Source organism: Triturus cristatus, chromosome 7 (genome assembly GCF_964204655.1).
Source record: "Triturus cristatus chromosome 7, aTriCri1.1, whole genome shotgun sequence".
Classification (NCBI taxonomy): Eukaryota; Metazoa; Chordata; class Amphibia; order Caudata; family Salamandridae; genus Triturus; species Triturus cristatus.
In genome coordinates, this window is record NC_140590.1 from 1,328,311,044 (window position 1) to 1,328,455,222 (window position 144,179).

General features: G+C 46.4%; 1 protein-coding gene across 2 annotated transcripts; it reads left to right on the forward strand.

Annotated features, from left to right (window-relative positions):
- Positions 1 to 31,733: 31,733 nt before the first annotated feature.
- Positions 31,734 to 92,301, forward strand: ATP2A1 (ATPase sarcoplasmic/endoplasmic reticulum Ca2+ transporting 1). 2 transcript variants are annotated; one of them, XM_085618945.1, is made up of 23 exons: positions 31,734 to 32,098; positions 36,644 to 36,661; positions 38,166 to 38,248; positions 41,206 to 41,310; positions 41,411 to 41,549; positions 46,627 to 46,707; positions 47,012 to 47,097; positions 47,660 to 47,957; positions 52,839 to 53,005; positions 56,755 to 56,843; positions 58,411 to 58,513; positions 72,090 to 72,221; positions 73,170 to 73,295; positions 73,657 to 73,875; positions 74,399 to 74,734; positions 76,235 to 76,455; positions 77,350 to 77,552; positions 79,447 to 79,532; positions 79,938 to 80,071; positions 80,518 to 80,635; positions 82,040 to 82,157; positions 84,254 to 84,299; positions 91,374 to 92,301. In XM_085618945.1, exons 1-22 carry the CDS (start codon positions 31,981 to 31,983, stop codon positions 84,256 to 84,258), a joined length of 2,985 nt encoding a protein of 994 aa, XP_085475071.1. In that variant the 5' UTR covers positions 31,734 to 31,980; the 3' UTR covers positions 84,259 to 84,299; positions 91,374 to 92,301. The 2 variants fall into 2 exon arrangements, with proteins under 2 accessions (XP_085475071.1, XP_085475070.1); XM_085618944.1 differs by lacking the exon at positions 84,254 to 84,299.
- Positions 92,302 to 144,179: the final 51,878 nt, after the last annotated feature.

Here is a 144,179-nt window from a genome sequence, read left to right on the forward strand (position 1 = left end):
ATCCATATACAAAATTCCCTTCTTGGCAATGGTATATTTCCCGATCACTAAGTGCAAGTTAAGGCATTGATCCAGCGTCCCTTTGCCCTGCCTAAAACCATACTGTAAATCAGAAATAACATTAAAATGATCAGGGCATGGGGGCGTGGCAGATCTCTGATCGGCTCCGTCCTAGGCCCTGCGCAACTTTGTTAGCTCAGGCAAACTTACCGGCGTCAGGGAAGCTGCTGGTGATCTCCCACATAGCGGGATGCCGCGGATCGCCCGACCTTTACTGTGAAGTGCTCCTGAGCAGCGAAAACTGCTTTGGCCGGTAGCGGCAACTCGGGGAGCTACGGGGGAGAAATGGCGCCTCCCGCTGTGGCGGGTCCCTGACGGCGTCTTGCTGCAATCTATACGGGACCCGGTGAACGTCCGGCTTTGACGGAGCAGGTGCGGGCGCCCCCCCGGCCGGGAGGAAGATGATACTGCTCCGGAAACATTACTGCTCATGAAATCAATGGCGGACGAGGCGGGGAGGCGGCCTGCAGCGGGTGCTCTGCCTCATTAAAATGGCAGGCCCGCGGTAACCGAGGAGCTCTGTACATCCAGCTGTCTCCTCCTTGGAAGCTGCTCTGGCGCGGTGTCTCTCTCCCCTCCACAGAGTCTGGCTGCAACCCGGCACAGAGAGCTGGGGACATCGCTCTTGGGCCTGTGGGATCGCAACTGACACGAGGCCGCCGTCTTCATAGCTTCTAATCAGGCAAGTGGTGCACACAGGGGGGCACTGGAACTGCGGCGAATCCCCTGACCTAGCCTACACCTAAGCTACGCCGGCTCTTCTCTCTGAAGTGGCAAGGTTGGTTTCTTCGTGGCTTGCATGATGTCTTAATCTATTGCTCTTTACTGCCTGACCCTATGGCCGCCATTCAGGACACTCCATTTTCAATATACTGATAAACCCCAGGTTTCAGCATATGGCCTAAACCTCCCGAGAACCGCAGAGTGGGGCCAGAGGATAGCACAACGACCGATTTATCAAGCAGCTGGCTTGTGGCGCCGGAAGCGGAGGAGTACGGCGGTGCGCCTGACCAAGGAGTCAAAGGACTAGCGTGCCGGGTCGCAAGAATCCTGACCACTGGAGCCTTGCAGAACATCCGGCAACCTCAGTGCTCCCCTTCAGCAGCAGCGCCTTCGCCCAGCTGGAAACGCAAGGTGGTCAGTGGCTGACCCGGTGGCCGCCGCCTTATGCTGCCCAAAAAGACCACAAACAATAAGGTCTCAAAATACTTCGAGACAGCGGCCACCAAGACCCTTGAAAAGGGAGCGACGTCACGATCCTCGACAATGGCATTAACACGGGAAGATCTTATGGCATCCCTTCGTGAATTTTGGCAGGACCTCCGAGCAGATATTAAAGCAGACATGGAAGCTTCATTTGAAGCATTTCGCACAGAGGTGCGGGAGAAGCTGGTGTCTCTACAGGCAGATGTAGACTCGACGGGGACGCGGATGCTTGACCTCGAAGCGAAATACCAAGATGTGGAGAACCGCCTCAAGCCCCTGGAAGGAGGAGTAGTGGAACTACGTAGGCAGATCCGAGCGGCCACAATCAAATGCGAAGGTTTGGAGAATCGTGCCCGGCGCGACAATATCCGCGTTCGTGGCCTCGCGGAAGGAAGTGAAGGCCCAGATCCCGAGGCGTTCATGGTAGGGCTCTTCACGAATGTCTTGGGGGAAGATGGCCCGGAGGTCACGCTGGGGAGAGTCCACAGAGTGGGGCCGAGGCGCCCGGGGGAGTCTAACAAACCAAGAGACATTTTAGCAAAATTTAGCTCTTTTAAAGTAAAGGAGAGGGTTTTACACAAGGCGAGATTACTGGACACCATCTCCTTTCAAAACACCACCTGCACGCTCTACCAAGACGTGGCCCCAGCTACGCTCCTGAGGCGCCAGCAATTTTGTCCGATCACTAATTTTCTACGGGGAAAGAACATTAAATATCGCTGGACCGACCCCCTTGGGATCACATTTCAATGGAACAACGAAACTTGCCATTGCGAGAAGTTGACGGAGGCGGCAGACATGCTAGGTCTGGAGGTACCTGATAATTCAATGGATGACTCGGGGGCCCAGAAAAGACCCGACCGTCTGGAGGGGGCCCAGTGGAAACAGATGGGCAGGAAACCTGCGAAACAGCCCAGATAAACTGCAGGCCGGCGAGACCTATGGGGAGATCTTTCTCCAACGGGAGGGGATTACGGTTGATTGACTGGAGGGATGGATGGAGCGGAGGACTTGCAATGAACACCTGATAAGAAATCTGTTCTCAAATTGATTCCCCCCTACGCTTTCCCGCTCATAAGTGTGTACCTTGGGAACACCTGTGGTTTCACCTCGACGGCCCGTGTGTGGGAGAAGGGCACAACACACGCGGGGCGTCTGGGGGCTGCCGGAGGTGTGGTAAGGCAGGGGGGCGGGGGGAGGTTGCATGACCTGGGGTGGGCTGCTCGGTCTGAGATACATTCTGGAATATACCTCCTACTACTCTGGAACCAAGGGGGAGAGGCAAAACGAACTGCCGCACACTAGATTTATCATGTTCTTTACCTGTTTGCCTTAATACGTTTACTGTTCAAGGGGCATGGGATACGGGAATGGTCACGCTCTTCGAGTGTGTGCATACACGGAGTCTTCCCTCTATGATGGGAACTCTTCACACTCGCTTTTATAGTTTAAGTATTTTTGTTAAATTAGTTGGGTGTCGTGGTGTTGTTTTTTTCTTTTTTTTTTCTCTTTCATTTTCTCTTCTCCTTTTTTCCACTTGCATGGGAGGGGGGCAGTCCAGAAGGGTGCGAGGCAGGGTTGGCACCGGGTCTGAAGAACCAGGGCCTTATGGGCCTGGCGGCGCAGGGCACGCCTTAATCTCCTGAGTTCACCTGCTTTGTTGAACAGAGACAAAAATAATAGTTGATGCACAGAATGCAGAACAATGTCATACATTCACCCCAGTACAGAGATCTGGGCCTAAATCCATCGTTTTTTTGCTCACCATGCCTTTCCAGTTTGAACCCAGCCATATGCAAATCAGTCTTGACCCTGTGCCTCATGGGATCAGTCCAGCCCGAACTGCCAAGCCAGGTCCTCCCTTAGAATGGAAACAAGCATCCTAGGACCGGTTTCGGGGTTTCACCCCTCTTCAGCCAGGATAGCTTGATTCCAGTGGCATGGAGAGCACGGGACCTACGTCTAGGCATACCCGTCCCACTCGGGGTGACAAATGCAAAAATAACAGTTCATGGACAGAATGCAGAACAATGTCATACATTCACCCCAGTATAGAGATCTGGGCCTAAATCCATCGTTTATTTGCTCACCATGCCATTCCAGTTTGAACCCAGCCATATGCAAATCAGTCTTGACCCTGTGCCTCATGGGAACAGTCCAGCCCGAACTGCCAAGCCAGGTCCTCCCTGGACTGGAAACAAGCATCCTAGGACTGGTTTCGGAGTTTCATCCCTCTTCAGCCAGGATAGCTTGATTCCAGTGGCATGGAGAGCACGGGACCTACGTCTAGGCATACCCGTCCCACTCGGGGTGACAAATGCAAAAATAACAGTTGATGGACAGAATGCAGAACAATGTCATACATTCACCCCAGTACAGAGATCTGGGCCTAAATCCATCGTTTTTTTGCTCACCATGCCATTCCAGTTTGAACCCAGCCATATGCAAATCAGTCTTGACCCTGTGCCTCATGGGAACAGTCCAGCCCGAACTGCCAAGCCAGGTCCTCCCTGGACTGGAAACAAGCATCCTAGGACCGGTTTCGGGGTTTCACCCCTCTTCAGCCAGGATAGCTTGATTCCAGTGGCATGGAGAGCACGGGACCTACGTCTTGGCATACCCGTCCCACTCGGGGTGACAAATGCAAAAATAACAGTTGATGGACAGAATGCAGAACAATGTCATACATTCACCCCAGTACAGAGATCTGGGCCTAAATCCATAGTTTTTTTGCTCACCATGCCATTCCAGTTTGAACCCAGCCATATGCAAATCAGTCTTGACCATGTGCCTCATGGGAACGGTCCAGCCCGAACTGCCAAGCCAGGTCCTCCCTGGACTGGAAACAAGCATCCTAGGACCGGTTTCGGGGTTTCACCCCTCTTCAGCCAGGATAGCTTGATTCCAGTGGCATGGAGAGCACGGGACCTACGTCTAGGCATACCCGTCCCACTCGGGGTGACAAATGCAAAAATAACAGTTGATGGACAGAATGCAGAACAATGTCATACATTCACCCCAGTACAGAGATCTGGGCCTAAATCCATCGTTTGTTTGCTCACCATGCCATTCCAGTTTGAACCCAGCCATATGCAAATCAGTCTTGACCCTGTGCCTCATGGGAACAGTCCAGCCCGAACTGCCAAGCCAGGTCCTCCCTGGACTGAGATTTATCATGTTCTTTACCTGTTTGCCTTAATACGTTTACTGTTCAAGGGGCATGGGATACGGGAATGGTCACGCTCTTCGAGTGTGTGCATCCACGGAGTCTTCCCGCTATGATGGGAACTCTCCACACTCGCTTTTATAGTTTAAGTAGTTTTGTTAAATTATTTGGGTGTCGTGGTGTTGTTTTTTTCTTTTTTTTTTCTCTTTCATTTTCCTCTTCTCCTTTTTTCCACTTGCATGGGAGGGGGGCAGTCCAGAAGGGGGCAAGGCAGGGTTGGCACCGGGTCTGAAGAACCAGGGCCTTATGGGCCTGGCGGCGCAGGGCACGCCTTAATCTCCTGAGTTCACCTGCTTTGTTGAACAGAGACACAGGACATTCTATTGAGCGTAGAAGATCAGGTTTATTAGCTGCAGCTAAGTACAGTTTTCCCAGAAGTACACTCAGTATGTTCTTAGGAGACTGCCACTTTACTCCGTGGCGCACAATCTTTTATAGCACATAGATTCACCAAGAACACTCCCAATGCATACAGGGTTATCCAATGAGAAGAGTTTGAAAACAAGATATAACCAATGAGAAAAGTTTGAAAACAAGATATCAAGTAACCCAAATAAACCTCTCTTCCAACTGTTTTTGTCACCCCTCCCCACAAGTTAATCAGTGGTAGTGTCTACAACTCAACTTGCAAGTGTCAGGACATATTTGTATGCTTTGGAGGACAGTTGTGAAATCAGAGAATACAAGTAGAGAATAGCGAAGGCCAGAAGATAAGATAAAGTCAGGAAAGAATGGTGTGAGCCGACAGACAGTTGAGACAGGGTTTAGTCAAACCAGACGAGGATTAGTGGACTCAGCCAGTCCCTGACATCAGTCTCATAAACAGAGGCAGACGGTTATTTGAAACGGCGCAGTAAGATCAGCAGAAAAACTTCGTTCATTGTGCTGCCTGAGTGAGGGCAACACAAAATGGCAGTGGAACACAAAATGGTGGCTGAATTCAAGCGAGATCGAAAATCGAATTTCCTCAGGTCAAGGAACAACGTATACACATCAGGGCGGTTACACATGGCTATTAAGTCAATAACTTGGAATGTTCGGGGACTTAACTCCCCACATAAATGTCAGCGCATGTGGAAATACTTGATAAACCACAATGTTCAAGTGGCTGCTTTGCAGGAGACGCACCTCAAAAAATCCAAAATACACCAATTAAAACATAGGGCCTACCCGCAAATCTTTAGTTCATCTCATTTAATAAACATAATGGGGTGGCATTGCTGTTTCATACGGGGGTCCCATTTCAGATGCAAGAATCCAAAGCTGATAAATTGGGGCGATATATCCTAGTCAGAGGGGAGCTGGGGGGCAGGGCCTGTACATTCGCTGCGCTATACGCCCGCAACCAAGGACAACAGGACTTTCTACTCTCCTTTCTTGGGACCCTCGAAAATTTTGCGGAGGGGGATATCCTTATCTTTGGGGACCTTAACCTTATATGGGATCCAGCTCTAGACACCTCCAATTCCAACAGAACGGCAGCGGGAATTGTTGGTATGGCGCTTAAGGCACAGCTGCAGCGCTTGGGACTGATAGATACTTGGAGGGACAGTAATCCCACTGTGCGCGATTACACCTTTTTCTCTCACTCCCATAGAACATACTCCCGTATTGACTATATATTCCTTAGCCAATCCCTGCTGCCCTCGCTAGTGCACACGCACATACACCCGATCTGCTTATCTGACCATGCCCCACTTGAACTGACCCTTTCCTGGCCGAACCCCCGCCCTAAACACTTGCGCTGGTATTTCCACAACTTCCTATGTCGTGATCGATTACTCCGGGATGAGATAAGACAATCTATAAAACAATTTTTTGAGCAAAATGACCCCGCCCTCACTTCCCACGCCACAACCTGGGATGCCTTCAAGCCCGTCATCCGGGGGAAATGTATTGAGTTGGCCTTCACTCTGAAGTCCCAACAAAAAGAGGAACGTCTCCTATTGGAAATTGAATTACAAGCCTCAGAAACGGCGCATAAAACCTCCCCTTCAGCTCCTGCACTGCGAAAAGTCACTGCGTTAAAGGGGAAATTGCAGGCGATATATTCTAATAGGGCTGAAAAGACTCTCCTCCGGCTTCAAACTGGGAACTATACAGGGGGAAATAAAGTGGGGCCCCTTCTTGCACGCCAATTGAGGATCAAGCAAGAGCGTTAGTATATTAAGCTGATTGTGGATGACGCGGGGGTCACCCACAAGACGGAAGATGAGAAGGCACTAGCCTTTGAAACCTTCTATCACAAGCTATATACCTCCGACAATCCACGGCCCCACGATCAACAGTCTTATTTGGACTCTGTGGATCTCCCCCAGGTCCCCCAGTCCGTTACTGAAGATCTGGCCCTTCCTATCACCCCAGAGGAGGTGCAGAAAGCGATTAATGCGCTTAAACTTCTGAAATCGCCAGGGCCCGATGGATACACGGCTCTTTTTTATCGTACCTTTGCTCCCGAAGTAATTCAATTTTTAACTACCCTATTTAATGGCATCGCCACAACACAACAGACCACTCCATGTATGAGAGAGGCGATAGTAGCAGTGATCCCCAAACCAGGTAAAATGTCCACGGCCTGCTCTTCATATCGCCCAAATGCCCTACTAAATTTGGACGCCAAGATTTATACAAAACTTTTAGCCACCCGTCTTGAATCTGTGCTCCCTTTGCTCATTGCCCCGGATCAATCTGTCTTTATTAAGGGCCGACAAACTCATGATAACTTGAGACGCATTATTCATGCTATAGAAAAGGCTCAGAGAAAACATATTACAACGGCTCTTCTCGCACTTGACGCAGAAAAGGCCTTTGACCGGGTTGAATGGTCTTTCTTGTTTAGAGTTTTACAGAGATTTGGCTTCCCAGAGGCCTTCATAGGGATGATCCGCGCCAATTATTATGCTCCAACCTCACGGGTACTAGTCAATGGGGTGGCATCTTCCCCGTTCCCCCTGGCTCGCGGGACGAGGCAGGGGTGCCCGCTCTCCCCCCTTCTCTTTGCTTTATGCATTGAGCCACTGGCACACACGATCAGGAAGAACCCTGCTATCACAGGGATGCGCTTCGGTCTGGACGGTCACAAGGTTTCGTTATTCGCCGACGATGTGCTCCTTTGGATTACTAATCCGCAAATTTATCTCCCGGCCATCCAAGAAAAACTGGCACAGTTTGAGTGTGCGTCCGGATTCAAAACTAATCTGACCAAATCATTTCTGCTTAACTTAACCCTTCCTGCCGAAGTCTGGCGTCAGATAGAGAGCACCACTCCATTCTCCTGTGTAACCAAGGAAATCACATACTTAGGGGTCCGACTCACTCCACGAATCTCTGACCTTTATAAAGCCAAATTCCCTCTGCTGCGTCGCCAATTGAAGAATGATATGGTCCGTTGGAGTACAGCCTATATCACATGGCTGGGTAGAATTAACGCCATTAAAATGAACGCACTCCCTCGTCTGCTTTACCTTTTTCAGGGTCTCCCTATCCCTGTGGACGGGGACCTCTTCACAGAACTCAAACGAATGGTGACTAAGTTCATCTAGCAGGGGAAGAGGGCTCGCCTGTCCTACCGCCTGTTGACGCGCCCCTGTCGGGAGGGAGGGTTGGCCCTCCCAGACTTCCAGGGGTACTATAGAGCAGCTCAGCTTCGGGTGATCACGGAGTGGTCGCTCCAAGAGTCAGAGAAGCATTGGCTTCACATAGATCGTCAACTCACCGGCCGCTCTATCTGGGACTTGCTCTGGAAGCCCAAAGTTGACAGGTCGGCCAATGCGTATATCAGCACACCCATCTCCACCACACTCTGGGTCTGGGACATGCTTACTACACGGCTACGTCTGACCACTTTCCCCTCCCCCTTCATGCCCGTCCATTACAATGCGGCCTTCCCCCCAGCACTGTACGAGGGTCTTTTTGACGCTTGGAAGAAGGGTTGGTGCCCCACGATTTCACATCTGTTTCACAAAGGAGAGCTCCTTACGTTTAGTGAATGTCAGCAACAGTTTGCCTTAACGAGGAGGGAGCACTTACGCTACTTACAGCTCAAACATGGGGTGATGCAGCCCTCGGTGCGGCAAGCCTCCACCAGGGACCTGCTTCCCATTGAAATATTTTTCCTAATCAGGAAGTGGCTCTAAGGGGTGCATCTCCTTCCTTTACGCTCTTATTCATCCTTAGGCCCCCGCTCCACCCCAAGATACAGAGGCTTCTGGGATACCCTCATAGATACTCCACCCGAGGGAAAACAATGGGAACGCCCACACAACGACATTACAAAATGTAACCGCTCAGTCTACAAGGTTGTGTACGGCTGGTATCTATACCCTCAGAAACTACATAGGATTTTTCCCAATACCTCAGACAGATGTTTGAGGGGGTGTGGCCTTCTGGGCAACTTTAAACATATCTGGTGGGACTGCCCACATATCCAGCCTTTCTGGAAGGAGATCCTGTCTCAAATAAAGCTTATTTTAGGTTACCCGATCCCGCAGACCCTAGAACACAGATACGAGACCCCCTTTTAAAGCGTCAAACGCAAAGTGATAGTTCGGTTATGTGGCTGTGCCTGGGGTCCGCAAAAATGGCGCTAGCAGCTGCATGGAAGCGACCAGAGGCACCCTCACTGACTCAGTGGCACGCAAGACTGTGGAGGGCATTGGCCCTCGAGCGAATGGCGGACATTATGGATGACACCAGGAAGGAATTTGAATATACCTGGTCCCTGCTGGTGGGCTACCTTTCTGAAGGGCTTCCACTTACGGCCTGCTCGCCAAGGCTTAGGGCCCTCAACTTGTTCCTTATCTAGGGGCACAGCTTCCCCGCCGCTTGTGTGCGCCGCCCAAAATCAACAAGGAGAACACAGACACCTAACCCCACCAATACACATATTTGGTTTATGGCTTCACGGCACCCTTGTTTTTGTTGTTCTACTGTTTTGTAATATCTGTCAAAATTACCTGCAACGCCCCCCATGGGGGGGGGGCGATTGATATGCTGTTCAAGACTTGCACATAACAATACTTGGTGTATATGCTTGGAATGGGGACTTTTTCGAGCCACAGACCTTGAGACGAAGATGACACTCCTACTAGCTCTCTGTAACTCCTGGCTCTCCCCCTCTATTTGCTCTGTTTGTATGTATTGTCTATGCTGCTTGTCTGTGGTCATATTAAAACCAAATAAACAGATTTTGACAAAAATGATCAGAGTATGATGTTAGACGATCCAATATCTCTTTGCCCATGATTTTAGCAGCACAATCTAAAAGTAAGATCGGTCTATAACAAGCAGGGTCATCCTGTGCACCCTTTTTAAAAATGGGAATAATGACTGCCATTGCCCATGAAGGGGGAACACCACATAAACACGCTGCAGTACAAATGTGAGCTAAGATCGTAGCCCAAACCATAGGGCCAGCCTTATAGAAGTCGGCCGGGAGCCTTACCCCCAGATATAGAGATGATTGCTTTATGAACCTCATCTATGCTAAAGTGGATGGGCACACTGGTTGACCCACCGTCCACATGAGTCTCAGATTCTCCTAAATTGGTACCGCTATAAATATGGCCAAAATGATGTACCCATTGGTTAGCTAGAATCATGCAGTCTATTTTGGAATTTGGCATATCAGAGAAGAGGGGACTGTTGACCACCGACCAGAATTTGGAGCTATCTACCAAGACACTTGCTTGCCATAGAGCCTCCCAGGCCTGCTCTCTTATCAGCTTCTTCCTCTCCTGATCTGCAAGTTAGTATGCCTTTCTTCTACTCCTGACCACAGCTTCATCCCTAGGATTATGCTTAAGGGCTTGCAAAAACTTCCTATGGGCCATGGAGCAGGTGTCATCAAACCACCTCTTCACCTTGGGGCATCTTACTCTGCTCACAGTGGTTAGGTTGGATGATATCTGCTTAGTAATTTTTTCAAATGCCTCTAAAGTGACTCTGCCGTGTGTAGTGGAGTCCATACGTGCTTGCTCCTCTGTGGCACAGATGGCATACAGATTGTCCAGGAAACTTTCTGGGACGATCCTTTCCCACTTCAGCCTGCAAGCTTGATCTTTCGTGCTGATGCTTTTTTTTTTTCAAAACTCTTTTTATTAATCATGCTCATGAGACCAAACTTTGCTTTTATTTCTGATACAGGTGGTCACCTCACCTGTTAGAATGGCAGAAAGGGACAGCACGGGTGTGAGGGGATTATGATCACTGAGGCCAGACCAAGAAACACTCAGGTTCTCTACAACCAAGACTAAGGGCGCAGACAGCATAATATAATCGATAATACTGGGCCTACTGCTTCCTGCTTACGTAGGAGTCGAAGCCAACATGTCTGTTTGCTGCAGGCAGTGTAGATTGTGACTTGAAAGAAGCCCTTCTAAGAATGTGCCGGGTGGTGTGTGCTCAAAATGATTAGATAATGAAAAAGGATCCCACTGCTCTGATGTTAAAATACAATTGGAATAACACTGATGAATGTTAAAATCCCCTAGAATTATCAGGTCGTAGTGAACTAATTTATCTTCCCCATAACGTACCAAGAGTTCCTCTAGAGCTAGGAGGTGATCTAACTCATGGTTTCTAGAAAAGGGGTTGTAAAATTGGCCACTAGCAGGGTGGAAAGGTTCTTGAAAGACAACTCTACTGCTAGCACATGAGGTGATCGGCATTCAATCATCCTGGTCTTACATGAAAGTTTGAGTGCAAACATTAAACGCAAACCTCCTCTGGCTCTTCCCATATTCAAAGGGGTAGCATGTTTACAGAATGAAATGAAACAGTCTAAATAAAAACATTCATTTGCTTCCCAGGTTTCCTTTAGGGTAATTATGTGGTGTGTTGATATGGAAATTTTCCCAAGATATATTGTCCTTTTTGACCTAAAACCCGCCATGTTCCACGAGAGAGCCTTCATACATGGAGCACCAGAAAGGGTTGATGACAGAATAGTGCCGGGAATTTTTTTCGCACATTAGGTCAGACATGGAGGCTGGTGGGAAAAAGGTGTTAGAGACCATGTGGGGTTAGTTGTTACCCTGGATCTTTTCATCCTTCAACTTTAGTCATTCGTTTTCATCCAGGCCCTGAGGACTGGCTAGGGGTTGAAATAGGTTACTCATGGGTAGAATTGTATCCATATTACTTTATGGTTGGACCGGACTGGATTTGAGGGTAGCTGCCATTGGGGAATGGCGAGTGGCTGCTTAGGGGGATAGAAGAACTGGAAGGTGACAGTTATGATTGTGGAGGTACAGCTATTCTTATAAACACAACCCACTAGTGACTTAGCCTGCAAGGAGTGCTTGAAATTAACAACTATGCAATCCCCCACTGAATTGTTTTTTCTCCTATGGACAATCCATCCCACTCTTCTGGCTATAATGATGTCAGGGGATATGTTCTGGCCATTTACCACATTCTTATTACACCAGTGAGTAACCTTGTGCATGAGGTCCAGGGAGGTTTCCTTAGTACCTTGAGAAGGTAAGGGAACTCCTAGTAATACTGCGACTAGGGGAGCAGATGCAGGGGGGAGTCAAGAATGCGTTGGTTTTCGTCCTTGGACATAAAAGGTTGGGGCAAGGTACATATAGGTAATGGGCCTTTCTTGGATGTTAGGGACCTGCCCATCTGAGCTACCTGGGCAGTCTGGGCTGCTGGAATCAGCTCTCCGGGCATGCTGTTGTGTCTAGATCTACAAGACACTTCCTGATCTCTGGGTCTTTAGAACACAATACCTGACTAATTTGTTTTGAGTTGTCAGACACAGAACAGGGATTCCCCCATCCACTGGTTTTGACCTTAAGAGGCATTTATTGCACATGGGGATGGGAGCATTAACTCTCCTCTCAACTCCTTCCAACTTTAACATTATCTGTGCTAAAAGGACTTTAGTCATTGACTCCATTCTTACAAAAAGAGTGTCCACCAACTGTTCAATTTGGGACCAGCTGTTATTGGATATTTGGATCGTGGAGACTTCCTTGTGGCCCTGCTACAGGCTATTTGCTGCCTCTTGGTTGGAGGATAGTCGAAAACTAAATCATCGCCCCCTGCCGGTTTGGCTCTCAAGGTGTGTAGGAGAGTGGCATCGACTGCATAGTTGCCCCCAACTTTTTGCTGATGTTTTTACTGTTTTCTGACTCTAGCCAGGCTGTGGCCCTGCTATCCAGGACCCCAGCCTATCTGCTCCTTCTCTAACCTGATGTGAGTACCCTAGGTATATCCCAATTGGATACTGAGGACACCCTGTCAGCCCATTGTAGATGTTGCCCTATGTACCCAGGGCATGGGTCCCTCAGAGGCCTACCAGGGGCTGCAACACTTATTGTGCCACCCCTGGGACAGCCATACAAACTGACACCACCAGACCACTACTGTAGTCTGGGAAAGGTGGTGCTTGCACCCCTTACAGGGATATAGGTATCCTGTATCCCACTTAATACAACACATATATCCTCATAGGTCACCCCTAAGGCAGGCCTTGCTAATCCTACAAGGCAGGGTGCTGAGATATGTGTGAGGGGGAACCCCTACCTGAGTATGGCCCCTCTGCAACCTTCGTAAAACTATTGCTGGGTTGTTTGTAGTGCAGCCATACCATATACTCTTAACCGCATTATAAGTAATCTCGATAGCATGATAACTTGAGAGTGGCTGCACAGAACCATGTCGTGTTTGGTGTCAAACATGTAGGAATCATACCCCCAATCCAACCATGGGAGTGAGGGCATGATTCCCCCCTGCTAGAGGGGCGATATGGTAAAAGCGGCAGATTTTAGACACCAATTTAAAAGTGCACACGTAGTACAAAATGGATGCTACCCGCCACCCACACGACTCTGGCTGCCTGTTGCTGGGCAGAACTCCAGCCACGGAAGCTGGACAATAGGGATCTTGTTGCAGGGAGGTGCTCCCACCTCCCCAGACAGACTATGTGGATTGGAACTGGGTGGGTGCACCATAGGATGTCTTTCAGACCTGCACGTAGGCTTCTCCAGTGCCTACTTCTGCATACACCGCCTCAAACCAGTTCAGGGGCATCCTGTCCCCTGCCCAAGCGGGAAACACACAAAGGGGAGAGGGTGTAGCCACCCTTTCCCGCCTGAACTCTCATTGGTGGGCTCTGATCTGGACACTCCCCTAATCTTTGGATAAAGGTGAATACAGGGTCCCCAGAGCCTCAGATTATTCTTGGACTTCACAGACTTGAACTTCGACTTGCTGCCGCACAGCTGAATGAAGAAATCTCCCTTGGGGTAAAGGAGTTACCCCCCTGCTTGGCAGGCACCTGAAACACTGCAAGTGACCCGGTTGGAACTTCGCTGCTCCTACGGACATCGATGACTCTTACCTACCTTGAGGTGGGTTTCCAAGCATCCCAGAGCCCATTGAGTGTGCACAGCAAAGCTCAGCACCGTGGACCCCATGGGTGCCGAGATCCCCAATACCCCAGGACACCAGCCACAGATCAACGCCCTAGTCCGCTCCGGCGACCCGTGGGCGCATCTTTACGCACGCCAAATTGCTGCCTCCCCCGGTCCCTTGTCTCTCGACTGGTGGGCCCTGGCGGAGGTTAATCTTCAGTTCCAAGTGTTCCCCTGGTTGCTCCAGGCCTGCTCTTCAGTCTCCTCGCTGGAGACCTTGCTCAGACCTTGTGGGTCTGCACCAGTAGCTGTTTTGTGATTCTTGCATGGGTTGCGGTTGCCAAGGCTTAGTGGATCAAATCCGGACACTAACACCGCAGCGACCCTCATCCTTCATGGCACAGTCGACCTCCAGAAGCTGGCCTTCCTTGAAGCCTCCTGGACCCCGTGGCTGATGATCCAAGCTACCCATCTTCCACCTGGAAGCACCCAAAATTGAAGGGTTCTTTCTCCTGAGCCCCCTGGTCACTGTGCCATGACCCAGACTCTGTCCCCTCTGCTTTCAGGTCCTTCTCTTCAAGATCTACATCTTCAATCTTCACGACATCGACAACGCTTCTTGCTAGCAGCAGTTCTTCACGTTTTGCCATTGAAAATCAGCCCGCGACCCGACATCGAAAACGACCTATGCACCCGGCTTCCCTGGGGCAGGTAACAGTGGTACCTCGATACTCTCGTGGGTGTGGGCCCTTCAAAAGCTTAACTCTAAACTCTTGAACTTGAACTCCTGCTAGAAGTGTTTTTAATCTTGTAAATTTCAACCGCGACATTCTCCATAGGCTTTAATAGAGATCCCGACAGTAGCTTATACCACTGCACGCGTCTCATGTGGGCCCCCTTCCTCACTACCTTGGGTGGTTTCCCAAGGGGCCAGCGACCCTAAATGCCCTAGGCATTGTCTGTAGAATTGTCGTGGTTCTTATACCACTTTTTTGATATATGGTTTGGTCCCCCCCTGGGGCCCTATGATCCCAGTGCTATTTATTTTAACTATCAATGCTTGTTTGAATTGTATCTGTACCTCCAGCCTCATAAAGAGACTAGTGGGATTATTCTTAGAATAAATACATATATTTTATATATATACCTGTGTGGACTACTCTTTCTTTTGGTTATTCAAGAGGTTATCTATGGTAAAACAATAAGCTTAACACTCCTTCAAGACTTAGCCTGAAGGCTGCTCTCCACAGCTACCATTAGGATAGCTTTCTTTAAAGGTTGTCTTTTAACCTATCACCATAAGAGTCGAATTGGACTGGTGCAAGGTGTCCCCTATAACCAGTGGACAGCATATGTCAGGCCAACTTCTCACAAGGTGTTTAAAGCCATTGCTAGCTCACCAGGCAGGGTAGCCGAGGGTATGGGCACCGATGCGAGAGAGCTTAAAACCCCTGCTGACAACCCCACAATGTCCCCTGTCATATCCTGCACCTCACCATTTAAGGCCACAGCAGACTCCTGGGCAAGTTTCTCTGCCTCCAGTGAGTGCCTTCTCTCAGTCAGAGCTACCTCCTGTGTCATCACATGTGCTGCTCTGGTTAAAAATGAGTCAATGGTCGCTACCGTGCTGCCTCCCGGGGGCCCCCCTTGCACAGCACTCATTTTCCTTTTGCCCATGTTGCTAGCGCTGAATTAACCAGCCGTGTGTGAAGCACGATGTAATCTGCTTGAGAGACCATGGGGGAATGCTTAGCACACTCTTTAGTTGCAAGGGTAGGGAAAAATAGCGCTTCAATGCAAAGAGCACAAAGTACCTTGTTGATGAAAAGGGAACCATGTCCTGGGCCCCTGAAGTCAGCAGGTTCCAGCAAGTTCCAGATGAAACAACCAAGGGACCTGGCCCAGCCCAGCCTCTTCCGTCCGCTGACAGATGCAGACGGGCCCGCCCTTGGACAGGGCTTCGCCCGGGCACACCTGGGCGCGTCCCGCGCCACAGGAGCTCTGGCCTGTTTTTAAGTGCCCCTCCCGGCGCTTGGGTCAGTATCAGCGGCTCCTGCCGCGATGAGCGATGGGGGATGGAGTCCCCTGTTGTGCCCTCTTGCTGCCCGGACTTCACCAAATGGGCTTATGGGATGTTTTTAAGTGCACCTCCGGGCACTTAGGACAGCATCAGCGTCTCCTGCCGCGATGGGAGCAGGAGTCCCCTGTTGTGTCCCCTTGATGCCCGAACTTCACCAAATGTGCGTGCGGGCTGTATGTCATTTCCTGTATGTAAGAATGGGTTCCGGTTCCTTTTCTGAGCTTTCGACCCCAATACATAATCTTCCATTGCGGCGCTTAGTGTCCGCATATGAGACATACGCTCCGCAACCGGAGAGCACGCATGTTAGACCAGGCACCTTGGCGTGAGTCCCCCTTCCACTTTTTGTCGCTGTGCCTCATGTGTTTTGCTGGTGTTAGCTGCTCAGAGCACTGTGCCACTGCCAACCAGTGCCACAGTGCAAGTGCTCCCTATTTAAAATGTATATGTTGGTTGGATTCCATGATTGGCTTATTTGGTTTACTGTCAGACCCCAGTAAAGTGCATCAGGAGTGCCCAGGGCTTGTAAATACAAATGCTGCTGGTGGGCTTCCAGCACTGGTTGTGCCACCCACAGAAGCGGCCTAGGAAAATGTGTCTAAGGTCTGCCACTGCAGAACCTGCAGGCAGGCTGGTACTGTCATGCTGACTGGGCAAGTGCACCCACTTCCCACTTCCCAGTCCCTAAACCTTCCCTTAACTTCATATTAGTCACCCCTATGGTAGGCCCAAGGGCAGGGTGCATTGTAAGCATAAGGTAGGACAAGCCCTGATGTGTGTGGCATGTCCTAATAGTGAATTACAGCCATTTTCGTTTTTCACTGTTGCAAGGCTACCTGTTCCCATAGGCCAGAATGGGCTGTTAGAATTGTTACATCCTATGATCCTAACAGACCCAGGGAACATGGTAGAAATTCGAGTTTAGTATGCCTGAACTCAGAATAATAAAATACATCTTTTAGTAAAGTTTATTTTAATATTCTGTGTTTGCAAATGCCACTTTTAGAAAGTTGGTATTTGCTTGCCTAACCATTTCAGCCCGCCTCTGCTATGATGTGTATCTGCCTATCTGGTTTGTGTGAGTGACAGGGCTGGGGAAACCCAGAGGGGCAGGGCTAGGTAGCCTGGTGGTGAATAGAGAGATTGACATCCAGATGGGTGGTAGGAGTGCACCTGGACTCTGAATAGGGCTGTGCTCTCCCACCACAATGCTGGCTCCACCTCCTGTGGAGCGGCTGATGTCTCTGCCCTGCACCCTGAATAGAAAGTCAGAGTCATGTCAACAAAGTGCTCAGGAACTGGTTTGGACTGGGCAAAGGCCCCTCTACCCCAGAGGAACAAAGGAATTAGGGGTATAAGTATTGGGACCCTGCTCCCAAGAAATTAGATCCTGCTTGACAAGAAGAACCTCTGCCTGAGGAGAAGGAACTGGGAAAGCTGTAAGGAGGAGTACTGTCCCTGACCTGGGGGATTGGCTTGCAGTGGTTGCCTTGCTGCTGAAGGAGAGGAGAAAGACTACAAAGACTTTATTTCAACTTGTGCTTAAAAAGATCTCCAAGGGCTTGGAATATATCTTGCCTCCTGCTGAAGTCTCAGGAACAACAGACTTCACCCCCCAGCTCCCCAGGGTTCTTTGGAAGTGCCTGCTGCTGGTTTTGGGCCTTCTGAGGGACTGCGTATCGCAAGGAGCTGGAAGCGCGACTCAAGAAGGAGAAGCGTGCCGCCGTCGGAGCTGTTGTCGTCGCATCTCGTAAAGTGTGTAGCCGCTGCAGCATCGCATCGAGCGGAAGCGTCTCACATCATCCAAGAAGTGTCTCGCAACGTCGAAGAAGCGTGTCGCCATCGCAGCCATCGTAACTGACGCATCGCACCGCATCGAGAGAAGAGTCTTGCATCGAGGAAGAAGCGTGTCGCCATCGCAGCCATCGTAGCTGTCGCATTGCACCGCATCAAGAAAAGCACCTCGCATCCACGGAGAAGTGTGCCGCCGTCGGAGCTGCTGTCGTCGCATCGCATAAAGGGGTGTCGCCGCTGCAACATCGCATCGAGCGGAAGCGTCTCGCAAACGTCAGAGGAGAGTGCCGCTGCCAAGGCCGCTGTCGTCGCATCGCATAAAGGGTGACGCCGCTGTAGCTGACGCATCGAGTCGAGCCTTCTCGCATCTGGAAGATCTTCACGTCTTTATTCCTTTGCACCAAAAACTTCATCGCGGCCACATCGTTGCAACACTTTCGTTACCCTGCGTGTCGCATCTAAAAGGTACATTGACTTAAAGTGCCGCATTTAAGAACTTAAGAGAACTAAGCAAAATTCTACCATCTAAAGTAAACAGTATTGTGTATTTTTGTCGTTTAATGGTCTTCTGCTAACTCTATTTAAAGAATCCTTATTTTTAATATAAAACCTGTGTGGTGTCCATTTGTACTGTTGTCACTTGGTTACTGTATGTGTTCACAAATGCTTAACCTATAACGCTCTGAGATAAGCCTTGTCTGCTCGCACCAAGCTACCTAGAGGGTGAGCAGGGGTTATTTTAGGAGTGTAACCCCTTACCCTGACTAGAGGAAAGGTTCCCTGCTTGTCACAAGTACCTACCTGTGCCAACCAGAGAACCCGGATTCTAACAACGCAGCTGTGCCAGAAGGTGTGAAAACGGACCAGAACATTATGTTCTGCTATGTTATTTTAAATTTAGAAGGCGCACAGCTACCCCGAGGGGTTTCCCGGTGCCGGCAGGTAGGGTGAGCAAAGTAAGAGGAAGTAAATTACTGATTGAACAACCAGGTATTCACTTACCTAAGAAAACTGGTAAGGACAGTTTCCTCCCGTATAAAGATCTGAAGAGAGTTCCACAGGGAGGGGCCCAGGAAAGTAAAAAGACCTACCGCCCATCCTGGTCAGTCTAGTTCTAGGGATAGCAAAGTTAGACTGTCCAGCAGAGCGCAAATGGCAAGAAGGAGTGTACAACTGGATTAAAGATTTTAAGTATTGCTGGGCTGTTCTGAATTTAATTTTAAACATAAAGCTCAAGGCCTGAAATTTGATACGGTTCTCCACTTTCAGCCAGTATAGTGTGAGAAGAGAATCGGTGGCAGACACCATTCTTGGAACCTGACACAGCAGCCTTTCAGCTGCATTTTGTACCACTTGCAGCCTACGTATAATAGTTTTATTAGCACCTAAGTATAGGACGTTCCCGTAGTCAAGCCTAGACGTAATCAGGGCTTGAACCACAGTACGTTGAACAGAGAGGGGTAATATCCACAGAATTTTTCTCAACCGTCTCAGAATGGTTACGCATGTCGCAGTCATCTTAGTGATTTGTTTCTTCATTGACAGATGGTCGTCAAAAATGATACCCAGGTCACAAACTTGGCGTACTGGCTGGGGTAACAAGCCCATTTGAGTGTGCCAATGTTTCAATCCCCAGAGATCTCGTTCTGTTCCTAAAATCATAACCTCAGTTTTTCCATTTAGTCAGAGGAAGTTATTCTTCATCCATGATGCACTTTTGCTCTGGCCAACCTGGAGAGCAGATGAATCAGATCCCCTAGATGAAGTAAGGGAAAAGATTATCTGCGTGCCATCCACGTAGGAAAAGAGGAACAGGCCAGCCTCATCAGCAATGTATACCAACGGACGCACATAGATATTAAACAACAATGTATTCAATACAGAACCCTGGGGAACTCCGTAAGGAGAATGATGGATATTAGAGCTTGTCGAGGTAGAGAAACCCCTGAAAAGTTCAATCAGCCAGGAACGAGTGAAACCATTGAAAGGCTGAGCCTCCAAGGCCTAAAGACTGCAAGGAATGCATCATTTCATACAGGAAATGACATACAGGAAGTTGAAGACAGGAAATACATCACAGGAAGTAGTTGACATTCATTTTGTGTTCAATCTCACAGATCAAATCCTCTGTCCTCCTGTTGTTCTGTGGAGGGAAAGCAGAAATGACAATGTAAGAGAAAATCATAGACATGAAACAAAAGGTAGAACAGACCATTTAATGAGATTTAGGCTGGAACAAGGATGGGGGCTGGCACAACATCACCCCCCAGTTTAGTTTTCTCCTCCTTTGCATTATGGTACATGTAGTCCATATTTAGTGCTCAACACAAGAGTTGTCTGTCGTGTTACGGAAAATTTGGGGGAAGAAGTGCTGTGTATCCCACATAGTGCCAGATTCACCCAGAACTTTATCACTCATGTTGTGGGCCCATCATTTGTGGAGTAGACAAATCTTTTGGGGGCAAAAACTCAACAATGCAATAGTAAGGCAATAGTAAGGCCCTTTTGTGATTCAGACACCCATTCTCAAAAGGTCTGGGAAGGTCTCTCAGAACATACACATCTTATCCTCAGAGTCAATAGATTCCTAAGGGCCATCTACTACACTGATTGCTAACATCAGCACATGACCTGATGCACAGTCAATCTTTTGACTCCTGTCAACAGCTGTGGTTTACATACAGTTAGTGTGGCTTGCAAACTATTCTCAGAATGGAATTTTTGGACAGTCGTCGTAATTATCCAACGTTCATCATTGACAACAGACTTCAAACCACATTTTGTCAATGACAGAACAGGTTGCTCATATGAAAAGCGTGGCAACCAGCTGATCACGGACTTGCATACCCTGACCTCTGTCATGTGCCATGGATGGGTTGCCTGGATTCAGAGCTAGGTTAGGTATAAGAGGTATGTGTAAGCCATGCGTTAAAGCTATAATGTGCAAAACACAACGGGCCAGTATGATCTTGCACACAACTTTAGGGGAGTACATCAGCACACCCCCTGTATGGTCATGGCATCTGAATAGCGACTTCTACAGACCAAAAGTGCACTCTATGATGGCTTGAGTTCATATGTGTGCCCTGTTGTACCTATGCTGAGGTACAGTGGTTGGACGTCTGTAAGTTGTGGGGAGAGTACATACCCAGCATCGCCTGTGGAGGGAAGAAAGGGCAATTGGTTATAATTCCCTCTTTAATTTACACAGAACATGATCTATACTTTGGTACATGCAGTATCTGTTGAGATCGTGTATGTTGCTTGATGATTCTTATTGTACAATGGTTGTTAATGTAAGGTGGCATTCATACATTCCATTTTTAGTGCTTGTTACTTACCCAGTAGCCACATGTTGCCAAATTCTCCAGCAGCCAACCACCAGGCAAGAGGTGACATGTGGAATACAAAGCTGTCATGGGTACTGCCTGGAAACACTGCATGCACATCAATGAATCTCCCACTGGCAGCACAGACACCCTGCACATTGATGGAATGCCATTGGTGTCTGTTGCAGAATATGTGTGCAATGCAGCGGGGTGGCTGAAGAGCCACATGGGTATAATCAATTGCACCCAGCACATGTGGGAAGCGAGAAATTAGATAGAAATCTCTAGCTGCCCTTTATCGCATATCCAGGGTATGGGGCATCGGTATGTGGAGGTGGGCTCTTGAACTGATTTTACCTAAACCTAGGCACACATAAAGGTAATTAAACAGTGTGTATATGTTCACACAATCCAAGTGAATTAAAACAATGGTCAATGTCCTCGTTGGTAGAAAGTTGCTTTGTCTTTTATTCCATTTTCATTAGGGCAAAGCAGAAACCAGCCAACACGTGTTCTGTCGCAGTACCAAGACTCTTTCGCCATGACACAGCCCTGTGGAAGTCGCGGAATTAATTTCCACATGCGACGAAACACGTGTTGGATGGTTTCTGTTTTCATTTCAAGCCTAGTCCTAGTAATATTGATAATGCAGCCATAGGAATGCCTACGGGAAGCCAAGAACCATCCCTCTCTACTATTTTTATATCCCTGAAACAAATGCAAGAAGAAAACCAGAGCGAAAGCCGGCTTCAAACAAATTGCAAGTGGGGATGCGGAAATTAAATAAAACTTGTGGAGAGATCTTCGATCGGTTAACAACAGTGGAGAGCCGAACTGAGTCCCTTGAAGCAGAGATGGAAACCTTGAAAGCAGATAATGCGTCCCAGGGCGCGCATTAGCTGATGTTATGGTCAAGATGGAGGACCAGGAAAATCGCCAAAGGCTGAATAATTTAGGCTTCCTGGGGATCCCTGAAGGGGTGGAGGGAGGCAATTCCAGGGATTATGGGGTAAAACTCTTGAGAGGTGCCTTCCCAGATCAGGCCTAGTGGGACTGGGACTCTGAAATCCAAGCGCCCACAGGTTTCCACTGATGGCAAAAGAATATCCACAGAGTGTGTCTGAAAGGCCCAGGGCAATGCTAGTTTACTTTGGTAATTTTTTACTGAGGCAATTTATATATGACAAGACTTGCCCAAACGCCAAAAAGGCATTTGAAGGTGTGACATTTTTCACCAAAACGGATTTTGAACATGCCACCGTGGAGCGAAGATGGCACATTTTATAGTTAATTAATCCCTTCCAAAGAATTGGGGCACAAGTTTATCTTCAAAATCCATCCAGGTTAAAGATCATTTTTAAAGGACATACTCGTAGTTTCACCTCTGAAATTCAGGCTTAGGAATATTTGTTGGATCTTTGCCAGGGGGCCAGTAGCAAAAAGGCTAAATGATCCTTAGGATGTTGGTTGGTTGTGTATCATTTGAGGGATTTGGAGAGGGAGGCAGGGTAGATAGTGGATTGAGCACTCATTGCTCAGGCTTTGCCTGATTGCTTGTTTTGTGGGGGTGGGGGAAGGGAAGAGAGGGGGGTGTAGAGTCCACACAGAAGGGCTGAAATTTGATTTGGATTGGGGGTGCAGGGTATACTGGGTATCTTGAGGAGTATGTTTATTTTATGTGGTAAAGGGTGTGTAGAGGACAAAGCATACCATGGCTGCTCAGATGGTAGGTCCGGGGAAACTCTGAATTGCCACTTTGAATATCTGTGGACTAAATGATGCCAAAAAAAGGCAAAGGGTTTTTCATGGGTATTGCAGGCAGATATCATCTGCGTGCAAGAAACCCATATAGAAGAGTTATGAGTTGATCTCCTAAAGAATGTAGGTTTTAGATTCATAGCGGAGACTACTCAAGGGGCTCGTACATGAGGCATTGCTATTCTAGCCCAATATAATAAGTTACAGTTTTCTTAAACTTGTACTGACTCGATGGGGAGATGGGTGATTACTAAGTTAAGTCTCATGGCCACTTTCTCCTCTACACTCTGCTCAGTATATGGGTCTATAGTGGGTGATCCAGGGGTTTTTAATTGTGTGACTAACGAGCTAGCACACTGGCTATTACCCATTATTCTTTGTGGGAATTTTAATATCAATCTATTAAACAATTGGGAATCGAATTCTCAGTATGTCGAGAGGAAACCTAAAGTATTTCAATCTATGTTAAATATATGTAGCACACATGGGCTGATTGATGTTTGGGCTAAGGTAAGGTCATTAGACCATGGCTTTACATATATATTCTGCTCCTCATTTTAAACATGGTAGATTCGATTTTTTTTGTCTCATCATCATTACAGCAAGAGTGTAGAATCAATAGATATCTCAGATTCCTATCTGATCATGACCCGTTAGTACTGGAATTAACAGTGGCAGGAATGACACGAAAAGCTACTGTATGACATTTTGAGAGAGCTCGTTTGCTCGATGAGGACTATAGGAAAGATATGAGAGAGTGGATACCAGAGTTCCTGAAGCTGAATGTAGGGACTGCATCCCTAGTCACTGTTTGGGATTCCTTGAAAGCGGCTATTCGGAGGGAAACTATTCAATTCTCCTTAAATAAAGGAAAAACGGAGAAGCGTAGGATGCAGGATATGTACCAGAGATTAGCATGAGTGGAGGAAAAACTTGTTGTGGCAGTATAGTCAGCGAATGAGGTTAAGGCTGTCCAAATTGAGGTAGCATTAGCCAAAGCCACAATTGGTGATGCTCTCATGAAGAAATCTGTGGGTAGAATTGCTGCGAATCAATAAAAGATACATGAGAACAGTGAACAAATAGGACACCAATTGGCAATAAGAATGCGGCATTAATATGTCCGTAATGAGATTATTAATATTTGAGATCCAGCTCTGGGCGTGGTATCCGATCCAAAGAGATCCGAGAGGCCTTTCAGAAATACTATCAATCTTTGTACTTGGAGGAATCAGTGGGGTTAAACTCCCAAAACAGGATTTATTTAAGCACTATTTAAATCCGACGTTTGAAGCATCACTGACAACGGAGAAGCAAGAACATCTTGATGGGCCCTTGACATGGGAAGAGACGTTAGCAGCACTTTTGAGTTTGTCTGATGGGAAAGCCGCAGGGCCAGATTTAAAACCCTCTGAATTTTACAAGACTTTTGCGATCAGGTAAAAGAGATTATGATAAATCTCTCCAGACAAATTTTTAAGGGGGCTGCCACACCAAAATCTTGGGCAAAGGCAAAAAAACTGGTCCCCCCCCCCCCCCCCCACCCACAAAACAGGCCCATACAAGAATTAGGCTCTTACCACCCAATCACTTAATTAATTGTGACGCAAAAATCTATTCGAAGACTTTAGCTTCCCGATTACCCCTAGTGGTCGATAAAATGGTAGTGGATTGGCAGCATGGATTTATCCCCGGGAGGAGCACAATAGATCACATCAGAAGGATCATAACAATATTTGATGAGAAACAAGTGTCAGTAGACCCCACGTCTGTAATCCTGTTGGAAGCAGAACAAGCTTTTGATAGGGTCTCCTGGCACTTTCTCTGTGCCATAATGCATGAAAAGGGGATCAGTCCAGACCTCATTAGGGCAATCAAAGCACTATATGTAAATCTGATTGCCAGAGTGTGTATAAATGGGAAATTATCTGAACAACTGTGGATTATAAGGGGGACTCAACAGGGATGTCCGTGTTCCCCATTACTTTTTGCTCTATACATTGATCCATTTCTAAAGAGGCTGAAATTAAATCCAAGTATGCCTGCCGGTGATATTACAAGAGCATACCATTAAAGTCTTGGTTTATGCTGACGACGTGGCCGTGGTCACCTCTAAACCTGAGTTAGCTATAGGAGCATTAGAAGAAGAAGCAGCAACTTTTAGGGCACTTTCTGGGTATTCTCTGACTAACGGAAAAACTCATCATTAATGAACACGTCACAATAAGTGATATTAGAGTAGTGGAGAGCACAGTCTATCAGGGGGTCACAATTAGGGGTGATCTGGACGCTGTTGTGAATGAAAATCTAATTACAGTAGCTGAAAAAACGAAACATACATTGCGGAAGTTAGACAATTTACATCTAACACTGGTGGGCTGATGTAATTTAATCAAAATGATTTATTTCCCTAAGATTTTATACTTTATGAGAGCCATTCTCCTTATTTTTCCCAATCAATGGTTTAAAGAATGTGCAAACATATTTTTGCAATGTATTTGGTCCTATTCAAAACCAAGAAGATCAGTCAAATCTTTGTTGCTCTCTAAAGAACGTGGAGGGTTGGCCCTTCCTAATTTTAGATTTAATTATTGGGCTACGTGTTTAGTGCATTACACTGTGCTCTTTAGGGTATACCCGCAGAGGTAGCCCTCTCCATTTGAGGTAGTGTTTGGGGTTGAAGCCTGTGGCTGCCTATGGCGTCACTTCGAGTTGGGGTACTATAAAAGGGTGAGGTTTGAGACTCTCATGACTGCCTATAAAACTTGGGTTCCTATTTGTCTGCTGTTTGGATTAGGCAGGGTAACGGGAATGTTCCAGTAATTTTGATTTATGTATGATCCATTTGCGGAGGGGTGGGATTGACAAAATAGGGTGCTTTTATTTTGGGTTTTCTTTCTTTTGATGAACTTAAAACAAAGTTCAATCTCACACACAGAGATTTTTTCTAATTTCTCCAAATAAGGGATTTTTTTTTACTGAAGAAGGCGAGAGGGCCAGGGGAAATTATTAAAAGTGAACTCACAGAGAAATTAATAAACTAGATTACACCCCCCCCCCCATAGGTATTATATCTCACGTTCTGAGTAATCTAATGAGGGATGATATGGCAAAGTACTCTAAAAAATGCCAAACCAAGCTAGATATTTCCGATAGCGTGTTTCAACAAGCCTTTGCAGTGGTGCAGGATGCTCTGATGTCTGCCAAATTGCAGGTTCAGTTTTATAAAACTTGCCTCTTTTTTTTTTATATACCATACCGAATTGCAATGTGGGGAGAAGGCAAGGGGACGGGGGGCCCACGTTGTGCCCTTCATAGGGAAGATATAGTACATATGTTTGCTACCTGCAATTCTCTTACTTTAATAATAGGACAAATTGATGATTTTTTAAGAAAAAAGCTGCTGCTGAAAATAGTCATGACCCCTGCCCTAATTCTATTGGAAATACAAGAGAATGGTAGTATCAAGGAAGGAAGGGGATTGGTAAGCATAACAATGACTATATTCAGGTTATGTATATCCTCAGCATGGCTAGATCCAGACCCTCCCTCTTTTTAGCAGTGGTTGGCCCGGCTGTTTTCAGTTTATAATTTGGAAAAATCTATGTATGCTCATAAAGGCCTTAGGGCAAGGGGAAAAGGATTTAAAATGTGGAAAGGTCTTTCTACTTGGGTAGAGTAAAAGGAAGGTTATATTGCTCATGCACTTTATCTAAATGAACTGTAATTTATTGCAAAGGGTATCCATATATTTTTCACCTTTTAGATCTAGTTATAGATATACCGCACAATTTATGGAAGGACCTTTATACTTTGATAGAACAAAAGGAAGGGTAAAACTGCATGTGCACTTTATTTAAATAATCTGTAATTTATTGAAAAGTGTATGTATGTATTTATTCCTTTTTTCTTTTAGATCTAGTTTCACGTGTATTGTACAGTTCTTCACCATCGTATCTCTGCTCTCCCTTTACTTTTGTTTGTAATACTTCTGTGTGGGGTAGGGTGGGTGAAGGCTTGGATAAAACATTAGATTTATAAAACTTTAATAAAGATATTTGGGGAAAAAATGAAGTTATTAAGGAGCACCTGTATGGGCAGTTTCTGAGAAATGTTTCAAAACACCATTTTTTCTCGGGTAAAATTTTAATAAGACTCAGTTGAATTTAGAGATGAGGCACCAATGCACTTTATAGATTAAGTCACTATTTATTATTACTATATATCTATGTGTTTGCACTAAATATAGCTTGTTCGAAGGGATAGACCAACACCACTTTAATAACCAGGCTGGGCAAGATTGTTGGTATGGTAGGTGTTATCGTTATATAGTGACGTTATTGTGAACAATTAAATGAAATGTTATAATTATGATATGAACAGAATATTATTTGTATGATGTTTTATGTTCAATGGTTCTGTACAGCATGTTATCTCTGAATTATCTTAATATTTGTAATGTATCTGTTCAAAGAAATTCTGACATCTCTGTTTTAAGAAATCTGCTGCTTTTAATTTTCATGATTGTAGTGATTGTTATTAATTGGACAATACATATTATTCATTCATGACTCATCTAAGGTAGTGCAGAGGGTTAACATGCCTGCTGCAAAGGACGTGTGCCATGTAGATCAGAGAACAATATTTTATGTGCATAGCTTAGTGGGTTACTGCTTTTGTCACAAAGACCCTTTTGTGTTCTGTGCAGTTCATAAATTACAATCATAATCTAGCACAGTGAGCTATCAAGTATCATCAAAGAGCTGCATGCAAACTACATGGTATAGGTTAGAAAGTTAAGTTTTTTTCTGAGTCTGTCAAGTCAAGTCAAGTCAAGAAGCTTTATTCGATTTTCAGATCAAAATCATAAAAGCATACATTAAAAAATACAGTAAAAATTATGTGCAGATAAAAACAGTTAAAAAACAATTAAAAACAATCAAAGACAATCATAACAGTCACCCTAGTTGAAGATATTATCAATATAATTGTCATGAATGAATCATAAAGTGCATTTTAGGGTGATTGCATTGAATTCCGAAACTTGATGCCAGTTTTAGGAAGCTAGTTACTGCAGAGATGATAAGTTCGTTTTCTAGCTGTAATAACCTAATCATAGCTGGTCTACAAGTGCGGATACCCCAAGCCTTTAAAATTGGTTTCAGGAAAGCCCCCCTAGGCAACTGATAAAATTTGCAAAATAAAACACAGTGGATGAGTCTGTCATTATACTGATGTTCAAAAAATGTTTTGTTTAGGTAGAAATACATTGTCAAGGCAACTCTAACCACTGTGTTATGTTCTGAATCCTGAGTTTATGCTTCTCCAGTGCTTAATTTGAGCAGGTGGTTTCCAGTGCTCGGCACTTGAATGCCAGAACTGGCACTTATGGCAGTCTGCTGCATGGTGGTGCTCTTTGTCTCATTTGGAGACGAGCATTACAACAGTTGTTTATTTAATTCAAAGCACTTTAAAAGTGACTAATACCTGCCAACAAAGTCAATCTTATAGCTTTGGGGGTCTGTAATAGTCAGAATTGTCACACTAGTAAGTATGTGATTGTTAGTAGTTGTGTTGCTCCTGTTATTGGCATCGCTGACAGCGGCAGTGGGCTGTGAAAGCAGAAGTGGCCTCCTGAAGAGGGCACTGACACATCTATTTTTACTAATTAAGCACTGTGTTTCTCCAGACCAAGCACTCTTAGTAAATGCCTACCAGTATGGATGACATGAATCCTACACCTTGTAAACACCATTTGTCTTATGTAACATTTTCTATACACTGATTTACACATGTATGATTCATTGTCTCTGTATTTGTGTGTGATGTAAAGTGCTCCGGCACCCTACACTGGTATGAGAGGCACTATAAAACAAATGAAATACATGTGAGCAGGGCCGGACTGGGAACAGAAACCTTCCCTGGCAAACTGCTCGGCCGGCCCCCCAGGGAGGGGGGTGGTGCGGCCGAGCTGTTTACTAGGGCCGGTTTCGGCTGATTTTGTTACAGGGGGCTGATATTGTCGACCCCCAGTAACAAAAACGGCCCCCCAGGGGCTGAAAACCGGCCCCCACTATGGCGCCCCACCGGGGAAACGCCCGGTGCCGCTACGGCCAGTCCAGCCTTGCATGTGAGAGAGGGGCTGTGGAGTGATGAGGGGCACTGTTGGAAAGTAATAGTGGGGGAATCATTGAAGGGCCCCAACAATGATTGTCCTAGCCTGGTGCACTGTAAGGTCATCATTTACCATGCTTTAAAAGGTAATATAATTGAATATATAAAGAAATATGTGTTGTAGAATGTGCCATCTTTGGTCAAACTTTCTTGGGGTAGGACCCTCTCCAAATCCTCCTTGTAGTGGTCAGGCTCGCTCACTGCGATCACTATGTACCGTATGGGTGCTGGTCTGACAAAATGTGCCTGGGCTGCTTTGGGTTCCCAGTCTGGCCCTAGCATCATATCAGGCATGTAAAGTGCAACTAAACATGACTATTATGAGTGTTGCAGATAATCTTGATTAGGTTGTAACGGAAGCTGAAATATCATGATAAAACAGTGGAGAGAAACAAAGCCTGGGCGGAGTTCCTCAAAGTGCCAAAAAACTCTGCCAAGCCACGCGGAGTTCTGTGAGCGGTGGAGTGGGTTACCTTGCACCTTTCACGCTGAATTTTAGTGCTGGGTGTTTGTCCTGTGCTGTAAAATTGTGAGCGAGGACGAAACTCTGCTACTCAGAGCAGAGTTTTTGGGGAACTCCGCGAGCTCCGCGGAGTGCGACAAACTCCTCAAAATCCACGAACGGAGCAGAGTTTACCACCCAAGCTTAAGAGAAACACAGCGGGAGCGGAGTGGAAACATTGATTCCCATATATTATGCCCAAAAATCTTGTAATAGGGAAAATTTCCGATATTTCCCTTTCTCCCAATTTCTCCTACTAGAGTACCCAACATTGTAAATTCAGCTGGGGAGAGATATTGGGGTAAAATCTGCCTGCTTCAAAATCCTGCACTATTACATGTCTAAGCTGTTCTTATGAAATTTCACTGGACGAGATTCATATGAAAACCAGACATTTTAAGGATCTTATCACACTGTACAAGGCATTATGAAGTGCCAGGATGTTAGTTACCACATAAATAGGAATAGATAATGTCATAACAATATTGGACTCGTTGATATTGATATAAAGTAAAAGGGCAGGGTTTGTTCATTATGAAATAGAAAGTGGTTAGGTCCTTTATAAAATATATACCCAGAAGAGGCCTTTTTCTGAAATCGATTATTATGAAATATTGGTTCAGACAACGCATCTTATAAGATATCAGACTTGGTTTTCGTGAAATATTGGGCTGGGAAAGTCTGTTATGCCATAAATAGCCCAAGCTAGAAATATAGGACTAAATAGGGTTCTTTCAGAGACGATTTAAGGCGTGGGCTGTGGCCCAGGGCCCCCGCCATTCAGGGTCTCCTTGATAAAGCCAGCGGTATTCTGCAGCGTTTTGCCCTGATGACCTTGAAAAATGATTAAACAGATTATTTTTTAATACAGTTTTCTTTTAATATATTTCTTAAATTAGTGATGTGTGAGAGTCTATTAACTACATTTTGCAGAGAAATGGGTTTATTTTTCATGTAACAGATCATGTTTTAGATCGCAATAGGCCCAAACTTGAGAAATGCGGGGGTGTCACATATATTATTTGCAATAATATTAGTGAACTGCTAATGTGTTACACTATTGAAAACATAAGTCACTTTCCCTGAATATTAGATGTGAGCACATTTAGAATTTAGGACAATTGTGCCTGTGCACTGTCAGTGACCTGGCCAAAGAGACATTGAAAGGGGTCAAATTGAATCATAAATTCGAACCTGTTCTTAACAGGGGCCCCCACAATAGGTTTGGCCCAGGGCCCCCAAAATCCTTAATATGTTCCTGGGTTCTTTTAACACATCTGAGGGACAAGTTAGCGGCGACATAACGCAAAATAGCGAGTCTACCATACAGAACATGATGAGGGCCCCTTTTGTCTCACATATCTCATAGATATTCATGGGTCTTTTACCGAATGGTGTCCCTCTAAAGGGTTGCTGGGACCTTGAAAAGTTTAGGGCCTCAATGCGCTGCAGGGGCTGCACGTCCCTGCAAGTTAGTCATGAAATATCGCAATGGACAAGAGTGAGTCACGAAATATCGGACTGTACAACGTTGTTACATAACATTGAACCAAAGGAGGCCTTCAGAAAATCCCAAACCACGGTGTAACGAAGGACTCGCGGACGACCCAAATATAAAGTATAAAATAAAATATCGAGCGGGAGAGGCCACTGCGGAATATCAGACACTCAGATTGTTATGAAATACCAGAACGGGCGAGGCAGATAAGAACTAATGGAGCAGACGAGGCTGTTATGAAATACTGAATGGAGATGAACAACAGTGTGCTCAGCTTGGGCCACTAGCCCTTGCACTCAATAGAGGGAGGGCGCAGGGTCGGAGGCCTGCCAGGCGGGGCCGTCAAGGGAACGAGGCGATGTAGAAGTCGAGCACTCGGGACACATGTATAACAATTATAGGCAGGCGATAAAAATAACCTCCTTGGGAGGAGACGCGGGGGCACAGCCGGCCCCTCTTGGAAGAAGCCGACCATGCCTTGCCGTATTTTTGAGTGACACCCGTGTGTGCATTCGACGCTCCTTTTACTAAGTCACCTCTCTGTACCCTCCGGGAGCCCCAAGTCAGCAGAAACCAAAAAGCAGTCCTCCCCACCCCTACGGCCAGCCATCGCTCCTTATGTGCGCTAATGTGGGCGGTGATGTCAGCATCGCCAGCTGGCCAATGGCAAGGCAGCGGGGCAGCCCAGGTATTGGCCCGTGGGCTCCCTCATAAGGGACCAGGCTGAGCACAGGGTCTTCTGACAGCTTCTGTGCAGCGACAACGGTGGGGGTGGTGAGACCTTCCACTCCAGGACCCGGGCACGGCTGGCGTACCATGAGCTGTTGAACGCCAACACATCGTGTTCAAGTGTCGACGTCGACACACTGCCTTTGCGCACCGACGCCGGGTGTTGGGGTGTCCAACTAGGGAAGGCGCTCACAAGACTCTCGGAAGGGGGGGTCGGACTCTTCTTTAATTTTACAAAGCAGCGCGTTCAGGTGGGAACATGGACAACGCGCACACCAAGTCCACCGAAGAGTGCCTGGCGTACTTCGGGGTCAATGAGAATACCGGCCTGTCACCCGACCAGGTGAAAAAGAATTTCTCAAAGTATGGATTTAACGGTGAGTTGGACTGACGGGAATGCCTTGGAACCAGGAAGCAGCTCTTCAGAGGGTAGGGAGGAGGCACCAGGGGTCTTGGAACCATACCCCCAACACCCAGAATGGGACAGGGCATATGGATAGCACCCAGGGCCAAAGTGAGAAATTGACATCAGCCCAGCCAGGGGAGAAAAAAGCCCAGAAAGACTGACATGCTTGGGGCTGAAAGATACTTGGATGGACCAACACGACCGTTACATATAGTTATTGTTTCTTAAAAGAGCCTTTAGTCTGGTAATGGGGGAGGAAGGAGCTAAAAAGGGCCCATATCACGGAAGAGAGGGAGAGGAAGCTCTGAAGGGCCAACTGCTCAGGGAAAAGACATACATAATCTTAGCATGTCCAACAGTTTAAGGAAGGGAGCATAGAACTTGGCCGTAAGCATTAGGAAAAAAGACGGTGAGGAGATGTCATGTTAGAAGGACCCAAAGCCTAAGGAAGGATGTAGAAACTCAGAAATCCACACCTCTGAAAGCGAGAGAGAAATGTAGAGAAATCGACAGGCTTAAGGAGGATAAAAAGAAGCTAGGAAGGATTGACAGCCTCGGGGTTGGGAGGTAGAAGTGTAAACTCCTGTGGGTGAGTTGACACCTTCCACCACAACCACAGGTGAACACACTGCCTGAAGTAGGGGTACACGTTTGGAAAAACTGAGTTCTGGGGATTTCCAGTGAGGGGATACTTGTAACCTAATTGTCTGGTAGACCCTCTCTGGGGGCAGGCCAACAGTCCCAGTGAAAGAGAAAGTGTAAATCTCGAATGGACCGTTAGCTCTGGGATGGAGGGAGGGAGAGTCGAACTTGAATTCCCACCGAGTGGAGGGGAGAGAAAAGTCCTTTCCACACAGGAGGCCTAAGATATTGTTGGACATAAAGGACATTGTAAAGTAGGCAGAACTGCTGGCGGAGGTCGGGGTAGGGAAAGTGGAGGTGACCCGCGATGGGGAAAAGAGACGAGAATTAAAAGAAAGCTCTTTAGCTAGTGTGTGTGAGACAGTGAGAGAGATCTGCACGTCATCGGTTGTAATGCCTTATGCCACGAAGCTTACTTTTTTCTTTCATCCCAATTTCTCATCGCCTGCGTTTTAATTCAGCCTTGCAAAAAATGAAAATATTATTTTCGGGCATTTTGTTCCAAATGATATGCTGATAAATGTACGATTTTAAATGCGCAGAGTGCACAGCGTATGCAGGGCGTGCTAGTATTCCGAGGCCTGGTTGAGCACTATGACTCCAGTAAAATGCACGTGTGCTGCAATCCTTAATAGTGTGCTGTTGTTTGTGGGTTCCAAAGCTCCGTGGTAATGCAGCAACAGTAGGACGCAATATTGTTTGACACAGGTTCTACTCTGCTCCGAATGACAGTAGGGGAATTCTAACAAAGTCTATTTTTAAAGGGCGCAGTGGAATTGTAGGTACTGATTGTGCAAAAGATGGGCCGGGGAGTTTCAGGGGGGTAGATACAGGAGTGAGTGGCTTACTCAGAGACAGTGACTTTGGGACACAGGGGTTGGACAGAGTGTGTACGCTGAGGCAGAACCTATAGGACGGGGTTGTGACCGCTTCCTAATCGCACCCCTTGAAATAACTAACACAAATCAATCTGTATAAAGGGATGCATGGCCCTGAGCAGGTTGACCGAGGAAGATGTATCCTGTTGCAACTGAATTGCCCTCTTGCACTGATGCCTTCTATGAGAGAATACATTTTATAAATTAGTCAGACACTATCTGCTAACCTACCTCTCAGATACATTTAACACAGTTGAAATGTTAAGAATTTAGTCCTAGAAAAGGTGGAGTAGTAGTTGTATTATGGGCTGTCGAGGAGTTGCAGTGATGCTAGCAGGTGGTGACCCCGTGTACTCCTTGCCAAGGTCTTTTCCCACCCCCCACTTTAAGTCAGAAGGGGAACTATTTAAAGTGTGAATGTGACTCAGGCCAGGGCAGCTGTTCCCTGGTGGGCGCGAGGGCCCTGCTCCCTCCCTTCTGAGAAATCGTATCTCCCTTGGGGGTGGCAGCTCAGCTTTCACCCTCGCCTCAGAAACTGCAGTGTAGGGGAATAGCTGGGGCTAATTCTGGACACACAGGGTTAAAAGAAATGCCCTGTCTAGCTGTCCATCTGACGAGCCTGTGTCAGAGGCCAATCTCAGTGCATTATGGGGACCATAGTAGCTGTAGTTGCCCTTGCAACCAGGGCACTGCGCTCCTGCTGCCAGAATGCATTCAGCAACAGCAGCCGTGTGTGCATGAGCGGGCAGTAGTGAGCTTGCAGGCAATTCCTCCCCGAGGGAAACAGGAGACCTGGCAGGTTGCTCCCCTCACCCCAGACACAATGTACTAGGTTAGAGGTGGACCAGGGCATCATGCTGCCTGCCCACCTGTAGCAAGGACAGTAGGACAACGGAGTGCCAGGCTGCCTTCCAACACATCTGAGAGAAGGACTGCCGTGGGCCAGGGCGTGAAGAGTCACAGGAAACAGAGCTCTCGCGTTTCCAAGGTCCATGTGTGAGAAGCTCATCCAGGTCACCTCTTTCCTTTGCATTCTGGTACCCTTTGACCTTTTGATAATAATTTCAAAGCAACAAGCACCAGAATGCCAAGAAAACGGGCTACAAGAGCTCCTCATGTATACAGCCAGGTACCGCGAGAACTCTGTCTGGGAGGGCGCCTGCACTGCACGTGTTAGTGTGGACTGTTAGTTCCCTCTTTACTGCTTTTGTAACTCTCCGGTTGTCGAGTCAAGTCCAGAGGCTGCAAATATGCTGCCTCCCGAAGGGACCCAGAAAAGTAAAAGAAGATGGGGTGCCTGGGTATGCACCATTAGGAGTCCGGGGGTCCCTAAGGCCCTAGTGCCTTCTGTTCTATAGGGAGGTCCACAAGGCTACAGCTGGGACAGCTGCACAATGAGTGGCTATGTACAATTGGCCTCAGTGAGGATGCTGTCTGGATCGTGAGCTTCAATTGCATTCGCTTTCCCTCGTTCTGAAAAAATGTCTCTGGCGCCAATGAGCGCAGTTTGTGTCACTCCACTTTTGCTGCCCTGTCTCTTCGAAGTCATCATGCAGGTCAACGGAAGTAGGGATGCAAAATGGTGCGGGGTGTGGAGTGAGGTAAATGGGAACATCCCCAACATAGGACAGATCCCCAAGGTGGAGCTGTGCCTGCTTCTTCCCTCTCTGTGACCCCTTGATGGGCTTCTTCAATGACATGGCTGTCTACCAGTCAGTGAAAGGGTGTCCCCTACCTGTGAACAAGGTTAAAATCAGTCTCTCTTCAAATGTGACCGCAATTCAAATGCCTGTCCCCGACACCCTGGCAGGAGTCAGCTGCACCTCTTTTCATATCTCTTTTCTAACTGGCCTCCACTGCTCTGAAGATTTGTTGTATCCTGCCACCACTGGCATATAGCTACACCCCGTTTGAAAGAAGTACTTAAATATAATCTCCCTCCAAACTTGACCCGCTGTGCAGGGCACTTGAAGTTCTTTAATAGGTTTTCCGCCAGTTGTTCTGGGTGTGTCAAGAAGGAGGACTTGAGCCTCTGGCTCTTTCGATATAGATTCCCATCCTGTGCAAACCCGCCAGGTATAATCTCTGAGCTCAAAGCAGAAAGGTGGATATTCCTGCTTAAAATGTGCTTTAAAGGTATATTTCTTCACTAGAAGGTTAGTTTCCAGAAATGAAGGTCTTCCAGGACATCTAGGTGGGGTGAAAATAGTTATGTGACATAGGTAGCTGGAGGCCTTGAGCCTACTCCAAACAGGACAGATGAGGCTAGTGCAGAATCAGTCAGCTTTGCATCTCATTAAGCCTAATTGGACTAGAACACAAGTATGTCAGAGGACTAGACCACCTACCACCAACAAAGGATGTACTGCAACACAGGTGTGTAAAAGGTTCAAGCGCCACCAACCCTAACCAAAACAACAGCACGATTTGGATAGTGAAGCGCCAGAGGACCAGGACGTTTGCCTCTCCTATCCTGATAAAGGTTTTCAAAGGTGTGTCAGAGAACCTTGTAGCATCACATTTAACCCCACCAAAGAAGGGCCATGAGAGTGGTGGGCCAGAGGACCAGGCAGCCTCACACCTCACCTGATGAAGAAGAGCTTAGGACAGTGGTGGGTTAGAAGATCAGGCAGCCTTCAGTCCATCGCTCAAAGAATGGACTGGCCCAAATATCGGGCTGTGCACTCAGGGACCTTGGCCCTTCTCAACAATCGACTGTGATCGATGGAGGCCAGTTTACGACTATATTCTTTTATATTTATATATTTCTTTACCCTAAAATATTTACCTCAATGTGTTAAAGACTTTCTTATGGTGGGATGAGGCTGATGAGAGAAAGTAAAAAAGGTTTAGCAGTCTGATGGTGAGAGTAAGGAGGAGTCTTGCTGGCTGTGCTGTATTATCCACTGCTTTGATGTTAGATTTGTGTCACTAATATTCTCTCTTTTTCTGTTTTTTCTCCCGCTTGCTGTGGGGCCCTCTATCATATGCTGCAGAGTTGCCAGCTGAAGAAGGTGAGTGCCTATTGTCGGGCAATTAATGGGACCTATAGAGGTTTGAGGTGTCTTGGGGATAGGAGAGATCAGTGGCTATGTTTTGAGGAGCGGGACTGACAGACCACCACCTTCATTGATACACACTGAAGGAGAGATCAGTGGCTATGTTTTGAGGAGCGGGACTGACAGACCACCACCTTCATTGATACCCACTGAAGGAGAGATCAGTGGCTATGTTTTGAGGAGCGGGACTGACAGACCACCACCTTCATTGATACCCACTGAAGGAGAGATCAGTGGCTATGTTTTGAGGAGCGGGACTGACAGACCACCACCTTCATTGATACCCACTGAAGGAGAGATCAGTGGCTATGTTTTGAGGAGCGGGACTGACAGACCACCACCTTCATTGATACCCACTGAAGGAGAGATCAGTGGCTATGTTTTGAGGAGCGGGACTGACAGACCACCACCTTCATTGATACCCACTGAAGGTGAGATCAGTGGCTATGTTTTGAGGAGCGGGACTGACAGACCACCACCTTCATTGATACACACTGAAGGTGAGATCAGTGGCTATGTTTTGAGGAGCGGGACTGACAGACCACCACCTTCATTGATACCCACTGAAGGAGAGATCAGTGGCTATGTTTTGAGGAGCGGGACTGACAGACCACTACCTTAATTGATACCCACTGAAGGAGAGATCAGTGGCTATGTTTTGAGGAGCGGGACTGACAGACCACCACCTTCATTGATACCCACTGAAGGTGAGATCAGTGGCTATGTTTTGAGGAGCTGGACTGACAGACCACCACCTTCATTGATACCCACTGAAGGTGAGATCAGTGGCTATGTTTTGAGGAGCGGGACTGACAGACCACCACCTTCATTGATACCCACTGAAGTGGTGCTCTCAACAAAAATATTAAAATTACCTATTTTTGAGGGAGGACTGGCTTTACAGGTCAGAGGGGCTGGAGCTCATGTTTCTTCCCAGTCCTTAGCAGGCCTTGCACGGTGGGATCTTTACTCTCTGGTGATGGCCGTATCTTTCAAAGGGATGGGTTAGGTAGGACTGAGCATGTGTTTTCTACGGTTGGGATGCCTGTGAATTATCCAGGACGGGATGAGTTTGTATGCTCCTGTTAGTTTGGGACCAAAACGTGTTTTTTTCTCCAGTGTTGGGGCTTTATTTGTTGTTTTCTCCTTGGGTGGACATGTGCTGGACATGGTCAAATGCCCTCCTCCCCTAGACTGGTGATGTGCATTTTCTTCTTCATGGTTGGTATGTATGAGCTGTCCAGGGTTGTGGATGTACATCTGTTAGTGTCTGTATTTTCTTCAGGGAAGGGGTTTATCTATGCCTGCTCTCTAGCTTGACGGATGATGAGTGTGTGTCTTCACATTGTTTCTAGGCGTGTTGGTGTTCTGTTGGTTGGGGCTTGTGTGAATATATTTGTCAGGTCTGTTGACCTCGCTCAGCAGAGACCTGACCCTGCCTCCTCTTTTCTCCTCTCAGGAAAGACCTTGTGGGAGCTGGTGGCAGAACAATTTGAAGACCTTTTGGTGCGAATTTTGTTGCTGGCTGCCTGCATCTCATTTGTAAGTATAACTTCGTACACTTGGGGTGTAGCAGGAGGTATGGGGCTGCTGTACAACAGCGGGCTTCCTTAAAGCGTGCAATTCCCTTGTAAATGTGACCGCAGTGACCAAGGATGTGGGAGGAGGAGTGAGGATTTGTGGAACACAGCAAAGGGTTTCTTGATAAAGGGACCACAAATCCCTATCTGGCTCAGACCCAAAGACTAGCTGTATGACATCAGGGCTCCACGAGCATGCTTGAGGCTATTAAGGCACAATCCCTTGTAAATAAGAGGGCGTAGAGAAGGTTTTTGTCCGTCCATGCATTATAACCCGACCGTACACAAGAACCTGCCCCCAGCCCGACTGTCTTAGCGAAGAGAAGAGACTTTCATACACATAGTCCAGACTCACTTGTGACGTTTAGTGCCCCCGAAGACGCACGCCTTCCGCAAGCAGGCTCACTGTGAGTTACCATTCTGGAAAAATGGAATGAGGGGATCACGTGCTCGAATACTTACGAATATAGAGCTCGTGAGCACGAAACAACAAGGCACTTTGTTCTCACTTTCTTTATCTAAGGGCATAATGCACACGCGAGGGAAAACCTCTCAGCACCTCGAGGCATTCCCTCTGGGGAGGGGTCTCCACGCTCTCAGACTAATGCAGTCTGGCACCAGCCAACAGACATGCCCATAAACATATTATGTATTTGAAGGCCGGGACGTTTTTTTTTTTACATGAGTCTGGTCGTTTATCAAAAGCTCAATACACACTTAAGCATATTTCCTTTCTCCCTCACAAACGCTCTCACACATACTGTCAAATACTCTTAGACTCATCTCACTCACACATCCTCTCACAAACATGCACGTTCTCACACACAGAGGTTCTCGTGTTCTCCCACTTACACATGCTGTTACATTCACAACCATATGCTGTCTTCTATACCCTCACACATACTCTTAGCCACTTAAACATTGCCATATACTACATTTACCCCTCTCTCACTTTTAGAAGCACACACTCACAAGCGGTTCGTTATCTCTCTGTCCCACCGGGCTGTCTCTTCTTTCCCCTGTTTTCCAGTGTTACTAACTCTCTCTTCCGTTGATGTCCCTCTCTCGGTCAGCCCCCCCCCATTGAAAAAAATTCCCATGATGTTTGTTGACATATCCATCCATGGAGTTTGTTGACATATCCATGGCAGGGAGGACAGCTGGGCTCCCTCTGTCACTCAGTGTAACCCTATCTATAGAACGCAGGGTCACACAGTGTGTGGATGAAGTTCTGGTTTGAGGTACACTGGCAGAGCTGTGTTTGGGATCCAGTACTGAAGGGCAGAGGGTGCTGCAGAGCAAGATTGAGGTGCAGTGGCACAGCCGTGATTTTTAGGCATCACCAGTGTCGCACTAGTAATGCGGGAATGACAGAGGAACACCCGCACAGCTCTGTTTGCGTCCTGGTGCTAGAATAGACCGGGGTGTTGCAGGGTAATGCTGAGGTGCACCATCAGAGCTGTGTTTGCAGTTCAGTGCTGGAGTGTCATGGAGCACAGTTCTCTCAAACACATACATCAGCGTTATTCGGTGCAGCTGCTACATCGCCTCTAGACTACTGTCACGCTGAAAGCAAACATTTCTAAATCATTAGGTATGCAACTTCAGCTTTCACGGATTACTGCAGACTGTGATCTTGTGTAAAAATGATCGCTTTATCCAGGAACGCCCAATGCAAGCCCATGAGGGTTTTTAAAATAACCACTCACTATGTAAATGATTTCCTATATTGTATGAAAATGTATTTCATGTAGATATCCTGAAATTGTGGCATTGATCTGAACCGCCTGAGTCCACCTGACCCACCTACTGTAATGTTTTATTTCCATGTAGGCCCTGCACTATCCTGTGCCAGTTAAATGTTCCTGACTGCTATGCATTTCAGATTAAAAACTCAGGGGCAGATTTACGTTTCCCGGCGCAGCCCTGCAAATCAACAGGGATGCACCAGGAAAGATGCGTGATGCAAGTTTACCCTTGCACCACCGATGCGCCAATGTGGCACATCATGGCGCAAGGATAAACAGATGCGTGTCGCATCTGCCGGTGTAAGGTTGGCGCAGTGCTGGAGTTGTGTCGCGGGTGTGACGCAACTCCAGCACTGTTCCAACCTGGCCTATCCTCATCATGGTGCGTCACGCCTTACGCCTGCTTAGAGCAGGCGCAAGGTTTTGACGCAGCTGCGTCGGAAAAGAGACTGAGTGAAATCTTGTAGATTTCACTCAGGCACTTTTCCGAGGCATTCCTGCGACGGAACGCCCCCCCCCCCTGCGCCGGAACGCCCACATGAAACCTGATGCAGGTTTCATGTGGCGCAGGGCTTTACAACGTGACGCAGCTCCCTATATGCGTCAAGTTGTAAATAGGGCGCAACGTGGCGCATGGTTTACGCCGCCGCTGCGTCACAGAAGTGACGCAACTGTGGCGCACGGGGCTCGTAAATCTGCCCCTCAGAGTGAAATAGGGTTTGTCTTTAAGGGAGAAAAACAATATTTGCATAATTTCCTTACATGTAATTACGCATAATTTTGGGAAATTATGCAAATCTGGCACTTGGCAATTTATTTCAGCATGAAATGCGCCCTCTTGTCCATTTTGGATGTGAGGATGCATTTTGTGCTAAGAAAAAATAGCAAAGAAAACACGAGTACCGCAAACAACAGCCTCTTGTTCTTTTCTTGTGCTCCTGCAATAGGATTTTTACCCGAGCGGGTTTGAAATTATGGGACATGGCGTACTTGGCAGTTTAGCTCCATGCATCTTTCCTCGTAGGCATTGTGCCCGCATTCAGGTTTCTCTTCAATAAAACAAACTTATCCTATGGACATTGCATACACTGTGTGTCCTTGAAACCCAGCATGAAATGCATTGGCAGAGCTGTCTCTCTACATAAGGTTTCTCTGTTCCTCCCCTGGACAGGTGCTCGCCTGGTTTGAGGAAGGTGAAGAGACTGTCACAGCTTTCGTAGAGCCTTTTGTCATCCTTCTGATCCTGATCGCCAACGCCGTTGTCGGTGTGTGGCAGGTAAGTGTGCCTGCCAGGTCCCCCTCCGCAAATTGAGATGCCTCCAGATCCAACCCACAAAAGACATTGACCCTCTCTTTATGTCGTCCACCTTCTATAGGAAAGGAACGCAGAAGATGCCATTGAGGCCTTGAAGGAGTATGAGCCCGAGATGGGCAAAGTCTACCGCAGTGACAGGAAGTCGGTGCAGAGGATAAAGGCCAGGGAGATCGTGCCCGGAGACATAGTGGAGGTGTCTGGTGAGTGGTGACTTTTTGACGTGACTTGTGCTTTGCAAGGCGGTTGAATTGGTGTACTGGAGAGTCACCATTCGGCAGGACCCACCTTGGAAGTTAGATTCAGCCGTTTGCTATTCAGCACGGAGAGGAAAGCAGGGGATCATAGAATGGGTGGCCATATTGGACCAGGGATTCGAATTAGAGTTATCCTGGCGTGTCATATCTGACTAAATGTGGCTTGCAGGTCTAGGGGATGGCTGTAAAAATAGTGGCATCTTATTCTTGTGAGAGGACATTAGTGTGATCAATAGGTCAAGAGTGATGAAAGAGGCCACTGTGATATTCACCAGTGCCACTTCTGTAGCAACCAGAGCATAGTATTGGTGTACCCAACCATAAAAAGAGACACATGGTCACTGTTGTTCAATGTCAGTCCCTAGACCGTGCTAAAAGTGAAAGTCCAAGGAATCGTATGCTGGGACTCTCTTTAGACAGCTAAGAAAACAACCCAGTGGTGACTTGATACTGTTGGGTGTTTCATGTTCCAACTGCAAATCCAGGGTTTACATGGAATGGAAAATAACAAAAATAACTTTTTGGGTTATTGTCTTGGATGTGAGTGGGTTGTTCAGCTTCCAGATATGGCCTGACTTAAACTTCTCCTCCCCATCCCGATTGCCCCAAGAAGAAATCTAGTTCTAGTATTAGTTTGGTGCCTCAAAACATGAACTTCATGCTGCATAGAAAGTCCAAGGCAGGGTCAGGAAGTGCCCAAGGTGAACCAGGCTGGGTAGAGAGCATGAAGGTCTGGGCAGGCGCATTGGTAAAATGTAACAAAATATCTCAGTAGGGCCAACCCAGTACAGTAACCAGCTAAGTGCACTATAATCATAAGAAATACCACAGAGGAACAAGCAGAGCTGTTCAAAGGTGCCAGCTTACAGAAAACCACAAACTGCACGCATGTCTTCATCCATCCCACAGCTAAGCTCTGAGTCCCCATAACATGATAACCGTATGTCGGTGGTCATCATGCACGACATAGAAAAACTTCCCACAAAGGATCAAAACAAAGACAACAGACTTCCAACCACACACTCAAAATGGTGTAATGTGCTACCCATGTAGGCAACTACTTCAGTGCCCACACACGGGTGTAAAGTGCTATGTAAATGTTGCAATACAACAAATATATAGACACATCGTTTTCACCTCACCATGCCCTGTTTTCTGTAGCTCTACTGGTGGTGAGAAAATGGGGAGGGAAGGGGCCGTGGATCAGAGGTGTCTGAGACAGGCTGCAGTCCTCAGCAGAAGCTGTTTATATCCTAGAAGGAGGAAAGATGAGCCTCTGGCATTCCAGCACCCAGGCTCTCTTGGCTGCTGCACTTGTTCAGTGACAGGTGTCTGCTGGCTTAAGTCTGTCAGGGACAGCCCCCCCCCCCCTTTCACCCCTTCCCGCATGACGTCCCTCTGTTTCTCCCATTCACAATCGTCTCCATAGTGCCCCTATATACAACGTCCTGCCCTCATTCTCCAGCTCTCTTTTCTTTTCCCTCCCCACTCTACTCCCTTTCACCCCTCTCATTCCCTCCCAAATATCCCTCTCTGTATACCCATTGTCCTTGATTTTGCTTTCCGCTCCGATTCATACTTCTCAGTGTACCGTGACACCCATCCCCTTTTCCCCTACTTCACTCCTTTTCTATCAGTCCATGTTCCTCCCTTACTCCCCCTCACCATTCCATCTCTATTAACTCGTCTAAGCTCCCCTTTTCATCTCCTTCTTTTTCTGTACCTGTCCATCTTCCCTCACAATTTCTCTCCAACCGCATCTCTCTATTTAGCCATCGCTTTTCTCCGTAGAATCACTTGTCAAGCACCCATCTCTCCATCCCTCACTTCCTTTCCTTTCTCAGCCTCACAGCCCTGCTCTGTGCCCCGCCTCTCCTCGTCCTTATTCTCCCAGGACCCTCACCCATGTGCCCAGTGCCTATTCCCCTTTACTACCTCCCTTTGAATGTACGTAGCCTTGCTTCCCGAGTGTGACAGGCTTCGCGGGGTCTGAGATTCGAACTGCGAGTGCTGACACCAGAGTCCTCCCGAGAGGCCGCTGAGGAGCATGAGAGGGAGAAAAGCCGATGACGGATATAGGGCGGAAGGAAGGGTGAACTGATGAGGAAAGGAGAGGGAACAAGCGGGGAAGACCTCAAAGGAAGAGGATGGTGAGAAAAAGGGAGGCTGATGGTTGAGAGTATGGGGAAATAGCGGTGAAGAACGGGAGAGAGTAGGAAAGCCGGTGAAGGAGAGATCAATCCCTGTGTAAGTCGGTCCGAGACTCTCCTCACCATGTAAGGTCACTTCGACGCTCCTTCGCGTGGCCGGAATCTGATGACACTGGGTAATGAGGACACCTCCACGGGGCCGTGAGGCAAGGAAGGCGGGGGGGGGGGGGGGCGAGAAGCAGCTGGGACCCGTCTGGACTTCAGGGACACTTAATGCTGGTATTAAAAGACGAGCATCCCAAAGCTGCAGGGTGACCGCTTCGTCTTCCAAAGTGGTGAGCCAAGGGGTAGGATTACTGGGCCCTGAGGCGGCCCAGGCAGCACCTCGCCACTACTGAGAAGACAGCCAGACCTATTCAGCCCACGGCCTTACCTACTTGGCACACCAGCCTACCAGTGCCACTGCAGGTGTTCTCCAGGAAAACTGGTGCCGGTTTCTTCAGGTAGCAAGGGATGGCTTGACACTTCAAAGAACGTAATCAGGCCTAACGCTGCTGCAGGATAACCCAGTGGTATTCCAAGTTACCCAACCCGCATGCCCCCTTGTGGTAGAGTTATTGGAGATGGAGAATGCTCAGTGATCAATCTTCAGCTTTACTGATTGGGTCTCAAGGCCAGTACAACAATCAAGGACAACTTCTGGCCTATGTGGAACTCAGGATGAGGTGGGGTCAGATTGGACCAAGAGCCATAGAGTGACTCAACCTCCAGTGCTTTTCAGTGGCAGAATTAATGACAGGTTACTTTTTAGGCTCTTGATTGAGAAACCTTCCCCCAAACCAGTGTCCTTGGGACAATAACTAGCGTAACACAGGCAGCTGCCCCCGCGGTGTGGGGGTCCCACAAGCTCCAGGGGGCCCCCTCAGCACAATACTCTTGCTTAAGAGCTCTTGATTGAGTCCGGAGGGGGCCCCTCCACGTGCCTTGCGGGGGGGGGGGGCTCAAGTCTCGTTACGCCAGTGTAATCAGACACAGTATACAGATGTTTTTGGGGGGAGGGTGTTTTGGAGAAGCCCCTCTTCCTGTATTTAGAGATAGATTTTTCGAAAATATTAGGGAATGTGTAGGGAGGATGGCTGAGATGTATTAATGGACCTCTTTGCCTATGGTCCGTCTTTATCAAGGAAATATTTTGCTATCAGAGACATATCCTGTATTACATCTCCATAGGCACTGCCTCAATCCTCAAGAAGAGGCAGCCTGGCCAGGGGTAAAACAGTGACTTCATCCTTACAGCTTTGCTACAGCATCTACGGAAAAAGTTGAGCTGCCCTTTTTACTCTACACTCACTGCATTCCATTTTCTTACTACTTGTAATACAGGGGTGCCCCTAGTGTGAAGCTGAATAGTTGTCACTAACCCATCTACCCCCCCCCCCCCGCCTTCGCCATAAATCAATTTCTAGCTTTCCTTGAGACAGGGTTTGAAGCCCTCCAAAATTCATAAATAAGAAAGGTGCCAACTGGAGCTGAAGGAGGGCTATAAATAAAGCTGGGGGAACTCTATCCTTGATGGATAAGGTTTCAGGTTGCCATGTGATAGACACATCTCCTTCCCATGCTTAGCCACAGGCGGGCTGGCCTATTGAGAAATCAGACATTCAGGTCTCATGCCAAACCCAGCTTGAGGTGTGCTGAAGACTAAAGTTGTAGAAAGGGAAAAAGTGACTGTTTGACTGGACTTAACTGTTCCCAGTTCTGTTCTTTTGCTTCCACTTTCTTGGGGTTGGACTCAAATTGGGTTAATTGCAGGCAAGACAGAGAAGAAGGCCATGGCTCAGGTGAGGTGACAATGGTGCAGGTTTGATACCAGTGCTACAGTTTTGATGCAGTGGCAGCGAGTTTTACAACAACGGTGCAGGTCTGTTGAGAGTAGTACCTTTTGTAATTATAGACCCTGAATGGAATAGCGCTGGCCTCGGTTTAAAAAACAGTAGTCAGGTTTGAGACCCATGGGACAAGAGATGATGAGCTGGAGCATACAGTCGTTGCCCATTTGGGCTGCAACTACTTCCCGGAACATGCATCACAGATATTGTTTTGAAAGAAAGGTCTTTCTTTCTCTGAAACACCTCACTTGGAGCATTTCTACCACTACTATAATGTAAGGCTCAGAGGTTGAAGGAGAACCGAGACCAACACCCAAACTCTTTGGCAACAGATGTTACCTCTTTGCGGAGGCAGTATCTCTGCTCATCCTTGTATACCCCTACACCGAGACAGGGAACAGGGAGGGGTAGATGTTCAAATTAGATGTGCCTCGTGTGGTGGACAGTGTCGGAGGCTAGGCAAGCCCTAGCTTATAAACAGCAGAGCAAGCCTGTCGTGCCCTCTGCTTGCAGGAATGTGGTGCTTCAGAAGCCTGAAATCAGTTAAGTGTTGCTGCCCCTTGTAGGCTTCTTTACTTTGATAACTAGAATAGGGAATCTTAGTACAGTTCATTAAAAAAGTTCTAGGTCACTGAGGTGTCTGATGTCACCGGGCCAAAGGCTGGAACCCAAGCACCGATTAACCAGGTGAGGGGAGACTTAACAAAGGTCACTTATAAAATCAGAAAGCATTGTGTTGCCTCTCAGGTTTTGTTGTTGCCTCACTCTGTCTCGTTATGTAACTCATTCCCTTATCATTGTCACTTCCCTCTCTCACTCTGACTCCCCTGTATCCAATCTCTTCCTCATGCCCTATCTGTCTCATAAACAATACATGTCACATTTACACCCTCACTCTCTGTCTTATTTCGCACCTCTTATCATCACCTCACTCCATGTTCTTGTCTTGTTCACTCCTGTTTTTTCCTTTAATTCTTTCCACAGTGGGTGATAAGGTCCCAGCTGACATCCGTCTCATCAGCATCAAATCCACCACCCTGCGTATTGACCAGTCCATCTTGACGGGTAAGTAACCGGTCCCAACACAGACATCTCCACATGGGGGCACAGAAGCGGATTGGCTCTTAGGGACACAGGGAGATTTCGCAAGTCTTGTGGCTCTGAAATGTAGATAGGACTGGAGCATGCCAGTGACTTCCCTGGCCCTATCATTCCATTCGAGAAACATTCTCCTGAAGACCCTGTAGGCCTGCACCTATGGGAGTTATGGGATGTGGACCGTGTTCTTGTTTAAAATTAAGATGGTATTACGTTCGCCCGCTCACCGCTTTAACAACCTCTCTCCCCTCCATCATTTGTCTCACTCCAGGTGAGTCCGTCTCTGTCATCAAGCACACAGAAGCTGTCCCTGACCTCCGGGCTGTCAACCAGGACAAGAAGAATATGCTCTTCTCCGTAAGTACTGCCTGGAGCCCCTCTTATGGCCACTCTTCCAAGGCCTCAAGCTTGCCCTCAGCACAGTACACAGGGACTCTCTATCTCCTGAGCATATCCAGTAACTCTCCAGTCTGGTCAGGATTTTTCATGGTACTGACAATGAAATCAGTTCATTGATCCCTCCCTGATCTCTGTCAGTCCATCCATGATCTCAGTTGTTTTTCTTTGGCTGTACCTGGAGATCTTAGGCTCTAAGCAGTGTTGTAGCTTTCACGGGAAAGGCTTCAGTGCTGAAAGAGATTCAGGCCCCTATCACTGTCACTGGCTCACAGAGAGAAGTCATTATTTCCCCAGGTTCAGTAGCATAACTTGGATGCTATGAGCTCCAGTGCAAGGATGGAAAAGGCCTCCTTTGGATGCTGTTGAGGTACTAAAATGACAGCAAACATCAGGGTTTATTGGGCCCCTCCGGACTCTGCACCCCAGTGTCCAATAGTAGCTAACCCCTGTCCTCAGATGTGAGGCATCTCCTGCTTCTTTTGCCATCTGGCTTGACTGCATGTATGATTCTTACTTATAGGGTACCAACGTGGGCGCTGGCAAGGCCATCGGTGTTGTGATTGCTACTGGTGTTAGTACTGAGATCGGCAAAATCCGTGACCAGATGGCTGCCACAGAGCAAGAGAAGACCCCACTGCAGGCAAAGTTGGACGAGTTCGGAGAGCAGCTATCTAAGGTCATCTCCCTCATCTGTGTGGCCGTATGGATGATCAACATTGGACACTTCAACGATCCCATCCATGGTGGCTCCTGGTTCCGCGGTGCTGTCTATTACTTCAAGATTGCTGTCGCTCTGGCCGTGGCTGCAATTCCCGAAGGTGAGTGATTTAGTTCCAGGAGAAACTTGTGTCTCTGAACCAGCCATTGGATGTAGCCCCAAAAGACCCTTTAGTTCATACAATCTTCTAGATTTGACCAGGTGAGTTTTATTTAATTTATATATTAATGGGTTAAGTTTGTTTTTAGTATCACGGGGGTAGAGATGCCCAAGGTAAATTCAACTTTTATCCCAGCCTTACTCTATGCTGATGATGTAACTCTGCTTTCCCACACACAAAATGGTCTAATGAGTCTCATCAATGCGTTTGTGCTCTTCATTGACAATCTTGATATAGACACCACCATAGCTAAGACGCATAATATGGTCATAGGGAAGCAAAATGCCTAAGTGAGGCCCTTTTTTTTCTTCTCAAAATCCACCAGATTAGGCCTTTATTTCTAAAAAGAAAAGAGAAAAAAGATATCCCGTGTCCGTGAGCGAAATGTCATCCGTACTAATAATGTTAACTTTTTTTTTCTTTAATCAATTTTATTAACATTTCGCTTATTGTTACAATGTCTTGTAGTACAGTAATCGTGTACGGTGTACGGTGTACAAACAAAGATGAGATATAGTATTTATAGTAGTCTTGCAGTGTATATATAGAATAAACTTGTCCATCTGTGTCAATGGGGATAAAAATTCAAGTAAGACAGTTCAGTATTGCCATGTATCAAGGTGTGGTCATTCATCAATATCCGACCCAGATGTATCTTGTGGGGGGGGTTTCACATATGTTTCCACGATAGGTGTTCCACTTCCCCCACACCCTTGTCCATTTTTTGGTGCACCCTCAGTGAACGTAGACTGACCTCTCAGCCACCATAGCCACGTCCATATCTTTGCACCATTGCCCTAGGGTAGGGTTGAGCCTGGAGCCCCAACGTTGCGCAATATTCTGTTTTGCCATTGTCATGCCCAGTGTTACCCATTCTTGGGCTGTGTTGTTTAAATCCGTGGGTTCCCAGATATTAAGAAGACAACATTTTGGTTCAGGGAGAATCGTGACTTCCGTAACTTGTGAGAGTGTGCGCATAACCGCTCTCCAATAGCGCGCTATCTCTGGACAGAGCCAGAGAGTGTGGTAAAATGTACCTAACTCTCCACACTCCCTGAGACAAAGCAGCGTGTCTGCCCGGTGTATTGTATGTAGTAGTGTCCTAGTATAGTATGTGCAGTGCAGAATTTTTAATTGCACCAATCTAAGCCTTGACGGTATCGCTGCCTCCCTAGGGGACGCCAGTGCCTCCCTCCAGTCTGCCTCATCTATTTCACCTATGTCTTTTTCTCATCTTGCCTTCAATGCTGCCAAGGGGTCTGGGCGGTTATTTACAATTTTCCGGTAAGTTTGTGAAATTGCCTTTTTGTGAAGGTGATCTGTGAGAAGCCGGTCTTCTAATGGCGAGGATTCTTCAGGTCGAGTTCCTGGCGGGATCAAAGACTGGAGCGCGTGTCAAATCTGCATGCATCGGAACATTTCTGTCTGCGCTAAGCCGTAGGTAGCCTGCAGATGAGCAAATGTAACTACCTCCCCTTTCTTCCAGAGGTCTCCGACTTTTGACATCCTTATCGGATCCCATTGGGCAAAGCCTTTAGTATTACGCAGTGTGCCCAGCCTCTTTGTGTCCCGCAGTGGCAAGGCTAGTGTAATTACTCCCTCCCATCCTAGTGTTTTCCGGGCCGTGAACCAAACTTGTACCGTGTGTGCTGTTGGGCCTGAGAGGGTGTTCCGTCTCTTTTTGTTGTACAGTGTACCCATAATCCCTGGCGCCTCCAGCAGGAGCCTGCCATTCGGTACGCCGGGTCCTCTTGGGGTGCATGGAGCCACTAATTAATAGCAACCAACTAGGATGCCCAATAGTATATTTTAACGTCAGGGAGTGCGACACCGCCATCGTACCAACTTCTCACCAGTTTGTTTATAGCTATTCGGGGAGTTTTCCCATCCCAGAGCAGAGTTGTTACTTCCGCGTTAATCGCTTTGAAGTATGTTACAGGGATCGGGAATGGTGTATTTTGTAGCGCATACAGGAATCTAGGAAGTGCCACCATTTTGAGAATGGCGGCTTTTCCCAGCAGTGTTAGTGGCAGTGTACGCCAGTGCTTGACGTCGCCTTTGAGTCTTGTCAATGGCTGCATCAGGTTGTGTGCAGTGAAGTGCGTGTGGTCATGTGTTATGAATATCCCAAGATATTTAAAGCCATCCGCCGCCACCTGAAGTGTGCATCCGCGTGGGAGCCGTGGCGTGGAACCGTGTAGGATATAGAGAAGTGACTTTGCCCAGTTTATCGTATATCCAGAGACTTTCCCATAAGCCGTGCATATATCTAAGAGGAAGTTGATGGAGCGTGCTGGGGACGATAAGTTCAACTCCCAATTTTTTCTTCATGAGGAACTGGGCTTACCATTTGCTGAAGATCAAATTAAAATTGCTCAACTGCTCTTGTGACTGGCAGTCTGGAGCAACCCACACACATCGCTTAACTGAGAAGTGATCATAGATTGCTTAAAATGTGATAACGGTTTAAAGATCCCTTAGCTGGGTTATATAAAGAGAATCCCCAAATCCCTAGGTAGGCCTGATTTATTTGCCTTCCCCACAGGTTGGATCAGGACGAGAGGGGTAAGATAAATGCATTATATATGAGCTCTGCATCAGATGCGTGGGAGCTCAGTGTTTTGGCCAAACCAACAATGAGAGAATACTTAGCCATCAAAGTCTGTGATGGCCCTGAGCTGTACCTTTCCCTGGTTAGAAATGTTTGGGAGCGTTCTTTGCTAACCAAGTTTCGGGTTGATCCAAAAAGTATCTTAGCCTGCTCCTGTGACAACAAAACATAACATCACATAACATACCAACATAACATCATATTGACATGACTCATGGCATCTAAAAAAAAAATATATCTATATATCTGTGAGGTATATAGATGTGGAATTAAGAATAGGAAATCGATACTTGCATATATTCAATAACCATTTGATATTTTTGTTTTCTACACGTTGGCTACACTATTAAGGTAGAACGCTATTTTCTATTTAATATTCCAAATTGCAAACATCTACTAAAGAGCGGGCTACAGGTTCTAATGCCAACTAGAATCAGTGGAATAAACTACTCTCCTTAGACATTCGAAAATAATTTACAGATAACAGCGTAAAACCCCAGGGAACAAAGCTCAGTGATACTTAAAGGCTTATTTTTCATCTGTAATTGTGTGACTATAGCCTTCATATTTCAACCCTACTAAGAAAATGTATGTAAATAAAGTTCTTACTATAAAGAGCTCTATTGCCTAGAGGCCGTTGGGTGCGTTATAAATATACAAACACTAAAATCTGTTTGCAAAGTGCATACCACCACTGTCAATCATGGTTAGATCAGTGGGGTAGAAAGCATGTTGCAGGAATACAAGTAACCTGCAGGTGAAATAAACCATTCACAGCAGCACAGATCGGAAGGTTAGAACCTGCTGCAGTTCTGCATGTAGTCTACTGGTCACAGATTTGAATTGGGGTACACCAGAGTAATCCCCTCCATCCACTTGCAGGTTTTCGAAACATAAATCAAAGGCATTGTTATGGCAATAGCTCAAACTCTCGCAAATGCGAGACCTACTGGATTGCAAATGCTTGTTTATTTATGGTCTCAATAGGGTTTCAAGATGTGCTGTTTTATTATTGAATTTTACATGGGCGTTATTATGAATCTATATATTTGTGTGTCTTTTATAGCTGGATTATGGCCAAATCAAGATTATTATTTGATTACTTGACTGGATGGGTTCTATATAATCCCAGCTGAGCTTTCACTCTCTCAGACTGGATTGTGTTTCCATTTGTATTGAAGAAGAAAGATTGCAAAATAGTCAGTGACCTACAATTCTTTTTAAGCACTGCTGGAATTTATGCTGAACCAACACCAGACAAAAGATGAACCTCCCAGGAACATAAGTCTTGAATCTTTTCCATTTTCCATTTTGAAACTGAATTGCATCGGTGCAGTTGTATAGGGTGAGCCTCACAGTTCCCTTATTTCTAACTTACATTTTCAAATCAGTGAGTTGTTCTTTCTCTCTGTGATGGAGAGAAATGAGAATTAATGGCCACACGAAGATTCTGCTCCAGAGTTTCCACTCTCGAAACAGTCAAACCTGCAAGTTCAGCTCGATCTGAAATGTAAAAAAGAGAGGTACAATTTAGATTTCAGTTGTAGGTTCAGAAGTCCCTTATCCCGGAATTTTCTCATACACAAGTGCTGAAATGTCTCTGAATTAATAGTGCTCCAGATAGTTATTCTTCCCAAGTTGGATAAGAAGCAGCCACCTTCCTCAAGTTGGCGTAAGTAGAGACATCAGGACAAACCTGGAACATTGTCCTTTTAGTGTATCTTGTTCACTAAGCGTGGTTTAGCTGATATTAGGACAGGGCTAGATGGTATGAATCATGTGGTAAAGACCAAAGATAGTATTCTATTGGTTACTTGAGTAGAATGACTGGTGCAACCCAATGGGGTAGATTCTCATTGACTTTAGAAACTAGTATTTCTTGTAGGGACTACTTTTCTATCGATCAGCTAACTTGTCTGCCCCAGCAGTGTTAAAGCACACAGAAGAGATAATGGAGGGTGTACTATTGGTGTGAATTACTGATAAAGAACATAGGGGAAAACTCACAACCAAACCCTTTCATGGCACGTGGGTGGCACCATGTTCAATACTGCTACTAGCATTCACTTGTAGAAGGGGGCAGTAATCCCTTGTTGAAGGATTGCAGTCCCTTAAGACAAGTTTAAAAGATGAGTTCATTTGCATCCTTTTTCTTTTAAAGGGACTCTTAATGAGACACTGTAGGTAATTTCAGTGTCTTACTCTTCCAGGTCTGCCTGCTGTCATCACCACCTGCCTGGCTCTGGGAACCCGACGTATGGCTAAGAAGAACGCCATTGTGAGAAGCCTGCCTTCTGTGGAGACCCTGGGGTGCACCTCTGTCATCTGCTCTGACAAGACTGGTACTCTGACCACCAACCAGATGTCCGTCTGCAGGGTAAGAGGAGCCAAGTTACTCTGTGTACCCCTTAAATTCTTGTCTGTAAATCAACACTAGGCCTAGAGCAGCATAGCCCATAACCAGGTGCTTATTTCTACTCCAGACTCTCATGGACAGACCCCTAGAGTACAGACCACAACCGGAAGCAGGTCTGTACTCCAGGGTCTCCACGGAGGAACCCCTCAAGCACTACAGACCATACCCGGGAGCTGGAATCTACTCCAGGATCTCTATGGAGGGTCCCTTAGAGTTGTACAGTCCATAACCACTAGCTGGCACTCACTCCGGGCTCTTCATGTAGAGACCCCTCAAGTGGTAGAGACCATAGCTGGGATCTGGTATCTTCTCCAGGCTCTCTATAGACTGAGACCTCTATGGCATAGACCATAACCAGAAGCTTGTATCTACTACTGTCTCTCCACAGAAGGACACCAAGAGTACAGACCATAACCGAGAGCTGGTATCTATTCCAGGCTCTTCACCAACAGCACCCTACAGTACAGACCATAACCATGAGCTGGTATATACTCCAGGCTCTCCATAAGCAGAGACTTCAAGCGGTATAAATCATAACCATGAGCTGGGATTTACTCCAGGTTCTCTATGGGCAGACCCCTCAAGCAGTGCAGACCATAACCAGGAGATGGTACCTACTACAGGCTCCCCATAGACAGAGACCTCAAGTGGTATGAATCAAAACCAGAAGCCTCACAGACAGCCACCTAGAGTAAAGACCATAACCAGAAGATGGTGTCTTCACCAGGCTGTGCACTGAGCATCCTGTTCCAAACAGTAGCCTTGTTCTTCAACAGACATCCCAGGTTATGTACATCCTGAATATGACACCATTGAGTAAATTCATAACTGGAAACTGACATATATGTCTATCAACCTCATACTTTAAGTACAAATATTTGATTTTATAAATTATTTCTCATCACATATCCTCTGTACATTTAAAATATCATCTTTGCAGTGAAACATTAAAGACAACAAGTGACATTTTCTTTAATACTTGCAGCTCTTCCCTGCAACTTCATTACACTTTTAGGCTTTGTTCATGTTTAGAGTTCTTTTCTCTGTTTCTCATATATGTTATTGTATCCAGTTGTCTGTCTGTCTGTCTGTCTGTCTGTCTGTCTGTCTGTCTGTCTCTCTCTCTCTCTCTCTCTCTCTCTCTCTCTCTCTCTCTCTCTCTCTCTCTCTCTCTCTCTCTCTCTCTCTCTATATATATATATATATATATATTTATTTATTTATTTATTTATTTTATTTGACAATGCTTGGTTACATCAGTTAATTTGTATGTCCCCTAACATGCTGGGAGGTACTTTGAAGATGCATGACTTTACTATTCACAATGAGGATTTTGAACTACAAGCACCCTTGCAACAGCTCAAAGCACCCTCTTCAGACCTTTCCCATGACTTCCCCTTCTGAAGTAGCTTCTCAAAACCTATGCCTATACCAGGCAGGGCTGGTACAAAGCATTTTTGTAATTTAAGCATAGTGAAATGTTGTCCTCTCTCTACTTCCTTGTCACCTCTGGCACAGGTCAGTGTGCATACTTGTAGTGGCAAGCTGACACCTGCTTAAGTTGGTGCCCTAAGCTGTTGTCAAGTCCTTCCCTGTCTAGGACCTAGCTTTAGCCCCTCTGCAGACCCACCCTTAGCATGTCACACCCATTCTGATTTAACACTAAACTAGATCCTGTTCTTGTTTTCTATCACTCAATTCAGAACTGACACCCGAAACCGATGTCCGTCCCCACTATGCCTTCCGATTATCCTCCTAGGACCCCAAATGGCCCACCTGCCAATTGATCTTCCTGACATGGACTTAACACTCCTTGATCATCTCCTCACCATCGCTATAATGTTATACCACTTGACTAGAAATCCTCCAATAATATATCCTGTTGTATCTGATGGGCCTGGGTAACCTATCTACGCATTACACATATCAATCAATCTCATACAAGAGGTTGCCCGTCCCCGTTTCAGGGTATTTGGAATATGCTTTAACTTTTAATTCACAACCCTTCCACCAAAATAGAAATTCCACAATTTCCTACTGACCACTAATTCTTACTCTTCTTATCATTTCTGAGCCTCCATGCACATAGTATCACATGACTCCCCCCTCTCCTTCCTGTCCTACTACTCCCCTCTCTTTCCTTCTTTCTCTCGTCTTCATTTATTGCATCATTGGTACACTTGTGGATGTTATACATCTGACAATTCCACCTGGTTCACTTCACCCAGTCCTACTTGATCCACATAAACAGGTACCAACTGCTTCTATTGCTTATTATGTACTGGATTTATGTCTATTCTTGGTTCATACCTTTATCATCTGTATCTGTAAGTGTCATATTACTGTATACCTCGTGCAACTGTCGGATGTTGAATCTTTTTCTTCTCCCTCCTCATTTTCTCTGTACTGTTTTTCATTATAAAAATTAATACAACGTATTCAACAAACAAAAAAGAGAACTTTCAAACCAAACCTTGGTCTACTTCTGTTTGTGTGTTGGCTTTACGTGACCTCATGAGACCTCCGTTCCACAGTATCGCCCTGTATCTCCCAAATCAGTGTCTATCCCAGGATGTCTGTACACTTACTTATCTGCACACACATTCTAAACAGACACCCTGAAAAAAGGATCTAATTGAGGCTCTCAAAAGCACAGCGCCTGCCCTATGACACCTTTGTTCTGAAGTAACACCACTAAACTTGTGCAGTCCAGCATCTGTGTGGACTAGTCCTTACTCTAATGCGCCACTTCTGGAGAGACATCCCAAAACAAGTGCCTTTATGCTGCACCAAAGCAACAGATTTATCCATACCCCATGACACCCCCAGTCAAAAATTATATGGCCAAGCCAGTATTTGTTTCAGAATCTCTGTAGACTGGTTCCTGCTTCAGAACACCTACATTTTAACAGCTCTCCTAAAAAGATTATTCACATCCGACTGCAAGCTAGAAACACAAGGTAGAAATGCCCAATTGGTGGTGTCCAGTTGCCTTGCAATTGGCATTCAATGCGTACCTAACTTGTAACCAGCCAGCACTCACCAAATAGTCCACTGGCAATCATGTAATGAACACTCCTGGACACTTGAAGATCTTGATTGTAGTGAAGTTTATTCTGCATCAAACCCTGCGACACCCAAAGCCAGGTACCACAAGCAACTGTCAAAACCACATTCTAAAAACAACCAACATAGAACACACTAGTCACATGATTCTGGGCAAATCACTTAATCTCCCCGTGCCTAACAAAGAATGAATGTGTGTCCTCATGTAACGTAACTGGTGCTATGTAAAGCGCTCTGATACCTGATTGGATTCGGGTCAAGTTCGCACTATATAAAACTCTGCAGAAAAAAAACAACATGCTAATACATAGCTACCAATCTAATACATGGATAACATTCCTGCAAAGCTATGACTAACATCCCTGAAAACATATAACCTAACACCCAGCCCATATTTTCTTCAAGCACGTAACTAAGATCCAACTGGTGCTCAACAGCTATACATCCATGCACCAAACTGGTGCCTGAAACATCAATGCAATGCATCAGAATCTATGCTCTTCAGTACATCCATATACAACTGGAAACCAAAAGGCAGTGTTGGAACAGTCTGCACAGCCTGCCCACCATCAGATCCCATACCAAGCTATGAGAGCCCAGGTCTCCTTGATTACTGGCTCTGACAGATCATGTCTTCTCTGCAGATGTTCGTTCTGGATAAAGTTGACGGAGATGTCTGCACCCTGAACGAATTCAGCATCACTGGCTCCACTTACGCACCAGAGGGAGAGGTGTAAGTACTGCTGCCTGAGTTCTTCTGTTACACTTCGTCTCTCTGCTTCTTGCTATTCTTTTGTGCTTCTTCTCTGTTCCTCATTGATTTACTCTCCAACCTTTAGTGCTTTTCTTTTGTCCCTTGGTGCTTTACTCTTTGCCCCACATCGCCTGTTACTAACCTCTTTTCCACTCTTTGGGGGAGGTTTACAAAAAAATTTCGGTGCGCTGTGTTTCACCACAATAGGTAACGCTGTGCTCCGACTTTTCTAAAACGCAGGAATGCGCCATATTTACAAAAAAAGGCTCACCCCTCTGATTACTCTAGGGCTGGTGCTTATAAAGCTGCCTTGCGCCAGAGAAGGCACCCTTGCACCATGTTGCAAGTGGGCCTACGCTGCAGGGGTGATTGTTTATGTGCATGAAGGGACACTTACCTGCACATAAACAATCAATATTTTCCAATTGCTCTTTCTATGTGTGCTGCAGAATGCAGCACACGTGGAAAGAGCAAAAAGCTAGGAGAAATAATTTCTCATCGTATTGCCAGTCTAAGACAAGGTATTTCTTGGTCTTAGTTTAGGCGCTGCCCCAAGCATGTAAATATGGGGTTGCGTCAAAAAGGAATGGGTGTTGCGGCAGAACGCCCACTGCAACACCCATTGCAACACCCACTGCATGCTCCTTTCACGCTAAGTGAAGCATTAAAAGGAGCCTTATTTACAAGGCGGCGTTAAGCCACTTTAAGGAGAAGGGGCTATTGCCACCAGAAGGTCGCTAAAAGTGACATTCTGGTGGCGATATCTCCCAGTAAATATGCCCTTTTGGTTCTCAGTTCTTTCTCTCGTCATCTCCTTGAGATTTTCTTTATATTTGTTAGTGCTTTCCACTTTATTCCTCAATGTTTTTGATCTTTCCTTTGTTTTTTCACATATGTCTAGGTCATGATTTTCTCTATTTTACATTGCTTTGCCATCTCCGTTGCTTAATGTTTTTCTCTTTTTCTCTGCCTTTTTCTAACTGTTAGATAGTACATTTCCCTTTCTGTTTCTCAATATTTTTCAACCTATTTTGTATTTTCTCTCTAGTCTCCACTGCTCTTATAGCTATCCTTTTCAATGTTTTCTCTTTCTTCACTAACTTTCCTCTCATGCTCATCACTCTATGTTTTGCTTTTTTTGTTTTTAGCACCGGAGTATGCACTTTTCTTCCTCTATTCATTCTTGTTTATCTTTTTATGATCTTGTATGCTTTTATCTCTAGTTTCAATTTATTTTTCGTATAATCACTGTTCTTGTGGCGCTTTACATATCTGCTATTCTCTCTGTTGCTATGAGCTCCTTTCTTTCTACTTGTGCGCCTCTTTTCCCATTGCTTTATTCACTGTTTTTTCATTGCTTTACTCTCGCCGATCCTCTGTCCATCTTTATCTCTTTGCTGGTCCTCTTTTCTCTCTGCTCTATAGTGATTTTTACACCATACCTCTGCAGTCTTCTGTCTGTTCTTAACTGCTCTATCTCTTCCTCAGTGCTTATTTCTAACTCCCTCTCCCTTTCCCTTGCTCCAATTTTTCTATTCTTCCTCAGTCTGAAGAACGATAAACAAGTGAACAGCGGTCAGTATGATGGTTTAGTTGAATTGGCCACTATCTGTGCTCTGTGCAACGATTCCTCCCTGGATTTCAATGAGGTAAAAAGAGAACGTGTGCTCTTAAATTCTCCTTTTTCTACCTTCCTATCTCCTTCCTTGAGACATGCTCAGATTATGTGCATCTTTATATTAGGGGCTGAATACAGGCCGTGTTATCATACCTCCAAGGTGTGCCCTATTATACCTCATTTTGAGCTCTGTGAGTGCCAGAATGTCTAGGGAAAAACAACAGGAGTATAACCCATAAACCTAGTTGAGATCTGGGTAGGTAGATTTACAAATATGCAACAATATCTCAACCGGATTCCTTCAAGATAATTATGCTTGTATGTGCAAGACATTACAATAGAAGAACAAAGATGAGAGACTCCAAGTTATTTGCTAAATGTGCTCTTTAGGCATCATATATTTAGAGGATTGAAATACACATAACAGTTATACCAGCACTGTTGAGCATGTATGCAGTGGCAACCCAAAAGAAGTGCACATTGTGCTCGTGATAAAACGTGACGGTGCAAGTGACAACGTGAGAAAAACACAGCGCAGGGCGCAAGGTGAAGAATAAAATACAATATGTACAAAATTATTGGTTCACATCATGATTAATTCGAAAGGATAGGCTATGATTTTCAGCGATTCCGAGAACCAAAGTACGGTGTGCGCCAAAGGATTTTTGCTGATGTGGGAGGGTCGATGGCGTTTCGATCTTTTCAAGTTAGGATCATCATCAGGACCGGGTGGCCAAATTGATGAGTGCTGTGGCACGAAGAAATCAGTGCGCGCTGGAAGAAGGGCCGATTTAGGATGCCAGGAAGGCGTCTTGGGATGTCAGCTGTACAGCGCTGACCGTGCGAGTGAAATCTGAAATAAGACGTAGGGCGCAATAAGGGTAAGCACAGTCTGGGGGAAAAACCAAGTGGGGGCGTGGAAGGAAACTCACCATCTGGTGGAGGAGAAGGGGGGGGGTTTAAGGAAATAGAAATTTAGTTATTTAGTTGCAGGGTCGGTGCCCCGATCCGCTGCACAGGATCCGGGAGGTATCCTCGGTAGGGTGTTTCTGGGCGAGGGAATGAATCCAAGGAACTGCGGTGGACGAGTATCGCCGGGCCGCCACCAAAGTGTGTGGGATTCAGCCGGTGTGGAGGCCCGGCGATACTCGTCCACCGCAGTTCCTTGGATTCATTCCCTCACCCAGAAACACCCTACCGAGGATTCCTCCCGGATCCTGTGCAGCAGATCGGGGCTCCGACCCTGCAACTAAATAACTACATTTCTATTTCCTTAAAACACCCCCCTTCTCCTCCACCGGATGGTGAGTTTCCTTCCACGCCCCCCCTTGGTTTTTCCCCCAGACTGTGCTTACCCTTATCGCGCCCTACGTCTAATTTCAGATTTCACTCACACGATCAGCGCTGTACAGCTGACGTCCCAAGACGCCTTCCTGGCATCCTAAATTGGCCCTTCTTCCCGCGCGCACTGATTTCTTCGTGCCACAGCACTCATCAATTTGGCCACCCGGTCCTGATGATGATCCTAGCTTGAAAGGATCGAAACGCCGTCGACCCTCCCACATCAGCAAAAATCCTTTGGCGTACACCGTACTTTGGTTCTCGGAATTGCTGAAAATCATAGCCGATCTTTTTGAAATAATCATGGTGTGAACCAATAATTTTGTACATATTATATTTTATTCTTCACCTTGCGCCCTGCGCTGTGTTTTTCTCACGTTGTCACTTGCGCCGTCACGTTTTATCACGAGCACAATGTGCACTTCTTTTGGGTTGCCACTGCATACATGCTCAACAGGGCTGGTATAACTGTTATGTGTATTTCAATCCTCTACATATATGATGCCTAAAGAGCACATTTAGCAAATAACTTGGAGTCTCTCATCTTTGTTCGTCTATTGTAATGTCTTGCACATACAAGCATAATTATCTTGAATGAATCCGGTTGAGATATTGTTGCATATTTGTAAATCTGCCAGAATGTCTAGGCACTCACATGCCAAACACATTTCCATTGTTTGCAAAGACCATAAAAAACACTGGAGGAACACATCCCTTGATATTTGTTCATTGCATATATTTATACATAGTCCATCAGGGCATGCGAGGTACAACTTTTTAGTTTGTTTATATTTTTCAATAGGACAGTCATGGGGTTTAATAGTATGCCAACACTTTTTGTGTTGCATGAGATCAAACATATGACATTTGTCAGTTGGTTATTACACGTGTAATATCAGACTGAAGGAGTGATATAAGTGACTAGCACTATGTGTGCGATATCTGGCCAGAAACATGATCCGACTCATGATCTTATGTCAGATGACCACTATGTGTACAATATCTGTCTTGAGAAGTACAAGAGCAAAGAAGTGATGGAGAATGGTGTGATATGAGACAGGTACTAAGTGCTATATACCAGGCTAATCAAATAGTAGTATTTTTTGTAATATGAGAAGGGCACTTCAAAGCATATGTGATAGCTTAGTTTGTTTATGTACTTATTTGTGCATTTTTATGTACCAATCATTTATGTTTCACCACTGTATCTAGCAAAAATGGTAGTACAAAAGGGCCTATTTACCCTTTGAAATGAAATGAAAGGATTTTTTTATTGCACAATTACTTAAAATCATTTGCAATATGTCCTGAATAAATAAAACAATTGTTAAAATTCGTCAGAGTTCGCACTTTAAAAATATGAATAGTGCCTGTTCTTCCAAAGGGGCTTTTGCGTGTCTGAATCCCATAAAAATATCTCTTCGCAGCCGTTAATTTAAAAGTTAGTGTTGGTTTCCAGTCTTGATGCTCCCAGGAAGCAAGAAAGAAAAGGGCTGGTAGCATCCATTCGTAACACCGTATTAGCTAACAGACTCAAAGCTTATAGTGCCGGAGTGCCTTTAATAGCATAATGAAGATTGTGTTGTAGCTGCCTGACAGGACTCTTCACTACGTGCTTACTTGTAGTTCGTGCTATCCCCAGTCGTATCGTCAAGCCCTTCTTGTTCAGATTGCCGGCCACGCACCTCTGCCATACATTTCCCAAATTTGCCCAGTTCCATTGGTGTGGTGCAAGAGAACAAAGCAGATCCTGCTTCTTTGTATGTCCAGACTCTTTTGGAGAGGCACATCGGGTTTAACAGCTTTCGACATTGCAGTAGCAGACCTGCGCAACAAAACAACAGATGCAGCAGGGACTCTTCTTTGTACTTGCAAATTCTGCATTTGGTTGTATGGGCCAGACATTTCCAGCTAGTATTTAGCTCTTTTACTGGCAGGGACAGAAGCCTGGCCCATTGAATGTCATTTAAGCAGTTCCTTCCCAGTGCTTGGTTCAGATACTGCTGTATTCTATGTTCCTCATATGATGTAATTAATCCAGGCTGGCTGCCCCTGGTTAAGTAGTGTAGTATATCTGCTTCTTGTGATAGTTGCTGGATTTGTTTGTTTAATGCGTTTTTAATTGCCACATAACTTCTTCCTTCCAGGCACCAATTTTGCATTGCTAGCCCAAGTACTGCCACAGCTTTTTTCATGTACGTGTTCCATGGGTTGGCCGTCCGTTCATAAATGAGTTTGAGCATGTTTTTTCAGCTTCTAGCGGGTGCTTCAAGTACTTGGTAGTAGTATTTCGCCTGTGTTCCCAAGCATTCATAGTTTTGCTGGACCAGGCCAAACTCCAGGTGGATCAGGTTGTTGCGGGTGTATTTTGCTCAATTAAAAATGCTTTTGTACATTTGGCATTGAGATTTTCTAAGCAGTCTGTCCATTTGGCCAGGGAACACCTGTTGTGCATCGCCCGCTATTGCCATTATTTTGCATTGCATGACCCTTCTAATTGGTACCTTCGTTGGACTGTGCAGTTTCCTGTGGAGTTTGCTTAAGGCGTAAATTGTCGACGTCATTCTTTGTTGGTGTGTAGTCTCCTTCCCAGTGTCGCTAAAGTGTGCCCCCAGGTATTTGTATGTTTTTGTGGTGGAGTTTATCTGGTCACCCACTCCCCATTTGGGTAAGGCTTTTTTCGTACAAGGCCCAAAAACCATTACTTTGGTCTTGTTTGGGTTTACAAACAGTTCATTACTTTCATTGTAGTTTTTAAGAGCGTTCAGTTCCAATTTGTAAACCAATGTTGTTGTGACCCATAATTACCAGGTTGTCTGCATATTGTAATATTCCGAATCTGTTGGAGCCGATTTAAGGGATTGCAAAGTTTGCATTTTGGAGCGTCTTCCCCAGATCTGCTGTGTATAAATTGACAAGAGTTGGGGCAAGGGCACAGCCCTGTTTTATGCCGCGGTCTGTATAACGTTTTTTTGAAATCGTGTTTAATGCTTATTTGATTCTTACCCAGGTTTTTTTTAATAGGGCAATGACTGTGTTCAAGAGGCCTTCTGGGATGCCCCATTTCCTTAGCTTGTTCCAAAGATTATGGCGGGAGACCCAGTCGCACGCTGCAGATTATTCGACGAAGCAAGCAAAGAATGGTTTTTTGGTTTTGATGTGTGCTTGCTGGCCCAGATAAGATAGTGCCATTATGTTGTCGACTGTCGACCCACCTGTGCAGAACCCAGTTTGATTTGTGGGGAGAATCTCTTTATCCTCGATCCATCTGTTCAGGTCTACTAACAGAGTGCCGGCGTCTGCTTTCCCTTCAATGTCCAGAAGGTCGATCAGTTTGTAGTTTTTTGAATCTGTATTATCTCCCTTCAAGAAAATTGGCTGTAGAAAGGAGCCACGCCATGACTCAGGGACATCGGCTTGCAATCTGCATACAGTGAACAAGGTGGATAAGACTCGGGCTGTCCTTAAACATTCCCGCCAGGAGGCTTTTTGGGCCTGGAGTCCTGTCTCTTCTTATCTTTTTTATCATCTCCCTGACAGCTGGAGCATTTTGGTCTATTCCTCCATCTTCTGCCCTGGGAGAACCATCTCTGTCTGCTCTCTCAACCGGGAAGTCTTCTATGTTGGCCTGCACGGGCCACACTTGAATTTCTACGTAGATTGTGGCTATGCTTCAGCTGGGATGGAGTTGCATCGGTCCACTTTGTCGTTTTCTAGCGGGGCTATATATTCCCAAAACTGCCTATGTTTGTGGCTCTTTGAATGCTTGTGGATTTTGATCCATTCCTCCTCAAGTTGCTTCTGTTTTAATTTCCATGTGAGGTGTTTTCATTCCAAGTGAAGTTCTCTCCACTTTTGCTTGGAGACTTGTGTGCCAGTATTCGAATGATTCCTTTTTGCCCGTCTTGGGTTACTAGTGGACTCCTCAGTGTCATGTTGTCATGCCAGATTTGCAATTATACTGGGTTTTTTTCGAAAGAGCTTTTCCTTATTCTTCCCTGGAGGGTTGTTTGGGGGCCCAATGTCCAAGTTCCCCCAGTTTTTGATAGTGTATTCGGGGGTTGTGCAATTGTCTCTGCCTTCCTGTGGTATTTTCTATGCTGTTAGATTTACTACATTTTGTTCATTCCATCTGATCCTTCTGATTAGTGAGCATTTCTTATTACCCCTTGTGTGGGCGAGGTAAAGAGTTTGTTCGCGTTATTTGCTATGTATCCTTAGATCCGTTTGGAGGATTGCATGATCACTTGTTTCATGCACCATCATTGCAAAATGTTCCATGTTTGGGATAAGACTGCCGCAAAGAAAAAAGTAGTCGATGGTTGTGCGATTGTTGTATGAAAGAATTTTTGGAAGGTTTTGGACTGTAGTTTTGCAAGAAGCTATTGAAGATTTTTTCCGACTGTGCTAAATGCGATGTTCTGCTTGTGTCGTTCCCAAGGTGATCGAGACTGAAGTCTCCTGTAATCACCTTGGCGATAGATGAATATGTGCACTGGATTTCCCCTATTGTGATGATCGCAGATCTTGTTGCTTCCAGTTTGCCTGACCCTGGACGTTAAGGTACACATTAAGAGCGAGGATCTTCCTTCCTTGTCCTTGTTATTTTCCACTATGAACGCCTGCAGCATTTCCGAGTCTATCTTGTTTTTTTTTGCTGTGAAATCTGTTGCATGTTTTATGTATGTCGAGATTCCACCAGATGGTATGCCATACTATTGATTTTTGGTCGCTGGTTTGCAAAACCCTCCATATGTGTAGCCTTGGTTGCCCAGGAATCTTGTAGGCAGACGATGTCCCCCTCCTGCAGCATCTTCCTGTCAGATTCATGCTTTAGAGCTCTCTGAATTCCGGCAATGTTCCAGGATATAATTTTGATGCCAGATTGTTTGGCGTTGGTAGCTTTCTGGTCTCCTTTCCCCCGTCGCTTACTGGGTTGTTGTCACGCTGCTCTGAGGGATCCTCCCTGAAGTTAGGAGTAGTTATTGACATTCTCTGTCTCGCTGCCTCTCCGATGGTGATGTTCTCCTTTTAGCACCTTGAAATGTGTCGGGCATTATTGTTCTTCTTTTTCGGTCGAAACTTCTTGAGGTCTTAAAAATATACTCACATTCTTGAAATTCTAAAACGATTGGCTCTTTGTGGTTCCTCTCAGTACGCTTTGCGAAGTTTCTCTGCAGTTACCTGAACCTCTTTGAGGGTATGTTGGCTGGGTTAGCATGTGGGGGTATTTTTCTTGCTTTACCTCTCGTATTGCTATGCTCAATTTTCAAAGTTTTCTTTTTCTCGGAGAACCATTTCTGCAGAGGAGGAATTGTTCCATGGGACTATGGTGTCATCTTGACTATTATTTTTGTCTCTTGTTTCAAATTGTATACTGACCTTGTCTTCACTTGTTATTCTCATTAGTGAGGGTATGTGTTGGAAAAGCCTCACTAGGTTTGCCATATTGAGTATGTCATGCCTGCCCTTTGATGTGTACTGAGGCTGAAATATGGTCTTCTATATGTTGCTTCTTTGGGCCGGATTTGATCTATTTTCCTTAGCAACCTGCAAGTATGTTGTTGTTTACTGAGCTTTATCATCAAATGGACCTCAAGGGGGGCTTTTTATTTTGGTTTTTGTTGAGGTTTGTTGTCTAGCAGTTGTGTGCTCATCATGATTGTAGTGGTATTTCTTTCTGCTGCCCTCTCCATGCTCTGACTTCCCAGTTTGACATTTTTTTTAATATGGCTGAGACCGCATGGGGTTCGCCTCTGCGATGGTGATTGTAAGGGTGAGTTTACTCCCTCTGTATTAGAGCCTCTAAGTGCCCTGAGTTGCTTAGGGTTATTTGTAAATATTGGGTATGGCTTCTTGGTTCCTGACACTTCCTCATTCGAGGTTTTCTGTCCTGTCGGTTGTGCTGGGGCATGGGGGTGCTGTCCCCAGCTCCTTCTGACTTGTGTCTTTTTTTGACATTTCTACTTTTTCCTAAGCTTTTTTAGCATGCCTTGACAGCGTATTTGCAGTGTTTTCTTGTTTAAAAACACTTGAAGTTTCCTGACTCATGCCTATATTGATGACTGTCATATTGTCTGTCTTTGCGGCCCAGAGGCGCTTATTTGATGGTTCAGGTTTTGGGAAGTCCCTTATTGCTTCTTCTTCTCCCTTGCCTGGAGAGTTCTGAGTTTGTAATCTGCGGCCCTTTGTCGAGTCAGGTCCTATAGGGACAGGTCTTGTTTTGACATTGATCGGATTTTGCAGGCAGGGCAGCTTAAAATCACTTAGGTCTTTTATCATTGTTAGCAGCACTTCCGGGAGTGTCGTTATTTTGCCTACAATGTCAGTACAATGGCACTACCTGGCTTTAAGACCCTTCTCAATGTTGTCAAGTTTGGCTAAAATTTTGGAAATCCCTAGGGCTATTGTTTGAATTATGTCCATTTGGATTTACAATTTATATGTTTGCCATGTGAGTGCATTGGTTGCCGCGATGAGAGTCGTGTTTATTGATGACAACAGCTTATCTTGGCCTTTGATAAGATCCAAACTTGAAGCAGAATTATCATGTAAGGGGGTGCTGTATGATTTATCCGACGCAAGAACGCAAAGATCAGGGAGCTTGGACTAAGTACTTACTGGTATGACCTTGCCCCCAGTCCCCAGTGTGGCAGATCCTGGCTTTCAGGGTCACCTACACTTGTTGTTGCTGAATTGTTTTCCAGCTGGCCCCTGACAATGGTGTGTGCATGTACACCCGCTCCAGCAGTATTGGTTCTGTTATTTTCTGCTGTGTGCTTTTGTTCTCTATTGCTCCTGGCCCAAGCTCTTGCTGCTCTCCGCCATTCCCTCTCTTAAGTGAAAATCTTGGCCTGGAGATTGGAATGGGGGATAGCTTATTCGAAGATGTTGTGCTGGTCGAAGGGGCTGGGGGTCGCCCTGCTCTTTGTTGTGTAATTTTGAATTCTGATGCAACTGAGTTGATTCTCATCTGTGTTCATGTCTATTATGGGTGTAGTCGCTGTTAGGCCAGGTGGAAGACCTCCTCTGTAAAAAGTGGATACAGTTAGAAAGTATTCAGTCAGTGTCTTGTGCTTCTGCCCCAGTCGGCCCTCCATTTTTTCCAATGACCGGATATTTCTGTTTGATGTGGGAGTGGCTAGGGACTTGTATTCTGTTGTCCTTTCTGTCTGTGTGTTGATCTTCATTGATGGGCACACACTGGCCTTTGTGTTAGTAAAGACAACCTCATCTGGGGATTTATGTTCTGATATACCTTTCATGCATGTATTGGTCTTTGTTGATGGACCTTGCTGTCCTTTGAGTTTGTGGAGGCATCCTCGCTTTGTAGGGCTGCTACCGTATTTTTTTGGTTTCTTGTTTGTAGCTTCATTTATTCACTTTCACCATTGACGCTGCTCTCCTTTGTAGGAAAACTCTGTGGACTATCTTCCAACCATTGGTAAAGCAGCAGCTCTGTCTTTTCCTTAAGATGTTCTTAGCCCTTCTGTGCCTGTGATCCTGAGTGATCTTTGCACAGTCTCTTAGATCCACTTCAAATGCCTCTTTTCCTCCCTTTAAAGCTAAGAGTGGGGTGAATGCTGGAGTCCTGGGGTTGTGGTAAGATGTCTCCCTCGTTGGTATTATCTTTAATAGGCTGTGACTGTCCGTGTCTTTTGGCCAAAGTTAGTACACTTTTAATTGGGGATTGGTTAGGCTATCAGTTGCGTTTGCGGTTGCTGCCACTGCTTTTTGAAAGGGATGCCCTTTGTGCCTGCAAGTGCCTCAGTCCAAAGACTTTTAAGGGTTTTAGACTGTTTTGGGTCGTAGGCTGCCTTGGTGCTCTAGGCTGCTATAGTCTGGTTCCCAATCCACATTGAGAGAGATAAGAAAATGTCTGTTTAGCGCTGCTCCATACTCTTCAAATATTTACATTCATTCTTGTGACGGTAATGCCGAGGTGGAGTACTGCAGATTCAAGCTGTGGCCTTCCTGCAGGGGGGTCCCTGTTTGTCACCAACTGCGAGTGGTTCACACCTAGGAGTCCCACAAGCCGCACCTAGCCAGGCTGCTTCCATGGATCCTTAACCTCTTCAGTGCCCATGACGAGATAGTCTCTTCATGGAGCACGGTTGCGCTGTGCCCATGACGAGACTATCTCGTCATGAACCCCACCCACTAGTGCAACGCCCGGCACAGGAGGGGGAAAGGGCGTGGCACTGAAGGGGTTAATGGAACACACTCTGTAGCGGCCAGCTACGGCCACTGCACTTGCTTTTTCCTGGCTTTTCTTGGCTTTTGTGATTGAAAGTGGAGCCTGAGAACCCCGCCGTCAGCAGTCTTCAGTCCACCCCTCCAAATTAGCCCCCCCCTCCAACCAGCGCGGTGTCAACGCCTGTGCTGAACTTGCCGGAGAGAATGGCTGGGGCTGGGTGTGTTGGTCCTGCTGCTGCTTGAGTTCTGGTCCACTCAAATCGACTCGGATTGGCTGCGGCTCTATGCTCCCTGCTCTCTGCGTGCTGCATCCCCTTTCTCTCTCTGCCCTGCATTTAGCGCTAGATTCAGGATGTTCCCAGTGGACTCCCACTGGGGCTGGTGCTACTGTTGGCTGGTTCTGGTGCTACTAGCGCTGCTCCTGGCTGACCAGAGGCAAGGGGAAGGCCAGGCTCTACTCTGCTGCCTCCGTGGGGGGGGGACACAAAGAAAGAGACTGAAGGCCCTCCGGGGCCTCAAAGCGTGGTAGCAGGTCAGCGGGTCGACAGAGGGACCGCAGCGGGGCAAGGACCCCCCACAAGCCTCACCCGATCTTCTCCTTGCCGGACTGCCTCCACGGGGAGGGGCATCAGAGAAGCAGAGGAATCAGCAGGGGCAGTGAGACGAGAGCTTTGAGCACCTTGCGCTGACGACTGACGTCTGGATTGGAACGGCGTTAGTGTTTCCGAGGGGCAGAGTTTACTGGCATTGACCATTGTTCCTTAAGTGTGGCCTATAGACTCACTCACCTTTTTTAAAGTTCTGCTGCTGTGTGCTTAACTCACCCTTGGCCTACATCAGGTAGATGTGGAGAGCTGCATAGCACAGGGCTAGTGACTCTGCGTTGGTTGTATGTGTGCCTGGGAAGGGTATAATATAGGCATAGAACAGTACTGTGCAAGACATGTCAAATTAGTGGATGTGCTGAGTGTGTGCTGAGTGTATGTATGCCTGTGAGGAAGACATGGCATGAAACATGTTGTGCTGAGCAGTGTGTGTGCAATGAAAACATGTGCCGGGTGTATGTGTGCTTGTGTGAAGTACAATTCATGAAGGGTCAAGTGTTGTACAGTGCACACATGGTGAGTGTGTGTGCTGGCACTGTGTGTGTTTGTCAATAACACACCCTGGTTAAATATAGAAAAGATTTAGTGCTCAACAGTGCACACAGTACTAAATGCATGTGTACATGTAATAGTACAATGCATGGAGGTACTAGTGTTGGAAAGTAAGTGTGCTGCGAATGCACACTGGGTAATTGTGCCCACAATGGTACATTAAATGGAGAACCCTGGGTTCCATTTTGGGAATCCCAGGCCTGCCTGAAGAATACATGAGGAGGAGAGGAAACCCCCCCCCCCCCCCCCCCCCCCCACCCCAGAAAGATTGTGTATTGCTGCATTCCTGGGATCTGGGTGGGACACACACTGGAGGAAAAAGAAGAATCCCTTTAAAATTCAAAATATGGCTCTTTGATTCAGTGAGAGCTCACAATGAAGGGGCCTGGACACATCTCAGAAGAGAGATGGGGCTGATAAGGGAATCATAAAAAGTAGGGCTGGGGTCTGGGATTAGCTTTTGATGCACATATCACAGTGACTGACATCCAGGTGTGAACTCTGAACACTCCCATAAATGATGATGTGGGACAATCAGCTTCGGAGTCTTACCTGCTATGACAGATATTTTTCATGAGGAAAGAAGAAAGAGAGGTGTCCATGTCAAAAGAAGCAGAGCCCCAACATAAAACTCCAAATAGTCACATTTGGTATTTGGAAAAGGACTGTTAGAAAAGGAGTTTGAGCCGCTAAAAATGTTTTGTCTGCTTAGCAGCCAGACTGGCTGTGTAAGAAAGGGAAGCTCTGCGAGACTTTTGCCTGTGGCCAGGACTGAGGACGTGCTAGTCTCCCTGTTGGGTGAGAGGACATCACCCAGGACACCAAGATCACCTGCACTGTAGCTCCGTTGCCTGCCTGCTTGCCAAGACCAGTGTGCCCTGTGAGGGAGAGGAGAGCGTTGAAGGGAGTGAGGTCCAGTCGGGGGCCCTGCATAAGGATTTCCTGAGTGAGATGTTAGGCTGTGCATCGATCAGGCGTTGCCCTGTGCAGTGTCGGCTCTGGGACCCTGGTATGTAAGAAGAGGGCCACCTTGTTCTGTGCGGGGAGCACAATGCTGCACAGCCATGCTACAGTGGCATTGTATGCCACAAGGGGTCACCAGTGAACTAAGTTTGGCCCAAGAGCGACCCTGTATGCCAGTAGAGGCCACCTTAGTGAGGGCAATCGCATAAGGGAAGTCTGCGCCCAGATCATGAGTACTGTGGCAACCCCTGGACTTTTTGGTACCACTTTGGCCAGGGTCTGGGTCATTATCTGGACCGAAGAAATACTGCTGTGATCGGCAGGTCAAGTCTGCATGCTGTGATCTTCATCTGATGGATTCCCAGAGTATTACTAAAATGACACAGAAAATATTGTACACTTGTTGGAGGATCACACAAGCACCCACACCCCTCCCCGCCTAAGGGAAGAGCAACTTACCACTGTGTCTACTGAGCAGGAACAGGGCCACCAGCCGTGCTGCTCGACAGAGAGAAACTGCATCGCCAGGAGGTGCTGTGTTCATTGCAAGCGACCCAACTTTGCTGTACATGATCTGGACTTGTGAATGCTCAAGGAGAGGGCACTTGCTGCACCTCTGAACACTGTCATACCACCAGAGTCGGGAAGACTGGAAATGTGCCTTTGGGGCCCTGGGAACGTGCGCCTAACGGTGCTGAGGCACCATTGACACTTTTGACTAATTTCTCAAGAGACAAAGAGAGAACTCTTGAGTACAGCTTAATAGCTTGCTTTCCCTGGATGCAGTCACCAGTAAAAGGGCAATAAACCAAAACACGTTACATGAAGGAGGGTGGGACAATGATTTGCCTGACAACTACTAGAGCCCAACCTCAAAGGGGATTGTGTTATTGCTTGTGAATGTCGTATACCTTTGCATGTGTAGAGTTAGAAATAAAATACTCTTTTATTCTATAAAATCAAGTATAGGGCTTGACATTGATTGCACTTTGAGTTATGATCCAGTTTATTGACCTGTATCAACACCCCCCCCCCCCCCCCCCCAAGGGATCCTTGACTGTTCGATCACAGCTACCACTGAGAGTCAAGGGTAGGAGGGGACATGGCGTAGTTGCGCTGGACCCATTGTAAGTCGGGCCCCTGAACATCAGGCGTAAAAGTCCCGAACCACCAGGATTTGGTCTAGTAGCCCCTATTGCCCCGGGCCCTCTGATAGGGGTTCTGACAAAGACTTAAAGGTAAAGAGTTAAAGACATCTAAAGGAGCAGTAGTCAAGGAGTGAGAAATTCAGGATAAGAATGAGAGCTATAGCTGTGTTGAGGGCAATAAGGGAACATAACTTACAAATGCCCTAAAGTAAAAAGGTGAGACTTGTTGAGAAATGGTCATAGGGTGGTCAAATATAACAAAAATGTTTTGGGATAACATGGGAAATGGAAAGACAATCATAGCAGTAAGAGTTAGGGACGCAAAAAAGTAGGTGTTCATTCTAGAATGCCTCATATGAAGGAGAAGACATCCATGAATAACTAGCTGATAGGCAGTTTGAAATGAGTGGGATGAAAAGGGGAATAGCTGGAGGGTAGGAAGATGTAGATCTGAGAATCGTCTGGCTAAAAGAGATAAGGCAGAAAAAATGAAAAGTTCATAACCGAAAGAGGAAACCTGAAACTGGAAAAGAGTAGGGGATCAAGCACACACCAAGGTATATCCCAAATTTTGAATTTATAGGAAATTTGATAAAACATTGTTAGAATATGAGCTAAAAATAATGTGGGTGATTTCAATCAGCTTGCATGGTGAATTATGGTATATAAATAATAAATAATATATGTGTTGTTAGACGAGGCACAACACATATATCACATGAAACTCCTTTACTCAGTAAGAATAATCCTTTTAAACAGGCATTACTGTTACTCACCTGATGATTCCATCTTTTCGTTACAGTCTAAAGGAGTTTTCGAGAAGGTTGGTGAAGCCACAGAGACTGCCCTGACCACCTTAGTGGAAAAAATGAATGTGTTCAACACCGACGTGCGTAGCCTGTCCAAGGTGGAGCGTGCCAATGCCTGCAACTCTGTAAGTATGTCTTAGTATAAATGCAACATGGAGAGTGTTCCTTGGTCTCAGGGTGTCTTCAGATTGTCCTGAACCAATGGGGGTGTCTCCATACTCATTCCTCTTGTCACCAGCTATGCATCAACGTATTCACTAGTTCTTGCAGTGTTTTTTGACTAGTGTTTTCTAAGGTGTTATCCTGAGTGATGTTGTTTGGTTGGGAGATTGCTTTTATGAAAGTAGCCTTCTGATGTTAGTTTGATGGCGGATTGATTGCTTATTCTGTTTGGGTGGTTTTGGTCGAAGATGTGTTGGCTGCAATGAAAAACCTGTCATGAGTGGTTGAATAATGGGTTGGCTTGTGTGGTATCCTTGTAGGTGGAATTGCTTTGAAAATAATTTTAGCAATGTTGCAAGAATAGTAGTTTGGCTGGGGTTTGTATCTTGGTTGGGTTGGTTTGATAATAGGTTGTTTTTGAGATTGCATTCGGGCACTGTTGGCTGCACAGTAGTTCTGTTGGGGTGGTCATCTTGTAATGTAGTCTTATTTAGATGTTGGGCTTGTTTTTGGTAGTACTCTGGGGTAATTTTGTAGGCAGTACTTTGATTTGCGTTTGTATCTAGGTGGTATTGGTTGGATCATGGGTTGCTTTCTGGGAGAATCCTCTTTGTGGTAGTTGGATAGTGTATTATATGGGTTTGGAAAGGTACAATGGTATGGTTAGATGGATGGATGGGAGTTTAGGTTATGATGGTATCCTGCTACTGTTACAGGTTGAATTTGATGATTGGACTGTAAGGATGTATGTGTCAATTTGGATTTATGGTGTGCTATATTGGTAGTGATGGGTGCATGTGCGGTGGTTGATTTGGGGTGTTTTCCAGTCCCTGCTTTGGCTAATGAGCATGGTCAGATGTACTTCCTTATTATTATGTCTCTAATACCTCACCCTCTTCATCTTCTCACAGGTCATCAAACAGCTGATGAAGAAGGAATTTACTCTAGAATTCTCCAGAGACAGGAAGTCCATGTCTGTGTATTGCTCGCCTGCCAAGGCATCCAGAGCTGCAGTTGGAAACAAGATGTTTGTCAAGGTGGGTCCTTGGCTCCCGCAGACTCAGCCAGACTCTGTCTCATCAGGGGGCAGTCATATGTGAATACTTCCTAGTGAATAGTGAATTTTTGTGTTCTTGTGTGTGTGGGCGATGCTGAATATGTGCACAAATGCTGATTCATATGCACTGATGTGTTACTGTAGGTCTACGTTTAAGCTAGTCTGAATGCCTCAGTGTTTTTGTCACCATATATGTGCACAGATACATCTCTATGGCCACTAAACATAGCTTTGTACCTAGAGGTGTTCCGCAGTGTGTCCTTGTGTCAAAATGTATTGTGTCAACACATCTGCAGCATTGCTGAAATAATAATATTTGAAAATGTCACTGTTTCTTCCAGGGTGCGCCTGAGGGTGTCATTGATCGTTGCAACTATGTCCGTGTCGGAACTACCCGCGTTCCCCTCACCGCTGCAGTCAAAGACAAAATCATGACAGTTATCAAAGAGTGGGGTACAGGCAGAGATACCCTTAGATGTTTGGCACTGGCTACCCGTGACACACCCCCCAAGAGAGAGGAAATGGTACTGGAAGACTCCACCAAGTTTGTCCAGTATGAGGTAAGTTGGATACCTTTACCACAATTCATACCCCTTTCCTTCATCCCTGCCGCTTCCACATCTGTGGCCAACATCATCAAATACGTTTCCTTACTGTCTAACAGCTGTTAACCCCCATTACCAGCACCATTTTTCCATTAGTTGTTTCTCTGAAATTCCAGGGTGGAGATATTCCCATTGAACATGTCCAAAAGGGCTGCATGACATCCTTGGAAGGCAGCTAAACCTTCAGTGAGTCACAGTGCAAGGTTTTGAATTAAGTTACAATAAAACTCATGCGAGAAAGTAGTGCACAATCAAGATGCTGCAAACAACCTGGCATAAAATAAATAAAACAAAGCCAGTGCATAAGGGCCAATTCCGAAAACAGGAAATTGAGAATAACCAGGATTCTTTAGGCTTTCAATTTTGAGGTCATTGCACCCTAGTGAACTTGGGTCCCCACAGAGTGTTCTTAATGTATATCTAAGGCTCTACCTCCTGTAATGAAATTTGAACTTTGTCCTCTTTCTTTTTCCTACAGGCTGATCTGACCTTCGTTGGTGTTGTGGGCATGTTGGACCCTCCCCGTAAGGAAGTCACTGGGTCCATCCAGCTCTGCAGAGATGCTGGAATCCGTGTCATTATGATCACTGGAGACAACAAGGGTACTGCCATCGCCATCTGCAGGCGTATTGGCATCTTCACTGAGGACGAGGAGGTCTCCAACCGGGCCTACACCGGGCGTGAGTTTGATGACCTGCCACCTGCCGAGCAACGCGAAGCCTGCAAACGCGCCTCTTGCTTTGCTCGTGTGGAGCCTGCTCACAAGTCCAAGATTGTCGAGTTCTTGCAGTCCTTTGATGAAATCACAGCCATGGTGAGTCTATGCCACCAGGGCAATTTGGTATTACAGAAAGGGCGGCAGACGCTTGTGCGGCCACATCTGTAATACAGACAGCGCTGGCGCATATGCTGCGCCAGTGCTATCTCAAGAGTGCTTTCCTCATTTGTATGGGGGCGTGGTTCCATGCAAATGAGGAAATCTCTGTACCCCTGTGCCCATGCCATACTATGGAAGCAGGTGCAGAGGTAAAGAAGCTGAGAAGAGGCCCCCAGCCACTCACTACACCCTCCCACAGGGGGATAAAGTGCAAGCAGGTGCTGCCAAGGCCAGACTAGGAACTCGAACTGGCCCTGGCAATTGAGTCGGACTGGCCACGGCCGGGGGGGGGGGGTTTAGGTGATTACACTGCAGCTGCTTTTGTCACAGTGGGCCGATATTGCAACTATGCTGCAAAAACAGCCCCGGTAACAAAAACGGCTCTCCAGGGGTCCAAAACTGCCCCCCACAATGGCGTCCCACCGGAGAAACACCCAGTGCCCGCTACGGCCAGTTCGGTCCTGGGTGCTGCCTGCACAGTGAAACATGGAGCGGCTTCGAAGCAGTGGTTCTGTATTTCACATGATTGCGCTGCATCCAGGGCAGCACATGGTCGGGGCTGCCCTGAGGGCAGTGTATTCAACCAATAGAGCGCAATTTCCCTGTTTGCGTAGAGCATACCTGTTTGAAACTGTGCTGTGAAGCAAACAGGGAAAGTGCGCCCTATACATAATAGGACCGCAGGGGGTATGAAAGACCATGCGTGTCTGTGCAGAATTTCTGTAGGTGATCGATCACTTGGTGGTGCTACGGAAAATGATTTACCACAGCAATTTTTCAGATTTTATTAACATGAATGTCTCACAGATTAAAGGGCCTTCCTGCAGTTACAGTGCTAATTGGGTATCCTAGGAGAATACCTCATGCTCCATCAGTTATTTGGCCAAAAAAAGGTTGTATTCAGTAACAATGCCCCAGAAGGTGGTATTCTAGAAGTTATTACAGACCATCATTTATTTTGTTGGTAACTTCCCCATACGTGTAAGTTTGACAGCAGTCATATTTCTTTTAGAAGCAAATATATTTCCATCCAATTAAAATAATTTCATTAATTATTCTGTTAGTAATAGTGCCTCTGTCCGTTATTTTACCAATTATCACCTGTCCCTCAATTATTGTGCCATTAATCAGCCTCTGACGTTCTCAAATAAAGACATAACACGGAGTTTCATTTTTTAGGAAATCAAAGAGGGATACAATTAGCTTTTGTTATTTAATTGGATCTAGCCATTTAACTGGAAGTCTGTGTGCGGAGCTTACCTATATTTCGAAGCATTTGAGTGTAAAGTGCAGCCTTGTACAGCGACCACAGGTCACAGGAAGTCTGTATTAATAAGCATGGTTTACGGAGGGTGGGAAATGGGATACTTCAAGAAAAGACCCTGTTGGTACAAGGAGCAACCACCTAAATGTCTCTACCTTCTCTCTATCCTCTAGACTGGTGATGGTGTGAATGATGCCCCAGCCTTAAAGAAAGCTGAGATTGGTATTGCCATGGGTTCCGGCACAGCAGTCGCCAAGTCTGCCTCTGAGATGGTGCTGGCTGATGATAACTTTTCATCCATTGTGTCTGCCGTAGAGGAAGGGCGCGCCATCTACAACAACATGAAGCAGTTTATCCGCTACCTGATCTCCTCCAACGTCGGTGAAGTGGTCTGGTGAGTGCTGCTCTTACCAATCACTGGATTGTTGGGGAGCTTCACACCTCTGTCAGTCAAGTCTCATGTTAGATTTCGATCAAGCTCATTACAGTACACCCCTGTCTAGACTCGTTTTCACGTGCACTTCTAGTCCATGTTTTATGGCTTTTTCATTCTTTTTTCTAGACACGTAGAGCCTCATTTATGGCATTTTGGCTTAAGGTAGCGCATCAAGGTGCTGCCTTCCGCCAAAGTGAAATGGCCGGAATGCGCCATATTTATGGCAATGCGGTGCATTCCTGCCTTTTCCCCCGCCGCTGGTGCCCTTTTGGCAGCCCAACACTAGTGCTGGCACCCTTGCATCATGGTGCAAGGGTGCCTCCGTTTTTGGTAGGATTGTTTTTGTGCAGGAAGGGGAACCTTCCTGCACAAAAACAATCCTAACAGGCGCTTTACCCTGGAAAGAGTAAAAAACGAGGAGAAATGAAGTTATTTCTCATTGTTACACCTCCCCTCTGGAGGCGTATGGATTTGGTGCTTCCACAGGTTTATATGCTTTTGTAAATCTGGGGCAGCATCATAATTCCATAGGTGTTGCGTTGGAAAACCGACTGCATCGCCCATGGAAAGCCTGTGGGACGCAGAGTAAGGCAAAGCAGCGATTTGTGCTGTGTCGCGTTACTCATGATTTATGAGGCCACTGAAAGCCACTCAGGGTGACTTTGTGTGGCTTATGAGAGGCCTGTGGCACACATGTATCCCTTTACATGGTGTGAATGTGATGCAGGCTCTCATACATAACCCCCTTAAACCTTTGATCTGTCTGCTTCTTAATCTGAGTTGCTGCCCATTTCTTGCTTCCTTTTCTCACTTTTCTGCGCTCTTTGTCTACCTTTCTCTTTATGCCTCCAGTATCTTCTTGACTGCTGCTCTGGGGCTGCCAGAAGCTCTTATCCCTGTCCAGCTGCTCTGGGTGAACTTGGTGACTGATGGTCTGCCCGCTACTGCTCTGGGCTTCAACCCCCCTGACTTGGACATCATGGGCAGGCCCCCTCGTAGCCCCAAGGAGCCCCTCATTAGTGGTTGGCTCTTCTTCCGTTATCTGGCTATTGGAGGTAAGATAATGCTGGACGGTTACAGAAAACTAACAATATATCCTTCCGTTGTAGGCACTGATCTTCATTTTTGATCTAATCAAAACCTTCATTGGTGAGGTGGAAGCACGTGAGGATCTGCTTCAGAACACTCACTGAAACACAAGAAGTTTCACTTTGAATCTTCTGACATTGGCATCTACAAAATGGCTGTAGCAAGCCAATGGCAAGGGCTCCCCCGTGAATCCAAGAAGGTTATCTACCTTTACACACAAACAAGCTCTTTCTACCATGGACTTCAGGGGCTTCAAAGCTCTTCTTAAAATGGAACTATTGCATAAGATTCTCGCAGGAACTACCAGCACACAAGAGGCCTGCTGATCACAGACCCTGCACCCACTAGAGATGCCCAGACCACAGATTGCAGTTCACGCAAATGTCTCATGCACAGAACAGATAACTGTGCAAGCCTGGTGCGCAAATTAGAATTTCTAATGATGACCCCACATGGCAATAAGATTTTCTCACCTCCTGCAACAAGATTTTCTCGCCGAGGGCCTCACACAAACACAACAAACTGCAAATTTGTTATGGTACCAAACACCCACCGTACAATTGGATGCTCAATCAAACAGACATACATACTTAGCCAATCAGAGGAGCTTTTAATTATTTCCAAAAGGGTATCAACTGAATTAACAGTCTCAGTACATCGGGCAAGGCATTACACACTAGTTACTCGCAATGACCACAAGGGATCTATCGCCATCTTTGTTTCATAAGACATTTAGGAGGCACTAACAGATAGTTGTACACAAATTGCCTCTAAGTACTGAGGGCACCTTAAACCTCCTTGTCACTGAGCTGATGGTATTTCCATTTCCAGCATCTTGCTCCCTGTATGTTTATGCCAAATACCCTCTACCATTCAGAGCCCAGGCCTGATAATATGATTCATTGTTATAGATGATCGGGCATTTGGGAGGCTGGCATCTTGAATCTGGTTTGCTCATTCATAAGATTGTCCATAGGCAGCCAAACTCTATGCAGTTAGGGAGTTTTCCCCACTGAAAGTCAGGATTTTCCTTAAGGTCTGTCCATCTCTGAGCATTTCTTATCATTCTGATCATACTGATACTGGTCATACCGACATGGCTGTTGGCACCGTGCGAATCTCAAAATTCTGTTTCACCAGCTGATTGTGTTATTGCACGGCTTTGTTGTCGCAATGTTAGGCTACGGGATGTATGTAGCTCCCAAGTCCCATTTTCAGTCTGTAACTACTGGTAGGTTACTTTGTTGTAGGCTTCTGTAGCTGGTGAATAGTGTGGGTGGTGCACAGTGCGTCTGAAATGGATAGACCGTTTTTATTGATGCTTCATCTGCAGGCAGCAGGTGCTATTTCATTATTTAGGTGCCAAGGCCAACTGTTGTGTGAATTCTGTATTCCTGATTGTTTGTCAAGTTGTGCTTCTAATGACTGGTACAGCAGGTATTCTTTAAACCTTGTGTGGCTGCTTAATTAGTGAGTTGTGTCGCTTTGGTGCACTGGCGCTGACATTGTGCGGACCTGAGCCTTGTATGGCTGCTGTAATATTGTGGGTGACTAGTAGTGCAGGAATTGTGTGGTGGAGCTGCCACTACCTGAAGTTTGGTTCGCTCTTTTGTTAGAAAATGGTGCTCCTGTTGTGTGACAAGGTGGGCGAGTCCATTTGGCAGTAAATACATTCTGCTTAGCTGCGTCATTGGCAGTTTTTCCTTCTATTTCAGGGCGTGACTTCTGCCATATGGCATAGCTGGTGAGGTCCACTTCTTTGTGTCAGAACCGGGCAAGGTTGATTCATTTCTGAGTTCTGAGGCGGCTGTATGCTATGGTTGCCTTGTTATCGACACTGATGGCGTTCTCTCCCCACAGGATATGTCGGTGCAGCCACAGTTGGTGCAGCTGCCTGGTGGTTCATGTGCTCCGAAGAGGGACCGCAAGTCACCTTCTATCAGCTGGTAAGACCGCGCAATGTGGCTTTTGGATATTGTGTCACAGATATACATATGTTCTCACCAGACAGACAGCTCCTGTCCGCGGAGAAATTAATGTGATTGTCTAGCGTTAGCATGATCCAGGAGTTCTCAGCTCGGCCTGAGATGAAATTATAAAGTATATCTAGTTATAATTCAGAAAATGGGTATTTAACAATCGTACATGCTTGTAAATTGTGAAGCCTCCTCATTAATCTTTTAATTCGCAGTAGAGCCTGTTGATCTCTCTCTAAACTCCAGTTAGCACCTGTTGTGAACTTTGGTGGCCACTGATGTGATGTGTTCTGGGGATTATCTGTTTGTAGCCAAACATTTGACGAGGCCTGTTTAGCCATTTCTGCGGCTCTAACCCACGTTTCCTCTTGTCAGTCCCACTTCATGCAGTGCACAGAGGACAACCCCGAATTCGAAGGGCTGGAATGTGAGATTTTCGAGTCTCCTGTCCCAATGACCATGGCTCTGTCCGTATTGGTCACCATTGAGATGTGCAACGCCCTCAACAGGTAAGCAGTCTCCTCTTTTGCCTGCTTCATATTCTTGCCTATGAAGAGACCACCTTCCTCCCATCGCTCACTCTCCATTTCTGAATGTGCATTTCGCCGTAACAGATATTTTGTGCACACAAATACTTGGGGAGAAACTGGTTTAGCACATGTAATTCTTCTAGCTTGTTACCGAAATGAAACTTACAGTTCACCTACCCTTGATAGCTTTACAGAGGTTTTCTGCCCATCTCACCTTTCTGAAACTGCAGTCTGCAAGGACTTGTTGTCTACCGTTGCCCTAATAATGTCTTATACAGTCACCGACGCCCGTTAAGTCACTGTGAGGGCACGAGAACATGATTCTACCAGCTTAACATGCATGCTGTGGGTAGCAGGATTGTGTTAGGTACTGCAGGCGGTTCTAACTCTGTCTTACTGCCCTTCTTTTCCTTTCTCTCTAACAGCTTATCAGAGAACCAGTCTCTAATTAGGATGCCACCATGGGTAAACATCTGGCTCCTGGGCTCCATCTGTCTCTCCATGTCCCTCCACTTCCTGATCCTCTACGTCGATCCTCTGCCTGTAAGTACCGGCTAACCATAGAGTCCAGCCTAACAGCAAACTAATCCCACTTCCCTTCACCAGCTTGGTATAGCAAAGTGTCACAGGTAGCCCATTAGGTGCCAAAATTCACCTCTCACACTAGAAGATGGTCCTGCAGAGAGCTTACAATTTGTGACACAGACCATCTGATAGTCTTATGAGAGGGCTATGTTTAGGTGATGTGAGAGCCAGAGTACAAATATCTCCAAATGCATAGCCTCTCCGATCATCCTTTAGATGCAAATGTGGTCACATGGGGCCAGGTTTACAAAGATGTGATGCTGCGCAATATAGCAGGACAACTTGCTACGCTGCGCCACATTGACATGGCAGGAATGCCCCATATCTACTCAGATATGGCACATTCCTGCTCTCTCCCTGCGCTAGAGCACATAGTGCAGCCTAGAGCCAATGCAGGCACAGGTAGGATTGGTTGTGTTCAGGAAGGGGCACCTTCCTGCTCAAAAACAATCCTTACAGGCTTTATCCTCTTTCTGTGTGTGCTGTAGAATGCAGCACATACAGATAGAGGAAAAAACAAGAATGATAAAGTTATTTCTTCTCTTTGTACCTCTCATGGGAAGGTGTACCTGTTTGACAAATTCAAAGGTTACCTATTGGTAGTTAATCTGGGGATGCACCAAAATCCATGGGTGGATGAGTAGAGCAAGATGGCTCTATGTGGCATTGTAAATCTTATTTAAGGCTTGCATTTCCTTTGTGTCACCTTACGTGACACAAAGGCAACACAATCCTTTGTAAATCTGGTACTTGGTGTGGTTTTGGATTGGTTCGATTCCTCTATTAAAAAAAGTGGCAGGCTTCCTTCATAGAGGCTGAGTTGTCTTTCCTACAATAGTTGATTAATAAATATTATGATTAAATTGCACTAGTTACATATGACATTGTTTGTGACTTAACTAAAATTGTGTCATCTCTGCAACTGGCCCAATTGAGTGGATTTTTGTTTTACATAATACAGGCATTCAGGGACGTGGCATTAGATTATGTTCTGGAGTACAATCTTATTTCTAAGCTTGTCAAATTGCTGTGTTGCCATTCCTATAGAATGAGATTCTTTTTTCAACCAAACCGCATTCAACCACCCATCTGATTGCTATCTTTTTCTCCTTGGTGATAAGCCTTCACCCCATTGATATACTCTTGACTGTGACTCTCACAGCAGGTAGACACGCATCTGTTGTTTTTTTAAGTCTCCATTGGCTTTTGATCACCAGTAGGGGCCAGCAGGTATACTATCTCAATTCTTATCCCCTTCTCACTTTGTGTTCTGCTAGGTAGTTGCCATCTGTCTTCTACTCTGCTCTGGCTGTGTCTCTTTTTGCCAAGACTCATTGTTTCTCTTCCTTAATGTTCTTATAGATGATCTTTAAGCTCACCCCTCTGGACGTTACACAGTGGTTGGTTGTCGTTAAGATTTCCATTCCTGTCATCCTCCTGGATGAACTTCTGAAGTTCATTGCTCGTAATTACCTTGAAGGTGAGTTGTGTTCAGTCTGTTTGTCTGTCTGTCTGTCTCTCTCTTTCTATTTGTCCCCTCTCAATTTTCTCTTTCTTTGAGGTTCTTGGAAAAAAAGACTTCCTTGTATATTCCTATAGACGTTTGAAGAGATTGTTAATCCTAAATCCTTGCCTGGACTTTTGAGCAGAGTGTGTCCTTGCCAGAGTCCCTTGCACACCATTCTTGAATGGCAGCTTAACTGCGCTCTAACCAGAAATGTGTTTAATATGCTAGATGTCACATTAACTGTAAACTCTCTTAACATCATGTCTAATCTTAACAAAACCCAAATGCTTCAATCCAGATCTGGGGAGAAATTGGAATTTCCACTCAAATTGCGAACAATAAATATGTGGTGGTTTTGGAACCTCAGGTTTTTCCAAGAGCACATGTTTTCAGGGAAAACCTAGCAGATTATTTGCCCTTAGAAAACAGAACAGAATGCTGAAAAACATGTAGACATTGGTGTTGAAAACTAGGCAATATCGCTCTGGTGTGGTAATACCACACATAGAAATCACTGCATGTGTGGTATTAATGGATCAGGAGTCCTCCAAAACTTATAATGAGAACTAAAGTTGTCTTGTGCTTGAATCTACCCTATTTTAGCTTAACAACACTTGAGATGTCAGAGGGGAGAGGTGGCTGTTACAAAAAAACTGGATTTCTTTGTCAGCAGTCTGCTTCTGAGCAGATAAATCTATTCTTAACTAGAAGAAGACAGAGAGGAGTGGGTTGCAAGTGCACATGCATTCTAAAGGAGAGACCTTAGGGGTATGTTTATGAGCCCCTTGCGCCGCCAGAGCATCACTTTTTGTGACTCAGCGGTGGCGCAAATCTTGAAATCATATTTATGAGGCCCCACAAAGCCACTTTGCATGGTTTGGAATGGCCTCATAGATATGGATTAAGGCAAGGCAGCGCAAATTGCTGCGTTGCCTTACTCTTCGCTCGGGAGGCATTCCGTGGGTGTTTGTTCACACGCATCACCCATGGATTTTGATGCTTCCCCAGATTTACAAAACCATTTAAACCGGGGATGAGTCAAAACCTTACGCCTCCCGAGGTGAGGAGTAATGAGGAGAAATAACTTGATTTCTCTATTTTTATTCCTCTTTCCATGTGTTGCATTCTGCATCATACATAGATAGAGGAAAACTCTCAGGATTGTTTTTGTGCAGGTAGGTGTTCCTTCCTGCACAAAAACAATCCTGCTGACAACACAGGCACCCTTGCACATGGTACAAGAGTGTATGCGTTGGCGCTAGGCTGCTGAAATGACGCCATCGCTGAGGGAAAGGACAGGAATGCACCATATTGGATAAATGCGGTGCATTCCTGCCCTTTCACTTTGACATAGGGCAGCACGGAAAGGTGACTTGCTGCGCTGTCCTACGTCAAAACCCTATAAATGAGGCCATTAGTGTGTTATGTGATCTGCACATTCATGTCCCTATAAATAATTCATAATACAGTTTCACCTCATGAGCTTCTTACGCCCTCATTCTAATTGTTACACAAAAACCAGTATATGGCCCAAACAGTGTTTGTAACCTATTCTGGTCTATTTATGTGTGCATTAATATCACACACACGATTTCCACTATGTGCATGTCTCTTAATAGTGTCTTTTGACGTTTACATTGGGAAAAAGGGTCGCAGTTAGTGAAAATGTGAGTCATTTAAGTGTGGTAACTCTGGTTCCTCACATTATCAGTCATTTCCATATGGAAAATTCAGGATTCAGCTGTAAAATTGCTCTGGGGACAAACCAATCAAATATATTCAGTAGTCTTCTGGATTACCACATTCTTTAGCTTGTGCTTAGTCACGTCCGAGAGGGGTTGGCAGGCTTTGGGAAACCATTAAAGTTCTTCATTAATGATGGTTCCAGGATTAACTTGTTTCACGTCATGACCTGAGCTAATTGGTGGTGTAGGGGATGAGCCAGCTGAGACATACCAAATATGGATTTCATTCATGATTTTATATTTATTCCTGTGTCTTGTAGTCATTTCTAACAATCACTTTTTTATTCTGACAATAACAATTCATTTTCATTTTCTCCAATGTAGCATAAGTGTTTACCCCTCCATGCCTCCTTGCTCCCGTCTCACACAGGTATCCCATATCCTGCTACTAAAAGTCTGAGATGCATGACTCCTTGTGTACGTTATGTACCGCGTCTGCATGTATGTGCTTTTCCCTTTGCATTGTTCACCATTCATTGCCCATGCACTTTCGTTTTCAGTTATTGTTACGAGTACCGCTTGTTCTTGTGCCACACATTTCCTGTTCTTTTTTTGTACAGCCTGTTCCATTGCTATGGTACTGCCATGTTCTGTTAGTGAAATTCCTGTCTCATTAAAGGAGAGCGGCCCCACTTCTCCAGGAGACAGGGTTCCTTATACAGTCAATGTGTCAACAGAAAAGATCTCTTGGAGAAATCGACACAAACATATATCTCACACTCCACTCTCTTCACAGTCAAACACTCCTTAGTATCTGTCTAAGAGGGGACCCAAAAGGCACTTATAAAAATCCATTTTGTGAAACAGTCAATAAAAAGCAATTGTACAATTATATAAAATCCATGTGTTAAAAAAACTGTCTAAAAAACACAATCTGAGTTTCTGATAAAATGTTGCACATAATTTCACAAAACCGTTATATCGAGAGAGACAACAACCAAGACATACACATTTGTCATTGCAACTGTGTTAATTTGAAGAAAATCAATAAAACAAGAGAATTTAGGTATTATTCCACTTATAATTCATTGTTCAAATTTAACAAAACAACAGAGGGGGCGTCGACACGTTTCGATGGATAAACAGTGTAGGACCACCTTCTTCAGGACAACAAAAATAATGATATCCCTCTAAACGTAAATGCAGTGTATGGCTATTTCTATAAAGGTTAAGCACACTGATGAACGAAAGAGGCTGGTTGTTGTAATATGGTCCTCAATTACTTATGTGAGACTTTTTTATTCTGTTGCTCAGTTAAGTGTTGGGGGCTTGTAATGCTAGATACCAATGCTGCTGTGATATTTACGTGAATAGTGTGTGGGAAATTGCCCTTCACTTTTTCACTAGAGAGCGTAATTCCTGAAGGAATGGGTATATCCTAACAATGATGAACAAATTGTCTTTTTGGTCCAAAGTGAATAAAAGATCCAATATCAGGGATTCAACCTTCAAATTTCGAGACATGGTAATGGGAACTAAACAGCCCAATCTTTCACGGTGCCGACAACCACACCTATAGCATTTCCACCAGCTATGGTATTTTTAAGCATCCATGATATCGGCGTCCCACGTCCTCCTTCAATTTCACATTCACATGAAATTCGTATGCCATCCATTTTTGGTGGCTGATCAACTGTGATCTTTTTCTAGCATCTTAACACTCACCAGCTAATCCTCCAATGTCTTCCCACACACATTATTAAACTCTGCAGGCTTGCCCCTTCTAGAAAGTAGTTTACACCAAATGCTAGTACAATTTGAAATGTGTATTAGACTGAAGGAATCAGTTGGAGAGACACTGCTGGAAAATAGTAATTGCTGACGATTAACGAATACCAAGTGATGGTGAGACCCTCTAGATAGTGGTCACCTGCGAGTTATGCTAGGCCTTTTCATGTCAAGTCTACACAGCGCTTGCCCTGTCAGGTGATCTATTGTAGGTACTTTGTGGAGGTATGACTCCTCCAACGCCTTGGACTGGCTTTTGTGAGTGTCTTTTAAAAGCCTGTAAATGGCTAATGGTGTCTGTATGTCCCACCTTTTTGTAAAAGCTCACACCCATGGAGTATTGCCACGGGCGCAAGCAGCGGCGCGTAAGTTGGCAGCTGGTGCGTGCCTTTATCTTACTGTTTCTCCTTTTAGACACTGCCTTTTCAACTTTCTAACATTAAGAAGGGATTGACAATTTCCCAAAATACAGAAAATCGGAAAATTCTATAATTACCTCTTTGAACATATTGAGCCTCATTTGTGCAGGCAGAGTCTGACAAAGGATCCACCGAGACAGCAACTTCTCTTCGCAGCCAGCAGCAGGGGCGTGAAGAGAGAGCAAACTTTTCAGTGGTGTCAGATGCAAAGACGCGCCTACTTTCAAGGGGTCTTGTCGACCAGGAGGTCCTTGTGCTGCTACTGGAGGGGCCATGCAGCGGACAAGAGCTGTTGGGGAATATTCGACCCCCTTCACATCAGATGGGGGAGGTAGACTTCCCAGGAGCTTGTGTGTCACTGATTATGAGGAGGCACTGGCAGGGCTGTTCACCCCCTCCCAGCCTGACCCACACTGCAGCTTCCTCCCTCTCCCCGTACAGCTTTCGTTTCTTCACACATGTGAACTTTATTGATTGGCAGCTAAGAAAGAATCACACAACACCCTGCCGAGCTAATGAAGGTTTCAAACCACACACATTTGTTAAAGTAAAGGCTTATTTCCGAATTCTCGTTGATGCTGTTTACTTCCATTTTACTTTTGTAATCTACATAACCTTGATAGATAACACTCCGATGGCAATCAAAACACTACATCTCCCAGCACGCTATGGGTCGCCAAGTCCCTGTCCCCCCCCCCCCCCCTCCCCCCTTTTGGGTGATGACGTCTTTTTGAGGCACCTCAGGGTTTCAAACTGAAGACACAGTTGATTGTATTAACCGTCCTCATTTCTGATTTAGTGTGCGTCTGCAGTCGAAGAACTGGAGAAAGAGCTGCTTTGCATTTTCTTTAACTGCCAACGCACACTATATCGGAAAAGAGGAAGGACAGGAACTGTACTTTTATACTCCCAAGCCTATCATCAGTTTCAAAGAATCATTCAGTGCCGGTGCCGGTTCTCTCCTTCACCCGTAGAGGTGACCAGAGCCAGTGCGGAGGTCACAGCCGCCGAGTGAGTGGAGCTCTCCCCAGCTCCGCTACTGCTTCCTCACCATGGTAATTGAAGGTCATATACGTGTATGAGTGCGAGTACGTGATGTGTGTGTGGTGTTTGTGTAGGTGAGTTCTTGTGCGTGAGAGTGTCAGATTGTGCACGCGTACCATGTTTTCAGCGCGCTTGTCCCAGTTTGCATGATTGTGTGTTGGATACATGTATGCTTGAGTCTGCATTTGACATCCTGTATTTGAGAACAAGTGAGTCATGTTGTTTATATGTGGACACTTTACCAATTGTGCATTTGGTGTCGGACACTATACACAAGTCTATGTTTAATTGTGTAAGCGACAGAGTGTCAGTCCATGCATAAGTGTCAGATTGCGCATCGAAAAGTGTCACTGGTCTTGTTACTATTTCAGATTGAGTGCCGAGCGCCAGGCCTGTGATTCGTCAAAACTCCAGCCGGAAAGCGCTATTTTCTTTCTGTACCGGGTTGAGCTCAGCTACACTTTTAAGGGGCTGTGAGGGAACCTTTGAATATCTGCTAGTTGTTTTTTTCAGTATCTGTGACATATTTGAGTTCCCTGCCATCCTTCCAGACCCAAAGCTCACAGTGTTTGGTAGGGTTGCCAGGCAAACTAGGAAGGTCATCATTTTCTAGGACTTTCTGACATTTCTTTCTCTTGTTAATGATGACCTGGGTATTTTTTTTTTTTTTATAAAGGCTATTTACATGCCAGGGGTTTAGAATATACAGGCGACACTAGCACACTTTTATTTGAACCTATTAACATGTTTTACCAGAATAAAAGCTGATTCACCCATAGCCCAGTTATGGTCTTCCTTTACAATCACTGCCCTTTGTTTAATGCAACATCGTTTTTGACTGATGGGGAACAAAAGGAGAAAAACACTAACCTTTTTACACATGAATGATTTCGAAGCCAGATAAGAGTCCCCCAAGAATGGCACGGGGCACTGAGGCAGTATGCGTGTGCACATAGCTTATTACCAAAACAAGGAGTAGCCACAGAGGTGAAGCAGGCAGGCCCACCATCCCAAAGATTGCTGGCTTTGTCTTAAGGAAGGCATGTAGCCTTTCAAACACAGACCAATGTACCGGCACCAGCAAGGGGGAAGTGTTGATACCGCTAGTACAGAGAGTGTCAGAAGGGCAGCCATTCTGGGGAATTATCACTTCAAGGCAGTGGCTACACAAACAGTTAAGCGCATCTTCCCAACCGTGCTTGGACATAGCGTAAGGTTTCACAAGAATGCCTGAGATTGTAGGACAGTAGGAGTGGGGTCACAGCAACTAAAATTAGTGTAGTGATCACATTGTGTCAGTTTGTGGGTGCTTGTGACATTTATAAAGGCAGAAACACTCTGCACTGTGGTACCTAGAACATCTGACTGCAGTACACTGGTTGTTCATGTGACATATCAAAGTGCAGTGCGCAATGGCACTTATAACACGTCTAACTGCAGTGCAATGGTGCCACATGTAAGATCTCAAAGTGAAGTACATTTGTGCTGAGTATGGCATTATGCTACACAGCATTATTTTAAAGTGCTGAACTGATACAGTGAACTTCCTTTCGGGCAGCGCTATGTGACTTACTTAGTAATAAGCATATTGTGCAAAGTTCTACAAAAAAACACACACAACACAGTTCTTTTATTTTATTAAGGCTGGAAAGGTATATCCTTACCAAGTGCAATAATGTGTAGCTGTTTACATCATGTATTATGTAATTTTATAAATATTAATTATAGGTGTTTCTGTACTATGGAAGGCAGCCCTCAACAGCACACCACATCCTTAAACTCCACTACATGCCACTCCACACCACAAAATACCATTCCACATAATAACTCTCCAAAACACAGAATCCCACTCCACATAATTTCAATACATTCAATACTACATAATTACTATCCACATAATCCCACAACACACCATGCCACAAACTTCCAATACACTAATCCACTACACACCACACAGTTCCACTGCACACAATTACACAACTAAGTAATCCAACCCAACCCACATAATTCCACAACACACCACATACATACACTCCATAACATAAGTACAAAACATTGCCATTTGCAATGCGAATAGCTCCAACTAATACAAGACCTATAGCATAAGTACAAAACATTGCCATTTACAATGCTAATAGCTCCAACTCCAACAAATGTGAGACCTATTGCATTTCCAATGCTTGTTATCTGTGCAGTCCACTTCTGGCATCTTTCGAGACCTGCAGTGCATGCCCAATACTCTTTTTTCAATCACTTACTATATCCCTTTACTCCAGTGCTTTCCAAACGTTTTAGGATTGCAACCCAATTTTAAGAACGCCTGACTTTCATGATCCACCTATCTTTATTGGACATAGGGTGGAAGGGGATTTTTTACTGTAAAGAAAGATATCTGCTGCCTACCTTTACAACTCCTGCAATCTGGCGCACAGGGAAGCTGTGGGCATTGTCAAGGAGTTGCGGAATGGCACAGTGACGTCCTATGTAAATCATGTAGCAGCAGATTAACCACTGGCATATTTCAACATCTATTCATCAAATAGGACAAGAACACACACATCACTGGGAACACGAGCGAGCCTATGCGCCGCTGTCATGTTACTTTTCCTTTGAGAACAAAGTATTTTGACCATAAGGGCTGGGTAGCAGTGAGTTACAAATCAATTTCAATCCTCAAATGTGACATATACGAGAACTTTCATCACCCACCAAAAAGCTGCTTACGGCCCAAAGTTTCAGAAACGCTGCTTTACGCCAATGCCTCACCTTCCTGTGTCTCCTCAATCCAAAGTGCAGCCTTGATGGTTTCTCATCTAATGTGAATTGAGACATGATTCAACATATGCTACCCAGAGAATATTCTACCTCTTTCTTTTCTTTTACCATCGCCTAATTTATTTGGGCCGTAATCTCTGCATATGTGAGCGGCTACTGATCGTTGGTTGTTAAGGAATAGCTCTCAGGACCATTTAATCAGTGATAGTAGAACATCATAGCACTAGTGTCACCAGATAAAAATGTTCAGAGTAAATGACCATGCTTCTTTCTAATGAGTCAACCAATGTGTGCTAGTCTCTGTAGCACTTTTTGACGTTTTACTAGAAAGGTGAAATTTAATGATCCCCTGTAGCTTACAAGAGTACATCCAGCCTAAAAAGAAGCCATCCAGGTCAAGCGATCTTATCTTTAGCTTGTGCTGAAATACTAATCTATAACCTGACATACCACATAGTACCGCTTTATGCAGCTATGAGGAAAGCCCTTTGCTCAAGCCCCATTAGAGAAAAGGTATCCTGCTGAAGATGTTGCAGTGGCCAGAAGATGCAGCTCTGCCCACGTTCCTGCCAGCTCTCCCCTTCTACTCTAGATATATTGAGAACCATGCATTGGCATCTCTGTTGTCTGTGAGGGCAGGATGTCCAGCATCACATTCGTTTCTGTGTGTTGCTGGTCTTCTGTTGCTCTTGCCAGTTCTGTTGATTGTTTCCAAGAATTCAGTTTGTGGTCTTGAAGCCACCTATGTGACAGCGGATCTTGTCATGGCTAGTTATCCTTGCCAGTTTCCATTGCCGACATTGCCTGTGGAGTGTATGAGTGAAGATGGTCAAAATGCATCACTTTTAAAGCACATTAGCTTTCTTTGACAGTGTCTTGTTTTCAGGACAGTTGAAGGCTAGTGCCACCTTTTCTGGCGCTGTGTTGAATGGGCCGTACAACGTGTATCTCATGAGTGTTAGTCCCATACAGATTGCTAAAGTTATATGTATGAGAATCAGTAACAAGGAGGTAAGCGTATTCATCCATATAAGCCTCAAATGTAAAGCCCTCTGGTACCCTATGTACACTTATTTAAGTTACGTAACCAATAGGATTAATGCAATCTGAAAGCTAGTGCTGCTGTTTAGGGACTGAGAGTGTATGTCCATGATATCGGAGGGACAAATTCGCTTTCTCAGCATGAAATTGTTTGATCGTTTAACCTAATTGATAGCTGTGCTGACTGAGTTCTGAAACCTGTAAGATCTGTATACCAGAATGTCTGCAATCTCAAGCATGATCCTGTGAGATCCTTGTAACCCGAAGATAGCTGTCTACATAGGCATTCTCTTGTATAGGCAGCAATATTTTTATACTTTTAAAGAGTTTCAATTGAGGATCCAAATTCATTCTTATTACAAAAATATTGTCTGCACACATGCTTCTCTCATAACCCACTGGCCCTAACATCTCTTTTTCTCTCTCTCTGTCTTTAGGTAAACAACTATAAATACCTGCACAATCCAGGAATCCACGTTACCGCCCGAAGTACAGACTACAATCATATCCCGACCCTTCACCTGTCCCTAGGTCCCCTACTTCTCACCCATCCTCTACAGACCCAACGCAAGTCTCACCACATTGCTGTCTGACCTACGACAAGTACAGTGACTCCCTTGCTTGATGGCCTCCACCATGGGGGCGTTCCCTGGGACAGTAGCAAAGGGCCCCTGATTATTTTCCTTTCCATAAGGATGCCGGAAGGGGCGCTGCAGTTTTGGCCCCTAGGTATGTTCAGGGAAGTTCACTAAGGGGGAGGGCTCTGGTTTATCTACTTGGAGTTTTCCCAGATGACACTGGAAGAGGCAGCCCGCCCCTCAGAACCCTGGATGTTTCTCAGGCATGTGGGAAGGGTTCTTTCGCCTTAAGGCCCTGTGGTTTCATAAGGATCTTTGCTGGGGCTCCCTCAATCAATCTTAGGAGGTTATCACATTTTATATTTCTTTTATTCTGCTTTTGTAAATTATTTTGAGCTGCGAGTCTGTCTAACGTCAAACCTCCCAAAACCTGGTTTGTTTCCTCTCTGTTACTTGCCCCTCCCCACCCATTTCCTCTGGTTCTCCGTCCCACATAATCAGCCTGTGTCTGGCCTAGTGGCCCAGAAAAGAATCCATCCCATTATGCACCGGTCTCTTAAACGCCCTGCTCTGCATCCAATATATCAAGCAGAATCCTGCAGGGTGGGCGTGATGCAATGTTTTGTGAATTTTCTTTTTTTTCTAAAAAAACAAATCGCAAAAATGGAAAAACCGTTCATGATAAAAGACAGGCTTCATAAGACGATGCCAAACAACAACGCAATGTAAAAAGATCTCTTCTAGCTGCCTATTTATTGAATAATAAAGGTTACAATTCTTAACTGTGCTTGTATTGTCAAATCCAGCCTGTCTTTTTACTCTGGCTCACAAGTGTTGGAGCAGTGGCTATTTCTATGCAATGTGTGTGTGATGCTGGGTTGCAGGTTATCTGTCTGGGTTCAGATTGACCTCTTCGGGTAGATCTAATACGTTCCTCTCAGACACCTATTTATTATCATGTTCTATGCAGTGGTTAATTTTTAAAAACATCACATACTAATATTAGTAAGTGGAGAGATCCAAATATTTTTATGAGGAACCCATGACCAGTGTGGCCAAACACCGGGGTTGCTAAATATAACAGTTGAAAAGCCTTGATTATACCTCATGCCTCTTTCCTTCCTCACCCTACACCTTCCATTTCTTCATATCACTAAGGTGGGATGTTTTTGGTGTCTGCTTTCTGCCATTGTCGCAGTTATCCATTCTTTCTGTTACATCCTCTTTTGCTCTATTTCCTACTTTTCTCTCCCTTGATGCAAGACTGATGATAAAAAATAAGCCCTGGTGATCAAACATTTATTTTATTCATTTATTTATTTATTGAGTTTTATATAGCGCTGGCTAGACCCGGAGGTATCAGAGCGCTTTACATGAGGAATAAACATTGCTTCTGAACATGGTTACAAAGTTACATCAGTTACTGGAGCGTAGTTATAGGAATTACAAGAGCACAAAAGCATAGCATAAACATGAGGAAAAAATAGGCAGAGGGAGAGATTAGGGGAGCGAGGGAAGGAATAGGGAAGGTAGAGGGAGAATAATGGAGGGAAGAAGAGAGGGAGGGTGCAGGAGGCACAGCGGGGAGACGAGGAAAAACAATGTCCGACGTCCGGCTGTGTAGGTGACGGCCGTGGGGTGAATCAGAGCCAAACTCCTCAATAGCTGCGTGGGACAGCTCCACTGGTCATCGGCCAAAAGTTGCTTGGGCACTGCAGTACATACAGAACAGTTATAGTTTCCACCTAGGGGGGGCATAGTCAAAAGTTCCATCGAACGCACCGGTGACGGTGTACGGTAGTATGCTCCCAGCGGTAATGGGATAAAAAACCCAGGCCTCCACTGTGTGAGACTCCTTTGTCGCTGTGGACTCTCTCAGAGGAGTCTCTGAGAATCCAGGTCATAAATGCTGGATCCCTCCCCAACAAGGGGAGGAGTGCTTTGGAAAGGGGCCCACTCATGGTGGCCATTATTAGAAAACTGGTGTCAGATGTCCCCAGAGGTGGCCATCTTATGGTCAGGCACCCACACGCAAGTCAGGGCTCTGTGTTGTACTGGCGTGATCCCTGGAGCCGCATATACCGGTGGGTGGGGGGGTCTCTCCTCTGTTTTGTATATTGGTCACTGTATGCTAGTGCCTACTGCCAGCAACCACTGGCATGATTTAAGTACTGGTTCTGGAAAAATGGTGGTTTGAGTCATAAAGAACAGCAACCCATACACGCTAACATTAAAGAACAGGAAGTTGGTGATTTTGAAAAAAGGGGCAGGACAATTTATTTTCCCTATTGACTTGCATAGAGATTAAGACAGTTTAAGTTCGATAAAGCTTTAAATAAAGACAGGGCATGATTCACAATCGTAATTGAATATATGTAGTGCTTACTACCCCTGATGGGCCATTGAAGTGCTTTGTGGTGAGTAGCAGGCTACTCTCGAACCCACGGTTAATTGTTATTCTGGTGGTTATTAGTAATTATTGGTTCTTGTTATTCATTTTCCGCTCTCAAGGAAACTCTTCCATGTTTTTACTCCAGTTTTCTTGTGGTAGATCAAAGTAATAGGAATTAAATACGACCATTAGTAAGGGGAGGTGGAGTTATGTGAGTTTGTGCGGAAGGTTGGTGGGGTGAAAGACTAGGCAAGAGTAGATTAAGCATTGTTAGTTTGCTGGGATATAGTGTCAATGAAAAAGTTGTGATCTATGACATGAGGTGTGCCAATCTGCAAAAATACAATAAAAGAGAGTGAGGCAGATAATCATGCAACTTAAAGTAGGTTATACTCAGGAGAGTTGGCATGCAACGGATTGACGGTAAGGAGAGGGTCATTTAACAGAAAGAAAGGTGAGGAAAGTAATCAATTGTTTTAAGTCAAGGGGAATGTTTCGTGCATGGTTTTAAGAATATATCGCGAGTCAGCTTTTTGAGATAGCATGCAACCTAAGGATGCATAACTGTAGAAAGAATAAACTATATTACAGGTCTCCATTATATGATTCCCATTTTGAGATGTTAACTATGGAGAATGGCCAAAAATGCACTGTCATAAACATCTTTTTATTATAGCAGGATGTTGGTGTTCCGGATATATACCTATTTGGAACAGGGCCGGACTGGCTGTGAGGGGCACCGGGCGTTTCCCCGGTGGGCCACCAGGGTGGGGCCAGTTTTGGACCCCTGGGGGGCCATTTTTGTTTCAGGGGCAGGTTTTGCAGCATAGCTGCAATATCAGCCCCTTGTAACAAAAGCGGCAGTAATGAGACCTGCTTCTGTTCCCAGCCTGGCCGTGATTTGGAACCTGCAGAACGGACTATGTTAGACTCGTCCAGTGACCAGCAATGTGTTGCATAGCCCTCTAGCCTTTGAAAACCTGTCTGTTTAGAACTGGGTGGTTAGTGGGCTTGCATAGCGTGCATTTGTATCCTCCAGTTGCCATCAATGTGCCACTGGACCCTTCTTATATTAAATGCCTGTCCTGTTGAAGATGAATGATTCGGTAGTGAATTGGTATAAGTGAGAGATTACATCAGATTGAAAAACTGTTAGAAAAACTGGAGTTACTGTCCTCTATCTTATGGTTAGAGGTATAGTGGGATGATCCTGGTGCTAGTGTACGACAATGGAGTCGATGTCGCAGGGGTAACTGTATTCTCTCTAGAATCTGAGGGAAGTTATACCTGGGAAGGCTACCTGCCTAGGTAATATACTGGTGAGCTGTCCTAAGGTGATAGGCTCTTATAACCTAGAAGGCCAGCTTTCATCATGAGTGATCATCAGTTAGGACCAAGTAGGAGAGCTGTAGCCTGCAGTGATTCTCACTTAATGCCCAGTAGATGGGCTGTACACAGAGGTGATAGTTCAATAGAGCCCAGTATCAGCAATCCTCACTGTGTGATGGTATATGAAGGTTTGTACTCAAATCAAATCAAAACAAGCTTTATTCGATTTTAGGAGTTAAAAATCATAAACGCAGACATGTTAAAAAGTAGTAAAAATGTCAACGTAAGTTACATATATAGTTCATCATTCCACACCATATAAGAATACATTTCTGGGAGCGAGAAGAAAATTGCAAAATACATATAAACAATGTAAAATTTCTGGGACTAGCCATAACGCCCTAGATGTTTCCAACCTGTAACATGTTTTGTGATTTAGTTATTTAGGCATTTCCTGGTCCGCAAGACACTTTTTAAAAAACCCACCACTGAACCAATACAATAAAAGTTTCCCAACATCTGAAGGTGCACTAGGGCAGGACGGCATTGCCTCCATCCTCCTTGTTTTAATAAAGGAATTAGCCATCTGCGCCTTTCATTAATATAAAATTTACAAAATAAGATTGCGTGTTATGTGGTTTGTGGTGAGGTATTATCACAGGGACAACAGCAAAGTTCCCTTGACCAGTCATTGGTGTCTGGGTGAGTAATCAGGCGGTGGAAAGTCCCAAATCTAAATCTTGTTAGCAGGTATCTATCAAATCTTCCTGCAACACATAATAAATATGGTTGGATTTCGCATGTTATGGTGATTATTTGGTGATTAACCACCATAATTTTGTTCAGCTCGAGGGTTAACCTAATTTCTTCTAGGTGGGTCATGCAAGCTTTTTTGAAGTCCTTTCGATTAATAAGGTTCATGTTTTCGGGTGAGGTAAAAAACTCTGGGCGTCCAATGTCCTGCAAATTTTTTTTACGTATCTAAGCCAAGATATTTTGCCCGCATTATCCAATCTCATGGCATCCATTATTACTTCCCTGTTAAGGCCAGTACTGGCCGAGGTATAGATTCTATGCCACAGCAGAATCTGTTGGGCTTTGATTAAATCAGAGATATAGGCAATTCCTAATTCGCTGTGGCAATTAAAGACTGGGGCAGTAACTGGAACTCCCAGGATGAACCTTAAAAAACCATTTTCAATGCGTTGAATAGATATACACTCTTGGGAGCCCCAAATGGCTGCCCCGTAAACTGCTATACGCACGCATTTTGCTTGATAGATTTTTAATAAAATTTCGGGTGGCCTTTTCCCCAGCTTTTTCAAAAAGTTTATTAAGGCTGCAATGGACTTCATAAAGAGTAAGCTCCTGGCCTTAACTGCTGCAGTCCATGAGCCAGTTCTGTTAAAAAGGACGCCCAAATAACTGAACAAACTGGTGGCTTCTAAGGGTATTTTTTTTCCCCCCACAAGCCATAACAAAGCTTTTCTTTGCATTCAGTTTTAAACCAAGCCTATCCATGAAACGGGTATAAAAAGAGAGCGCCCTCTGTAGGCCAACCTGTGTGCGGGCCATAAGCACTGCGTCATCAGCATAGAGGAGAGAGGCTATCGGGCGCTCATTTACTATCGGGGGATCCCTGGTGTGCGACACCAACTCCTGTTCCAAGGAGTCGGTATATAATGAGAACAGGAGTGGTGCCAAGACACAACCTTGCCTTACGCCCCTCTCCACCCTGAATGACGCAGTGCACTCGCCCTTTGTTCCACAGCGGACTTTTGCGCTGGCACCAGTGTATAACTGCCTTAAAAACTGTATTAAAACAGGGTCGACTTTTAATACATTAAGTACTTCCCACAGCTTGTTATGTATTACACAATCAAAAGCAGCTGTGAGATCAACAAAAGCCAAATATAGTTTCCCTGGCTTTGCCTGTGTATATTTGCCAATTAAAATGCTAAGATTCAAGATCTGCTCATTTGTTCCTAGGCCAGCTTTAAAACCATATTGAACATCACTTAAAATACTGTTCTCTTCAGTCCATGCTTGTAATTGATCTAAAACAATCCTGCCGGCTACCTTCTTTAGAGAATCCAACAAGGATATTGGGCGGTAGCATGCAGGATTCTCCCGGTCATCCTTTTTAAAAATGGGAACTATAATCGATTCGGACCAGGTGCCTATAAAACCATTTTCACAGCAAGCTTGTAAAACCCTAGTTAAAATGGGGCCCCATAGCTCCATATTTGACTTATAAAGATCTATTGGTATCCCATCCGGGCCCGCAGCCCTACCTCCCCTACTTGCCTTCACTGCCATGTTAACATCTTGAAGTGAAATATGGAGATGGATAGGAATGAATTTCTGCTTTACCCTTTCTATAGCTTGACTCTGATCTATTTCCTCCATGCCTCCCTTTTTCGAATAGACATCTGTGAAGAAATCTATCCAGATGCTTTCCTCGATGGCCACCTCAATTGACGGTACATCCAAGTTATTATTTAGGAATGGGGCATTCACTGCCGACCAAAATTTCAAACTATCTTTACTCTTGGCAGCCTCACAAAGGTTCTTCCATACATTATCTTTCAGCTCGTTCATCCTAGTTTTCCTGGCTGCATTATACAGCTTTCTACAGGCCCTAATCTCGCTGCTATCTCTTACAGCTCTGTGCAATGCGCTCTTTAATTTTGAGTAGCATCTAGTACAATTTTTTTCAAACCATCCCTTCCTAAGGTTGCCTGTGCCTTTACATTCCACAGACAACGTACTTTTCACTACCTCGGTAATACTGTTAAACGCTGTTAAAACGTCGTCGTGTGTTGGGCTATTGCTTAAACATGTTAAGATAGGGTCTAATGCCTTACTAACTATTTATTTGTTTAGCTCAGCAGGGTCCCGGCTTGCCCAGCGAATAGCATAGCCGTTCTTCCTTCCCATGCAGTATTATTACATGATTTCCGTAATACACTGTTTGAGAGAGCTATGTTCACGCTAATTGCCAAATGGTCGCTCATAATGTTTTGATGAATTTTATACCCTTTTGCGTGAATTGCATGGCGGTTTGCCATGAGGATAAAATCAATAGTTGATTTGGCACCTCTACCTATGAATGTATGGCCAAAATCCACCTTAGGCGTACATAAACAGTTTGAAAATCCGTAGTCGTGTTTAAACATAAACTCATTAAACAGCTCGCCTTTGTCTGAATGTTGGAAATGGGCCGGGGGATCTTCCTTATCCAGGGTTAAGCCACACTTCCCTAGATCAGCAAGTGTGCACAGGCTAGTATTAAAATCGCCACCCCAGATAGGGATTAAAGTTATATCACCCTTTAGTTTTAAGTTATTAATATCCTTACTAAGCTTCTCTAGTAGAGCTCCCAACGGGTCCTTTTCCACATTATTGTAAAAATTAATCAGAGCCAATATGCTATTCTAATCCATGTATATTAGAACAAGTTGATAGTATATTTCTGTGCTCACCATCAATATGTTGCGTGCCCCCAGCAGGTTTGAGACATAGACACATAGCCCCCCTTTCGACCTTCCACTGGGTGATTGAATTCGGGTATATGATATGTTTTAAATCCATTAATATGGACTATATCAATTACCCAAGTCTCTTGTAAACACAACACATGAAAATTACTGATAAAATTCAACCAAGCCGGGTAATTTGCTTTATTCTTTAGACCTGCAACATTCCAAAAGCAAATGCTACAAGACCCTGCCCGATGGACAGTTGTGACCACAGGAATCCTCTTAGTGGCATTATTCCTTATTTGGCTACTTTCTCCTTCGTCCGCTTGCTCAACCAAGGTCTGATCCTGCGGGGATAATGCGCCTAGTTTTTTAGTGTAAAAGAGATGCGTCCTCCAAGGTGGAAATCTATTAGTTAATAGTCATTCATTCTCGTCTAAGGCAGTTAGGGGCCCAAATCTGTTTGACAGTGTTACATTATAGCAGGAGCCATCCCTATTCCAGCTATGGGAGCCTTGGTTTTCAAAGATGTAATTAGTTGGCGAGCGATAGAAGAAATCTAGTTGGCGAACTTGAATCCTAGTACAGGTTAGGTTAGAGTGGTATATTCTCGATAGAATTTCTCTAACCAGAACCGGTGATCCTAATGAAAGCTCTATGCAGGATCCCTCATAAAGTTTACTGCTATTACCTACCCAATCAACTCTCCTCACCATCTTGAATTCCCTAAAAAGTACGTTTGTTAGGCCTGTCCTATTTCCCAGCCAGTTTAGAGTTTTATTTCTTAGGGCAGGCCAGGTTTCGATTGCTGCTGAATCTAATTTGGGAACATTAGCTAAGATGATTGTATATGGTGTGGCAGCCGGAGGAAGGTTAAGTGTTTGAGTTCTGTTGTCCACCATCATATTTATTCTTTCCCCGCCCTTCCGTTTATCAGAGGATTTAAGACCTACCACGCCCGGCTCTTTGTGCCTGGATGTCTTACCGTCTAGTATAGTGCTACTAGATGTGACCACAGGTACGTTTTGGTACGGATCCGGGCAACCATCCTGTTCAACTACTAGTACTCTTCTGTCGGACCGGGGAGTTGCTTTTCTTGACGCTGCCTTTTCTGCTTGTTCACAGACACCTAGTGACTTCTGGTTTACTGTACCCACCACTTGTATGGTACTGAGCTGGGCCGCTAGCACTTTATCCAGGCATTTTTCCATTTTATCCAGCCTACTAGAAAGGGTGTTTATTGATTGCGTAACGAACTCCTTTAGATCTTTGATGGCTGTATATAGATTTACCGATTCGCATCTGGATTCACTACAAGACTTTTTCCCCCTCGGAACGCTTGCAGTGCCCACTTCCTTCTGCAATTTGGTCTTGGCACGTGGCAATTTCCCCTGACACTTTTTTGGATGAGTTTTGGTTTGTCTAGGAATGGAGGTGGGAATTGGGTGAATTACAACTACATCATCTAAGATATCATTTACTATTTTTGAATGTGGTAGTTTGCATGTTTTATTTAGTGGAGGAGGGCGATCACTATCTGCAGTCCCTTCGAGGACAACATCATTAATCTCCTGTACACACCCAATTATTTTGTTGGACATGGATAGAATTATCAGGGAGATCTTTCTTTGCCACCCCTACATCACCTGACACAATATTATACGTTGTCTTTTGTTGTAATAATAATGGGTCTATTGTATCACTGTTTAAGGTTTCCTCCACAGAAATTATCTGTCTTTCAATGTCCCCGACGGCCCCTGTTAAATAATTCAGTAGGGTCATATTGACCTTCCTGTGTTTACTTGGTGCTTTCGGCGAGTGACTCGCAGCCTGCTTCCTTTTCCCCATGGCAATCTATTTATTTGCCTGCAATATTTATAGGGTTATGGTTTCGAGAAGTCTCAAGGAGGTAAGTAAATGCCCCGCTGGTACACTGGCTGAGCGCTTGCTCAACGCTACTAAAGCATAGAATACAGAGTTTTTATCCTTTGTAAAAATATCAACATACTATCAACATACTCCGGATGGAAACAATACTTATATAACCCGTAGAATTTACAAATAGCCTCCACTCTTTCTTAGGGTATCAGTATTAAAAACGGGTTAGATAAGACAATTTGACATACATATACCCAAAGCGTAAAGGGTCCGACAAGATTAGCAGCAAGAGTTCTTATATTGCAGGTTGCAATTTGGTCCGATCAAACCGGTATAAATCAGGATACAGTCTTTGGCTACTGAGAAGTAAAGAAGCGCTCGCGAAGAGGAAACAACAAAAAGAAAAGGAAATGACCACAGTACCTTGCACATCAATCCGAGTTTGAGCGCGGGGGCCTACACGTTAGGGCGGTGACCCTGCCCTGACTCTTACTGGCGATGACGGGCAAGGACGGGCCTGCCCTTGGCCCGGGCTTTGCCCGGGTGCGTCCCGGGCGCGTCCCGCGCCGCAATATTCCTCTGCGCTTTTGAGCGCGATGTCGGAAGCTGTCACCTCCCTCCTGGGAGTGTGGCCTCCTGGGTGATTGAGTCCACAGGTAAAGTGCTGGTGCTTTCGAGATTAGTGCGCGCGTCCAGCGCCGCGATGTTCCTCTGCGCTTTTGAGCGCGATGTCGGAAGCTGTCACCTCCCTCCTGGGAACGTGGCCTCCTGGGTGATTGAGTCCACAGGTAAAGTGCTGGTGCTTTCGAGATTAGTGCGCGCGTCCCGCACCGCGATGTTCCTCTGCGCTTTTGAGCGCGATGTCGGAAGCTGTCACCTCCCTCCTGGGAACGTGGCCTCCTGGGTGATTGAGTCCACAGGGAAAGTGCTGGTGCTTTCGAGTCCACCGGGAAAGTGCTGGTGCTTTCGAGATTAGTGCGCGCGTCCCCTCTAGTGTTCAATATCCATTATCCCTTGCAGTGGTGAGTCGCTGCTCACCTTGTAGTCTGGAGGTAGAGGGGCAGTGTTGCTGGTTCTAGACCGTTCCATGGCCCAAACATGCCCCAACCTTAATTTGACACCCTTTACCTAGACATCCAGGCTGGATACCCTAAAGGATCCGTTTAGTTAGGAGAGAAAGCCCTAATTGTCAGGTAGCCTGGCTCAAAAGGCAGCTCTATGGTCAACGACTTGGCAGCCTAAAGCTGGGCCCAATTTGAACCCTTTACATGCGTACACCCATTGGTAGGGAAGGGACCGCGTGAAAAGGCAGAGACATTGATCCAAATCTATACCAAAAGCATTTTAAACAAAATGCCATCAAATATAAACTGTTTTGGGTCGCAGTAAACACCAAATTGTTTAGCTCATAAAACTTAGGTGGCGCTATGAAAACACATGTTTCTTGTGTTCCTGCTAATCTCTCAAGATCGGGCTGGCATTACCTAATTTACATGCTTACCAAGTGAAGCTCCATTGCTAGGTAACACTACTTGGCTTGGAGTGAGAAAATGGGGTGACGTTGATCCAAAGCTGTACAAAATGTCTAGAAACACATGTCCATCACAGTCCCATCAAATATAATCTTTTTTTGATCAAAATAAATTCCATATTGTTTAGCACAGATGCCCTAGATGGCATTATGAAACAAAGCACATTTAGAGCTTACCTACTTGCTCAGAATCAGGCAGGGGAAGTTTGTAGATCCGTCTTCTGTAGTACGGCACTACTCCAAACTGGGGCCTGCAGGGAGTACCATTTCGAGCTGCCTGTGGTTGAGGAAGGATGGGAGGGATCCCTAGTGATTAGGCTCCACTGAAAGCCATATGAGTCACACACTGAGCTGTCTTAAGCTAAATTTATTTGAACCCACACAGTTTACCAAATTGAGCCCCGTTGCTAGGAAGCACTACATGGCTTTGAGGGTGGAAGAAGAAAAGGGTGTGAGGTTAATCCACATTTGTACATAATGCTCAGAAATGCATTTTACATGTAATGCCATAAATTTTTTTTCAAAATAAACTTTCAACTGTTTAACACATTAGCTGTAAGGAAATGCCTCTTTTTGTATGGTCATCCCCAAGTTTCCGAATTGATGCTGATGGGTTTTTTACTTTGAGAGTGGACTGAGGCCAGTTAAACAGACCTCAGTGCCCGTGCCCCGACCTTAAAGTATATGTCGAACTGGCTGTACCCAATTGGAAATTGATAACTTACCCATGAGCCCCTAGTTAATAGTACTCTGTACCCATGGGATGTCAGTTAGAGTGGTACCACAGGGCTTGCAGCACTGATTGTGCCACCCTGGAGGTCCCCCAAGTAAAACAAGTCCCCCAGGTGGCCACCTCGGACTTGTAGAGCAGTCGTGCAACCAAAGTGGGTATTCAAAGGCATCAAACAATTTATTACATTGAGTCTGACTTACATCTCGAGTCTAACTTAATGTAACTTGTTTCAGTGTGAAGCTTTAGAAAAGCTGCAACTTTATTGCTTTTAAAACTCCTGTGCCTTCCCAGGCAAACATTGAGCCTGCTTCACAAGACAGCGTTCTGCCCTCCTGGAGAGACGTGCTTACAACTCCCAGGAGAGAGAAGAACGAGAGATTGCTGGCCATGGAGGTGTCACCTCCCTCCTGAAGGAAGCCACTTGGGTGTTAGCTCCAAAAGGCAGGCTTCAAATGTGAAGCTGCTTTGAAGAGCAGTTGTGGGACACAAGGAGAAGAGCTGCCGAATTGTTGAGGTTGACAAGCTGGCATGGAGGGCAACAAGGGGAAACCAGTTGCCAATCTGGTTTCCCCAGGTGCGTGTAGCCTTGAGGAAGCCACAATCGGGGGCGGGGGCGGGGGGGTGTTAGTGAAGTCTGTACACCAAGAGAACGATCTTCCTGTTGTGGAGTGGGCAGAATGGTGCATCCTTGTATAGCTAGATGCCACACTCCACAGGAAGTTGTCACTAAGTGGGAAGGAACCTGGTAGCACATTGGCTACCAACCACATCCTGCCCTGAGGGCTCTTTCTGAGCATAAGAGGGGCACCCCTGGTACCCAGTCTTCAGATCTCGACCAACTCGGAAGAAGGACTGCCCGGCTGCACTGAAGGAACAGCAAAGAGAGGCTGTACCAACAAGGACTTCACCTGCTGCACTTGGTGGCTAGCGTAGTGAGGGGCTGTGCCTACCATGACCTGCTTAGGAAGAACCTGTCTCCAGAGCCCAGTCAAGACAGGAGAATTCCAAGGACCAACTGACCGGCCTCCTATTAGCAGCACAGGGACAAAACAGCTGAAAAATCTTGTGGGGCAAGTTACTAGACCAAAGATCTCAAACCGTTACCATCACCTCTGTGGAGCACTGAGGACTAAGACCTGAAGCACAGAGTTTCACCTGAGTTTTCTGGGCCCAGTAGTGCTGTTGAAGAGTTGCTGGGACCCTCAGAAGAGAAATTATTGACTCAGGAAGGATAGGCCTGTGACCAAACAACGGCTAACTGACAGTCCAGGGGCAACTGGACTTCAGCCACACTGGAAAGAACTTTCTGGGTTGTTGACCCTACAACCAGGACCCCCTCATCAACTTTGTGGACCGAGGAATCCCTGCAAGAAGACCCCCATTGACCACATCACATCCACAGCATCCTTAAGGCATTTTCAGCATTCTCCATCCCTAGCATCAGGACCACTCCATAGGAATCCATTGCAATGCAGATATTGTGCCAGGAACTGTTAAAGGGCGGCTTCTCCTGTGGAGGTAACTGTTCTTGAGGACCTTACTGGTCCCATTAACAAGCTCCCTGCCAGAGTTGGTCACCCCAAGTACTTCTAACCAACCGTATTGACACCCAAGTTTTCTTATAAGAAGTTTCAAAGCGTCCAATTCATTGACTTTGTCAAGGCTTGTTTGTGGTTGAGTGAAATTGCAATGGTTTATTATTTCTGGTGAAATCCATATCTCTGGAAATCCCTGGTGGATCTTTTTTGTCCCAGTGTCTAAATTAATATAAAAATTAAACAAATGTTTTATAAATTGGCCTCAGATTTCTTGAGTGTTGTGTCACAGCTACCCAGGATTGAGCTGAGGGTTTGACAGATAAAACCCAAGGGTCCTAAAGGGGTTGGGAAGTGTATTACACGGTGAGGTTGCACTACCACACCATGTAATACACCCCATTTGCCCACATTGGTGCTTAGTGATAGTATCCAGAACTTTTGTTTAGTTGTACCATATGTAGGAAGCTGGGTTTCTGTTGCAGTAACCCTCCACTTTTTCCCAGACTGCTGATGCACTTTGACTTGATGTGCCCTGTGTCCCTGTCAATCAGCTTCCCAGGAACTGTGTCCTTCCCCTAAAACTGGACCTTGTACCCCCAATTGGCACCTCTCTGGCGACATGCCAGTCCCTTAAAAAAGTACCATGGGTACCAAGGGCACTGTGGCCGCGAAAGGCCTTTAAGAGCTACCGCACGTATTGTGCCACCCTTAGAGGTGCTGGACCTATACACACACACGCACACTGCTATTGCAGGCTGCATGTTTTGGGGCAAAACAAAGTAAAGAGTCAACATGACACACATCCCTGTGTGCCATGTCTACAACCCACTGACCTGGTATAGGTCAGCCACCCCTCTAACTGGGTTGACTATACCAGTGGTGAGGGTGTAGGTGCATGAGCCTTGTACCCCACAGTGTCTAGACCTATTGTTAGACACTGTAAGTTCAGTATTGCCATTAAGAGTATATGGTTCTGGGAGTGTGTCATTATGAACTTCACAGCACCATAATGGCTTTACTGAAAATTGGGAAGTTTGGTATCAGACTTCTCAGCACATTAAACCCACACTGATGCCAGTGTGGGATTTAATGAAAAATGCACTCCGAGGGCATCTTAGAGATGGCCCCTGAAAAACGACCAGCCTCTGGTGGGTTCCTTAACTGGTACACACCAGCCTGCCACCATGAGACATATTTTTGGACCCCCGGGGTGGGAGCCTTTGCTCGCTGAGTCCAGAAACAAAGCCTTTCCTGCGTGGAGGTATTCACACCTCCCCCAGGCCAGGAAGAGCCATCTGTGGCAGGGGAGCTTCAAAAGCCGTGCTGCCTCTGTAATGCAATCCCCAGCTTCTCCTGCTATCAGGAGCAGTCCCCCTTCCTGTCTCCACTCCTTTTCGGTGGGAAGACAGGCGGGAAAAATTAACCAGCTCAGAAGGCGTGCCCACCAACAATGTCTCATAATTGTTAGAAAACTTAGAAAACTTCTAACCTCTCTTACCCCTAACTAAAGTGAACCTTTATTTTCTTTTTAATTCTAAAGGCACTTAACAAAGGCCCTAACAAGACTTTTAGTAATTTGGAAAAAACCCAGCTGTTTGTGAAGAAAACCACAATGGCATCGAGAACCAGGTTGAGGAGCTCGACCTCACATCTTATCTCCACTTAGGATTTATGGAGTTAAGGTCTCTAAGCAAACTTAAACATATAGTTATGGGGTCCCATCCCTCCAAACAAAAGATCCAGGAGCTGTTGCCAGGGTATGCTAAGGACCATCCTTCTGAGAATGGTGAAGACCTCTCAGATGAAGAAGTAGAGGGAGGGGATGAGGATAACTACTACCCCCACTTCATAGGGAGAGAAGGGCCTTAGTGACCCTGGCTCCAAGAGTAAACATCTCAGTACCTAGAGCCCAAACAGGTGGATCAGGTGCTACTGATGACATTGAGGACTGCCTCAATGAGGAGGACATTCTGCTAGCCAGGTTGACCAAAAGAGTAGAGCTAGAGACCAGAATCTTGGCTCTAGAAAAAGAAAGATCAGAGATGAGCCTAGGACCCATCAATAGTGTCAGCAATTTAAAAAATGTAAAAAAAGAAGTATCCTATGATCCTAAAAGCCCCAAAGGCATTGTCCCATCAATTTGAGGATGGTGATGATATCACCAAGTGGCTCACAGCCTTTGAGAGGGCTTGTGAAGCCAGAAAAGTTAAGAAAAGTCACTGGATGGCACTCCTTTGGGAATTGTTCTCTGATAAGTGCAGAGACAGATTTCTGACCCTTAGTGGGGCAGAGGCAGAGTCCTATGAACTCATGAAGGGGACCCTGATTGATGGATTTGGACTCACTACTGAGGAGTATAGAATTAGATTCAGGGGTCTCAGAAAACCCATAGTCGGCCATGGGGGGGATTTGTAGACTACTCAATGAAAACACTGGGTGGCTGGTTGACTGGAAGTATAATGCAAGATTATGATGGTCTTTATAATTTGTTTATGAAAGAACACATATTAAGTAGTTGCTTCAGCATCTGGTAGACCTAGGTCCAATTTCTCCCCAAGAATTGGGAAAGAAAGCGGACCACTGGGTCAAAACAAGGGTGACCAGGACGTCCACTGGGAGTGACCAGAAGAAAGGGGTTACAAAACCTTCCCAGAGAAAAGACAGTGAACCACCTATGTATAATAGTAAGGAGTGCCAGATAGACCCCCAGAAACCTGTCCATTAGGGTGGTCCCGAAGACACCTCACAATCTAGAACTGGGTACCAAGGTAAGAGTTGATATCCCAACAAGGTATAGTGTGGCAACTGTGCTGAAAACAGGACACCACACCAAGGATCCTAGCTGTCCTAAAAATACAGCCCTTAGTGTAGCTCCAGGGGTTGCCAGTGTAGCGTTTGAGGGTGGTTCCTCAGATGAGGAAGTCCTCCTAGACTTCAACTGAAATATGGGCACCAAAGGTGAGATGGAGATTTCAGAGGAGAGTAGACACTTCCACCACCTGCTGGTGAATGTAATCCTAGCCACTGCCATGAGTGATACCTGTGCCAGTCACACTGTGGTGCATGACAGGTTGGTACTCTCAAACGAGTATATGCCAAGGGAAACCAAAAAAAATAAGGGCTACACCAGGGGGGAGTTCACTGTTATGTCTTTGGCTGTAGTGCCCCTAGAAATAGCTGGGTCCCTTAGTTTGAGAATGGTGGTAGATAATAAAGAGATCCCCATTGAAGGTCTCCTTGGGAATGACCACCCAGAAGTTAGTCTGTGCCAAAGAGAGGTACTGATCCAGTGCCAGACCTCATCCAAGGAACCTGGGGGGGGCTGAAACTGCAGTTAATTCAGATAAGCCCCAAAAGAAAAAGAAGAGACAGCGTAGGAAAGGTGGACAACTATTAGCCACCATTCCAGTGGGCCAGGGAGATTCTATCCCAGTAATGGAGAACTACAAAATTGGCACTGGTGAAGTCCTCCCTAGCCAACAAATAGACCTGACTAGTTAGGCAACTGTCCAGCCTGAGTTGGTGGTTCCTCAGCTGATAGAACATTTGAGAAAGAAGGGTGTTCACTACAAAGTGTGGTGGCCCCCTGAGGGGGCGTGGCAAAGCCGCGGACCAAGATGGCCGCATGGCTCTGAAGCTCAGCCGGCAATTCCAGCAATACATTGAATATCCCCTATTTCCATGGGGCCATCAGCCGGGAAGTGATCACCGCAGAACACATGAGCGGTAACTGAGCACAGCGAACCTCGCAACTAGCAGATCGGAGCAGTGGTTCCAGTGATACCCGACTGGCGTTGGGTCTGGCGAGATCTGCGTAATAGCGGCGTCATGGACCTGCGGCGTGTGATCGCTGAGTCAGAGGATGTCACACAGCTTCATGTGCCGTGGGTGGTGCGGCGAGGAGGCGGTGAGTGCATAAGGCGCAGGGCCAGATAATTGTGTGCATCTCCCACACTGATTGTATCCCTTACAGCACCATGGCCCATTTGGCCGCCTGTGCACCGTGTGGTGAGCTCCTCCCTGCGATTCACTGGGAACCCCGGGGACAGGACCTGCGTGTTCCTCCCACTTGCGGCCTTCCGGTCAATTGCATGCTCACGGTGATCGATCACTGGGGATGACATCGTGGTAGTTTGGCTCGCGCCCGGTTGCCTCCCCCCCCCCCCCCCCCCCCCCGGGTCTGCTCCTACCAGGCGCTTCCTCCCGGTCCGGGGGGACACCTCGCCCTTCTCGCCATGGTTCTCCAGGCCGTCGTCCCATCACTCGGACCTACTTGACCTCCGTTTATCATTGGGCCCCCACTTCTACCAGATTTCACTCCCCAACTTGATTTTCTGGCGAACCGTTCCTCCATCTGGCGCCTGATTCAGCCATTCTCACAGCACCAGCACTGGGCGCACAGGGCGCGCTACTCTTGACATCCCCCACGGGGGGGGGAAATAATTGCTTTCGAGCTACTGGCTAATGCTTCCCACCATCTGGCAGTGATAACAGTGCTGGATCCCTGGTGACTCTGGGTCCCTTTCACTAACCGCTGACACCAGCTCCCATCTTTGGTTGATTATTCGCCATAGGCACTCCTGCCATCGCCTGTCCTGCTCGCCAGAACAGGGGCATGGGCCGCAAAGATCTGAAACAAAGGATCCTTCCTTTTGAAAAACTGACAGAGACTGCCCCGAACGACTCCTCGACCATGGCTGAGGGCGGACAGGGTGCAGGGCGCCTCGACGATGCTGCAGGGCAAAGCAGCTCACTATTACAGGAGATGAGAGCAGGATTTAAGGCTCTAAACGGTAGATTTGATGCCCTAGACAAAATCTCGCTGATCTTGATGCGAAGATCTAGGTGCATGACAGGCGCCTCGACGTAGCGGAATCCCGTATATATGACATCGAAGACGGTGTAGGAGAGTAGGATCTGCCTCTTATGATTACCCCCACTTTTTGCTAATGTTTCACTGTTTTTCTACCTTGGTCTGGCTGGGGCCCTGCTATTCAGGACCCCAACCTAGCTGCTTCCTCTCTAAATTTATTCCATGTACCCTAGGTACATAACAGATTGGATTCTGAGGTGCCCTTATAAGTCCCTAGTATATGGTATACTATGTAACCAGGGCATAGATACCCCAGAGGTCTACCAGGGACTGAAGCATGTATTATGCCACCCCTGGGAAGCCCTCCAAAATGACAGCCTGGGTAAGGTGGTGCATGCACCCCTTACAGAGATATAGGTTCACTATATCTCACTGCACATAGAAACCTATCAGTCACCCCTATGGCAGGCCTTATCAATCCTGAAGCACAAAACAATATTCACAAGGAACTCATTTGAAAACATAAATTCACAATTTGCGACTTAATTTGTCACTCTGAATTAATCACAACCTATTATCAACAATATGACTTTTCTTCACAAAAACCATAGCAATTCAGTTATAAATCAACATTCATAATAGGCCCACACAAAAGAAAAACCTATTTCCTTTTTAATATATACCTAACCTCAGCCGAGGTAGGTGTAATTTAATCTAAGGTTCGTTTGTATCACAGCCTTTTATCAATTACATATATATACAGTTTAAATTGCTCTTAACATTTACAGTGATGCGTGACCCCAAGTGAAAAACCATAACCCATTACAATGCTTATGTGTGACGAAGTGAAACAACAAAGAATTAAAAGGTTATTAGGAAATTACAAAAGGACAGACTTTAACAATTATAAATGGTTTAGTAAGAACTGTCTCTTTTATATGTAGTCGACGACGTTTCGACCCACTCTAGATACCGGGTTTTTCTTTTGTGTGGGCTTATTATGAATGTTGATTTATAACTGAATTGATATGGTTTTTGTGAAGAAAAGTCATATTGTTGATAATAGGTTGTGATTAATTCAGAGTGACAAATTAAGTCGCAAATTGTGAATTTATGTTTTCAAATGAGTTCCTTGTGAATATTGTTTTGTGCTTCGTACCTACCCGGTTCACAAGGACATAAGGATTGCTCTTGTTATTTAGAATATTATCAATCCTGAAGGCAGGGTGCTTGGTTTTGTGTGAGAGGGTGCCCATGCATGAGCAGAGCCCCTCTGCAGCCTTCGGAATTTCTTCTCCGGGGTTGTCTGTGATGTAGCCTGACCATATACTCTTAAGTGCATTATAAACAAACGGTAAATGCTAACTTTGGACTGGCTGCATGGAAACATGTCGTGTTTGGTGGCAAACACCTTGGAATCATACCCCCACACCAGTAACTGGTGTGGGAGTATGATCCCACCCTTCTAGAGGGAGAGACATGACAGCACATGTATACCCGGTTCCAACTTAAGAGCCCTGGCATCACAAAATGGATGCAGCAGCCACAGACACGAGTCTGGCCTCCTGCTGCTGACCGAAACTCCGGCAGGGAAGGCTAGGACAATAGGTTTCCTGTCACAGGGAGGTGTAACCACCTCCCAGACAGGCTTTAGTGTATTGGGGCTGGGTGGGAGCACTCCAAGAGTGCTTTGAAGTCTGCACAGGGGGCACATTTGGTGTCCCTGTGCATAGTCCAGTTCAAATCGGTTGCAGGGGCTGCCAGCCCCTGCTCTGGCGCGAAACTGGACAAAGGAAATGGGTGTAGCCACCTCTCTTTCCAAACCCTTCCATAGGTGGGTCCCCTGAATTAGTCCAACCCCTTTCTTAGGTATAAGTAAGGAACCCCTGGCAACAGGACTTTAGATATCCCTGGATGAAACTCTGCAACTGAATCCTGGAACTTCTCAAGACTAGATCTCCCTTGGGGTAAAAGAGTGACTCCCCTGTTTGGCAGGCACCAAAGATGCATCTGTCCGGTCTGCATCTCCGAAGCTCCCACCGGAAGCCGAAGACTTTGCAACACCAGAGGTGGATTTCCAGACTTCTCAGAGGCCGACCCGAGTCTCCAGCAAAGCTGAGACCCGCAGCCCTCGTAAGTGACGTGGAACCAGGGCCGGACTGGGAACCAAAACCGGCCCTGGCAAAGAGCTCGGCTGGCCCCCCTGGGAGTGGCCGAGCCATTTGCCAGGGTCCTTTAACCTGCATATTGGTTATCACCGCTGTTGGGCGGGCCCTTTTCCTGGCGAATTCGAAAGTTTGGCAGCCATATTGGGTGCACTCTGGGACGCCTGGCGGCGCCATTTTGGAGCTCGGACGTTCTAGTCGTCACAAGGACGCTAGACGTCTATTTAAGGGGGGTAAATTAGGCGGAGAGCCCTGCTAGCTGAAAGCGTCTAGAGCGCGCTGCGCAATTCTTTGCCTGCTATATTGCTTACCCTTGGTATTTTTAAAATATCCCGTTGTATATTTTGGTTGCATTTCATTTTGTATTTCCCCCTGATTTTAATTCGCGCCATCTTACCTGCACGATAAAATATTGGTTATCACCGCTGTTGGGCGGGCCCTTTTCCTGGCGAATTCGAAAGTTTGGCGGCCATATTGGGTGCACTCTGGGACGCCTGGCGGCGCCATTTTGGAGCTCGGACGTTCTAGTCGTCACAAGGACTCTAGACCTCTATTTAAGGGGGTCATGCAGACGCGCAGCGGATTCGTGCAGCGGGATCGCCGGATTTCCGCCGGAGTTACGCCTGAGTTCATCCCGTCTGCGCCCGTCCACGCTGAGGACGGGTTGCGGGATGGGCCGGGAACAGAGGACATTCATTCTGCCCCACAGGTAATATGTTCGTACTCCTTTCAGGAGATGACTGCGTTAAAGCCTCCTCCACAAGCCTGTCATCATAGCTTTACGCCTGAGGGCATTTTACATTCCTCTAAATGCCATACCTGTTACGAGGTTCCACGGCCCTCCTGCTCTATTATTAGGTCAATACTCTCCTCGTCAGTTCCACTGAATCATACCCAATTCAGTAAGGGCTTCCTAGTCAATGCTAGGTCACTTATTAAAAATAATGTCGCCTTTCATGATTTTGTGACTGCTAGGAATCCCTCCTGGGTGTTCGTGACAGAAACCTGGGCCTCGGACTCATCCGGTCATGATCTACTGATGGCAATTCCTGAAGGATATGCACTACATAGACTTGATAAAACTAGGTGTAGGGGGGGCGGGCTGGCAATTCTTTATAAAGTTTCTTTTGCCTGTAGTACTAGAGCCTTGTCCGAGTCCTCGGATTCCTTCGAGGCCATGTACTTTTCTATCTCCTGTTCTCCATCGTTATCCTTCACAGGCATTCTTCTTTATAGACCTCCTGGACCTAGATCCAACTTTAGCTGTGAGCTTTTTAGAATTTTGGAACCCTATTTTGGCAAATCCCATCTCACCATACTTGGGGACCTAAACTTTCATTTGGATGACCGGGGGTCTAAGGATACGCTTTCCCTGGTAGACTCGCTAGACGCGTGTGGCTTTACTCAATTGGTGAATAGTCCAACCCACCGAGCCGGTCATATATTAGACGGGGTGTTTACCAACGATCCGAGACTCTCGGTTACTTCCCCCATGCCTCTGGTCTGGTCTGACCACTTGGCTGTGCCTCTAGAATTGGCATCTTCCCCCTTAGGGGCGCCTAAGCTGAATTCCACTAATAGAGAAACTAAAAGGAGCTATAGGAAAATTACCAACGAAGTCCTTGCTCCTTTCATAAGGGGAACCTGGTACTCTTCTACTAGGGAAGCTGGTGAAGCGGCACAAGAGCTCGCTATCTCTATCACTAGAGCTGTAGATGTGCTAGCCGCTGCATCCCTCCGGTATTCAGCAAGGCGCCAACCTTCAGCTCCCTGGTTCACCGAGCCGTTAAGGCTCTTGAGGCAGAGCTGTAGGAGACAGGAGAGAAGTTGGCGCAAACTCTGGAACCCCATTGAAGGAGAGGCACACAAACGTCTGCTGCGAGAATACAAGGTTAGGGTGATAAAGGAAAAGCAGGAGTTCTTTTCTAAACTTACCACATTCCTTACTTCATCCAAGGAACTTTTTAAGATTGTGGACTCCCTTTGTTCCCTACAAGTGCCTGATCCTGTGGTAGGTTCGCAGGAGCTGTGTAATAATATCTCAGAGTTCTTCCACCATAAAATCGAGGATATCTATCTTGCTCTGGAAACACAGAGAAGTACCTTGGGGACCTATTCCCCCTTGGCCCTTGTTCAATTGGAGTCCTGGACCAGAGATCCCTCTAAGACCCTCACCCATTTCCCGCCGCTTTCGCTTACGCAGTTGGATCTTCTGGTGGACAGGACTAAGTCAGCCTCTCCCTTGGATCCCTGTCCCCTGAAAGTGTTGAAAACATGCCGGGATACACTGTTACCGCCTCTGTTGGAGGTGATGAATGGTGCTATGATTCAGGGTACTTTTCCAGCAGCCTGGAAAAAGGCTATAGTTAAGCCCTTGCTCAAAAAGTCTACTCTGGACCCAGCAATGCTCAAAAACGTTCGACCTATATCTTTGCTGCCGGCCCCAGCCAAAATGCTCGAATCCCACCTCAATTTCCATCTGTCTGCCTTCCTGGATTCCTCTGGGTATTTGGACAGCTCCCAGCATGGATTCAGGAAATTCCATAGTACGGAATCTGCACTTACTATGGTGGTGAATAATATTCGAACGAAGGTGGATCAAGGTCAGACGACTCTCCTGGTCCTTCTTGATCTAACGGCAGCATTTGATACCCTGTCTCCCTCGACTCTAACATCTCATCTGAGGGAGGCAGGAGTAGCAGGCCCGGCCTTGAGCCTTCTATCCTCTTTTTTAGATCTAAGAGAGCAGAGGGTCAAGCTTGGAGAGTTCCTCTCCCCTGCCAAATCCTTGCAATGTGGGGTCCCTCAGGGGTCGGCCTTGAGTCCGACCCTGTTTAACATTTACGTGGCCCCACTTGCGAGGCTGGTGAAATCTAAGGGGATGGAGGTTGTGTCATACGCCGATGACACCCAGATCATGGTGTCCCTGACTCACTCGGTTAGTACATCCGCGTTCAACTTTAGAAACTGCATGCAAGCAGTTTCTGAATGGATGATCCAAAACTCCCTAAAGTTGAACGGTGATAAAACAGAGGTCTTGATTTTTGGTAATAATCAGGATATCTGGTCCAGTGAGGGGTGGCCCCCATCTTTGGGAACCTGCCCCATTCCGTCCCACTCTGCTAGGAACCTTGGCGTTATATTTGACACCTCACTGACCATGACTCTCCAGGTTAATAGAACGGTGGCCACTTGCTGGGGGGTTATTAAGATTCTTCGGAGAATTGTTCATTATCTTTCCCCCCAGGCCCGTAGACAGACAGTGGTTGCACTAGTGGGTTCAAGGTTGGATTATTGTAATGCACTGTATGCAGATATTAACAAGGGTCTCATCTATTGCCTTCAGGTTGTGCAGAATGCGGCAGCAAGATTTGTTCTAGCTGCAACTAACACCTCTTCGGCTACTTTGGCTAGGAAAAGTTTGCATTGGCTTCCAATCCAGCACAGGATCTCGTTCAAACTTCTGTGCTTGGTGTATAGAGCCCTTTTGGCTGGCTCCTCGGATGCCTTAGGTTCATTACTAACCTGTTATATCCCAGGCAGGTGTCTCCGCTCCTCTGAGATGAATCTTCTTGTAGTCCCCCGCTTCAAGAAAGTCAGATGGGGCAGCAGGGCTTTTTCCAATGTGGCCCCTCGTTTATGGAATGCCCTTCCCTCGGAGATTAAGGCCCAACCTTTATTAGCCCTCTTTAAAAAAGCGCTCAAAACGTGGTGTTTCATTAAGGCCTACCCGTAAGCACGTCCATCTGTTTCAACTAGCATTTTTGGGTTAGGCGCCTTGACGCCCATTGGGCTTAGTAGCGCTTTATAAATTGGATTTCATTTCATTTCATTTCATTTCATTTCGGCCGATTTTATTACAGGGCCGATTTTGCAGCGGCCCTGTAACAAAAACGGCCCCTAGGGGCCCAAAATCGGCCCCCACCCTAGCGGCCCACCGGGGAAACGCCCGGTGCCCGCTACGGCCAGTCCGGCCCTGCGTGGAACCAGAACCCCTGGACATCGTGCACAATTGCAAGTGCATCAGCTCCTCGACGACTCCTGAGGCTGTGCATTGGGTTACTTGTAGCTCATATCCCGAGCAAAGAATCCACTGAAGATTGTCGGCCTAGTCACCCCCGAGTGACCCGTGGGCTGCCATTTTGTGATTCCTCTCGATGTCCCTTCGCGATCCTTGGTCCGTCGATTGATGGGTCCCTGTGAAGGTAACTCTGATTTTCCTTGGGCTTCCCTGGTTGCTCCAGACGTGCCCTGACTCCCCACCACGTGGTGAGTCCCTCAGACCTTGCTGGTCTGCAACGAAGCATCTTTCTCCTTTCTGCATGGGTTGCTGTTGCCAAGGCTTGTTGTGTCCAATCCGGGCACTGACGCTGCAGCACTCGACATCCTTCATGGGACAGCTCGAATCCAGCTCCTGGTTGTCCTCAACACCTCCTGGTCCTCGTGGCTGAAGAGTCAAGCTTCACCTTCTTCACCTGAAACACCCAACATCGGTGGGCATTCGTCTATCGTGCCCCTGGTCACTGGCAAGTGACCCAGACACTGTCCCCTCTGCTTTCAGGTTCTTCACATCTTCGATCCAGGCTTGGATCTCTTCAGACACTTTGCATCTTCCCGGCAGCAGCACTTCTTCGCCAGCTTCCATTAAAAAAGACGCGACCCGACACCATTTGACACCTATGCACCCGGCTTCCCTGGGTGAGGTAACTTGAGTACTCCAGTGCTCCCGTGGGTGTTGACCGTGGAACTGCCTGAGTCCAAAAGGGTTTGGTCCTAGTCGTTCTCTAAGTGTCCCTAATCTTTAAAAATCTAACAGCGACTTTCCCCATAGAAGCTAACGGGAGCTCACGGCTGTGTTCTCACACTGCACACGGTTGGTTCCTTGGGGTCCTAGCAATTCTACAGGCTCTAGGCCTTGTGTCTAGTTAAGTCGTGGTTCTTATACCACTATTTTAGTATATGGTTTGGCTTGCCCCTAGGGCCTGACGTGTATTTGTGCTATTTTACTGCAATATTTGAAGTGTAACATATGTGCTTTTGCTTTTAGCCTCATAAAGAGACTAGAGGGGTGTGTTTAGTAATAAATGCATATATTTTATATATATACCTGGAGTGGTCCCCTTTCATTTGGTCATTCAAGAGATTATAGACTGGTAAAACAAGCTGCTTTACATTCCTTCAATGCTGCTCTCCGTAGCTACAACTAGGATAGCTTTCAATAAAGGTTGTCTTTAACCTGTCATCAGAAAGGGGTTGTTTGGACTGGTGCAAGGTGCCCACTATAACTAGTGGACAGTGTAGGAGAGTAGGGTCTGCAATCCTATGATCACCCAGATTTTTTTGCTTTTGCTTCATTGGTTTACGACTTTCCCTGGCTGTGGGCCTGCCAATCAGACCCACAGCCTAGCTGTTCTCTCTCGAAATTAACACACATGTACATTAGGTGCATCCACTAATTGGAACTGGGCCGCCTTGTCAGTCCCTGTCTCAGCATACCACAGGTATCCAGGGCATCGGTGTACCCAGGGCCTACCAGGGGCTGCAGCATGTATTATGCCACCCCTAGATGGCCGCCCAAATCTGACACAACTGGCTGCACGACAGCTGGGGCAAGGTGGTGTAATCACCCGTTGCTGTAGGTGTAGTATTCCTATACCTAACCCTAAAATGGACGCATGGATTCCTGTCAGTCACTCCTATGGCAGGCCTTAACAATCCTGAAGGCAGAGTGCTGGGAATCATGTGAGATGGTGCTCTGGCGCGAGCTGAGCCCGTCGACGGCTTGCGGAACCAAATCCTAAATAGCCGTTCCATGGTGACGCGGGCCAACTACCTTAAAGTGCATTATAATCCTCGCGGTTATTTGCTAACTTTGGCATCGCATCACCCAAACATGTCGAGTAAGGTGTCATACGAATTTGAATACGAACCCCTCGCCAGTTCTGGCGACGGGGTTAGCATTCCACCCTTCTAGAGGGACACGACATGGAAGTAACCTTGAACCCCGGTTAAAGTTGACTCAAGCCTCAGCATCACAAAATGGATGCTGCCACCAGACACAAGTCTGACCTCCTGCTGCTGGGAGACCTTCCAGCGAGGGGAGCTTGGACAAAGGGTTTCCTGTCGAGGGCGGTGTTAGCACCATCCCAGACAGGGTTTGTGTATCCCAGGTAGGCAGGGCTGAAAGGAAGGTGATTGCAAGTGGCACCCCGGTGCTCACTGTGCATAGCCCGGCTCAAACCAGTTTCGGGGGCACACCAGCCCCTGAGCTGGGGCGAAGCCGGGCAAAGGATAGGGGTGTAACCACCCCCCTCCTGGTCCCACCCATAGGTAGGACCTAGTCACGGGCCAGCCCCTTTTTCCTAGAATAAAGGTGGGAGCGGGTCCCCTTCCCAAATTGGATAATTCTGAATCTTGAACTACTTTCCACGAAAGGAACTCTTGACTTTTCTGAAGACTCTCCCTTGTGGCTAAGGAGTAGCCACCCTGCACCGGCAGGCACCAACTAAGCGCTTGCAGTTTGCTGTACGTCACTCCCACGGATCAAGACTGCCCAGCTCGACGAGACCCGGGTTCCCTGCCATCTCTGACCTCTACCTACATCGTCAGCCCAGCTGAGATTCGTAGGTGTGACGAGACCTGCGGGACCGGCCATCTTCAGAACCTGCACGACGCTTATCTAACACGCCCACCGAGGGACCCTCGAGTGAGTGTACCTAGGGTTTGAGAAGCCCTAACCCTGAGCGGCTTCAGCACCGAAGTCCGCCTCCCCAGCATCCACGAGATCTGCGTGGGGGCCCTTCTGCTCCTTGCTGTTCACCGCGTTGTCCGACCACTCGCCGACCGGCTTGTGGCCCTCTTCACGACGCACCACGATAGTTTGTTTTCATCACTGGTCTGGTTGCTCCAGACTGGCCCTAGCTCCCCTTCAACAGAGGAGTACCTCGGACCCTCCTGGTCCACTCCAGACGCCATCTTGACTCCCCCGCGTGGGTTTGCCACTGCCAAGACCTGCTGCCCCACTCCCGGGCCCAGCATCATCGACAGCAGACACCTTCGTGGGACAGCTCGCCCTCCATCCTGGTCGCCGCCACGCCTCCTGGTCCGAGGAACAGCCGAGTCCGACGTCATCCACTCACCTGGTCGAGGTGACTTCAGCCGGTACCTTCCTGGTACCCACACGATCGCTGGCTAGCGGTTGAGAACTGAGTCCCCTCTGCTTTCAGGTTTCCTTCAACACCGATCCAGGCTTGGATCTCGCTGAAACATCGACACTGGTCGCCTGCCAGCAACTTCTTCTTTCAGGCTCCTGAGACTACAACGAGGATTCTCGACATCTTGCCGAACCTCACGCAGCCGCAGCCTCTGGGCTAGGTAACTCGAGCATTTCGGTGCTCCATCGCAGGTTCGCTCTACAAGTGTCCAGTTCCTTTTCGTTTAATCCCACTGATCGGATCACTCCGGAATCAGTAACTCCAGACTCTAACCACTCGCATTTCACTGTTAGCGTAGATGGTTTCTCGTGCCCTTCGGGCATTTGTGTAAATTGTGCAACTGAAGTATTTTCTAAGAGTTTTGTAGTGTGCTTAGCTCCCTGACTCATAAAGAGCCAGGGTAGTCTTGTTATAAATAAATATCCTTTATTTTCATAACAACTTGTGTGGTGTCCTTTCACTTGACGTTCAAGGGGTATATGTGATGGTAAATAGCTGGCTTAACACGCCCTCTAGAGTTTAGCCTAAAGACTGCTCGTATCCACGCTACTAGGATAGCTGGTCTAAAAGGTTGACTTACAACCAATCATCAATAAGGGTCGTTTGGAATGATACACAGTGATCACTAGAATAGTGAGCACTACATATCAGGCCAACTTCTCACATTGGTGAGCAGCGGTTGGGATTTGAGCTTGCTGTTGTTTTACCACACACGTATCCTAAGAATATCAAAGTGAAAGATCACATAAGTACCCAGGTACATATAACTTAACTTAGAATACTCTGAGTTCTACTGAACCAGCTGTTGTAGTGTAACAGGGCTTAGCACACCCTGACTACAACTCTTAGCAAGGGATCAGTAGGTAAACAAATAGTGTAGGTAGGTGCATCACTTACACCTCACTAGAAGCATGTCGGTCCACAGAGAGTCTGCGGAGACTCCCTTAGTGGTCAGTGACCCTCCACAGGTCGTGTCACGATATGCAGCTCTTAGCTTCAAGGAGATGAGACAACTGTGTGCCTCCAGGAAGCTAAACCAGGGTTCTAACCCTACCATCGCATTTCTGATAGGTCTCTTAGAGACGTACGATGCCAGGAGGTCCTCTAACACAGGTCCCCCCATGCTGATGGGAACATGCCTCCCTTAGAGGGAACCCTTGGTGACCCAGACCTCGACCTCCATACAGAGGAGGAAGACGAGGAGGAGTTATCAGGAGACGAGGCAAACAAAGGTCCAGTGGTAGTCGGCAGGCTTACGAGGACCAACTTAAGCAGGCATGAGAATGGAACTGGGGGAGCCCCGGGCCCTCGCTCAAGCAGGCCTAACATTGGGAACGGACGAGCTAGGTCTCTCTCCAGAGGCTCTAACAGATCTGTTCGAACACATGTCTCTCAGGCATCTTCTCAGAGAGGAATGACGTCCCCTCAGAGAAGGGAGCATGAAGCGAAGATGAAGGAAGTCAATCTGAGGATCGAGCGGGAAGAACTTGCCCTCGCCAAAGAAAGACTTGCCTTAGCCCGAGAGCAGAAATTAAGTGGGTTAGATCCCACTGGTGGCAGCATTCACATTAGAGAGAAAGACAGGGGTATAGACACTAGACACCTGAGTAAAATAGTGCCCCCCTTTAAGCAAGGGGACGACATCCACAAGTGGATAACTGCTTTGGAGCGGGCCTGCACTGTCCAGTGCGTCCCCCAAAGTCAGTGGGCAGCTATACTGTGGCTCTCCTTTGAAGGTAAAGGTCGAGACAAGCTCCTCACTACTAGAGCTGAGGATGCAAACAACTACCAAGTCCTGAAGAATACACTGATTGATGGGTTTGGCTTAACCACGGAACAGTACAGGTTGCTGTTCAGGGACACCCAGAAAATTCAGTCTCAGGATTAGACTGACTTTGTCGATTGTGCCACTAAGGCTTTGGAGGGCTGGTTGCTGGGTAGCAAGGTTACTAATTACACAGGATTGTACAATCTTATCATGAGAGAACAGATTTTAAACAACTGTCAGAACCAATTGTTGCATCAGCACCTTGTCGACTCGGATCTGACCTCTCCCCAAGAATTGGGAAAGAAGGCAGACAGATGGGTCAGAACAAGGGTCAAGCAGAACCAGACTCAGAACCAGGGTGGTCAGAAGAAAGCAGACCAAAAGGGTAGTAACAAGAACGAACAAAATGACCAGAAGTCTTCGACAGGTCCCCAACAAACCAAAGAGGGTGGGGGTCAGGCTTCACAGAAGAAGAAGACTCAAGATGGCCAGTCAAAAAGGTGGTGCCAATACTGTAAAAGTAAGACTCACTGGTTTAGTGAGTGCCCCAAGAAAGGAGGGCAAACTCCTGCCACTGCAGCCCCTAAGGCACCTGCACCCCCTAGTACAGTCAGCAGTGGTAGTGCGCCTCCCAAGGCATTAGTTGGGTTAACCTTGGGAACAGAGGGGAGTGACGACTTAGTCAGCACGCTCACTCAGGCCGTCCTTGTCTGTACAGGGGATATGGATATGTCCCCTGATGCCAGTCCCAATACTTTGGGCAAATACAGACAGACACCTTTGATCAATGGAAAAGTGGCTCAGGCCTACAGGGACACTTGTGCCAGTGTCACCATGGTGACGCCTAACTTTGTGGACCCTGGACAGATCATGCTAGGTACCGATTACCTAGTGACCAATGCCAGCAATGTCACTACCAATCACAGTATGGCAGTTGTTGATTTCTCCTGGGGAGGGGTAAGTGGCCCGAAAAAGGTTGTGGTTAGTTCAGACCTCCCCGTAGAATGTCTGTTGGGCAATGATTTGGAAACGTCACAATGGTCAGAAGTGGAGCAGAGGACTCACATGGAGATGTTAGGCTTGCCAGCACATGTCCTTGCTGTGACCAGGTCACAGGCCAAAAGATGCCCCACTGAACCGGTGCTGGATCCTGGAAGAACGGACCAGACACCTTCCAAGAAAAGGAGCAGTAAGGGTAAGGCTTCGCCTTCCCCCTTGCCCCAGGTCGTGGATCAAGTCTCTGAGGAGGCTGACCTTAACGAACTGAGGGAAACTGAGCCGAAAGAGCTTGAACCTGGTCAGGTTGAGTTTCTGGGCTCAGGGGGACCCTCCAGGGAAGACCTGGGGAAGGCACAGTTAGACTGCCCCTCACTTGAACCCCTCAGACAGCAGGCTGCTGCTGCGGCTGCAGGGAACGCCACAGGTACCCACAAAGTGTACTGGGACGATGGACTCCTGTACTCCGAGGCAAGAGACCCCAAACCTGGCGCGACCAGGAGGCTGGTCATCCCCTTGTCTCTGAGAGGTTTCCTTCTTACCTTGGCCCACGAGATTCCCCTTGCAGGTCACTTAGGCCAGAATAAGACTTGGGACAGAATTGTTCCACACTTTCACTGGCCCCACATGTCCGAAGATACGAAGGAGTTTTGCCGCTCCTGTGTCACTTGCCAAGCCAGTGGTAAGTCAGGTGGCACGACAAAGGCCCCCCTCATACCACTACTGGTGGTGGGGGTGCCCTTTGAACGAGTGGGGATCGACATTGTCGGACCAATGGAACCCCAGACAGCATCAGGGCACAAGTTTATACTGGTGGTGGTGGACCACGCCACCAGGTATCCTGAAGCTATTCCCCTTAGGACCACTACAGCCCCTGTGGTGGCACGGGCCCTAGTTGGAGTGTTCTCCAGAGTGGGCTTCCCTAAGGAGGTTGTCTCAGACAGAGGTGCAAACTTCATGTCGGGATATCTGACTGCAATGTGGAAGGAGTGCGGTGTCAACTACAAGTTCACCACACCCTATCACCCGCAATGCAATGGGCTTGTTGAGAGATCCAACAGGACCCTAAAAGGGATGATTCACGGACTACCTGAAAAGCTTCGGCGGAGATGGGATGTCCTGATACCCTGCCTCTTGTTCGCCTACACAGAGGTCCCGCAGAAGGGGGTTGGCTACAGCCCTTTTGAGCTTCTGTTCGGACATCCTGTAAGGGGACCCCTTTGTTTGGTAAAGGAAGGACGGGAGAGACCTCTCAGAAAGCCGGCATCAAACATTGTGGACTATGTGCTCGGCCTCCGCTCGCGGATGGCGGAGTACATGGAAAAGGCATCTAAAAACCTTGAGGCGAGCCAAGAATTACAGAAAGCTTGGCACGACCAAAAGGCTGTCCTGACTGTGTACCAGCCTGGACAGAAGGTGTGGGTGCTGGAGCCAGTGGCCCCAGCAGCACTCAAAGACAAATGGTCTGGGCCCCACACGGTCATTGAGCAAAAGGGAGAGGTCACCTACTTGGTAGACCTGGGAACTCCCCGGAGCCCCCACCGGGTGCTCCATGTAAACAGGCTCAAGGCATATGTCGACAGGGAGGGCATGGGCTTGCTCATGGCCACAGATGAGGGACAGGAGGAGGAGAGTGACCCTCTCCCGGACCTGCTCTCTCAGAACCCTGACGATGGGTCAGTAGATGGTGTTGTCTTTTGCGGCAGCCTCTCTGGACATCAACAAAAGGATTGTAAACAGGTTCTTCAATCCTTTCGACATATGTTCTCTCTGACACCCAGTCAGACCAATTGGTGTACCCATGAGGTCGACACTAGGGACAGTCTGCCCGTAAAGAGTAAAATCTATCGACAGCCTGATCATGTCAGAGACTGCATCAAGACAGAGGTGCAGAAAATGTTGGAGCTGGGAGTCATTGAGCCCTCGGACAGCCCCTGGGCTAGTCCCGTAGTTCTCGTGCCGAAACCTCACACCCAGGGCGGTAAGAAAGAGATGAGGTTTTGCGTGGACTACAGAGGCCTCAATGCAGTCACTAAGACTGACGCCCACCCAATACCAAGAGCAGACGAACTTATAGACCGGTTGGCTTCGGCCAACTACTTAAGTACGTTTGACCTGACAGCTGGGTATTGGCAAATCAGGTTAGCTGAGGAGGCCAAACCCAAAACAGCATTTTCTACCCCGGGTGGGCATTATCAGTTCGTGGTAATGCACTTTGGTTTGAAAAATGCACCTGCCACCTTCCAAAGGCTGGTGAATCGAGTTCTCACTGGGTTGGACGACTTCTGTGCGGCGTATCTGGACGATATCGCTGTCTTTAGCTCCACCTGGGAGGATCACCTGGTCCACCTGAGGAAAGTGTTAGAGGCCCTGCAAAAGGCAGGCCTCACTATCAAGGCCACTAAGTGCCAGATAGGGCAGACACAGGTTGTATACCTGGGCCACCTTGTAGGTGGAGGCCAGGTTCAGCCATTGGAGAGCAAAATACAGGCCATCCAGGACTGGGCTCCTCCAACCACCCAGACTCAGGTTCGAGCTTTCTTGGGCCTGACTGGTTATTACCGGAAAATTGTCAGAAATTATGGATCCATTGTGACCCCGCTAAACGATCTGACAAGTAAAAAGATGCCAAAAAAAGTTCAGTGGACAGCAAGCTGTCAGAAGGCATTCGATGACCTAAAGCAGGCCATGTGCACAGCACCTATCCTAAAGAGTCCAGACTACTCCAAACCATTCATTGTCCAAACAGACGCTTTGGAGTTGGGTGTGGGAGCTGTTCTATCTCAGCTGAATTTTGATGGTCATGACCAGCCCATAGCTTTTATTAGCAGGAGGCTGACCCCCAGAGAGAAGAATTGGTCAGCTATTGAGAGGGAGGCCTTTGCTGTGGTTTGGGCCCTGAAGAAGTTGAGGCCATACTTGTTTGGCACTCACTTCAAGATTCAGACCGACCATAAGCCCCTCTTGTGGCTAAATCAAATGAAGGGTGAAAACCCCAAACTACTTAGGTGGTCCATTTCCCTACAGGGGATGGACTTCACAGTGGAGCATAGACCTGGCACTGATCATGGCAATGCAGATGGGCTCTCCAGGTATTTCCACTTAGAGCAAGAAGACTCACCTGGTCAAGTTTAGCTTATTGTCCCAAAGTTTGGGGGGGGGGTCATGTAGGAGAGTAGGGTCTGCAATCCTATGATCACCCAGATTTTTTTGCTTTTGCTTCATTGGTTTACGACTTTCCCTGGCTGTGGGCCTGCCAATCAGACCCACAGCCTAGCTGTTCTCTCTCGAAATTAACACACATGTACATTAGGTGCATCCACTAATTGGAACTGGGCCGCCTTGTCAGTCCCTGTCTCAGCATACCACAGGTATCCAGGGCATCGGTGTACCCAGGGCCTACCAGGGGCTGCAGCATGTATTATGCTACCCCTGGATGGCCGCCCAAATCTGACACAACTGGCTGCACGACAGCTGGGGCAAGGTGGTGTAATCACCCGTTGCTGTAGGTGTAGTATTCCTATACCTAACCCTAAAATGGACGCATGGATTCCTGTCAGTCACTCCTATGGCAGGCCTTAACAATCCTGAAGGCAGAGTGCTGGGAATCATGTGAGATGGTGCTCTGGCGCGAGCTGAGCCCGTCGACGGCTTGCGGAACCAAATCCTAAATAGCCGTTCCATGGTGACGCGGGCCAACTACCTTAAAGTGCATTATAATCCTTGCGGTTATTTGCTAACTTTGGCATCGCATCACCCAAACATGTCGAGTAAGGTGTCATACGAAATGGAATACGAACCCCTCGCCAGTTCTGGCGACGGGGTTAGCATTCCACCCTTCTAGAGGGACACGACATGGAAGTAACCTTGAACCCCGGTTAAAGTTGACTCAAGCCTCAGCATCACAAAATGGATGCTGCCACCAGACACAAGTCTGACCTCCTGCTGCTGGGACACCTTCCAGCGAGGGGAGCTTGGACAAAGGGTTTCCTGTCGAGGGCAGTGTTAGCACCATCCCAGACAGGGTTTGTGTATCCCAGGTAGGCAGGGCTGAAAGGAAGGTGATTGCAAGTGGCACCCCGGTGCTCACTGTGCATAGCCCGGCTCAAACCAGTTTCGGGGGCACACCAGCCCCTGAGCTGGGGTGAAGCCGGACAAAGGATAGGGGTGTAACCACCCCCCTCCTGGTCCAACCCATAGGTAGGACCTAGTCACGAGCCAGCCCCTTTTTCCTAGAATAAAGGTGGGAGCGGGTCCCCTTCCCAAATTGGATAATTCTGAATCTTGAACTACTTTCCACGAAAGGAACTCTTGACTTTTCTGAAGACTCTCCCTTGTGGCTAAGGAGTAGCCACCCTGCACCAGCAGGCACCAACTAAGCGCTTGCGGTTTGCTGTACGTCACTCCCACGGATCAAGACTGCCCAGCTCGACGAGACCCGGGTTCCCTGCCATCTCTGACCTCTACCTACATCGTCGGCCCAGCTGAGATTCGTAGGTGTGACGAGACCTGCGGGACCGGCCATCTTCAGAACCTGCACGACGCTTATCTAACACGCCCACCGAGGGACCCTCGAGTGAGTGTACCTAGGGTTTGAGAAGCCCTAACCCTGAGCGGCTCCAGCACCGAAGTCCGCCTCCCCAGCATCCATGAGATCTGCGTGGGGGCCCTTCTGCTCCTTGCTGTTCACCGCGTTGTCCGACCACTCGCCGACCGGCTTGTGGCCCTCTTCACGACGCACCACGATAGTTTGTTTTCATCACTGGTCTGGTTGCTCCAGACTGGCCCTAGCTCCCCTTCAACAGAGGAGTACCTCGGACCCTCCTGGTCCACTCCAGACGCCATCTTGACTCCCCCGCGTGGGTTTGCCACTGCCAAGACCTGCTGCCCCACTCCCGGGCCCAGCATCATCGACAGCAGACACCTTCGTGGGACAGCTCGCCCTCCATCCTGGTCGCCGCCGCGCCTCCTGGTCCGAGGAACAGCCGAGTCCGACGTCATCCACTCACCTGGTCGAGGTGACTTCAGCCGGTACCTTCCTGGTACCCACACGATCGCTGGCTAGCGGTTGAGAACTGAGTCCCCTCTGCTTTCAGGTTTCCTTCAACACCGATCCAGGCTTGGATCTCGCTGAAACATCGACACTGGTCGCCTGCCAGCAACTTCTTCTTTCAGGCTCCTGAGACTACAACGAGGATTCTCGACATCTTGCCGAACCTCACGCAGCCGCAGCCTCTGGGCTAGGTAACTCGAGCATTTCGGTGCTCCATCGCAGGTTCGCTCTACAAGTGTCCAGTTCCTTTTCGTTTAGTCCCACTGATCGGATCACTCCGGAATCAGTAACTCCAGACTCTAACCACTCGCATTTCACTGTTAGCGTAGATGGTTTCTCGTGCCCTTCGGGCATTTGTGTAAATTGTGCAACTGAAGTATTTTCTAAGAGTTTTGTAGTGTGCTTAGCTCCCTGACTCATAAAGAGCCAGGGTAGTCTTGTTATAAATAAATATCCTTTATTTTCATAACAACTTGTATGGTGTCCTTTCACTTGACGTTCAAGGGGTATATGTGATGGTAAACAGCTGGCTTAACACGCCCTCTAGAGTTTAGCCTAAAGACTGCTCGTATCCACGCTACTAGGATAGCTGGTCTAAAAGGTTGACTTACAACCAATCATCAATAAGGGTCGTTTGGAATGATACACAGTGATCACTAGAATAGTGAGCACTACATATCAGGCCAACTTCTCACAGACAGCATATACCAGGCCAACTTCTCACAGACGTGACGGCGCAATTCCTCAAATGACTTGAACGCGTGGAACACATCCTCAAAGACGTTGCCATCAAAAATTAAGATTTGCCCGACCCAATCCTGGATGCCCACCGAGACCCATCATCGCCCGCCTCATGAACTTTAGAGACCGTGACTCTGCTCTCCGCCTTGCACGTGAGCGCGGCGAAACCATATGGCAAGGTTCCAAACTGTCCCTCTATCCAGACTTTGCCGTCATGGTCCAAGAGGCCCGCCGCAAGTATAACGGCGTCAAAGTCATACTCAGGAACCTCGGCCTGAAATATGGCATGCTCTATCCTGCACGACTGCGAGTGGAGATCAATGGCCGAGCCCGCGTCTTTGACAGTCCCACAGAGGTGCAGGAGTATTGCCGCACTCACAAACAGACCACTCAGCAGACAGGGGACGGCCGCAGACCTTTCCCGTCCCACAGTGGCTCGGATGCCAGCATGGAACTTTTCTCTTGGACAGGCCCTGTTTGAACTCACTCTGATGCCCCTTCATCCTATTGCTTTCTGAGAACATTAGGATATCTTACTTATCCATGCATCATCCAGGATCGCAGATCGACTGCAAAGGCCTTGCCACCCCCAGCTGGTGTATACTGTGAATTTGTTTTCTAATTTACAAATGTACCTTTTCTGGACTTTTCGCATCTCCTTGTTACAGCAATTGGTACTATGTGTTTCTTTGACAATGTTGGTTTTGCCTCTCTTGTTGGGTAGTGAGGCTGGGTGGTGGGAGGGGGGCGACAATTGTTATTATTGAGTCACAATTGGTTGCTTGCATGTTTAAACACAGTCATAAGCTGCATTGTTGTACGATGGCACACTTTCAGCCCTCACATTCTAATCCACATATGGCCCAACTAGGTCACATTGATGACCCCTCAGACCTGTCACTGATGACATGGAATGTCCGAGGCCTGAATGATAAACGCAAGAAATGCCACGTCCTACACTATTTGCTTCGCCATAGAGTGGACATCGCCTTCCTACAAAAGACTCACTTGCCCACATCTGATCCTGCTCACTTCACCTCTAGCTGGGGCGCTGTTAGACCTGGCACATTGGCGTGGGTCTCCCTTCCATTTTTCGCTGTTGCCTCATGTGTTTTTGCTGGTGTTAGTTGCTCACGGCACTGTGCCACTGCTGCCCAGTGCCACAGTGCAAGTGCTCCCTATTGTAAATTGATGTACAATTTGTGATTCCATGATTGGTTGGTTTGGTTTACCTGTCAGACCGTAGTACAGCACCAGGAGTGTCCAGGGCTTGTGAATACAAATGCTGCTGGTGGGCTTGCAGCACTGGTTGTGCCACCCACAGAAGCAGCCTGTAAAAATGTGTCTAAGGTCTGCCATTGCAGAACCTGCGTGCAGTCTGGTACTGTCATGCTGACTGGGCAAGTGCACCCACTTGCCAGTCCCTAAACCTTCCCTTTTCTTCATATCAGACACCCCTATGGTAGGCCCAAGGGCAGGGTGCATTGTAAGGATAAGGTAGGACATGCCCTGGTGGGTGTTGCATGTTATAATAGTGAATTACAGCCATTTTCGTTTTTCACTATTGCAAGGCTACCTGTTCTCCATAGGCCAGAATGGGCAGTTAGGTTATTACATCTTATAATCTTAACTGACTCAGGGAACATTGTAGAAATTCGAATTTAGTATGCCTGAACTCAGAATGATAAAATACATCTTTTAGTGAAGTTGGTTTTAATATTCTGTGTTTGAAAATGCCACTTTTAGAAAGTAGGCATTTTCTTGTCTAACCATTCAAACCTGCCTCTGCTAGGCTGTGTATTCCCTGTCTGGAGTTGGAGTGACAGGGCTGGGGAATTCCAGGAGACAGGGTGAGGTGTACCAGTGGTGAATAGAGAGATCTGCATCTAGATGGGTGGGAGGAGTTGCACCTGGGACCTGAATAGGGCTGTGCCTTCCCTCCACAATGCTGGCTCCACCTCCTGTGGTGCGTCTGATGTCTCTGCCCTCCAACTGAAAGGACAGAACGAATCAGGTAAACAAAGGGCTCCAGGACTGACCAGAACCGGTTTGAACAAGGCAAAGGCCCCTCTGCCCTCGGAGGACAAATGATTTTGGGGTATAAGTATTGGGACCCTGATCCCAAGAATTTAGATCACTTTGGGAAACAAGAATAAACTCTGCTGAGGAGAGGAACCAAGAAGAAACTGAGGAGAGCCTATCCCTGAAACTGGGGGATCGGCCTGCAGGGGTTGCCTACTACCAAAGAGAGGAGAAAGGAACTTTGTGTGTACTTTTGCTCAACTTGTGAAGGATCTCCAAGGGCTTGGAAAAGAGCTTGCCTCCTGCTGAAGTCTCTGGAACAACAGACTTCCCCCCCCACCTCCCTAGAGTTCTTTGGAAGTGCCGGCTGCTGTTGTTGGGCCTTCTGAGGGACTGCGTGTCGCAAGGAGCTGGAAGCGCGACTCAAGAAGGAGAAGAGTGCCGCCGTCAGAGCTGTTGTCATCGCATCGCGTAAAGTGTGTCGCCGCTGCAGCTGTCGCATCGAGCGGATGCATCTCGCATCATCCAGGAAGTGTCTCGCAACGCCGAAGAAGCGTGTCACCATCGCAGCCATCGTAGCTGGGGCATTGCACCGCATCAAGAGAAGAGTCTCGCATCGAGGAAGAAGTGTGTCGCCATTCTAGTTGTCGCATTGCACCGCATCAAGAAAAGCGCCTCGCATCCACGGAAAAGGGTGCTGCCCCCGGAGCTGTTGTCGTCACATCGCGTAAAGGGGTGTAGCCGCTGCAGCATCGCATCGAGCGGAAGCGTCTCGCAACGTCGGAGAAGAGTGTCGCTGCCAAGGCCGCTGTCATCGCTGCAGCTGAAGCATCGAATCGAGTCTCCTCCCAACATCGGAGAAGCGTGCCGCATCTGGAAGATCTTCACGTCTTTATTTCTTTGCACCAAAATCTTCAACGCAGCAACATCGTTGCAACACTTTTGTTGCCCTGCGTGTCGCATCTAAAAGGTACATTGACTTAAAGTGTAGCATTTATGAACTAAAGAGAACTAAGCAAAATTCTACCATCTAAAGTAACAGTATTGTGTATTTTTGTCGTTTAATGGTCTTGTGGTAAATCTATATAAAGAATACATATTTTTGATATAAAACCTGTGTGGTGTCCATCTGTAGTGTTGTCACTTGATTACTGTATGTGATCACAAATGCTTTACACACTGCCTCTGAGATAAGCCTGAGTGTACCCCATTACCCTGACTAGAGGCAAGGGTCCCTATTTGTCACAACTCACAAGTGCCTACCTGTGCTAACTAGAGTCCCCCAAGTCTAACAGGCGTGCACAGATATTTTGCGAACTTTAGGAGCTATGCTAGAGGCACTGCCATTTTCATTCACAAAAGAGTCCCATTTAGCCTGCACACGACTGCCAGCAACAAAGAAGGCAGATACATCATTGTAGTTGGAACATTGATGGGGCATAGGGTTGCATTAGTGTGTGTGTGTATGGCCCGAACACTGACTCCCCTGACTTTTACCACTCCCTCCTCTCCTAAAACTTGGCCCCGTGACCTTCCTGGTTGGCGGAGACTTCAATTTTGCCCTGGACCAGACCCTAGATAGCCCCTTGAGCGCCCCTGATCCCAAACCACGCGCACGCCGGGCACTCCTGTCCCTATGCGAACAGCTATCCATACTGGACGTAGGGCGCGCACGCAACCCAACACACGGACTTCACTCACTACACTAGCTGTCATGACACCTGGACCAGGATTGACTTCTGGTTGACGTCCCCTTGTATCTTCAGATGGTGTCACTCGGTCCTGACTCTCCCTCGGACATACTCCGACCACTGCCCCGTGCTGTTGCTGCTCAAGATCCCCCATCCTGGGGGTTTTGAGAGGCAATGGAGCTTCCCCAGCAGTGCTCTAGAGGATGACCGATTTCAACATCCGGGAAGCAATCGAGGATTATTTTGCCATAACCACCGCCTCGGTGGAGACTGCGGCGGTTCTCTGGGAGGGATTCCAAGCGTACATACGGGGTGTGTGTATTGCTAAGCACACAGATCGTCCGCCTCAACTATGGACAGGCAGTCCACCCTCTTGAAACACAGATTGACAAGTGGCTCAGATTACCGCTGTCCATCGCCGGCACTTATCAAAATGATTGTTCTCCCTAAATTTTTATATCTTTTTCACAACATTCCCGTTCCCCTCCCAAATAGTTTCTTTTTGACGCTCCGCTCACACTTAATATGTCGGGTCTGGGGGAACAAACGGGTTTGAGTTCACTGGCAGGTCATGACTCTTCCCTATGAAAGAGGGGGATATGGTGTGCCCGACTTACATTTATATTACTTAGTTTCCCAGTGCAGCTATGCACATGCCTGGTATCACCCTGATGCCTGAATCCCTTTTCTACGTCCAGAGGCTGACCTTATTCTTCCCGAGCATTTAGCAGCTATCCTCCCCAAAGGTCTCCCTCGTGATCCGAACGATATTCAAGCAGTCTCCACGACTAGTTGGGCCTGGGAAAAACTCCGGCGGGTCACTGATACGGCCACCCTATACTCTACCGCCTTGCCACTCCCTAATACCCGCTGGCTGCCGATCACAGGTGAGCGACTGGTACAACGCACCTTAACTAAATTCGACATCACAAAAACTGGTGACCTATTTTCTAACAGCCACGCTTTAGGAATAGGTGACGAATCTCGGTTCCCTAACACCACCTTTATGGACAGGTTTATATTGGGGCGAATCCGCTCTGCTATACGCCCCACATTTCCTGACTTTCCCCTTGAACCACAATCATTCACTCCTCTCTCTCTAGCCATTGAAAGCGACCGGGGTGTCCACCTCATCTCCAAACTATACAAACCTTGTGCGACCCTCGTCCCACTCAACGATGACAAGGTCCGCAGTGACTGCGAGGAAGATTTGGGTAGTTCAATAACAGACAAACAATTGGCAGCCTGCTGCGCAGTCACGAAGAATGTCTCCCTGAATAGCCGACACGAGTTAATACACTTCAAATTTCTACACAGAATATACATTACCCCAGCCAGAGTCCACGAAATAGACCCCTCCAGACCCCATGACTGCCCTAAATGTGAAGCCCCACACGCAAACTTTGCTCACATAGCTTGGACCTGCCCGCGTATACAATCCTTCTGGGAAACAGTCCATAAAACATTGGGGGGCATGATTAATTTGCCAATAGACCCATTACCCGAAATTGCACTCTTAGGATACCTAGTTAACTTTCCCCAAAAAGTTTGAAAACTTGCGGCCATTTGTCTTCAATTGGCAAAGAGAGAGGTGGCCATTTACTGGGGCAGTAGGACAGCACCTACAGTTAGGGGTTGGTTGGAAAGCATCTTGCACCACAAGGAGTGAGGTGTATGCCACCACAGTACCAGCTGCATTACGGCCCAGGGACTTATGGGGACCTTTCAAAGCCTACCTAGCGTCTCTGCGGCACCACCCTACCTCTCATTTGGAACAGGGCATAGTCCCCACAGGGGTCGGTTAGTGGAGACCTCTATCACACTCTAAGCACTGCACTGTTCGGCTTCCTAAGTGTCCTCTGTATCCTTTACCGTATATACAGTGTTGCTGCATTTGTTTGGGAAGTGGAGATTTCAGTATGGACTAAGATGTGACTTGCTTCTGAGGATATTGTCCTCTAAACATCGAATGTTGCATAGACATTGGGCTGCACTCTCTGTTGTGTCTTTCATAACCAAACCAATCTATATATGTACAAATTCCTCCTTGACTGTTGGCATTGACTGTGTAGAACATTATATATCATGCTACCACTGTAACAAAATGATAAAATAAAGTTAAACAAAAAAAGTGTGGTGGCTCCCTACCCTAAAATAGCAGACAGGTCACCCGAAGCCAAATAAGCTTGTAAGGTAGCCACTTCATCTACCAGTGAAGAGATAAAGGTGTGGTTCTGGGCACTGACAGCTGTCAGTAGCCTCTGCTGTGTGTTAGCCTTCATGGCAATACTGTCCTTGGCATGGTGGCAGAGCTATTGGTCATGGTTGGGCTACTCAATCTGTGGGTAACCTCTGTGGGTAAGCTGAGCTTTGCCCTAGCTAAGTTAAAATTTGCAGAGGTAGGCACCTCTGAACCCAAAGTAAAAAGATGTGGTAAAGACACTAAAGAGCTAGGAAAGGAGCAGTGAGAATCAGGTCCTGAAACTGTCGAGGGAGGCCAGCTCCCCAAAGGGACTGGCCTGGACAGAAGGATGTAAGGCATAGTAGGCCCTGAAACTTTCAAACCACTTCCTCTACTCTTCCTTGCCTGAAAGTTTAGAAAGAGTCTCCCAGGTTTCGCTGAGTCACCTGAGCTTTGGGCTGGGGCGGGGGGGAGCTTGTGTAAGAAACTGGGTTTCTGTTCCAGTAACCCCCCCACATTTTGCCAAACTACTGATGCACTTTGACTTGATGTGCCCTGGGTCCCTGCCAATCAGGTTTCCAGGGCCTGTGTTCTTTCCCAAAACCTGGACCTTGTACCCCCAATTGGCACCTCTCTGGCCACATGTCAGCCCCTAAAAGGTACCACGGGTACCAAGGGCACGCTAGCCGGGGAAGGCATCTAAGGGCTGCAGCACTTATTGTGCCACCCTTAGAGACCCCGTAACTTTATACACATACACACACTGCCATTGCAGGCTCCTTGTTTTGGTGCAGAACAAAGTGAAGAGTCGACATGGCACACATCCCTGTGTGCCATGCCTTCAACCCACTGCCCTGGCATAGGTCAGCCATCCCTCTAGCTAGGTGCACTATACCAGTGGTGAGGGTGCAGGTGCATGAGCCTTGTACCCCTACAGTGTCTAGACCAATTCTTAGACACTGTAAGTGCAGTAATGCTATTAAGAGTATATGGTGCTGGGAGTTTGTCATTATGAACTCCACAGCACCATAATAGCTTTACTGAAAATTGGGAAGTGTGGTATCAAACTTCTCAGGACATTAAACCCACATTGATGCCAGTGTGGGATTTCATGGAAAATGCACTCAGAGGGCATCTTAGAGGGGCCCCTTGAAAAACGACCGGCCTCTGGTGGGTTCCTTGACTGGTACACACCAGCCTGCCACCATGAAACATGTTTCTGGACCCTTGGGGTGGGACCCTTTGCTCTCTGAGCCGAGAAACAAAGCCTTTCCTGGGCGGAGGTGTTCACACCTCACCCAGGCCAGGAACAGCCATCTGAGGTAGGGGAGCTTCAAAGGCCTTGCTGCCTTTGTAATTCGACCACCAGCCTCTCCTGCTATCAGAAGCAGCCCTCCTTCCTGTCTCCACTCCTTTTCAGTGGGAAGACAGGTGGGACAAATTAGCCAGCCCAGTAGGTGTGCCCACCTCTGCCAACCCTACCCCTCAGGTGGGGAAGGCGAGGTGAAGGCCACTCTTCATTGCCCACCATCTTGCAGATGGCAGGCACTCCCCAATCAGGAATAGGGATTGTGTCCCCTCCCCTATGTGGGGTGAGCACACAAAGGGTGTGGTCACCCTAAGGTCAGTAGCCCATTGGCTACTGACCTTGAGACCCCTAAAACGCCCCCTAAATACAGTATTTAGGGAGCAGCCCTGAACCAAGAAGACAGATTCCCGCAACCTATGAAGGAGAAGGACGAAAGAAGATGCCCAGCAGAGGAGACTGCAGAGAACAACTGACTTGCCCCCAGCGCTACAGGCCCGTTTGCAGCATCCAGAGATCCTGCGCCCAAATGTCAAATTGTCCTGCAGCCAATTACCTGCAGAACCATGGGAGGACTGAGTGCCTTCAACAAAGACCATATCTCCTGTGAACAGTAGCTCTGTTCAAAAGAAATAGCCAAGAAGGACTCAGAGCATGCTGAGGACAAAGAAACCCGATGCCTGGAACCACCACTGCACCCGAGGATTACGGCCCTAGTCCGAGTGGCCTGGCGGTCCCAGTGAGGTCCCCCAGCGCTCTAGGGTCTGAGTCCACCATGGGTGGACCCCTTCAGAACTTCTCTAAGTCGCCTGCAGCATCTGCACGTGGCTCCCCCTCCAACCGAAAGTGGCCCGGTAAGGTTAAATCCGACCTCAGAAGACACCCCTGCATATACCGGCCTGGAACCCTGGAGAAAAGAACCCGAGGTGCACCTACATCCTCGAGCCCTCCAACCTACCTGCCCAGCTGTAGGTTCCTCCTGAAAGTCTTCCCGGCCGAGCCTGCAGCTAAAAACTAAAACTGGCAATCTTTACTGAAAACAACAGGGCACCCGACGCCAAAACAGCACCCGGAACCCAGCTGCCCCTGCGCCGCTGCGGGTGTACTTTGGGTGCTAACTTGGATCCCCCTTTGCCCTGAGCTAAACCCCAGGAGCTTTGCTCCCACAACCTTGTGGCCTGCTCGTGAGCCGCCACCAACCGGAGGTCACCTATCCCCAATTGGGTAACATTGGGCCTCAGCACTCTGCACCCGGCTGCCCTAGTGCCGCTAAGGGTGTTTAAAGTGTGCATCCTTGACCCTGGGGGAAACCTGGTTCTAACCCCAGAATACCAACTCCAAAATCAAAATACTGCAAAAGAACTACAAATTGCTTACTTACCTTTTCTCTAGGAAATGTCCCAGTGTGATATCTAGGTGTATCACACTGAGTCGAAAAACTAATCTGCAAAGTAATTGGAAGTAATCTAGCAGTAATTCCCACTGTATTGAAAGCATTTGCAAACCTGTAACAAATACACTTACCTGTGCCAGGCTAGCTTGGTTCTAGGAGTAAATACAAGTAAATAATATTGTTATACATATCAAATTGGTGTGATTTAATTTGCTGATTGAGTGTGTACAACAAATGTTTAACACTACCCTCTGTTAAAGCCTTACTGCTCGCCCACACTACCGCAAAAGAGAGTAAGGTGCTATCTCTGCCTACCTTTGGGTTCCACTGGACTCTGTGCTCACTATACCTAATTTTGGAATAGTATATATAGAGCCAGCTTCCTACACCACACACCTGTTGATGTTAATTAAGACCTCTGGGAACCTGCATAGTTGGACACTAGAAAAGAAGTTCTTGCTCCCAAAAGGTATTTTTCTGTGGACTTTGTCGAAGTCCAGAGTCATTTCTTCAAAGAAACTTTCCAAAGAAGCGGTGGAGAGTTTGATAAAGTTTGGATTAGTTGGCAACGTTTTCTACAAGTTCAAACAAAGCAGCAAAAGGTTTTCCACAAGTTTTTGAATCATTTCAGGAGCCACTTTTTACCAGTAATCTGTTTATTAAAGTTTTTATCATGAAGTAAAACAAGACATGTTTTTAGAGTCAAAACCTCAACGGTTTTACACACCAGAGCATATTGGTAAGCAGAGCAACAGGAATGTTACTATACTTGGTTAGAGATAGCTGTTGCAGGTATGAGTAACCTGCAGAAGGACATATCACAGAACCGATAACAACAAAACAAAAGGGTCAACAAGTACAAGATCATAATACAACCTCTGGAGGGGCAGGATTACACTACTCCATCTGGGAGATGTGAGTCAAAATCATCTATGGGAATAGGCAAAGGATGGAGGTCCAATACAATAGTCCCAGTTGTATTGAAGAGTGGACCCCTTATTTAAAGTGTTGTAGTGCTTTAAGGTTGAGTGGGGTGAAGCGGATATTTTTGGTTCAGGAAAGGTAGTCAACTAACGCTGCCAGACATGTGTGAAATATTTATCAGTGTGCTCCAGTTTGTGGGATAATTGCTCCATTGCAAGCACATAAACCAAAGGGCTATAAAAGTGGTTGTGGGTTTCTTCCATGATTGGGCTATGAGCTGTTTGCGGCCCCTAACTTGTGACCAATGAGTTGACAGTCTGCATTGGGCATAGCCTCAAGTGTAAGTGGTTGTATGCCTAACATGACATTAAGATAGAATGCAGGGATTAGAGTCCTACAGTGCATTTTATATGCCCAATGATTTCCTTTCAGGATATGAATATAAGGGAGTAAAACCACCAAATGTGTTGGAAGTCACCTGGTTCCAGTCCAAAATGGCAACAAGTAGCAGGAGTCGTGGGGAATATTGCATGCAGACGCATCATAGTGTTGTACCATTGTACCATAATTTTATAAGCAGTTTATCAGTGAGGTATACTTTTATATGTCTTGGGAATGTCGAGTCAGAGTGTTTCCCATTGCTTTTGCATGATACCCTCAAAAGTACAAGAGTGTCATTGCGTTTGATAAAGGTGGGTGCAGAGCAGCACTGAATTTTGAATGACTTGATAAGTTTTAGAAATCCGATCCCTGGATCCAAAAAAGGACCTTACTAGTTTCTCAATGGGTGTGTAAGCCCACATGGCTCCTTGTTCATTCAAGGGGTGGAATGCGCAATGTCGCAGTTAGAAGTATTGCAGACGGGAAGCTTCAGGGATCTTAAAATCTTGTTTGCATTGCTCAAATGGCCTAATGGTGTCACCTGCAAAAAGGGTCAGGCATGGTTGTACCTCACCAGTTTCCCAATAGTAAAAAGGTGTAGGGTTGAGGGGCTGAAGTGAAGTTCGGTTTTCGGGCAATCTGCATGTTGGGAGATGGGAATGTAGTGAGGCCCCTCGTAAGCGCAAGTTTATCCCAGATCTGAAGGATGGTTCTTGTGGGGGTAGCAATTTATTCCCTTCTAGGCTGGCTGTTTGGGGAACCAGGCTAAATCCCACAGAGGATGACAAATCACTGCGCGGTCCATATGAAGCCAGTGTTTGACACTTTCATGAACAACCAATTCAAAGATAAAGGGGAGAAGAGTCGACCAGTAGTATTTAAGAATGCTATTTCAGGCAAGTCCCCCTATCTCTTGAAAGCATAAGCAAAGATTTGGAGATCTTGGGTCATTTACCTCCCCAAATGAATGTGCGGATATCCCATTGTAAGTGCATGATGAAATCAGGGTAAAATATTCTTGGGAAGACATTTATTTTAATAACTTTGTTATGATCCATCCACAAGATGTGTAGTGGCTTCCAGCGATGATGGATCACCAGTACTCTGGCCAGTTGGCCTGTGTCCAGGGATGCAATGTGGGGGTTAAGTTAAGGCCTATGTATCGCTTTGAGCATGATACCCTTTGATAGGGGGCAAGAGATTGCAGCATGGGCAGTTCCTTCTTGAAGAAAGTAAGGTTCAGTGCGTAGGCTTTCCTCATGTTTATTTTAAAACCTGACACTGCTTCAAAGACAGCAAGGCATTAGACCACTGCAGGTAGAGAGGTAGCAGGCTGTGTGAGAGTAAATAACAGATCGTACACAAAGAGGCTGACTGTGGGACTGACCACCAAAAGGGATATCAGCGATGGCAGCTGTTTGGCAGATAGCGATGGCTAAAGGTTCCACTACCAGAGCGAAGAGCAGGTGTGATAGTGAGCACTCCTGATGGGTGCCCCTGGTGAGTATGAGGGGCCGTGTGCACTATCCGTTGAGATGAATGGAAGCTGTTGGGGCTATGTGAGATGCCAGGGTCTAGACCAATCCTGCCCAGAAATGCACGGAGAAAGTTCCAGCATACCCTGTCATATGCCTTCTCCGTGTCTAGCAAAAGGTCGGGATGTTGTGACAATGGGACTTTTCAACCAAGTATGCCGACAATCGAATAATATCTGTACCCTGCTGATTACAAATGAATCCAACATGGTACGGGTCGGGAAGACTGGAGAGATGCAGTTCAAGTGGATCAGTCAAGGTTTTCCTGAATAATTTGGTATCTGAGTTTAAAAGAGCTATGGGGTGGTATGATGAACATAGTTTGTAGTTTTTGCCCGACTTGCATATACGTGTAATGTCTATGGTGGCCATGGTAGGAGTGAGACCAGTTTCCTGGTTGAGTGAGTAAAACAGTATTAGCATGCGATTTTGGAGGCTGGGGAGGAACATTCTGTAAAAGAAGACAGGCAGATCATCGGACCTGGATTTTTTCCGATGGGCAGCTCCTTGAAGGCCGGTTGGGGCTCTGCTAAGGTGATGGGTGCATCTAGTAGTTCAGCATGATGAGGGTCAATTGGAGCCCAATCGTATTTGCTCGTTTAAGCATCTATCAGGGCCTGAGGGGTCTTGTCCTGTGTGTACATTGTTTGGCAATTGTTATGAAACGCTTGTTGTTTGGCCCCTTCGGTGGTTGCCCAGGTCGGGTCTCCCATTCGTATTTTATAGGAGTGGTGATGGTGCAATTTACAAGCCAGTAGTGAGCCTACTCTGCCACCCCATAGTATTTCTGTTTCAGGGCTAGGAGAGAACCCTCAGCTTCATTAGTCCTGTGAGTTCATAGCTGTCCTTGTAGGATAGCGAGCTAACGTTTATTGCTTCTGGTTGGAGTAGTCTGATCGATTTGTTCAAGACCTTTAATCTCTGCTGTGAGACTTACCTCTATTAATGGGGATTCCCTTGCTCTGGCGATAAAAATGGACCACATTACACCACTGATCAAGGCCTTGAACCCATCCAAGAGTATATGGGGAGGAATGTCTGAGAAGGCGTTTAGCTCAAAGTATTCTACAATTGCATTTCGTATCTCCTTCGTGTCCACGGGGTTTCTGAGTAGCTGTGGGGGTAAGTGACAGCGCAGGGGGTCCTGCCGAGAGGACTCACTATTTGCCCAAACTAGTTCCATGTGGGCATCATACAATATTGTTAGAAATGGAGGTCTCTAGTTGGCAGAGGTAGGTACCTTTGTCCAAATAGGGGCCCTTGCTTCTAGGCAGGGTAAGGGGGGATACACTCCAAAAATAACCCCTGTTCACCCCCTTGGTAGCTTATCTCAGAGGCAGTGTGCAAAGCATTTGTGAACACATACAATAACACAGTGAAAACACTACAAATGGACACCACACTAGTTTAGAAAAATAAGTATTCTTTATCTAAACAAGACCAAACAACAAAAATCCACAATACAGTAGTAAAAATAAGACTTTTAAATGGTAGAAATAGTTCAGCTCAATGCAAGTTGTATATATATAATTGTTTTGTTTTGGCACTGCCCAGAAAAACACATAAAGTCCATAAATAAATACATTTTAAATACTTAAAAAGGAATCAGCCAATAAAAAGCGTGATACAGCAGAATATAAAAATCTAGGTTAAAAAAGACATTAAAAAGAACATTTGGTTAAGTTAGACAGATAAAAAAGGCTAGGCCTAAGATTATAACTAATTTTGCAATTCGTTTATGTGTTTCCTGGTCGTTCTCAAAATATTCGATTAAACATGACTAGAAGTGTGCAAAATAGTAAACATTTGGAAAATACAAGGGGGAAGACAAACAGGGTATATGTGTACAACATCTCAAATAAACTTAATATTCATAAAAAAGGGTAAAACGGATCACTGTCAAGATTCAGGTTTGCCGATTGCCTTTTTTTTCTTAACGCCCAAGAAATATACAGGTACTTTGAAACTGCAAAGGCTAGGAGATGTCTAGTGTCACTTTTGAAAAGTCTCTCCGCTTCCCAATAGTGCCTCACGCCCAGATTTTTACATACAGACACCAGCCATTTTTTGCAGACGTTACTATATGCTGGACAGAATAACATAAAATGGGACTCCACTGTACACGAGCAGTTTGGGCAGCAGTCCGCCTGTGATGTAGCATTGGCTCATTTGGATGTCTACACTCTCAAAGGCAAAACCCCACACCTATATTGCACATATAGACATTTTAGTTGGTCGCGAAACATTTTGCCCAAATAGGGTTCAAACATAGGCGTGCATTTGTGGTTACAAAATTTACCAATGACAGAATCAGTCAAATGGATTTCACAAGTTTGTGTTAGGATTGCTGCCCAGTAAGGCACTTTTATTTTTTGGGCATCACCTTTTACTATTGATTCCGGAGCGGTCCATAAATCCCTCATTCCTATTCTATATGAAAGATCTTTAATGTGTTTCAGCCATAGTGTTCACAGATTTCTATCAAGAGTCATAAGATCTTTCACACACTCTTTGTAGGCTGACAATTCATTAGTGGACCACAATCTGACCCAGAATAGAAGGGGTTTTGTAAATGCGACACTTTTCTCACAAATTTCCTTAGATGTGTCACGCAAAACAAACAACAGGGTCGCAGGGAAGGTGATGCGTCAGTTCCTTGCTTCGGGGGAGGTGAAGCGTCAGATTCCTTACTGCAGCGCAGGGGAGGTGATGCGTCAGTTCCAGTATAGAGTCATAATATCAATGTTTAAATATCGATATGCCATAATATCGATGTTTAAATATCGATGTGACACAATATCGACCTGCAAGAATATCGTCGACCAGAATATCGACATGCAGGTAAGAAATATCGTTTTTGTTAATATCGAAGTTAGTAATATCGTTAGTCAAAATATCGTTGTTAATAATATCGAAATTTATTTTAGTGTTGTGTATTTTAGTGTATGTGTTAAAGGTATAGTTTATTTTTCGAATGTATGTTTGAAATTTTTAGGAGTAATGAATTTTATGTTAAGTAATTTTTGCGTATTTTAGTTCCATAGCGGGTTGTGGGTGTATAGGGGAATAGGGTGGGAAATAATTTAATTATAATATATTTAATAATACATTTTTAGAAATTATTAATTTTTTAAGAAATTCAATATTGCGTTTTAGTTCTGTAAAGTGTTGTGGGTTTATAGGGGAATAGGGTTGGAATAATTTAATAAAAATTAATTAATTAATAATCGTAATTAATATTTTTGTATTTAATAATTTATATTGTTAATTGTGTTAATTTGTTATTAATTAGTTAATAAATGGTCATTAATTATTAATAATTAATTGGTAAATATGTTAACTGTGTTATTTTTTAGGAGCGGGTTGTGGGTTATTAGGGGAGTAGGGTGGGAAGCAATTTAATTATAATTAATTAATTAATAATTGTATTAATATTCATGTATTTAAAGTTAATTGTGTTACATAGTTTGTTATTAATTAGTTATTAATTGGATATTAATTATTAATAATTAATTTGTAAATATCTTAATTGTTTTCTTTTTTTAAGAGCTGGTTGTGGGTTTATAGGGGAGTAGGGTGGGAAGTAATGTAATCATAATTCATTAATTAATCATTTTTAATTAATTACTATTTGTGTTTTCGATATTTTATATTTTTAATTGTGTTAAATAATGTATTTAATAATTATTAATTGGTTATCATTTATTAACAATTAATTGGTAAATATGTACATTGTGTCCATTTTTATGCGTGAGTTATGTATTTAGAAGGGAGTAGTGTGGCAAGTAATTAAACATTATTATAATTTTGGATTTTTTCAGATAATATTTATGTATTGTTATTTTATAGTCTTAATAGTATGAATTATTTTCTCACTCATTGTTTTTATTTTTATGTATATTGTTATTAGTTAAATAATTAGTTGTTGAGCAGTTATGTTAATTGTGTCATGTTTTACAATAGTGGTGGTGTTATTTATAGGGGTATTTGGTGGGACATAAATTATTTTTTATTATTTAAGTATTTGTTAATTAATGTTTATTATTTTGCTGGAGTGGGAGTGGCAAATCATTCACCACCGCTATCCAACACTTTCCCTATTTTTGCAATTGTTGGAGTGGGAATAGTAATTTTATCCCCTCCACTATCCAAAACTTTCCCTACTGTTGCACTCTGTTGAGTGGGAATAGTAAATTATTCCCCTCCGCTATCCAGCACTTTCCCTACAGTTTATTATTTTTTTTAAACAGACTTTTATTGGTTTTCAGATACATCAATACAAACAGTCTCATGGGCATCAAAGCAGAGTAGTGGGACAAGCAATATGCGGTACAATTATAATCAGTAGCATCCCTGCGGTCGTCCCAATTGGTCACAAGCACAAGTCTTGCCTGAGTCCCCCGGAACAAACTACTGGATCCCCACCACTCCCCTCCAGTTACTCTCACATACAGGTCCGTTTGTCACCATATCTGTAACAGTCTAAACTACCAGCTCAAACAAGAAACTCCCAATACCCACACAACCCCCTGTACCTAGACACCCCAACAATACCCCCCACCCACCCAAGCATGCCGCTAGCCTCTAGTAATATCCAGGGAGTCTCCCAACCCTCCAGAACCTCCCACCAGCATCCTTGCCTCTCCGACCACAATATAGGACAGACCGGGAACATCGGGGGGAGACCCTTCCAGGCACTCCCCAGCCTCTCCATGCCCCTCCCTCAGCAAAAGTCAGCCCCTTCAGGTGGCCTGTGCCCCCTCCATCTCATCAAGAGCCCCTTCGTCATCGTCAGGAGGATGCTTAGTCAATTCCAGCAGTGCCACACACGCCCGAGCCATTTCCATTGATTTCTCGCTCCCATTCCGCCTAGCCATGACCAGCCTATAGTTCCCTTCACTCTCCGCCCATTTCACGACCTCCCAATGCCAGCGGCCAAGCGCAGGTCCCTGCCTTGCCTTCCAATGGGTAGTAAGCTCTCTTTTTGCAGGGACTAACCCCAGGTCAATAAACTTGCTGGTGACTTTGGTCTTAGCCGTGTGTGGAAATCCGTGCAGCAAGCAAACCCTTGGTGTTAGGGCTATCTCCCTTTCCCTCACATCCGCCAGGGCAGACACCACTCCTCGCCAACAGAACATGTGTAAAAACTGTGCCACCTCCAGATTACAAAGGGGACACGCGGACGACGCTCCAAAATATTTGTTGATTTTAACAGGTGTTAAGTATGCCCTATGTAAAACATAAAATTGGATTAGTTGAAGGCGCGCATTCCGGGAGCTTTTCCACGCCCTCCCGACTATTGCCCTCCAAGGTTTTTCTTCAATGGGTTCCCCCAAGTCTGCCTCCCATTTGAGTCGGAGCGCTGTCAAGGGTTGGCATAAGTCCTGAGTAATTCGCCGATACAGGCAGGTTACCGCTTTAAAAAGTCCCCGCTGCCAGCACCGCATATTGACAGGCGAGGAACGTGGCCGGTTCCTCCAGTCCTTTCCGCCAATGCTTTCCAAGCTTTCTAACAACCACCGCCAGGGCCGCATGAAATAGGAAATCCCCTCACGGAAGCTCATGCCGCTCCCTAAGATCATTGAAAGCGAGGAGGTT

Excerpts from the sequence above, each read along its gene's own strand:
- ATP2A1 (XM_085618944.1), top strand. The coding sequence starts at position 31,981 with ATGGACAACGCGCACACCAAGTCCACCGAAGAGTGCCTGGCGTACTTC. Across the intron at positions 56,844-58,410 it reads TACGCACCAGAGGGAGAGGT|TCTGAAGAACGATAAACAAG; the intron begins GTAAGTACTGCT and ends ATTCTTCCTCAG. Across the intron at positions 74,735-76,234 it reads TTGATGAAATCACAGCCATG|ACTGGTGATGGTGTGAATGA; the intron begins GTGAGTCTATGC and ends TCTATCCTCTAG.